The following is a 144,179-nucleotide window of genomic DNA, read 5'->3' on the forward strand; positions in this document are numbered from 1 at the left end:
CATATATGGCCAAGCCCCAATTCTATTTCCTGCCTTTGAGCTAGTCCTAATTTGTACAGTTTGAATTGCTTGCTGAAGCCCACTTTTTTCTGAATGAACCTTAACGCCAAACCTTATAGCATCCATATTTATAAAATTAAATATCACACTACAGAGTACATTTTTTACCACAGGGAAGCTGATACTCCAATGACATCTCCATCTCTTACTAACATGGATTTGGAGGTAATAACCAATACTTGGCACCACCTTTCCCAAAGGCTAAGCACATCCCAGGTCCACAAACCAAGGCATTAGAACCGTGAGGTCAAAGAGGAATTCAGTGCTCTGGTAGTGTGGCTTGGGTTTCCACCACTACCATCCTGAAACATGGGGAAAGATTGCTCAGGTTGAGAACAAATGGACTCCACTGGTCTCACTCTTCCTCCCCCTCCCAGCCTTATAGGCACAGCAATTATAATTGTTCAAAGTAGTACGTTAAATCACTTTTAAAGTGTGCTATTGTGTATTTTTACATGCCCCAAGACTACACCCTTCTCTTGTTTTTTCCTCTTTTAGATTTACGAACCCCAAACTAGATACTGTTAAGAGTTAGCAATATTTAGAAAAGGCCATTAATCCTCAGCAATGTTTGGTGCCTTGATGTCCAGTAGTTCAATGATGGCAAGAGGGAGTGCATCAACAGATACTAATATGGATATTTTCTAACCAGGATAATTACAGAGCTTGCCACCGAAGAAGATTGCTCTGATAGGATCCTGAGCGCAGCATTTCTGGCAATTAATGCACAGCCTCAGTACCTTTAAGGGCTTATCTAAATTCCATGTAAGTGGTATTATCTCTTCCTTTGCCTGCTCTGAACACTCCCTCATTAACCTGTTTTAGATTCTTCTGTAGTTTGCTTTGGTATTAATGGTTACATAAACCATGATTTGCTACAGTGTACATTAGAGTGGTCCTCTCATTTTCTTTAGTATCACTATATTTGCACTCATTTGGTGAACTAATCTTTGCCACATTATCTGCCTTTCTTGGAGCTTTCAGGCCCCCTTTGCCCTTGTACCCACCGCTTATGACTCCACTGCACCAGGAAGAATTTCAATCACCCATACAACAGATATAATTCCTCTTATCTGCTTGGAATTTGAAGGCCAAACTTTCCTGAACATTTAATTTCCGTTGGAATGAGGGAAGGAAGGGGAAGAGCCAGAAGTTTATTTACCATCTTCTTCTATAAAAGTGGGACATTCCTCCTACACCCAGTAACTGCAGAGTTCACTCCAATTGGATGGAAAACAAAAATAGAACTGCCAGAAATGCATTTCCCCTCGCAGTTAGTGGAAATAAACAGCAAAAAAGCAAGCAAACAAATGCACCGTGAAAACCTTACTAACAAAGTGAAATAAACTCTATTGGTATATGTACAGTGTATCAAGAAATAAATACAAAGAAACAGTCAATATTGCAAATTAATTCAAGTTTTGATGTACAGTTATTTCTGGCTGCACAACAACACTCTAAGGCATCTAATTATAACGCATCTGCAAGGTCAGATGTCCTTTGGAAGACAAGCTAAACAGCAGACCATATGAATAAACGTAGATTTAAATCCAGGAGTTAGCCGTGTTAGTCTGTAGTAGCAAAATCAAAAAGTCCAGTAGCACCTTTAAGACTAACCAATTTTATTGTAGCATAAGCTTTCGAGAATCACAGTTCTCTTTGTCAGATGCATGGAGGGCAAAAAGAAACTGGTCAGATATAGAAAAGGAGAGGGGAGGGCAGAGTAGATGCAAACAGCTCCTTCTGATATGGAGATACAAACAGCTCCTTCTGATATGGAGATCAGTTTGCTTCTGTTGAGGAAATCAGTTACCTCTCATTATCAGAGGTAACTGATTTCCTCAACAGAAGCAAACTGATCTCCATATCAGAAGGAGCTGTTTGCATCTACTCCGCCCTCCCCTCTCCTCCTCTGTATCTGACCAGTTTCTTTTTGCCCTCCATACATCTGACGAAGAGAACTGTGATTCTCGAAAGCTTATGCTACAATAAAATTGGTTAGTCTTAAAGGTGCTACTGGACTCTCGTAGATTTAAAGTGACCTATGCTTATAATGCTAAAGTGCTAGTGCCTTGAGTATATAAATTTATGTAAGACCAAAGTCTTAATGAGACAGAGTCCAAATCATTTCCAGGAGGAGATGTTCCAATGGTGGAGGTGTAGTAGAGGTGTAACTGCAACGGGGGTACCAGTATTTCCTACATAAATTTATATACTCAAGGCACTAGCACTTTAGCATTGTAAGCATAGGTCACTTTAAATCTACATTTATTCATACGGTCTGCTGTTTAGCTTGTCTTCCAAAGGACATGTGACCTTGCAGATGCATTACAATTAGATACCTTAGTGTTGTTGTGCAGCCAGAAATTACTGTACAGCAAAACTTGAATTTGCAGTATTGACTGTTTCTTTGTATTTATTTCTTGATACACTGTACATATACCAATAGAGTTTATTTCACTTTGTTAGTAAGGTTTTCACGGTGCATTTGTTTGCTTGCTTTTTTGCTGTTTATCTCCGTGATTCTCTCACGTGTGGATTAGTTAGTGGAAATAAAAGCAAATGTAATAATAAAAGTGAAGATTCTCTTTAAAATAAAGACTGGGGAAAATGCACATCGCTATGGATGGCAGCAAATGTTTGTATGCTGTCAGCTGCAACACATGTGGCTGTTCCACTGAATCCAAAGCAAAAAATAAACCTTGAATAGCCACACCTCTCACTATTGCTGCTTTCCCCGACTTTCCTTTCGCATTGGGGAAATCGCTTGTACTTAAAACACTCCCCAGATGATTATCTGGGTTAATGGGATGTGAAAGTATGTTTGAGGTTAATGGTCAACAGAAGTGAGTAAAAGAGAAAAGGGTTTTTACTCTCCACCAAAGGAACCTAAACTCCTAGTGCCTTCCAAAATTAAATGGCCCCATATATATTATATGCACATAGGGTTGGTTTGCAGTGAAAGCAGAGGGGAAAGTGGGGAAATTCAAGGCCAAAATTTTATGGATTCAATTTGCATTTAAACTTCTGAATAATGAACAATTCTCATATGATTCATAAAAGAGGCACTTTTTAGAAGCAATGACCCTGCTAGGTAAATTGGAGGTAAGCCCTGGCTGCTTGAGGGCCTGGTTGTAATGGCAAAAGTTCTGAAAATGTGGATGCTGCCAAATAACCCAAAACTTTCATTCGACTGGTCTTGAAAAGGCTCAAAGAGGGCTGTGTCGAATTACTGGATATGGGGGTGGTCCATCTTGCACTGAGGCTAACAGTAGTTTAAATTTCATCAGTACACTTATCACTGTACTGCACCCACTCCCTCCTTTTATAGACATAATGGATCATTGTGCAAGAGAAGAGAGCAGGCTAAAGTTACCAACTTCTTAAAATGGCCTGCTCCTGTGCTTTTTAAGGCGAAGCTTTCCCTGACAGTAGGAAAAAAGAACAGATGCTTCATTTGCTTAAGATTTGTACATGAGGCTATACAGCAAAGGCCAATAAAAAAATGTTGGCAAATCTAAGGGAGACAGCAATACCTTGCCTTGTTGCCTCAGCTTTTCAGGGGATCGGCCAATCTGTGCATTAAAAGTTCACAATCCTAGGAATAATTAAGGTAGGGTAAAGGTAGTCCCCTGTGCAAGCACTGAGTCATTACTGACCCATGGGGGAACATCGCATCACGTTTTCTTGGCAGACTTTTTGTTATGGGATGATTTGCCATTGCCTTCCCAAGTCATCCACACTTTAGCCCCAGGAAACTGGGTACTCATTTTACCAACCTCGGAAGGATGGAAGGCTGAGTCAAACTTGAGCCGGCTACTTGGACCCGGCTTCCACCAGGATCGAACTCAGGTCATCATGAGTAGAGCTTGGGCTGCAGTACTGCTGCTTACCACTTAAAATCTCCCTTGAAAAGCTCCCCCTTTGTAAGTCATACTAGGTGTTACCTATGCCATTGTCAGCCAAAAGCAACAATTTTATACACTTTGTGAGCCACGCTGAGCTCTACAAAATTGCTGATAAAACACTCAGAGTCAGGTTTTAACAAATTTGGATATTTTCTCCAAAGTAGCACTGACGGGAAGGAGCAAGAAAATGTATTTTGAAATAACTGATTTCTGCAGGTGCTAGTTATCAAAACCCGAGCTCCCCATCTCTGGAGACAACTCTGTTTAATGCCCAAGGCCACATCAGTAAGGTTACAGTAAAACAAAAAAAAGCTGGGAGTTTCTACATCACATACTTTATGACCCAGTGAGACCAAAGGTTAATATTGAGGTCTATTTTCAGTACCAGGGTTCACACCTAAATTATGTGAAGCCAGCTGGAGGAAGAGTTCTGAACCTGTGCAAGTAGTAAAATCAGCCAGCCTCCCACAAATACAGGATTTAAAAGATGATGTTCAAGGTAACAGAATGTAATTGCTGAACCCAAGTACTTTCATAGCAGCAGAGAAGAGCTCGACCCTCTAACTTACCATTCTTTTGGAGGAGGAGTAACTTAAGTTGTAGGAAGGCTCCTTGGAAGATAGTTGGATCCACTCCAGCTTGCCTGGCTCTTCCAACAGCTCCCTGTCAAGCAGATCACTTTTTGGAAGTCCACTTGCCCACCATGCTTGAGTCAAGTGGCTACTCACATGGCAGAGAAGTGTGTGTGCATTTACAGCTTATACAGTCACTGCTCCAGGAAGGATCCTGAACGGCCTGGGAAGGTTTGTGAGCAGTAGGGAAACATGATACACCTGCTGCTTCACAGGTGACATCCAGAAAACCCCCCCAGAAAGATGCCTTGTCCCATAGCTTCCCAGCCCTTTCTCCAAATCGCTACAGGTAAGCTACAAACCTAACTCAGGAAGCAGGAGATGATATAGAAACCTGCTCCCTATTTGAGTTTGGACAGTCTCTGGCCTCCTTCAAGTAGGAGACAAAACCAGCAAGGAAGAGATGTTTCCCAAGTATTGAGGGGCTATCCTCCAGGTAACAGATGATTTACAGACAGTACAGTTGATTACACAGGTGTTGGATACTTCAGTATACAGAGTTTACTCCATCTGCTTTTCAACATCCCATGCAATTTCCTGATCAAGCTGTCCTGAAGACAAAGACCATGATAATGCATTTAAACGTGCTTGCTTTTGCAAAACAAAACAAAGCTGAAGTTTCAGTGAAACCACAGTGCCCTCTTATGGACATGGGTAACATTTACATGGCACAGGATGAGCCGCATTCTATCAAGAATTTGGCTTGGTAAAGACTCGCACATACAAAGGACCAAGTATAGAGGGAATGCACATCCTTCAGTGTCATGCAGCTGCTTCCATTGAAATCATTTTCATCACTAAATGTTATAAACATCAAGCCATACACTTGCGCAAAAAAATTCTTCTTGCCGGCTGCTTGTGTGTCAGCTTTCTCAGTCCTGAGACTGTAACGGTCCTTCTCCACTTTAATTAAATACAGGATCTTTGAGTTTCTGCTTGGACTTTTAGTTTATTGGCATTGGCTTATGACAATTAAAGGAGCAAGTTTTCAAGATCCATGTTCTCTCAGTACACTGTCCCTTCCTCCTCCATCCCCACTACTCTATAGGAACTCAACTGTGGAGTATTTGAGCTGACATTGCCAGCTTTAATTTCTTTAGATCCAAAGTCTTGCATTCATACATGCTGCCACTATGAGTGTTTTTTGCAATGCTTCTAGCTATACTTCTTGCAAATCAAAGTAGCGAGGACTGTATCTAATAAATCCTACTCCCACTTTTGAGCGAAATTAATTCTGAGTAAGGGCCACACATCTCCATAATCTGTTCAAAAATTGCCATATGGGATCATTCATTCTCAGCTTGTCAGTCTTTGGTTTCAAGAAGTTGCATCTACAATTACATATTTTTGTAAAAGAAGCTTTAAGCTCAATAAACAGATTGCTCAAAGCTTTTCCAAATGAAAGGACAACACAGGATTCTCCATAGATTCAGGTAAAATCGGTCCATTGGAGTCATAATCAAAAATTGTGGTAACTGCACTAAAAGCATAGCCAAATTGTCAGAGACACTTAAGTGCAAACAAAAAATGCCAGTGACAGTGAAGTATGCTTTATGAGGTCTGATCACGAGAGTAGTCTTCAGGATCTTTCAAACAACTCTGCAAAAAGCAATACTGAATGAAATCAGACTTACCTATGAACATGCAAGTGTACTGAAAAACATACGGTGTTCTGTAATCAAACTCCTCCGTTGCAATGCAAACTAGTCACATCTTGCTTTCTGTAATGTGTCAGGGCGCAAACAAGAAATCCACCCAAACAAGTAAGAAATAGTTCTTTAATACAAATTATACATAAAATCTACAAATTTTTACATTCTAACATTTCTCAGAACATCTGATACTTTTATAAATCTTCAACTCCCTTACCATATTAAATACATTTTGTAACAAAGCCATGTTAAGCTGGGAAAAACTGCATATTGCACATTACAGTGAGAAATTAAGTATGGTTATACGGATTGGCAAGTTATCCAAGCAGTATTTTAGACTTGGCCGTAACACTAAATTTTTCAGAAGAACAAATTGGTCACTTTTCATGAAGTAGAATGACATTTTACATAACAGCACTGGTAAGCTTCCAATGTACTTTATAAGAGGGAGAGAAATTGGGAATCTCAGAAGTCTTGCAGTTTAAAATTAGATCAAATCTGGTCACTTCAGGACCCCTATTCATTAACACAGCTTTGGTGCTCTTTATGCTAAATACACAGATTTGAATGATTTTAGCTCATATTAGCACCCATATTCTCAGACATCAGCTTCCACAGAGACACATCTATCACCCTGGGTTAATCATTCCTACCAAATAGGAAATGGCTGTCTGAACAATATGAAGAAGACTGTGCTACTTCTAACAGAAGCATGCCTGTTCTAAGAGTGCCTTTTAGCCAGAATGTAGAATGCCAATAGTGTGACTAACAAAAGCTTTTTTGCTCCTTAGAAAAATCAGCATCTCAAATATATTACTTGGCAAAAAAAGTGCAAAACCACTATGTGGACACTCAGTATTTTAGTAGACACAATCTTTACTAAGTGGTGTAGCATGGCATGCAACCTAAATTAAAGAGTTTTTAACATTCAAACACAATGTGGATTTCCTGAAAACATTTCATGTCCAGTAGGATCCATTACCCAACTTAAGACAGCATGCATGGCTGACAACATGGATTGCAACAGTGGTAAGTTGAACTGTTTGCGTTTGTATCTTGTTTTTTCCCTTTGAGGGCTTGAAGCTTTTGGCCAAGATCCAAAGAACCACAAAACTAACTGCAAGCCCAAGGAAGTTGGAAATATGTTTCATCTTTCCACTCCATAGGCCAGTTTTTGAAACTGAGGATTTTAGAAAGTATTTAGCAATGTGACAGGTGGAGCAGCAACATACTAAGAATGTAAAACTTTTTGCATGATCCTAAACAGCTCACTGGATCCTGGCCTATGTTTTTTCAGTTCACACTGCCATGTGAGAAAACTCAAGCCATCATCTTGAAGTAGTCATCTCCTTTCCTTCACAATGTTCCTCCCCTCAAAGATAACACCTTTCCCAAAAAATTGTCGTCTTGTAAACATGCCTACCCTGAACTGCTTGTCAGCAGCCCATTCAGATCTATGACCTGTTTTCCCTTCACACTTTTGGGTCACAACATGCTGAAAGCTCTGTGTGGCAATTAAGTCTAGGGATAATTTTGGAGGATAACAAAAGCATGACCTCAGTTACAGAGGTATTATTTTTACAGGAATCCATACTTTTAAGGTATTCTGGTTTGCTAATCTTTCAAATTTCCCTTCAAAAAAACAGCAATGTTGTAAAATAAAAAATGAGAATTGAGTCGAACCAAAATATTCTATGCAAACAGAAGTGTACTTTAAGATCCCTGAGATTCACTTGTTTGTCATAGAGATTAAGCAAGTCCTAATGATTTTTGTGCTAAGCACTGTATGGTTTACCTGCAATGTAAGCAGTACATGTTCTATGAAGAAATGGGTAGATTATATAGTATAACTGATATTTACACACCGTAGTTTAGAATGTGATCTGTTTTATATTGTTTTCCTCAAACAGAAAAATATTTGTGCGTTTAAATCTGGATTTTTCTTTGATTAACGTACTAAAAACCATGGTGCAAATTTACTCAAAAGGTCTCTTGAAAAGAGTCTGATTCTTCAAAATTCTCAAGATACTCTTTGGATATACTTAAATTGTATTCTCTATCTTAGTGAAAGAAAGCAGTTACAACTTTCCATCATTCTAGCTATTGGGGGACATAGATATGGGAAGACAGGGGGCTTGACTTGGATTGTAACAAATAAGGCCACAATCTACAACCTTTCTGGTTTTCAGTTCAAGGTACTTCCAATGATGCCCCCAAAACATTCATCCTTTAGCAGATGACAGAACATTGTCTCAACATTTCAAAAGGAATCAAAGAACCAAAATATCTTTGAAGGTCAGCTCCTGTCCATCTGTTCTGCTACAACAATAGTTTTTACAGAGAAGGGCCAGCATTCACCAATAAATACTCAATTATAAGTGTAGAAGATAGTGAGTACAATCCTCAAATACTACTTGGGATTTTAAGTGTTGATATTATTCCAGCATAAATTACTCCAAACACAATTTCTTTTGGTATTTAAGAGCTAAACCCCTTCGCTTTCTTTTGAGTAACACATTAAGAAGGCACTAGCTCCAAAAGCTTGCATATTGCAACTACAAGGAATGTAAATCTCAAGATTATGCATTAGTTAAGGTAAATCTCCCAGAGAGGCACAAAGATGATGGTGAATATGAAAAAATTGCAAGATGGTAAAATGAGCAAGAGATTTGAGTGGCTTTGTGCATTTTCACCTACTAGAAGGCACCTTGTTTTTTATTACTGTTTCAGAAGTTAGTAAACTCTATACACCCCTGAACGTGCAATTCGTATTAAGAACACTGTTTTCAACATCAGCCTAGATGTTAGTCCTGAACATGGTGATGTAATACCTCTGTTGGTATTACTGCATTTCATTTCAATTATGCAATTATCAACAAGACATTCTGAGTAAACCAGAAACTATGAATATCCCTTCTACCTGAGCAATAATTTGCAGTTTATTGCTAAAGAAAATTATCTAATTAAGCTTAGTGAGATTGCACATTCCCTTATTTCCCCGCCCAATATATTTAAAATTTTAAGTTTTCTTCAAAAGTAACCAATCTAGAATACAAATTTTAAAAGGTGGTTGCAAGACAGCATTTCTGCCACAGCCCACCTGCTTTTTTCCCAAGCAATCTTTAAAGTAGTCTTCATCAACAACAAAAGAATTGAAGTGCCACGAGAACTTCATTTGTACATTCCATGGTTTGCTGTGCTGCAGTTAGGACAAATGTTTTCTGTAGCAGACATCTTTCCAACACAAACCTAAATCCTTCATTACGATGAATGACTACTTGAGCACCTCTGCCATTATGAGCTGCACAGCTCAAGAGGAACATCTGCTTCGGCTGCTGTCGTGATTTTTAGAATTAGTCCAAATGAAAAGTGTTCAGATCAAGCCCACCATCTGATCAATCTGTCTCATATAAATACTCTTTAATGGCAGCAGGTATCTCCTCTCATCTGGTACTCTGTTGCACTGTAAACAGAACGATTGTCAAAAAAAAAAACAAATTACTGCTTAGCTGCACTCAGGATTCCCATATTATCTGTAAAGACATGAATGCAGGATGACAAACACAAAATATACAAGAAAATAAGAGGACCTAGTCTCTGAAAGGAAGAACTCTGGTAATGCTGCTACGTGTGGGCAGATTGTCCTAGATATTTACAGTTAAAATGGAATGCATTTATCCTGAAGAATGGTTGTTACTCGAGCTTGCTCACATCTTGGGTGATCGGGTACTTGAATAAGAATTCACTCTTCACAGCAGATGGAGGACATCATGGACTGGGGCTGTTCCATCAAAAAGCCCCAGATATGGAAGCGTTCCCCTATTTTCAGGATGTGCACCAGTGTATTGAACCATTAAAAAAAATAAGACAAAGAAGAAAAACTGACAAGGCAATGAAAAGGAAAGCGGGCCTAAGAGGATCCGTCTTCCTATCTTGAGTTAAATTATCTCCAATCAGAAAATATGCACACTAAATTTACTATTCAACAAAAGCAACCCTAGAACAGCAGGATGTCCTAGATCCACTGAGAAGAACAAACACTGATGAGTAATAACATTCCTTTTTAGTGGAGAACATACTGGAGCAGCTTGTCTAAAAGCAGTGCTCCACATCCCAGATGGGAATCCACTGAACAAATTAATGGGGGAGGGAGGGCGACATTAACCAGCTTTCTGCAAGACTCTCCTCACAAAGTCTGCCTTAGCAGAGGAACACTTGCCTATCCTATGCATGCCTGCATGGACTTCCTCTCACAAATCTCCAATTCTGAGAACTCCAGCTCTAGAAATGACTGAGGTCATTACAGAAGCTCTCATTGTTTAAACAGAGGCTTCATATATCCTTCATTTTTCTTGTTCTCCATTTTGAATTCCTTCACCATTTTTGGGAAAAATTGTGCACGAATGTACAGCAGCTACCAGAGCATCCATTAATAGTGTTTTGGGGTGTGACCATGATACCTATTGGCAAGACTTCTTTTTTCGGCAAAAACTGGGGACTCTTGACAGCTGATGGGCCTTCCCTAGTTAAAAGCTATCAAAATATTCAAGGAAAGAGACATTACTACAGGATGAACTAGGGATACATACAATGAAAAATAACCCACATCTTTTGTCTGCATGATCTAAGTTAGAGCAATTTACATTTAATTAGAAAGCAATGTTCTCTGACACATCTTATTATGTATACACCATATTATATTGCTTATTTATACTTACATTAGAAATTGAGTTGTTTGATCTGAGTTCATTAGGCTTTATCTTTTCAGCTTTCTTCTCTTCTTCAGGGAAGGTATCTTGCCATAGTGAAACACGCAGACGTTTATCCAGTGACACAATGTGCCCCTCTGTTGTAAACATGAATCTATTTCCTGATTTGTGCATAGGATTTTCTTCATCAAACAACTAGCAGGAAAGATCATACATATCATTAACATAGCTTCAAGCTTGGAACAACGTATTTGACAGTAAGACTGCACTAACAGACTTTCCCAGCTATTACAGAGCAAGTGGTAGATTCCCTTACGGCACACACACAAAAACTACATACACACTTCTGAAATACAAAAACAAGTCGGCCAATAGGTTTGCCAGTACACCACAAACATTTCATACTCTTCCATCTACCAATATGATATACATACATATTAAAACAATAATAAAAACTACAGCTACGATCATTCTAGATAGGCCAGCCACCTGTTTTTCAGTTGTAGCAGGCAAGCCTGTTTAATACACAAGTATCCCAACTGACCATTGGGTAAAATATAAACATACCAAATACAAGTATTTACATGTCTCGCTAAGAAAAAAACTCTCCATCCGGTCTTCTTTGGACTTCTCTATGACATGATGCAGGGTAGCATAGCCACATCTGAAAGACAAATTAAATCACTGAGATCACTTGTTTAGCTTCAACCACCTCTACAGAAACCGCAAGGGCGTGATAAACTGGTATTTGTTTTGTGCAGTGTCCAAGTAGTGTCCACTACTACTACTACTAGGCTGCTACTACTACTAGGCTGAGATTTACAGTTGTCAGCCCTGTCTGAGTACACAATGTCAAGTAAGAGAACCAGAAGCAAATAACCTCGTCTAACACCTAAAGCATTAGGCATGGCAGTGATTTCCCCCCCCCACCACCATTCCAACTGCACCCCCTCTTCTCCTAGCCATGTAACAAAATCCCTGTGAAATTCTTTCATTTGAAGAGAGATGCAGGCAAATAAAAATTGCTCTTCTTTAAAATTTATTCAGAAGTAGGTATATTTGCTTAATGATTAATGTGACATGAGTCAAAGTAATAGAACTTATTTCACAAGTAACTGAAAATGTTTGCCATAAATTTAACATCCCTGCCTTCTCCAACAACATATATTACCAAAGTGAAAGGAAGAGCATGAAAACTAACTTTGCCTTTGTGTATTTCTCCAGGCTCTGAAGAATATCCATTCCTACATGAAGATAAAAAGGATTCTTTGTGGCCTGAATAAAGAAGGGAAAGAAGTTTGAAGGAAATGGGAAATAATGTATTTTTTTTTCAAAGGCCAAAAAGTGTTTTAGCAAACACTTCAAAAATCAACACAGCTTAAATATTTTCAATGATTTAATGTACACAGAACTAAAACTATTAAACAGTTTAGACCAAGGGATCTCTCAGCAACTACCTTTTTCTGTGTAAACCTACACAGACACTCTGATCACAGATCTTTCTACATGTAGCCCCCCGCTAACCATTCCAAGTCCGGTGGGTGGTAACGCAGTAAAGAGTCCTTTCCCCACTGCTGAAGATAGATTGGAATCAGACTAAACTGGCAATTTCCACCCATTCCCCTTTTCAATTGCAGATATTCCTCATTTCATTTCTTACGATCCCCTATCTCTCAAGAGCAGCATTTCGACAAGGACACCGGACTACAGTGGAAACAGAAAAGTTAGTCTGCATCTGTCTATGGAACACCTGACTAAATTTTTGTGTTTCTCAGGAAGTGCTGGAAGGCTGCTTAAACATAAAGAGGGTAACAGCTTAGTTCTTTGGATACCAGAGGAAGTTATTAAAAGAGAAAGCACTCTGAACGTAATTTCATCAATAGTTCCATTAAATATTGTTGATAACTGCACTTGTAAGTTTGAGGTTTTTTGGTGTAGATTAAAGAACACTGAACTTATGGGAAAGCAGCTGTCTGATTCACCACACCACTGGAATCAGACACAATTTTCTGCTACATTTTATCTATACGATGGTTGACATGGATTCAAAACGCTTACCACAGGCATAGTAAACTTTGCCCCAAAAGGACAGCATGAGCCAGCTCTAAGATACAAAATCATACTACCCAAAAGTTTACGGGCAAAGTTTCTGATTTCCTTCCTAGTCAGAGTTAGCCTGTTAATCAAGGAATCACTGGTATGAAAAACAGCTAGATCACATCCAGGATCCAATGAAATGTGGAACTGAAAATTTCTTAACTGAAAAAGTATTCTTAAAGAGTGTTTTAAGAGAAATTTTAAATACCTGATAAAGAAGGTAAGTAGATTCTACTAACTCTGGCCTTAGAGGATAAAAAAGGACATCTGGTGCTTGTAACTGCCAGTTGTACCTCTCTGGAAGAGCTCCATACCGTTTCCATATGGCATAATAAAATGCATGGAGGCAAATAGCATCTTCCACGTCACCTATTAAAACCTGAGGAGAAGCAACAACTATAAAACCATACACTTTACAGAATAGTTAAACAGAGATAAAGGGAACCAACTTTAAGGCTAGCGGTTTCTTTCCTCTACATCAGAGACTATAATAGCGACCATATTACCGTTAACAACCCTAAGGACAGCAGCTTTTCCTATGCAAGAAATGGTACTGCCTGGTGTACATATGAACACTAAATCCATTTTTGAAAAACATCACACTAAAAGCCCTCCCTCCAGGGTGGATAAAAATCAATGATTTTTTTAAAAAATCATTTTTTTTAATTTAAATTGATTTTTTTAATTTAAATCAGATTTTTTTGATTTAAATTGGATTTTTTAAATTTAAATCGGATTTTTTAAAATAAAATGCTTTTTGAGGAAAATATATTACCATCCAAAGGTTATTCCATCATGAAATAAAGATTAGTTTTTAATTATGTAGAATAAGGCTGTATATGTTTAATTTTTTTGGTAAATAAATTCCATTAATCCATTCACAATGTCATGCTCTTCCAGAGGTTTTTGTAAGATTATTGGGCAGTTTCTCTGCCTACAAGATATTATCACAGATGCTTGGTTTTGCAGTTCTCAAAACTGAATTTGTGTCAGCTCAGCAGAGATCACATGCCTCTTCTTCACAGCAAAAATGTTATAACATGAACAGAGTTGAGAAAAAGACCTTAATCCTATTGTTCTACAAACCTATGAAGACAGAATCAACCCTTTCAGTGCTAAGTTTCAAGAAGTTCAGTGAATAGAAACAATATTTTTCTGATTGTTTGGAGTGGAATAGATCTGCACAAGAAGAAACTAAGTGTGAGGAGGGAGGGGCAAGCAGTACAAAATGAAAGTGAAACTTTTTGAGCACAATACTGCACAAGTCTTTGGATCTTTTGTGTGTATGACCTGAGGTTTATCACATTCTTTCCTTGGAGGAAAAAACGTATAATGGCAGCAGGCCGTAAAAGAGACCCAGTTTGGGAATACTTTAATGAAGTTCCTTTACCTATCGGTAAGGCAGGCATGCGTGCAAAATGCAAACACTGCAACAAAGAAATGCAAGGTCTGGTGGCCCGAATGAGGCAACATCATGAGAAGTGCTGTGATGAAGATGACCAAAGAAACACATTTGAACAGGCAGGATCTTCAGGTTGGTAAACGTTTTTATTGAATCATATTTCTAAAGACTGCCTTGTTTCAGCAATGTTTGAGCAAAATTATATTTCTTATTATTACTGCATGTTACTGTCATTTGGTACAGTTATGAAGAAAAGCAAATATTCCTTTTGGGGCAGTGCTGTACAATAAGCAGAAATTGTATAAAAAATAAAATAACAGCATTGACTTTTTTGTTTAGGGGAATTCATCGTCAACATTAAGGATTCTGGAAACTATCCACCTTCAAGATCACCATCCTCCTGTTCTACAGTTTCAGAGTTATCCATCCCGGATAGTGCTTCATTTGCATCATCGTCAGACACCCACAGTATATCACCTAAAAGAAAGAAAAAACCGTTCCCTCCTGGAACCACCATAGATAAGTTTGTGATAAAAACTAGCAGATTAGAAAAAGAGTTAATTGATGAAAAAATTGCCCAGTTTGTTTATGCAACAAACTCTTCTTTCCGTCTGACTGAGAACCCACATTTCATTAATATGGTTCAGTCACTGAGACCAGGATACAGTCCACCCTGCAGAGCAGATATGGCAGGGAAACTGCTGGATAAAGTGTATGACAGAGAAATGGAGCAATGTGCAACAGCTCTGGAGGGTAGAATTGTTAACCTAAGTATTGATGGGTGGAGTAATGTCCACAATGATCCTGTTGTATGTGCTTGTATAACAACAGAAGAAGGGAAAGTCTTCCTTGCACAAACAATTGATATGTCAGGAAATGCACACACAGCAGAATACTTACAAGAAGTGGCAGTAAAAGCTATAATAACATGTGAACAAAAATTCAAATGTCTAGTACGCAGTTTGGTCACAGACAATGCTGCAAATGTATCCAAGATGAGAAGAAATTTAGAAGAGCAGGAAGGGAATACAAAGCTAATAACATATGGTTGCAGTGCTCATTTGCTGCACCTCTTAGCCAAATGTTCCAAAAATAAAGACTAATGTTGTTGAAATTGCTAAATACTTCCGTAACAATCATTTTGCTGCAGCAGCTCTGAAAAGGATGGGTGGAACCAAGCTAACGCTCCCACAAGATGTTAGATGGAACTCTGTGGTGGACTGTTTTGAGCAGTATATCAAGAACTGGCCTATTCTGATGACAGTTTGTGAACAAAATCGAGATAAAATAGATGGCACTGTCACGGCCAAAATCCTCAACATTGGGCTTAAGAGAAATGTTGAACATATGCTGAGCATCCTGAAACCCATCTCTGAAGCTTTAAACAAAATACAGAAAAATAGCTGTTTTATTGCTGATGCTGTTGAAATTTGGAAGGAACTGAGTGAACACTTAAAAACAGAACTACACATGGACAGAATTAAATTACAAGCATTAAAAAAAACAAATGGGACAAGCACTGTCTCCAGCTCATTTTTTGGCAAATATTGTCAATATCCAGTACCAGGGTCAAAATTTAAGTGCTGAGGAAGAGGAGTTAACTATGACATGGGTATCCAGCAATCATCCATCTGTAATGCCAACTATAATAAACTTCAGAGCTAAGGGGGAACCATTCAAGAAATATATGTTTGCTGAAGATATTTTAAAGGAAGTCACACCAGTGAACTGGTGGAAGTCACTTAAGCACTTGGATTTAGAGACTGTTCAAGTAATGATTTCACTTTTAACAGCAGTAGCTTCTTCTGCAGGTGTTGAGAGAATATTCTCTTCCTTTGGACTCATTCATTCTAAATTGAGAAATCGTTTGGGACCCGATAAAGCAGGAAAGCTTGTTTTTCTTTTCCAGATTATGAACAAAGAAGAAGATGAAGATGACGAGTGAGCTACAGAGGACAGTATTTAAGTTTTTCATGTGTAGGCTGGGCTGACAGTCTAAGTTTCTTAAAATATATATATTTTGTTTAGCCAAATTAGTTAACAAACATGGATGTTTGTTTAAGCAAGTAACGTATGCTGTAATGTTATTGTTTCAGCTGAATAAATAAAACTATTTAAATTGTTATTATTAAGGTAATGATTATTTTTCTCCTTCCAATAAAGTACAACAGAAAAGTTGTCCAAATATGAATGATTAACCTAAACTGGGGATAATTCATCTCACAATAAATTAACTATAATGTGTTTCTAATAGTATTAAAATCAATATTTTATACAACTGTAAAACTAATATGAAAAGTTGTTATTCTAAAAATCTTCATCTACTTGCATATTAAAGTTATACCAGCAAGAATTAGTCTTTATGTAGAAAACTATGATTTAAATCAAGCCTTACTGACTAGTGATTTAAATCGTGATTTAAATCGTGATTTAAATCAGTTTGATTTAAATCAAATCCACCCTGCCTCCCACAGAAAAAAGCGTTGCAGAAGAAACACTGTGCTCTGATATGAAACACACAGAAAAGCAAGCACCTTTCATCAGAGAGATTGTCCTCCTGCCACCCAACCATGTAACTCTCCTGCAATTTCAGGAGGAGCTGAGCAAGCTGCCTGGCAACTTAATATTCTGAGAATCAACAGTGACTTGCTTCAGTCCCCTCTCCCTCCACTAGAAGTGGAGATGAATCATACCACTGCAACAAGTAATTTAACTGGTTCTGTATTTACTTGTCTGGATCTTTAAAGTACAACCCAAGATTCAACACTGGGCTTTCAGGCCTCCTGACAGATACTTGTTTTGCAGTAAAGAAGTAGAATTTCTAAGAAAACACATAACATTTCAATGCTTTCTGCACTTTCTATCATACTGATGATACCTGAAGTCCAGGAAAAAATGCCTGAAGAGAATCAATCCAGGTGTTCATCAACTGTCCACTGAACATGTTTACATTAACATAGAGAGGGGGATCCCCTTCACCTTCATTACAGGCTTCTCTTCTAAAGAAAGAAGAATGTTATATTCATAATGTGGACTATGATGGGCAATTTAGACAGGGAAAAGATTACTCAGATCTCATGCAGCATCGGTGCAGATTTCCATCAAAGGAGGGCAACTTATTTGCCTCCCTGTTCCTGCTGCAGCCTAAAATATCTCCAGCTCCACACTGCAAAAATGTTTGTCTTAGGGGAACAGCTTTTTGAGGGAGTATTTTAGGCTAAGCAGGAGATGAAGTTGTGCTCTATTGGCAGAAATTCTTGCATCAGCAGAAATGCTCTATAAGAACCATGCCAAATCTGTACCCATGGAACTAAATGCTATTAAAAAATTGTTTGCTCTTATAAATAGTACCCATAACAAACTTAAAAACTACTTTTATTTTGAAAATATATTAAACACATTCAAAGTTTCAAGCCCCCAAACAAGCAGAGGTTTGGTAAAGGCATCAAAGCAATGCGGGAGCCCTCAACACAAAAATATAAGTGGATGCTAAGGTATTTTATCATCAATACTTATTCAGCTTCTAGAAGAAATGTCCACAACCAGATGCAGAGCAAGATGCAAATCCAGAAATATCCTAAGAGGAAATCTCAAAATCTATTCCACAGAGCTAGGCTTAAGTGTTCAATAACTACACACAAAAAGCTGCACGTACCCTCGCCTTAAGTAGTTCTGAATACTCCGATAAGCAGCATTAAACATCTCCAGATCTTCCTTTTCTCCAAAGAGAATGTAAGACTTTAAAAGATATTCATAGAAGGAGTCTAATCCTGCTCCCAAGCCACTCTGTTTACCAACCCAGTGGCCTGTTTGAATATTCACAACATTGCCTTTGAAGTAAACACAAATAGAGAACAATTTATTACTTTTTATTCAAAGCAAGAAACGTATTCCAAATGTGTCCACAGGCTCAAAAAGGTTAGGGACCCCTGAATTAAAACTGTATTTGTTGAAAGGTATTAAATATGGAAGTCATTTCACTTGCTTTTAGAGCAAAAGTTGTCAGAAACCCAATGGTTGTGATGTAATGTACCAGGGTAAATATATGGGATTTTTAGATTTGTAAAGTTGATGTCCTTGATGAATGAATTAGCTATAATGCAAGACCTCTGGAAACAATTTATGTACCTAACAATCCAGTGTCATTGCTCCTTAGGTTCCAGAGCGCTTTCACAGCTCGACGGGCTACCCATTCGAAAGTGGAATCTCCAAGAAGCCGACTAAGAATTCCAAATTCCACCAACAAAGAGCCAGCTCCCGCAGTGCAAGTCTCATTATTGCTGCCTGAAGGAACTCCTGTTCTTAAATTTACCTGGGAAAAGAACAGTTTTATATGCTTCTTTCTTAAGTTATACATACTGTTACATTCTTACCTTTTTAAATCACAATTCCACTCTCTTTACAATCATTGTATGCGATTATAAAAAGGTGACTAAAATGTTTCATTGCTCTATTTTGAAGTTGCATCATATTCCACAGGGAGAGAATCGTGTAAATATCCAGCTAGAGGGCCAGTCATGTTCACAGAACAGGCCTGTGAACACAGCAACACTGACCCAGTAACAGGTAACCCAGCACATCCAGTACTACAGAAGCCACTTTTCAAAAGTGATCCATATTAGCACAGTGGTATATTTTTTTCAGCTGCTATGGTTGTATGACCAAGAAGAAGTGCAGTACGTAACCAAGGATGTAGCAGGTCAGTATTTCATTAAATTGCTACACATGGAGGATATTCTAAGATAATCTCTCAAAAACAGATTTACATGCCTAAGTAATTTATATAACACACAAGTCCAAGTGAAATATGTAATGCTACAGAAAATGATCAGCATGAAAACACCTCACATGTAAGTTGGCCTTCCCAATACACCTACCCGAGGATAAGGAATTCCAGTTTTGGTGTTCTCAAAAGCAGGCAAAAGCCTTACTGCTAGGTCATGCGCCATATGTAACAGCTCATTATCATAGCCTTTTATAGTCATATCACCAAAAGGTTGTTTGGCATCCGTTATTATGATGTGAGCAGAAAGCAAACTTCCCAAAACCCTAGGAGAGAAGATTGAAAGAAACATAAAATCTGATGGTTTTGTCACAGGATGATGTGTTTTCATATTAGAAAAATAAATGTGTTAGCTGTTAACACATTATAAATTAGTGATGTGGGTTATCCAGAAAAATATTCAAAGTATTTTCCATTAAAATCCGCTTCTCTAAAAAAAGCACAATCTAACCTAGCATATTTATTTTGCCTAGTATTTAGTAAAGATGTTTTAAAAGTCAACTATATTGATTTCATGTCCTAATAGCAACTGTTGCTAGTTGATTTTATGTCATAGTAGCAATTAACATGTCAACTATTTCCAGAGAACTGAGCCCTCTTGCAAAGGTCATGAAGAAACCTCAGTTTCACTGTTATTCTTGGTACCATCACTTGTAGTACTTGTTAGTCCCGTACGAGACTTTTTCTTTAAGTATTTATACCCTGCCTTTCCTCATGGCTCAAGATTAATTACTATAATATCACTGCCACTATATAGGGGGATGGGAAACAATATATACAGTAAATAAAAGAGTTTTAGCTTTGGTTCTGAATTGATCTGCACAGTTAAGCAGGTGATCTCACACCTTGATTGTTTATTTTTTATATATAATCAATATAGCTAGTTCTCAATGTGGTCAATTATGCGAATACTTAAATCCAGATGCTGAAGCCATGAACTGGCATGATAGATCTTTCTACAAACTTGAGGACAGAGGTTTGCAGAAAAAAACTGAAATCTAAGGGGAAAACTACATGGGGGGATTAAAAAAACTTAAATTAACAAAAGCAGCACCCTTGGCTTTAAGAAATACATGCTCTCTGTAGTCAACCACAGCATTAACAGTTGAACCCTTGGTTTCTGTCAATAAATGGTACGGGAAGGGGGCAGGGCCCTTTCCAGGAGTCACTTGGATCAGGCTCAAAAGCAATCACTGGCCAACTTGATACCATGCAAGTTCCAGGCCCAGATGCGCATTACTGTTAAAAAAAACCTTGGCGGGCAACCACACCTTGGGTATATATAACAACTACAATACAGATAAATATTAATCGAGGTTTATATGTAATTCAAAAGTGCAGAGTGACTAGTTAAGTAATAAATATTCATAAACATTTAAAAGACATTACAAAAATCAGTCCACACCATTCTAGAAAGACAGTAAACACATTATCACAACGATGGTGACAGCCATATGCTAGAAAGATTCAGTTCAATCCTAATCTTGTACTAATGTTGTTTATATTCTTTTCTTCCAGGTAGCTATCCCACAGAAGGCAGCTCCAAAAGAAGACTAATTCAACAAGTGAGTAATCCACAAATATGTTGCTTCAAAAAGTTATCTGTTGTTCTTTTATATTGCAGGTGGAGCTGTGAAGGCGGGGGAGGGACCCGAAAGGTCCCCAGCCCAACAAGTGGACAGCTAAAAATGAACTTGTTTCATATATTACACTTCATCAGGGGCCAATAGGTCGGTCCACCGAACCAACAGGAATTCTACAAACAAAAAATATTTTTTAAAACAACATAGATGCATTTCTGAAAATGTTAAGAATGCAGAACACGAGATTCTACACTTACCACAATATAAAACAGACAAAACTCAAGTGTTTTGTCTGACAAAGTAGTTGGATGTGTTGTCCAGTATTTTAGTGTCCTGGAATAAGATACTGTGTCCTGTTTGAGTTAGGCTATGTTCAGCCATTGCTGATTTTTCAGGTTGGCCAAGTCTACAATGTCTTTCAAGAATAAAAGAACATGAAAGACAAGAATAAAAGAACACGAAAGACATTGCAGACTTGGCCAACCTGAAAAATCAGCAGTGGCTGAACATAGCCTAACTCAAACAGGACACAGTATCTTATTCCAGGACACTAAAATACTGGACAACACATCCAACTACTTTGTCAGATTGCACAGGGAAGCCATTGAAATTCATAAGCATAAGCACAATTTCAACAGGAAAGAAGAGAGTTTAAGAATGAATAGAGCATGGTTTCCAATCCTGAAAAACACCAGACTAACAAAAAACCCTACATCTTACAACAGCCCCACAGATAAGATTAGCACATCAAGCACCAATCCATATGCAAAAGAACCTCCTCAGGATACAGTGAAGTTTCCCCTCATTAGCATGCCACAACCTGGGAAACTCTTACAGGATGACTCAGCCCAAACCCTCCTTCCTGAGTAGATATAAATTACCTGCTAACATTTTCTCCACACATTGACACCGAGAGATTTCTGTCTTTCGGTGCTACACCTCTGAAGATGCCAGTCACACCTGCCAGTGAAACCTCAGGAACTACAATGCCAAGACCATGGCCATACAGCCCAGAAAATCTAGAACTAATGTTCTCTGGCTGTGAAAGCCTTCAACAATATATAAAACTCAAGTGCATTAATCTCGGGAAGTTTACTGGCTATACATCTTACAGAGCTTACATCCGAATGGTCTTAATAATGAACTCAATTTTACTTGCTTTCTGTAATAGTGTTGCATTGCTTTGTGGATGGCGACATAGATTTGGTTTCTGTATCTTTAATTTTTCATTGGCTGTTGCTGAGCATCATTTAAATTGTTTCCTGTGGGGGATAAGGTTTGCATACGACCAAATTTGCCGTGTGCCAAGATTAATGCACTTGAGTTTTGTCTGCTTTATATTGTGGCAAGTGTAGAATCTCGTGTTCTGAATTCTTAACATTTTAAGAAATGCACATACGTTGTTTTTAAAAATATTTTCTATTTGTAGAATTCCTGTTGGTTCAGTGGACCGACCTATTGGCCCCTGATGAAGTGTAATATATGAAAGAACTATTGGCCCCTGATGAAGCTCATTTTTAGCTGGCCATTTGTTGGGCTGGGAGATCTTTTCGGGTCCTTCCCCCATCTTCACGGCTCCACCTGCAATATAAAAGAACAACAGATTACTTTTTTGAAGCAACATACTTGTGGATTACTCACCTGTTGAACAAGAGTCTTCTTTTGGAGTAGCCTTCTGCAGGCCAGCTACCTGGAAGAATATAAACATTAGTACAAGATTAGGATTGGACTGAGTCTTTCTAGCATATACAGCCATCACCACAGTTGTGATATGTGTTTACTGTCTTTCTAGAATGGTGTGGACTGATTTTTGTAATGTCTTTTAAGTGTTTACAAATATCTATGAATATTTATTACTGCATTAGTCACTTTGCATTGTTGAATTACATATAAACCTCTATTAATATTTATCTGTATTGTAGTTGTTATATATACCCCAAGTGTGGTTGCCCACCAAGGCGTGGTTCTTACCAGGGATGCCTCTCTTGTTTGTGTCAATCATTACGGTTCAAAATTACCACGAAAGCAAGTGTGGTATACTAGTTAAGAGTTTCAGACTAGGATCTGGGATACCCGGGCTCAAATCCAGCCTCTGCCATGAAATCTGCCATGGTGGGTGACCTCAGGCATTAACGTACTCTCAGCCTAACTTTCTCACAGAGTTGTTGTAAAGCTAAAATGGACAAGAATTATGTAAACTGCTCTGGGTCCACATTGTGAAGAAAGGAGCATAAATATAACAAAAAATAGCAGGGAAAGGGAGGTTGATTAGGGAGGTGGGAAGGAGAGAAGGAAGCAGGGAAAGTTGAAGATATGAGGAAAAGGGAAAGGAGAATGGGGATACAGGGGAAAGTGAGGTGCCCCCCACAAGTCCTTGCAGGTTCTATGTAACTGGGCTCAGCATGGTCAGAACCACAAAACTGGGCCCAGACTAATTACTGTCTACTTAGACATAAGGTACCAGAAGGAGGGGACAAGATAAAGGTAGGTTTATTGGTGGGTGAGAAGGAAACAGGAAAAGGGGAGATGCTATGGAGGCTTTCACGGAAGGGAGAGGGAAAATGACATGTCACTGTGTGCATATGAGCAGTTTTATTCCAGCTCAATAAAATATACATGTACTCTCACATAATTCCTCAGGATAAAGCCTTTGAAAAACATTACATACAATTTCAAACTGCCAACCTTGCTTAATATTCTGTTAGTAATAGCAACCCCATTAAATGTTAATCTTATGAAAAGAACAATCATTAAAAGTGGAAAATTTTCAACAGAAAAATAAAGCACTAGAAAACTTTCCACTTTGAAAATGTTTTCTACCCTACATCTGAGTAAACATTGTCTGTGTGTTATGCACTGTCAAGTCAACAGAAAAGTATTTGTTAAAGAGAACCACAGCGAAGAAGGAACAGCAACTGGTGCAAGGAAAGAATTATTTAATGTTGGGTAACCAGTGCACAACAGTGCACACAGTGAATAGACAACTAAAAGAATTCTGAAGATCCCCCTGACGAAGCTGAGGCAAAACGCATAGGGGTTACTCAACATTAATTCTTTCTTTGCACCATTTGCTGTTCCTTCTTTGGTGCGGCCCCCTTCTGTTCCAAAGAGAACCACAGACAACACACTTCAGTAATCAACAAATGGAGCCTACCAATAAGTTATCACAACTCCAACTGTACAGCAGTTACCATGCCAGTTAGCCTTGAAAGTAGTAGAGATTACTCTGACGCATTCAATGACGCTTCAGTTTTCTCATGCTCTGTAATCGTATTTTCAGCTATGAACACATTTTCTATTCATACGTGCAAGCTACTAACACATTTTCTATCAGATTTCTGTGTCTGTATATATCACTTTTTTAAAAGTCTCTGTTGATGGAACTTTGAGCAGTAAAGTCAGTTAGTTTTACAGATTCTATTAAAGTCTATATGTTATAAAAGTTTATACTTGTACGTTCATCAATGAATATAATGATTTGTATAGCTCCATTTCTCTTCTGTAATTACTCATATTAAATCTTACTCTTGGCTATTTTAAGTACTTGCTTTTGGAATTCCATTCATTGTAAACCTACATGCTTTTGTCAGTAAGCCTCTTCTATTATACTACATCATTTCCTCCATCATGGTGAGATGACAGACACCTTGAAGCTTGTGTGTAAAAAAAGTAATGTCATGTTAAACTACAAACTGATGGAAAATGTACAGTATTGTGGTTCTCAAAGTTAGACTACAATGTGAAAGTAATTATGACCTTCAGTAAGTAGATGATAATGGAAGAACAAAAATATTTGGCGCTATATTCTAGAGTTAGCAGCCAGAAAAGCACAGACTAGCCTGAGCTCATCAGAGCTTGAAAGCTAAAAAGGTCTGGGCAAGGTCAGTAATCGATGGGAGATCACCAAGAAAGAACAGGGTTGCTATGCAGAGGAAAGCAATGGAAAACCATTTCTGCTCATATCTTGCCTTGAAAACCCCAAGAGGGGTTGCCATAATTCAGTTGTGACTTGTCAGCACTTATTTATTATTTATGTTCCAATTAATTATTTGTTCCAAGTTCATTTGCCAATCCAGAGTTCAACACACATATTTCTATTACTCACATACCCTTGATGGATCCTCTATTTTCATACACAAACCCTCTAATTTCTGAGATTTAGCTAGCCATCTGTGGGTCAGCACTGGCTCTCCATTAGGAAGCTTCAACTAGTACAGCAAGATTGAGGATTGGCATAAAATTAAAAGGAACATGCCTCATTAATTCTGAAAGAGCTATACTGGGTTCTTAATGGTTTCTGGGGACAATTTAGCACACTGTTCTGGCACCAGGGTACCTCCTTCACACAGTCATTCTAGTTTTAGGCACCAGTATACACCTCATTTGTGAAGGCTTTTTTGGTTGATATTTTCCCCCTCCACCCTTATTGCTTATTGGCCTGTTCCTCTGGGTTGGATTCAGCCAGCTTTCTCAATCAATCCTGCTCCATTCTCTCTTACCACAACCACCATTCTACATGACTTTTGTCAATGCAGGTCCCATGATCTCCAATATAGCATTTCTGAACGATGAAAAGGGGGCCCCCTCATTCCTTTCCTGGAAATCTGGCTGGATCCAACACTGTCTCCAGTCACTTTATAGAATCTTATAACGATAAAGAACTATAAACACAAAAAACTAAGCATGCATTTATGTGCTTTAACTTTAAATTGTGGAAGACACCTTAAGAAGCATGGCAAGAAGGTTTTGATATCAACTTTAAATATATATATGTAAATAGTAATGCCTTACTATTGTTTTGACTCAAAAATCTGTTTGGACTGTCATTTTCAAAACTCTGCTTTGAATACACTTCTGTAAATAACTGCTTACTAGTGGTTTGATAGTTTCAGAAACCTTCACATTAGTATTATTTCCATTATCTGAGACTTAACATAGATTCTGCCTCCTATACTCATCTTCCACATTGGAATCGGTGGAAGAAAACCCTAATTTTTGCTTAAAGCCTCTTAAAATTCCAGACGTTAGTCTACGAAGTTAAAACACAAGAATGTAAGATTACATCAACTTTTTCTCAATTTCTTTAAAATTACTAAAGAGAATTAAAAAATGTATAGAAAATGAAAAAACAAGTAGATTCCTGTAGCGGACTTTTCAACTAAAATGGGGTGAAGCAGTTACAAGTCAGGTGTTTTTAAACACTCCAAATTGTGACATTTGCTCCTTAAGTAAAACATTGGAACCTTTTCATTAACATAAATGGCACCCGGGAAAATTAATTAGTATTTCTCTTTATAGCACGAGAAAAAACACTAATATGAACCAGGTTAACCAAGTTAAATACTAACCATGCTTGTTTCCGTACATGCAAATATTCATTTCCCAAAGCAGCCCCACACACTGCATTACAGGTTACTTCAGATTTCCCCTCTCCCCATTTGAAAAATACGTTTTTAGGAAGAGAGTACAAAAGAGGCTGCTGGAAGAAAGGATGAACTGCTGTATGTTTCACTTAGACTAGAAATACATTTAGTAAGTTTCCACAGTGCATGCCCCAAAATCTGTGGAATTCCACCAGCACCCACCTCTCCTTTGGCTTCACAAAAAAGTAAAGATGTTTGGATTTACTATGCATTTGACATTGCAGGACTCAATTTGAAACTGTACTTTAATCTAGTGGTGTCCACTCGAAAAAGATTCGGGTTTCCTGCTTTGGGTAAACATAAATACCGAAGCAGCTTGCCGCTTCAGGATGCAGGTGTTTAAACCACTTCTATAAAGATTCGGGAATCTTTATGGAGCACACCGAAGCTCAAAGAACTTTTCTTGTAGTTTGCAAATGGCAAGAAAAGTATTGCTTTCAAACTTCCTGCCCCGCCACCCTCCCATCAGGTGAAAAAAGTGTCAGGGCAGGAAGCCAGTTGAAACCAACACTTTTCTTGCCGCTTGCAAGAAAAAAGCAGTGGAGTGGGAAGTTTGAAAGCAAGCAGCACTTCTTCTTGCAAACACCTGGAAAAGTGCTGCGGCTGCTGTCGCTTTGCCCAAAGCTTTCCGAAGAGATACGAATCGCTTCAGTCAGCTTTGCTTCAGTCAGCTCAGCAATGCTGGGGCCTATTCAGGAATCCCGAATCTTTCCAAATCAGGCTCAAATCGGAAACCTGAAGCGCATATCCCTATTTTAATCCCCTGCTTGTATAAATTCAAAATAAAATGAAGTTTATGCCCTGTCCACTGTATTTAATAGTCTCTTTTCAGCTTCTATATTTTACTGGTGAAATATGGAGGTTTACAGTTGTTTTATTACATCAATTCCCACAATGTTTAAATAAGTATTATTTTCCAGTTTCTTCAAAGCATGTAATAACTCAGTACTCTTGTTAGATTTTAGTAGAACCTACCTGATTGTTGCTTCAAAGACCTGCACAGTTGAATCTGTGTCAAATGAAACTGTTTCTATCACTAATTTCACAGCTTTTCGGAACTCTGAAGAATTTCCCATCACCTTTGAGATAGAAAATGGACATCAGATAAAAATTAAGGATTTAGACTACAAAATTTAGCTACCATATATTAATCATTACTGTAAGATATTTCTAAATAAATAAATTATTTCTATTTTTACACTTTCTAAAATCCCACCTCTAAAAAAACGACAAACTACTGGAGCAAAATGCATAAACTGGACTAGGACTGGAATTCAAGTGGAACAGTAGAATATTCTACATGAAATAAATAAGTATGCGTAATACATAAGCCTGTCAGGTATAAGATAACTGCCTCAATACACCATCTAAAAGAGATCTAACTCTCTGCTCACAATAGAAACACAGATTGAGATCACTATTACTACTGACACAAAAGGAAAATAGATGTTACAGAAATATACATGGAATGTCAATGAGGCATTTCACTAGAAACAGAATTATAAAGTCCACAGCTGTAAAAACTTCAGTACATCACACTGAACTGGCCTGCAATATCAAACAATTTCAAGCTGTACTCAAATTCTCTTACCAAACAATTTCACTTTTTTAAAAATCAAGCACCTTCCTTGACTAAGAAATTGCTTCAGTTCCATGATTTGCAAATAATATTAAATCTCGAACATCTCAACTGTGGCTCTATTCTACCCAGCTTATACCAATACCTAGGGCTCATTTTGAGGGGGAATGCGCAGGAACGCAGTTCCAGTAGTTCCCCAAAGAGGACACATGTCAGGTGGCCCTGCCCACCTGACTCTCGGCCATTTTGGGCTCTTTTCGTCCTGGATTAGGGCCCAGATGGCCCGGATCGGACCTCTGACGAGTGGTAGATCACTCTCTTGTTCAGCAGCGGCCCAATCCTAACCATTTTGGGTCCCTTTACGGCCATTTTCAGACCCTTTTTGCCATTTTGGGCCCAATTTCAGCCCTCAATGGCCAGGATTGGGTCCAAAGCAGCCAGGATAGATGTCAGGGTGTGTGTGGCATATGCAAATCAGTTATGCTAATGACACATTTCCGGTGATGGCAAGGGGCATGGCATATGCTAATGAGTTATGCTAATGAGTTCCTCCAGCTTTTTCTACGAAATGACCCCTGCCAACACCCCTCAACCTAACTGATACTACACATATCTAGTGATGCCACAAGCCCTGACACTTCCTTAAATCTCTCACTTCTTTCAAGTGTCTCCACATCCTAGCACTACCTCTCCCACCCCACTATCAGTCTTGAAGAAAGAGACCGTACTGAAAAGTCTCAAACAAACAGAGAACACGGGGAAGAGTTCCATACTCTGCCTGCTCCTGGACACCCAGATTACATAAAAGAATTAGATGTTTTTGGGATCGGCTGGTGACCAGCTTTAAGGATCCCAGACACAGAAGATATTTTACTTAACAAAGATGAATTGGGAAACAAGAATATTTAATTTCCTATAATACTTCTCTTCTTTCTTGAGTTTCTGGGTCTTTATCAAAGATACCTCATCATTTACAGTTCTCCTAAAAATTATAAATTCTGATAATATTTAATATTTGTGTTCTTTCTGCCAGTAATTTAAAAAACATTTTGAACTCACTGCTAGGGTATCCAATGCATCAATCAGAGTAAGCGAGTAGTTTCCAAGGACATCATTGATATTCAGATTTGAACTGAAATAAATTAGATGTTAGAACTATCAGATTTTCTGTTTGATTAATCCAAATACATACTCTGTAAATCATGTGGTCTGATCCTATGTCTATTTACCTGGAAATTAATCCCAATGATTGGGAATCTTGTTCTCAGCCAAGAGTGCATGAATGCAGCCTTAGGCACATAACTAACATTCAGTATTAACACAAAATAAAATCAGGCCACACTGTCTAGATGTACTCTCTGTTCAGTTACATGCAGCTGCTTTCATACCAGAGATCTTAAGCAGGCCTACTTAGGTATGGTCCACAGAAGTCACAAGAATGTTCAGAAACAGGATATAAGTGTCTTATGGCAGGGCCATGGATCTTGATTCTAGGAAAAAGACTGAATATCATCTGAAATTTTGCTTAGTCTAAATTCCTAGAAATTCCAATACAGTTGATGCCCTTGGGATGGGTGGGGTGGAGGAGTACTGAACTTTGAGCTGAGAGATTTTCTCATGAGCTGATTCGGAAATGTTCAACAGATAGCTTCATCCTACATATCCTACATGCATGTTCTTTTTCATGAGGCTGTTATGGAATGGCAGGGCAAAGCAATGGGGAACTATTTCCTACAATTACACACCTGCTTACACTTAAGGTCAATAAACAATTACTTATTTCTAATCACAGGCTACCTTCAGATATCACAACCAATGGAGACTGGGCACTAACACAGCTTGTCACACCTCCATCCTCCATTGCATGCACAAAGCTTGATTCAAAATGGCCTGGCTGGATGAAGCTCCAATACACTATGACACTGCAGATTAATAACAACAACAACAGTGTGCTTATATACCACCCTTCTGGACAGATTAGTGCTACACTCAGAGCCAGTGTTATTATTATCCCCGCAATGCAGCTGGGGAGCTGGGGCAGAGATGAGCGGCTTACCCAAGGCCACTTGCTGAGCTCATTGAAGTAGTGGGAGTTGAACCAGTGGAGTGCTGATTCACAGCTCAGATACTTAATCACTATGGCTGTTTACTTCCTGCAGGCCACAGTTCTAAATCTTGGTTTAAAATGTTGGTTTGCAGGGAGTAATTAACTCCAGTTTTCCATAATTGCCTACATGCAAGGCAAATTGAAACTTGATCAAATCAGGAAGCTCTGGCTCAATCTCCATACATAGAAGAAGGAGGAACAATAAGCACAGCAACAAGCTGTGTTCATCTGCAATCTCAGTTTGTTGTGCAGCATGAATACAGCTACTGCCTAGCCACCTTAACAAAAGGTTGTAAAAAGTAAGATTTCCTCATATTTTCCAAAAACATAGCATACACCCTTAAGATGGGATGCAGCCATAGATGTGTATAGCCAGAGCTTATATTTTCATTTTCACTGAAAAAAATTGTTACTGCTGCACAGAGAAGTCACTGTTCGGACTAAAAGATGCTTTTCTCCTTAGGAACAGGCTGTACTCCAACAAAAGGCAGTTCTTTCTGAATGTGGAGTTATTTGTTGCTGTTAATGCATATCCTATATTTTGATCCAGGATTCTGTTTCCTAGTACTCCTGTCACCTATGCCCTGTAGCACATGGGGAATCAGCTTGATTTTCAACAATGTAGTGGAAACATTCACATAATTGCTCAAGTTTGACATTTTCAAACAGGAAGGAGAGAAGGAAGGAAGTACTGGTTGCCCATTAAACCACAAAAGCATCAAATAGAGTTCAAAACAAAACTGGTGGGAAAAGAACACAGAGGTTGTCATGCAGGAAAAGGTTACCTAAAGCAAGAATAGCTGTGATCACATTACAGTCTAATATTCAAAACATGACAACAGCAGCAACTGTACATGTAACAGTTACTTCTGCTCGTCCTACAGCATGAAATTATTAAGAATATATTTTGAAGACGATGTATCTTTAAGACATTTTCTAATATAAACACAAGATTTAAACTTGCTTCCCTGTATCAAGAAGTAGAGTAAAGTCTCCAAAATAATCTTGAAATTACATCCTGGATTTACTCAAATAGTTTATAACTGATATTCTGTGCTTCAAGAAATTCTGAAGTTTGTAAGTAGGCTACTTAAGTGTGAGAAGAAATATTAACACAAGAGCATTTTTGAATGTACAAAATTCAAATTCCCTTGCTCAAACATCATTTCAGCAGCAGTATGGGCAATTTAAAAAATCTGAAGGGATGGGGTGAACAAAGGTATTTTCCACATGAACACACTTTCTGGGCATTTGATCCACAAGGATCAGATCCCCTTTGGGCCTCTGTAATTCCGCACTTGAAGGAATCGAACCAAAGTGGTGTCTGTTTATTTTTTCTGCACTAGAAAACTGCCCCATTTCTGCTATGGGCTGTTTCCTCAGTTGATGGCTAAGGACATGCCCATTTCCTCAATTGATGGGCTGAGGAAACTTGCAGGGATTTTTTCAAAATGCACCAACTTTTCAACACTTGTTAAAAAGAATAAAAAAGGGATTTACTTCTTACTGCTGAGGATTGTATGCACACGCAACACACTTTTCAGTGCATTGTTAACATTTTTCTTAGCCATATAGCAGCTAGATAGGCTTAGTAAACTTGCAAGTTTTTTTGCACAGGAAAACAAATTATTTTCCTGTGAAAATACATTTAAATAAATAATGTGTGCCTCTTATTTCACACACTACTATACTTAACAGGAACCAACGCTAGCATTCCAAATAATGTTCAGGCACAAACTTATAGTATTGAACTATTTGTCATCTACACAGTTCACTATCTTAGTCCTTTTTTTCTTTTAACATCCAAGAACAAGTAAATCAGAGTAAAATAGTTTCTCGAAACATTTTTATACGTATTAATTTGATTTCAAGGGTGATTTAATTCTATTGTTACCTTCCCCTCACACTGCAAAACATTCAATTTATTTCAAATGTTCAAAAAATAATCTTATAAACTACCAATAACTCATCCCATTGGCAACTTGAGGCCAAATCACACATGACAGTGGAAATCCATTACTGGCTTCCCAAACATGTAGTTTACTTCAAAAAGCAGACAGAGGGACTGTATATGGATTGGAGGCTTGATACAGAGGAAGGGAGGGGGAGATCTCTCTTTGCACCATTTCCTTCACTAGCAATGCATTCTCCCCTAGACTGGAAAAAGGAGAGAAAGATACCCATAGTCAGCCTGCCCTTTCTCCCCTCACAGGATGTAAAGCAGCGGTGATAATGAAGGATTTCCAAAAAGCACAAGGGCAATGGGTCACCTCTATCAGTACCCAATGTGGCTGCTTTTTGCTGAAAAGATGTGGCTCAAGATCCAAAATATCTTATGTGCTTTGGCTCTTAACCTTTATAAATTGGGGGGAAAGAGTTGAGCATATAAACCTATGTTATACTGGAAGGATCATATCAATCATTCATCTACTCCAATAATTCCAGTTCAAACAATCAGGGGTATGTCTCCAAGATCTTAGGCAGAGGACTTCCCAACTCTTTTACACATAATCCTTTCAACTGATGCCAGGGACTTAACCAAGCAGAGCAAAACATGAGCTCTACTACTACTACTGGGCCTTTCTTCCAACTACAATTTCTCGTATCTTAGGATATAAGTAGAGCCTGCTGGATCAGACCAGTGGTCTGTCTAGTCCAGCATATTGTTGTATACAGCGGCCAACCAACTGCCCTGGGTGGCAAAACAAGGCACAAAGGCAGAGGTGCTCACCTGCTGCTGTCTCCCCGCACTGGTATTCAGAGTTTTGCTGCCTCCGGATATGTAGGTTCCCCTCAGTTCTCATGGCTAGTAACCACTGATGGGTATCTCCTCCAACAATTTGTCAGTCCCTTTTAAAGCTTTGTATGCTTGCAGCCATCACTACCTCCATTGGCAAGGAATTCCAGTTTAAATGCTCATTGAATAAAGAACTACTTCCTTTTGTCTGTCTTGAATCTATTTGACAACAATTTCACTGGACGCCCCCAAGTTTCGGTATTATGGGAGAGGGAGAAAAAGCTCTATCCACTGTCTCTAACCCATGCATAATTTTATAAACCTTTACCATGTCTCCCCTTAGCTATCTTTTTTTAGACTGAAAACTCTCTCCAACTTGTCCGCATCAAAAAGTTGCTCCAATCCCCTCATCATCTTGGTTACCTTCTATTGTACTTTTCCCAGTTCTGCAACATCTATTTGGGGATACAGTGACCAGAATTGCAGACAGTACTCCAAATGAGGCCTCAATGTAACTTTATACAAGGACTTTACAATATTGGGAATTTTACTTTCGATCCCTCTCCTAACATGAAGTTTGTCTGCTCAGAGCTATTTTAGTTATTTGCACTGTGTTAAGTATGAATGGACTAGAAACTTTTTGCAATATTAATGCTCACCTCTAAAGCAGATGGCATGTGTCCAGTTTCTTGTTTAACAGTAACACTGTATGTGACATTATATCAAACTACATACACCCGCAGATGCACACGCATGTTTTAACCTAACACAGCAGAGGTAATATGTTATTAGCAGAAATATGGCAGAAGCATAGAGACAGAATCTATTAATTGTTTTCAAAGCAGCTGTCACAGCGTTTGCACTGAAAGGTAAACCCGAGGGATTAACCTACTGCAAGCCCCCTCCTGGGAAGAATGAAGCAACACTTACGCAATTTGCAAAATGTCTAAATATTTTTTAAGACTACAAAACAACACACAAAATGAAATTAGTACATACAACACAGTGGGATCAGACTCTTTGGGATGGTGCAATACAGAAGAGAAGAATGCAATACCAAACAGAAACCAAGGAAACAGGCTTCTGTGAGTCAATGTCTACCACATTCTAGATAGTTTGCACTTTGGAAAGACAAGTACACTTTGAGCACATGCAGGCACTACATAACTGTGGCACACCTCTGTGGTTATGCATGCTGACCCATTGTGTGGTAGTTATTCTGCCTCCTGCTGACACTTCTCCTTCACCTTTGGTCACAAGACTTTGATCAGCCTAAGATCACTACAACCCTTTGTTCCTGCTTCCCTTCCCACCACTGGCCCACATATCTCTTCTCATTTGCCTCTTCGTCCTGCAGTCCTCTGAGTCTTTCGTTTTTCCTCAGTTCCTCTCATGTCAGACCACTTCCACAAAGCCAGCACGGCAAGGATAAAGGTACTCCCAAACATAAAAGAAGCACATCCACAGAGCTGTGTGCGCAAGTAGTTGGCTAGTGAATCAAGTTAGGGCTATAATGGGCCAGATATTCTGAAGCGGGGTTGGGAGTATTATCTCAGCCATTCACTCAGAACTATCTGACGGAGTTATGATTAAATAACGATTAAATAGAAGATAATAACCCTGTTGCTGCGTTGCTCTTCCTACAGGAACAGTGGAACAAAAATGTTGGTAATCAATAAATGTACTATAAAATTGTGACAGACTACCACCACCTCGAAGAGGAGAGCTAGTATGGCACAGACGTTAGACTGCAGGGCTAGGAATCTCGCAGCACAATCGTAAACAGAGTTATTCCAGTCTAAACCCATTGAAATCAATGGGATGACCGTAGTCCAGTCACTCTCTCAGCCTAATGTTGTACTGAGGGTAAAATAGAAAAAGGGGAGAATGTTGCAAGTACTTCTTGGTCTCCAATGGGGGACATTAGGCAGGAAAGGGACGCACAGCCCCGGGTCTTCTCAGGCCCCACCCCAGGCCCACTCACGGGTCAGCGCGGTCCGGCCCCCGGCCACAGCACTCGATGGGGTTGAGCTCGTCCTGAGGGAAGGCGTGCGCCATGTAGTTGTCGTAGCCGAAGGCGAACATGTTCCTGGCAGCGTCGCGAAGCTGGGCGCGGAGCTGAAGAGGGAAGGAGCGACTGTAGCGCTGCTCGTATTCGTCGTCGTCGTCGTCGCCGCCGCTGCCGCCACTGCTGCCGGCGAGCCCTCCACCCCTGCCCGCCGAGGAGCCGCCGCTACCGCCACCCCCCCAGGCCCTGCCCAAGAACGAAGCCCAGTGCGGGGACACCAAACCGTCCGGGAAGCAGCGCTGGGTCGAGGCGGCGGCCTCCTGGGCGGCAGCGGCGGGGCTGCAAGCGAAGGCCCGCAGGCGCTGCTGGTAGAAGCCCACGCTGGGCCCGGCCAGCCAGAGGAGCGCGTGCCCGGCCAGCCGCAGCGCCAGCAGCGCCAGCACCAACGACCGCCATTGCATGGTCGGAGCGCCCGTCGACAGCTCCTCCGCGCGCCCCTTTCACGCGCATACTTCAAGCGGAAGCTTCGCTGGCGCGCAAGTCGGCGCGGGCGACGGCAGGAGGAGGGGCGGAGGCGAAAGCCTCGGCCTCGTCTTGGCGCGGTCTGCCCCCGCCCTCCGGCTCGGAGGACTCCTCCTCTGACTCGAAATCATGACGGGGCTTCTTTAAGCAGGGGGCAGGGCAAAGGCAATGTCTGTGACGCGTAACAGAAGAGGCTGCTTTGCATTGGCTTTCGCCGGCGACGTTCCCCATCGCTATAGGCCGCCGTGGAAGGCGTGACATGGAAGTGTCGAAGAACAATGACGCGAACTCTTTAAAACCCTTCTTTAGCTAGGCGGAACTTAGGGGTGAGCCGCGGTGGCGTGGCAAACTGAGATTTTTCCCTAGGGCAGCGCAGCCAATCAAAGGAGAGTATTTAGAAATAGTCCTCGATGTCAAATTTAGGCCGTTTCAACGGGAGGCAGAATTACGGTCGTTAGAGGGAGCACTTGTGACGTTTGAGCCACATAGCCTTAAGCGCTCCGTCCTAGGCAGGCGTGTGCAATGAGACTTACTCCCTGCGCATTTAGCATCACAGCCAAAAATGTACCCGGCAGTAGAAGCTAAATACAATCACATTTACAGTCCCTTTAAACTTCTTGGCCTTAGACGGCTCTGGGTCTTGTTAGGTGTGTTCTGCCTCAGAAAAACTGGCACCGACTTTCCTACAAAATTTCCAACCCTTTCCTACTGTTTGGGTTTTAATCCTCCAGGTCAGAATAAACCCATGGCACACAGTCATACGGATTCCTCACGGTGGCTTTGAGGACACCCTGAGCCCAAGCGGGCATGCGCAACCACAGCAACAGGCAGCTTATCCATCCAAGAAGTTCTAGAAAACAAAGCGCTTATGTGGCACAATTCCCACCCACCCCCCAACAAAGCTCAACAACATAACTGTGTAGCTATTTACATGACCAACTATCCACTACAACAGACTCTGCCTAACACAAGCTACAATATAACGTTTGTCTTTAATAGTGTCCCAAAGAAAAATGTCCTTACAGTAGTTACAAGCTGCCTCCACAATTTTTGTAAAGCAGCCTTCACAGCAACAACCCAAAGAACTGGATACAAACAGAGAGTGGATCTTTGGTCATTCATCCAAGTAACTACTTGGGGCAGCCCAAGGAATGTGTCAATGCACTGCCAATACTTGGCTCCCTCCTGCCATGGAAACTTGCACATACAGGAGTGTTGTGAGGATGAAATGGCTGCGAGGAAAATGATGCTTTGGGTTTCCATTAGAGAGAAAAGCAGGGTGTAAATGAAATAAATACATCAGCAGCTTTAGATACATGTTGATGCAACTGAGATCCAGCTGGCCATAGCAAGGACCCAGGATAAATTACTTGTTAGAAAATAAGTCTTGTAGTACTTGCCCTAAAGACTTACTGTGTATATTTCTGGGATCATTCTAACGGACATTTAATGATGACATAAAATGAAACGTTTTAATTAGACATCCTGTGAAGTACAGGATACTGTGCTCTGTTGTAGCTTTGAAAAAGGATATTTAAAAATAAATCATGTTGTTTTTAAAGGTTAACATCGCAGTGATGTTAGATTTCCTGTATCCACTTGACCTTGTCTTTAGGCCTCTAAATTTCTTGCATATATTGGAATTATTTTGTTCTATTTATTGTATATAAATTCCCTCCCTCCCTTTTTTCTATTGTAATGCTCATGGCAGGTTAAATACCAGATCCAGGCCTGCTTTGCATTAGCAAGCTGCCCTCACGTGCCTTCAACTATTCATTTGATACCCAGTACCACCTTTAAGTTTGTACACACAAATTCTAGCTTGAGTTAAGAATGGACAACTAACCTGTACTATGACAGCTAATTTATTCTATAGCTAAGCACAGGTCGAGACACTTTAACGCATTCAGGGATGTTTTAAAACCATCCTACTATATAAAAGGCAAAGCGTGTTCCAGACAACTCACTTCCTATCTGGTGTGCCACCAGAGGGTGCTGCCAGGCGAGGCAGCCAGACCTCCAGAGTGCGCCATGGCGGGAAGCCCCAGCTGGGATCAGACGCAAAGCAGGCAGAAATGCCTGCCCCCAGCCTTCACCCAACTGGGATCAGGAGCAGAGCAGGCGGCAATGCCCACCCCCTGCCTTCACCTAGCTGGGATCAGGAGCAGAGCAGGCGGCAATGCCCGCCCCCTCCTTCACCCAGCCAGGATCAGGAGCAGAACAGGTGGTTTAAACTCCTCTTCATCCTCTGAGAAGTTGTTTTTTCTCGTCTGACACTGTTGCATTTGTTTCTTAAAGTCTCTCCGTTTGCCTTAGCAGCCAAGAAAATTCAGACTAGAGCTGTTTCCAGAGGTAGCAATGGTTTTAACTGACTGGTATTTTCTGCCTAGATCATTTTAATCTTTTAATATCTGTACATATGTTTATATGTTAGAGAGTTTTATGTGTTCTACGTGTATGGATTGTAACGGCCTTTGGCTACAAACAATAAACCTACCGATTGACCTATTGAGATGGCAATGCTTGCCCCCTTCACCCTGGCCAGAATCAAGCATGGAGCAGGAGGCAATGCCTGTCCCCCCCTTCACCCAGATGGGATCAGGCACGAAGCAGGTGGAAGTACCCACCCACCTCTTCACCCTGGCCAGAATCAAGCATGGAGCAGGAGGCAATGCCTGTCCCCCACCTTCACTTGGCCAGGATCAGGCACAGAGCAGCCAGTAATGCCCACCACCTTCACCCAGCTGGGATCAGGCATGGAGCAGGTAGCAATGCCCACTCCCCCTTCAACCCGCTAGAATCAGGCACTAAGCAGGAAGCAATGCCGCTGCCCGCCCCCCCCTTCCCCCAGCCGGGTTCAGATATGGAGCAGGCAGCAATGCCTGCCCCTTTCACCCGGATGGAATCAAGTGTAGAGCAGGAGGCCATCCCTGCCCCACCCCCACTCATCCAGCCGGGATCACACATGGCGCAGGTGGCAATGCCCGCTCCCCACCTTCACCTGACTGGGATCAAGAGCAGAGCAGGTGGCAATGCCTCCCTCCACCTGCCTTCACCCAGCCTGGATCAGGCAGGGAGCATGAGGCAATGCCTGCCCTCCTTCACCCAGGCCAGGATCAGTCACGGAGGAGGAGGCAATGCCTGCTTGCCCATCCTCCCCTTTCTAGAGCCCTTGTATTTTTTCTCACAACGGGCTTTGTTACTATTCTTACATAAGCGCTTTCTATACAGGAAATTCTATAAATATCACCTACAGTTGAGTTTATTTATCCCTATCAACATGCCAACCATTCAACCACAACACTTCTGCTTTGACTGGAATTTGTTTCCATATACTGCAGTTCTCAGTTCAATAGTACATTGGTTTTCAAGTGAAAGAGGAACAATATGGCAGGTACTAGTGAAATCTACAATTCTAATGGCAGTACCTGTGAGGTCACTTCTGATTTAGTTTTCCCGAGTATTTATAGTACTGACCTATTCTGAGATGTTATACCATTGTATAGCTATGCTGAAAGTGAAATGGCCAGATTAACAATTTAGAAAAAAGAAAATTGAAGGCAAGGTTAAATTTCTGGGGCTCCAAGTCAGTCTTATCTCTTCCCATGTCTCTTCATGTCTGATCCCTTATATAATCCATTCAGCTTTTTCTTCCTTGTTAGCTTGGAACAGATATTCAGCAAAAGCTTTGCTACCCAGTCCTCCTGGGCAATGGGGGCTGCTGGTTAATCAAATGGGCCAGATACTTAAGATTATTGCTTTATCTTGCCTCCTTCCCAAAAGATTCCACAGCAACCCAACTTCATGACATTGGGAATGCCCATGGCAACTGCTCCCATACAGGGCAGGGCTCTTACCTATCCTCTCAGAACCAAGGGGCCATCCTACGTAGCAGGCAAATGAACCAGTTGCCCAGGATCCTTCTAGCAGCCCTAGCTTCTGACAGCTGAAGACAAGTCAATGATGACTTCAGCTGGCAGCACTGGCTGTCAGAAACCCAGCAAGAGTGGAAGGCATAAAGTTGGCCATCTGAAGAGGTGAAAGCACGGCATAAATGTAGCTAAAGATGCAAGGGTATGATAGCTGAGGGGGGAGATGCTTGCCCTCTAGGTGATGCTGGTCAATTGAGCATTTTATGTAATCAAGTACCAGATAACAAAGCTTTCACTGTATGGTGTTCTAGCAGAAAATGTTCAACTAAAAGCTTGTATTCCTCCAGCTACACATCATATACTAAATTATCGTCAGCCCAACTTTTTCCTCCAAGACTTTGTTTCCAAGACAGCACCCAAAGAATTCAACTTGTTTGATGTATAGCACTATTATCTAAATGTACTGATATTGCCACATGAACTTTATTTGTTGAATAGCTCCCTAGCAAAAGAAATCTTTCTTGGGCATGTCAACATCCTAATTCTGCAGTAATTTTAGTAAAACACTCATTCACCAAGCATAGTTTCTGACATAAGGAGCCCACATTTAGATAATTAAAGTAGTACCATGAGACCTGTGAGGGATTAATTCTATCAAGATTTTGACAAAGCTAATGAACAATAAAATCTCCCTTCGAAACACTGTGCTAATTCTTCAACCATTAAGGCTTAGCCGCACTAATACCTAGTGACGGAATTACAAAGCCTGAAGACCAATTTGGCCATTTTTTGGGTCCTAGTACCCTTATGGTAAGCAACAAGCATGTCCCATATAGGACCCTAAATAGATTAGCATGCTAAATACTGGTTCTTGTTCAAAATGTGGCATAATGACAGAATTTACCAGACTCAAGCCAACCATTTCCACTGACAGTCAAGCTTCCTCATCCTAGACTATTTCTCCAAGAACAAAATAGCTTGAAGATCTGTACCCAATTTCTATTGATTATAAAATGAGAAGCAACTACCTTCTTTCTAGCTCTTTTCTCTCAAGGAGTCTACAAAGTTAAGGTACATGAAAGGACAGAATCCAATATGATAAATCAACAAGAATTGCTTGTTCTGGCAAGTGTGATTATAGACTGTATCAACTTCACTTCTAAGAAGTTGCTATAGGATTTGTACTGCTGCATCTTACCTCCCCCACCCCCACCCCCACCCCCACCCCAAAGGAATGACCAACAAAGCTCCAATTACCTTATTTTCAAACAATTATAAAATATAGGAATGAGGTTGGACGCTTGCCCCACTCAGTGCAGAGAGTACAGCCTTGAGGGTTAGTCAGTATTCTAGCTACTATGTGCATTACTGAGATTTCATAAGGCAGTACTCAAAATCAAGTAGGCAGCTTGCACTCTTACTATATTACAAGCAGTCATACAACAGACCTTGTAGAGTCAAGTTACATGCATGTCAACATGACCCTGAAAATGTAAGTTTATTGGATAAAGCTGAAGAGCAATAAACCAACAAAATGCAATCCACCCAAATAAAAAATTCACATATTTACAGTTTGGTAAATGTGTAAGTTGTTCACATGCGGAGATTAATGCACAGGTTTAAAAGTAGATAGTAGTTTCTGAATGTCAAATGCTGAAAGCTGTGAAGTATACACTAACCACCACCACCCCACCCCAACACACATTGAGTTCAGCAATAGGCCAATTACGTAGACAATAATTTGATCCCCACAGGAAAGGCTGACACATTCTAATTCAACTTTCTTATCTTAGGCACAAGCAGAGATGCTCTAGCAAGTATAGAGGTCCACAGTGAACTGCTAAATACAGTAGCAAGTTATTAACCCTCTCTACAGCACCAATGGGATTACAGGATTTTTTGAAGCACACTGCAGTTACAAATGCAAGCTTTGTTCACAAATGGAGGTAGTACAATAATTGGAATGGGAACAGTAAGGCAATGGTAGCATAAATCAAATTGTATGTATTAGCTTAGCTCAATACTGAGGGCAAAGCTACTATAACTTGGTGCAAGAACGCACACACAACACCTGTAATGTTTGCTGCCACGTACTCAAGGACAGATTGGCAACTGCTGCATTATCCCAGCATCTTGCGAGAGTATGACAGCCTTGTACAGACATCCCGCACACTACTCTAATGTGGGATCTGATGGCTTCCAGCAGAAGGTTCTTAAGAGCAACACAGGGATGCTTGTACAAGGTCAGAGATATTTCGCAACAAATGAAGGGTCACATACGGCACATGGTAGTGCTTGAGCCAATATAAAATGCCTTCTGCTTCAAACTCACCCTCTGAACTCATCCGGCATATAGTGTGAACATACCTGTAAGTATGTCAAATATGTATTAAACAAGGATCTGAAAATGTAGAATACAAGTCACATACATACAAGTGTTGTCGAAAAAACAAACTCCACACAGTGAAGGGCAACACAAGCGGGTATCCCATATATTTATATGCACACAGTGGGGTACATTAACATTACTGTAAGAACAAAACCAGTCTTAACAAATGTCCCTTTAAATATTGACACTGCCAAGAAGGTAAAGCTACAAGAGAACTGTTACAGTTTGCAGTTCATACACCTCTGTACTGTAGAAGCTAACCAAGAAACAGATCAGATCATCCATTCTCTTGAGCTCCAAGACTCCATTTAACATTTCACAGGCTGTGGACTTCACACATGATTACACATCAAAAGAAAAGGCAGATCTAGGGCTGTCACAAATAGTCTAGGTGTTTCCTAGCACCAAGCACAACTGTGCACAGCTATTCCATGAACAGAAGAAATGACAAGCCAGACAGTGATACAGAATCTCTTGGGCTGGGAATCAGTGAGACACCTACTATCACCAGTTGTTCACGTGTCATGCAGCTGTAGAGTCTTTGCAAAACATTCCAAGAACAAAGTGGGATTGTTAATCTAGCCTGAAGTTCTTAAAATCTGTTTTACCTATTTCAATGTCCAACTTTTGAAAACCTTCATTTTAGGTACTCTATTCCATATTCCGCTTAATTTCAAGTGGGCTAAAAAATTTATTAGCAATGAACAACAGATACAAAATAACAGTATGACATTTCTAATTCATTGGGATGAGACAACTTCACAACTTGAAAAAAGCATAAGTTAATTAGTGATTTAATATCTAGAGCCTGGCACTCTCCATTGCAAACCATTTTACAATACATTTCACATGCATCTGAGAGACAAGTTAATATCCCATTTAAACAGTGTTTGAAAAGCTTAAAGCACAGAAAGTGGTGCTAGAACCCTCATGCTGCCCTTGGTCAGCAACTTCAATGAGCCACTAAATACAAGAATTAAATAAGTTTGCTGAAAATCAAATATAAAAAATCTAGCTCAGGACAACCAGAGCAGAAATACACTTTTAACGGTAGCTTTTTTTTCCTTTTTTAAAAAAGCACCCACTGCCACTTTTTAGATGAACTTAAAAACGTTTGCACAACTCATGACAACTCTAGGCAATTCTTTATGACAAGTAGGAATATAAGTCTTCAGCAGTGCACATGAGGCATGAACTGTGAAAAAAGGCAATTCCTTGGATACAGGAGGACTATCCTGGGTAACGTTTCATCATGAAGAGAGTAGACAATTGAGATTATGGCCAAGTGGGGAGTTATTGGCAAGATTTCAGCTTCTTCTAGACTTGGAGTGCTGAATAAGCCACTGAAGTGTGATATCTAGGAAAGAGAGCAACATTGGTCAGTTGGCTTACGATACTCTATTTCCACTAGCTGAAAATCCGTATTTTAGAAGAACCAGTTTGTGTGGTTTAAAAACCAGGACCAACACATCTACGGGAGTGTCCTCCTCCAGATTCCACCATGTCTCCAACATATTTCAGCTGCACACAGAACCTGCAGACTTGTGTTCCTCGTGGCTAATTCACCATGACAGAAATTCATTTCAAAGACTTCAAACCCCAAACATTATTACATAAAAGACTGTAATACCCTTCTACATATACACACATACTCTGCTGAAGAATCAGGACAGCAGGTTAATCTGGTATTAAAACATTCTAGCTTACGCACTCGGTATTTTGGGGCTCTTCTCTGAACTATTACTTTTAGCTTTATAAAGAAGTACGCTGAATAAAATTACAGGAGTGTTCTCAGTTAGGGAACAAGCGCTCTAGACAAATGTGGCAGACAGAACCAAGGACAGAGGAGGTACTGGCACCTTGAGCCTTAAAGGAGAGGCACAACACTTGCTTTGCACACAGAAAGCCCTAAATTTAATTGCTGGCACCTCCAGTGAAGTGTTAGGTGATCTGAGAGGCTTGAGACTTGGACTGCTGCTGCCACCAATTAGAGTAGACGATACTGAACTAAATGGGCCAGTGGCCTGAGTCAGTACAGGGCAAGCTTCATGGGTAATTCACTGAGTACCTTTCTGGACTGACCCTGCTTACAAGTAGTGTGTACTGATTTCAGTGGAACTTGTCTCCAAGTAGAATGAAGAGCCCAACCTCAGAAATTCTATGAACACAAAACATTCTCTTATCCCGTAGGAAATTTCATAGATTGATTCAACTGTTGTAGGCCAAAGGCAAAGTGACACTTGCTGCCCACCAACTAAGATACATTTGAAGAGAACTATGCTTCAGTATCAGGACATTAAAATACTGTGATCAGTATCTAGAGTAAATTCGGAAGCATTGTGAATGTCACTGCCTATTTCTCCTACATGATACAATGTCCTTTTCTACACAAGTAAATTACAAAGAACATACAGAGCAGAATGTGTATTAGCAAAAGTTTGCTAAATGCCTACATTCTTGTCAACAGTGACTTAGGTATCCAGTTTCTCTTCCAGTAGCCACTAGCATTTCAGGATATTAATTACCTATATTGTCCTTTTCTTTGCAAGAAATAGAGTAGCAGCAAATTTCTCTGTCTTGAATAGCTGCCAGGTTCCTGGAAGAAAGTAGCAGAGAAATAAGTTGACAATAGCCTTTCATGGAGCTTCAATCATTTGGTTAGCAATACTTCCAAAAAAATACCAATACATATTTAGGGAAGTCTACTACAACACTTTGTTACTTTTTCTAGGAGACACACATCAAACTAGTTTCTACCACTCAGAGGCTCAGAAGCCACATGTGGGTCTTCTGAGCACCATTGGCCAATGTGGCACCTGTTCCACATCCCAGAAAAGTGAACAATGCTATCACCCAGTAAGGCTTGTGGTTAGCAGGGGGTTCTCACCTTAAAAGCTGCAGCCATAGTAACTAAAGAATGAGTAAGATGAGACCCTCCCTGACCTGGGGGGTGCATGCTAGCGATGGAAGAAGAGTCCATCTCCAACATCCCCCTTCCCCACCCTACTCTGCAGCCTCATCTCAGCACCTTTGAGCACTTTAACAGTCTTGTTCTCTCTCCTGAGCTGCTGTGACTCATGCTGGAGACAGAGAGGGAAACCCTTCATCCTCATTTCAGATACACAAGGGCTGGTTAACATTGAAAAGCAGTTAAGGAGAGACATAACACAGAGGTACTGTATGTGCATGTTCAGTGGGGTGGCACATAGGGCATACAATAATCATATAGCTCTTTTGGTTGATGGTAAACCATGCAGTGAGTACCACTCTTCTACAGCATGTTTGTTACCTTATCAACTGTTGTGAGTGGATAGTAACAGTGTGGATGGATAGTAACAGTGTGGAGTTATCTTGAACAATGTTTGCTTAATGACTTACATTTTTTCAATAAGTTGCTTCTCATCCAAAGCACTAGGAAGGTCTCTCTTGTTTCCAAGCACTAGAACCTTAACAAGGAAAACATCCATTTAATTGCATCTCGCCTCTTCCTAGGATCAAAGCAGCTTATATTCTATTTAAAGAGGACAGTGATCAATTCCTTGCAACACACAGCAAACACAAGAAGGCCAGAGGAAGGAATTTCATTCAGTACTTCTCATATAAATATACTGCAGCAACCTATCTGGAAATTTTGCCAGAGACCATTTCAAGGAGGATAGTTGGACTTTAGAATATAGAATGTTCACATGCAAGTCCCCCTAATCTCCAACCCCCCCCCCCATTACTGCCCACGTGGTGCCTGGATGTGGTTCATTTAGCTACGGAGCAGGTCATTGGCTGCGCAGTGCAGCAGAAGCAGGCAGGATTACGAGCATGACTGTTCCACAACTAGCCCACACCATCATGCCTCAACACCCCATCTCACACAGTTCAACAGCTGAAGGAAAAGACATTAGGAGGTGAAGTATGAGCAAAGCAGGCCAGATGCAGGACCTGAGAGCCCACTCATTCCCATAGTGATTACTCAGTCAGACACTGTAATTCCAGGTTTTACCTGCCTCTTTTTTGATATTTATTCACCAATGGCAAAAACAAACCCTTCTGCTTCCCTCTGTAAAAGCACACTGCTCACTGTCTGCTTAAGAGCCAATTTATGTAACACATTGGAGTGTTTTTTAAAAAAACTGCGTCTCATTTTAGCAGCTTACACTTTAATGCTGAAAGGGGCATCTGTGCAACTAATGACTATGCAAAGCTACAGCTCTTTCAAAATATTGTACAAACTTTCTTTCACCTTGTTAGTAAGCCTTGTGTGTCATTTTCACATGGGATTTCAACTACTCACAGGAATTCCTTGTAGCTGTGGTTTGTCTAGTAAATTGTGCAGCTCATTTCTAGATGCTTCTATTTTTTCACGATCTGCAGCATCAACCATATACCTGTGAAAAGGTTTTAGTGTACAAATCAGTTACGCAATACAAAAATCTTGTCCAAGACTAGCCAGAGAGAAACATGACCCATACCCAACTACAAGGAAATGGCTAACCAAATGCAGTATGCTGTAACAGGCCTCAGCAACTTACAAGCCAACCACTGTCACCAGCAGTGACTAAGAGTGGGGAATAAGAACCTTGTCAAAATCCTGAAAGAGGCAGGCAAGGAATTTGGTGGCACAGCCGCAACTAGGCTACACTGCACCAAACCTAAAAGCTTGTTTCAATAGTAGGTAAGTCATCCATATCTCAAATAAACATTAAGGAATAATAGCTATGGGGAAGGAGAAGCTGCAGGGCAACACAGGCCTCCCAGTCCCCTTGATTTCTATGCCTTCACTAGATATTTATCTCTGAACTGCATTTTTAAGAACAGCCAACAGCTTTTATGGTTAATTTTCTTGAAGATCTTATCTGGGCTCGAATTTTTAAAATAAAAATACAAATTAAATTTCCACTGAAAGCTATGAGATCTAAGAGCTTTTTTTTCATTTTAACTAGCAGTTATTTTCAGGATATCAGATTCTTGGCTTATGCAGGAACATTGTCCACCAATGCAATAAACACAACCACGGTCATGGATCCAGAAGGGGTTTTCTTCAGTGGAAAGGCTCTCACTCATTCTTCATCCCATAACAGCATGAAATGTTGCTGTTGCGGGACAGTCCCTCTCTCCGCCCCCGCCCCCCCCCCCCCGCCCAGGACAGCAAGAGGGGGAAACTGGAGGTCTTCTACAGTGGTGGTAGGGGGGAGACAGAAAGGATTTTTAAAACCCTCCATTACTGGAAATCTACAGGTGGAGCCAAATACAGAAAAGTCTTGTGTCTTTTATATTGCTTTTAAACAGAAGGGTTTTTTCCCCAAGAAAGCAGAGATTGCTGAACAGTTTGATTTGGGCACAGACCTTGTTTTCAACGGTGGAAGTGTTTTTGCTCCAGTAATAATGGAGACATAATTTTCAGCAATTCAACTGTCCATTTCACCCCTACAGCTGTTCGAGGGTTCCGTTTCCTGGAAACAGCATTTCAGGGGATGCAGCAAGAAAGGGAAAGCTGGACAACCACATTTCCAACTGTTACATTGGATCCAAGCCATTATAACAACATTTACTAACTAGAGTTTTTTTTCCTCTAGAGACTAAAAATCAATGCAGCCGCTGAATTCTACAAAAGGAGACTTTTGTAAAGGAGACTAGTTCTGCACTGCTTGCGATAAAAGCTTATTCCTGACCAGTTAGAGGAAGACTAGAGCATAGCAACATATTAAATACTTGTGGAGCACTAAAAAACCCCAGGTGCTGTTCAACACCTCATAAAAAGAAGCCACATAAACGAAGAGTTATAAAATGCCTATACTTACACAATAGCATTAACTCCTCTGCAATAGCGCTCCCACATGCTTCGGAAACGTGGCTGTCCTCCTATATCCCAGATCTTTTAAAAGATTTGGAGGGGGGGGGGAGAGAAGGTACATTAAAATATTTAAAAGTCATAATAAAAGGAAGCCGTGTGGACTAGGGATTCTGAAAGTCATCTATTCCAAGAGCAACCATTACTGAGCATCGGATTAACCCTGCTTCTACTGCCCAAGAAGCAGGCCAAATTTACATCTAAATTTCTCAATGGCTTGGATCTCATAGATCATTTTCACCAAGAAATGATTCCCATCAGCAGAGCCTAATTTCCTTACTTCCCCTTTTCCTACTGCAGCCCAAAATGCCCTGACTTGCTGCTCCTCAGAGAACAGCAGCGTTTGAGGAGGTGGGGATGGAAATGCACTATGCTGACAACAAGTCCTTCTGTTTGCCAAAGCACTCCATGAGATCAAAGCCAGCAGACCCCTAAACTTAAATTTAGTTAGCAGGAGTACCTCTTCCTGAAGGTTATGACCTTGATTTAGTGTATGTTCCAAGGAAATATTGCTGTATCTACAATACAGCAATGGCGATGATAGTATCTTTGGACTCACAATTAGCTCCATTCCTGTCTCATGGCAAGTGATTGAGCAAACCTCTCTGTAACCAACTTTAGGAGCACAGAAAAGTTTCACCAGATGCTCTTTTTCTCTGCTGCCTCCCAGTAATGTATTTTGCCTTGACTCTTTTCCCATTAGTTAAGTACCCCTGTACTACCATTTCCTTCCCTCTGTTCTGTTCACTGGCATAGATCACCTTAAGGTTTCTTTTCAAGTTACTGCCTAATTTACACAGAATTTTAGAATGAATACAATCCTCCAATGATGATACTTTTCTATTAAACCAGCAATTGATAAATTGGAATCAACTTGGCAGTGCCCTACCATCTGCTTGTGGAAGAACACTGAGTTCTCCCGTGCTCCTTTCCTACAGCTCTTTTCTGGGATCATAGGATCTGTGCTGGGGAACAGCTGTAAGTAGTGGTGGGCTGCATCAAGGAGGAACAAAGGAATGGATGAAAGATATCCCTTTTCTAAGTGGAACAGCACTTGCAGAAGGGCAAGGAGAAGCAATTTCATCCTCATGTCCTCTTCTCTCCATGCTCTCTTCCCTCCCACCCACCCCACCCACCCACTTGTTTGTGTAGTCCCATGATCCTAGGAATGATCTTTCCAGGGGATGAAAGGGACTGTAAAACAGACAGGAACATGGGGAAACGAAGCGCTCTGTGAACTTATTATCCACTTTTTATTTAGTGCAGAATTAGCAGCATGGGGGGAGGGGGCTCAACAATTCTGCATTACAAAAGACTTGACCTTAAAGGAGCCTTTTTTAAAAAGATGCCAAGTGAACAGTTCATACTAAATACTATAGAACAGCTATACGAGTCTCAGCATACACACTTCAAGTCTTGATAGACCGTTATGTACTCTATCCTTTGTTGATTCAAGCCGTTTCAATTGTAGCAGGTAATAAAAATCATGAATGTGTGTGGACTGTGTCGCTGAATGAGCTGCTATGGATTGAAAGAGGTGGTTAAGAGGGAAGAATTTCTTTATTCCTTCTGACCTCAGCCTGCTCACATTTGCTAGGGCACTCACAGCAATGTCAACAACTTAACAAACCTGCCTTTGCACCAAGTCCTACCTACCTTTATTGTGACGTTACCCTTCGTAACCTTCCGCATGTTGAAGCCCACTGTAGGAATCATATCTTCACTGAACTGACCCGACTGAGAAGAAAACAGAAAATATGCTCATCAGCAGGGCAACAGGCACAGGATCTCTCAAGCAGCTTAGCTGGATTTTTTAAATAATCCGTGCCTACTGTTTTCTTTTTGATGGGTGCAATGCTATAGCACAGTTAATTTAAAATATGGAAGGGCTCACAAAGACTTGATGCTTGTTCTTACAACTGGATGAAATTTAAAGGAAGCAAACCAAGGAGCAAGCATCATGTGAGGAAATGAAAATCAAATCAACAGAATGAGAGGAGGAGTAATTGGCACACAACAAATCCCCTGCAGATTCCTACTGACTTTTAATTCAAGATGCAAGCACAGAAAGAGTTTAAGCTCTCCAGCACCACACTGCAAGTCAAGCATGCCCCTCCCAAAAAGTCATATGCCAACACTGTGTTAAGAAACTGCATTAGCCACCGGGGTTAGAAGAATGCCTCATCTTTTTGAAACTGGGTACCAACCCCAAAAGCAGTACTCCCAAATCCCTGAGGTAACAGGATAACAACTGGAAGAACCTGAAAAGCATAGCAATCTCATGGGAGCTATACTAGCATCACAAATTGCGTAATTTCCAGATACCCAGCTTGAAAGTCAGCTTCAAGATATGTCTAGACCTGATCAACTGGGAGAATATTTCTCAAGTTTTAAAATTGTAATATGTTCTATTACAGCATGAATATTTCAAGATTTTTTCCAGCAAGGACACAACACTATAGGCTACATATTCTGTTTTCCTGCCCCACATAGTTACTGCAGAGAATCTCTTACAGATTGGTGCTACTGAAGTGCAAGCTCAAACCCATTATTCTCCTGCAGTATAATATGACTATCCTATAAGCAAGACCACCACTTAGTTCTCCAATCAGGGGTCTGGCAAAGTTCAACAGAAAATTTTAATTCTGAGCTGAGCATCTCTCAGATGCAAACTAGATATTGCAGTTACCAGGATGTCATTTTGCATGCTCATGGTTGCTATATGTGCAATCACTTGCACACAGCTGGATGAGCTACACTAAGCTTAAGCTAAGCTTAAAAGGTTATAACACAGGGGTTTAAAAAAAATCTTCTGTGGTTCTGAGTAACTATATACTACCATAGACCTTGGTAGCTTTTCAAAGAAGTTACTGAAAGTATTCCAGTTTTTGCCATTACCAGCTATGCTACCACTACTGTCTCCTACATACTCATTCAGTAGGTTCCTCACTCTCAGTCTTGAGAGAATTTATTATCAGTTTATATCGAAATAGCATGAAGATAACTGTGGTTTTATTATGGCTACAACATACCCTTATATAAATCAGGGGGGGATAGACAAGAAGTTTAAAAAAACAGAACAGACACCAAAATCTAATGGCAAGGTACACTAGACTACAAGCCACCAACTCTCTGAAGTGCAAAGATGCCAGTGCTATTAAATTATGGAAAGTTGAACATGAAATGGAGGGTCTGGCATTTGCACCAGGAACTGCAAAACACGGGGCACTCAAAGCTTTATTCCACGTAAATGCTCAAAAAACCACAGGAGAATTTCACAGTGCAAAATGGGGCAGGTGGTTGGAAAGCAGAAGTTCCAACCGCTTTTAGTCTATTTACTCCTTCAGAGGAACAGGAGTCGCAAAATTTTAGATTGTTTCAATGTATAGACTGCATCAGTTTCCATTTCCCCTATTTCCCTTGATTTCTGTTTTCCATCCCTCACTCCACTCTACATTTACTTGCTTCTCTGAGCTCTTACTCAGTTTAACCACTGCTACAGAGACAGAACATATGCCAGCTAACTCAGAAGCACTATAGCTCAAGTCATTCTGACCACAACAATCTGCAGCTTTCATGCAACCATTCCCATCAGGAGGCAAGGCCAAGAAATCTGTACTAGCTGTCTATCAGCCCTCTTCAAAAAGCAGCTTCACGGCCATCACAGTAACTTGAGAAGTCAGTGGCAAGGCAAAAACCAGAGGAACCTCTAAGCTACATTCCTTGCTATTTAGGGAGATAAAACACCATCTTAGGCAAATTCTTATGTTTTCCCTGTTATCCTCCATAATTCAGACTTGTGGCTATCAATGTAAAATGCAAATTAAGTTATCCAGCGTAGACAGACAAACTTGATATTTAGTTTCCTGGCATTAGTGTCCCATGACATTCTTCTCCTTTCCTTCTATGTCTAGTTTCATTACTTCCTGTTCTTTATTGTGGAGTAGGTATCAACTGATAGTTACCAGTTCTCTTCATTTCGTTTAATTATAGCATTATACCACTATTACAGGATAAGTTCTTTGTGAACAAAAAATTAGGTTGTAAAACAAAGTGAACAAAAAGAAAGTTGCAGAAAAGCAAAAACTTTTCTGAAAAGGGCTTTATTTGCAATTTAAACTTAGAAAAGAATTTTGCCTATGAAGATGGGGTATTAGTGGAATCTTTTTTTGGAGAACACAGTGCTATATTATGTGCTGAGTGGAATATTTGCTTCCATTCTACTTTCAGCTGCCACCATCATATGAATGATCCCCATGGGTGCCACCAGACAAAGCAAAAACCTCAGTCAAGTTGTTGCAAGTTGTCTGGTTGATAGTTAAGAATTACTGTTACCTATTCTAGCACAAGACTCGAATTAGCAGAAATCGCTTATCCCGCATGAGATCACAGGAAGAAAACATCAGCAAAGAGTTACTGACCATTCTTATTTCCCACACTGATAGCACTACTCTGTGTTCTGGCAATGCAGCAGCTATTGCTCAACTCTCTATTTTGCAACAGCTATTTAAACTCTTGCAACAGATACTTATTCCAACACCCTCAGTGGTTCTGGCATTACATTTTGAAGTTTACCTAAACAGTGAAAAGGCACTGCCAAGTCCTCAAGAGGTGCCTAGGTATTTGTAACCAATAACCTTCACATCATCTCTGGAAAGGTGGCATATACAATTTCTAAATAATAATGATTTATATACCGCCCTTCAGGACAACTTGACACCCACTCAGAGTGGTTTACAAAGTATGTTATTATCCCCGCAACAAAACACCCTGTGAGGTAGGTGGGGCTGAGAGAGCTCCAGAGAACTGTGACTTGCCCAAGGTCACCCAGCTGGCTTCAAGTGGAGGAGTGGAGAATGAAACCCGGCTCTCCAAATTAGTGTCCTGCGATCTTAACCACTACAACCAACTGGCTTAAAATGTGACTCATTGTGTGAATAATAATAGTTTTAAGAGGCAGCTTGCTACATACCCTAAAATGACTGACATCATAGATCCCAGTTATAGAAGTTACAGAATTGAATCGTCCTTCAAGTCATTTGGGAGTTCATCAGCGTGCCCATGCCTTCTTAACTGAAAATTCTCAGGGTTTCTAGCTTAGAAGCATGGCTGCAGATCAACATCTGCTACTTAGAGTCACGGTGACACTGGCAAGTCACGCTTGCTGACTGACTGTGGCATAAACACACCAGTATTTGTTCTCAACAGTCATGAACAATATATCACAAACATCTTGCACTTAAGACCAGACATACATAAATCATGTTCTGAAGAGTTTCTGATTAGATGAAGTTTCCCTTCAACAAGCAGTGTGATTCCATAATAGTCCCAGGAAGAGGAGGCATTTTTTTTGCTTTTTAAAAAAGTTGCTGGTACTCATATATACAGTTGCACTGATTCCCACCATTTCCCCCCTCAGGACTTGGGAGATCCCACCACTACCAAAGATGCCCATACTCAGTAGCGATGTACGGACCAAAAAAACCCCCACGAACCAGCCCGGTTCCAGGTTCACGGAAGCTTGTTTCCACGAACTAGACTACTAGTTTGTTTGGTTTGTATTAAAGGTCCAGTTTAAATAGCCATTTGAACTTTTTCTGCCACTTGCAAGCAGCAGGTCCCTTTAAACTATCAGCTGGCAGGCAGCAGGGGGGGATCCTCCCCTCAGCGTCTGCCAGCTGATAGTTTAAAGGGACCTGTTGCTTGCAAGTGGCAGGGCCCTTTAAATAGCCCAACCCACAGACCCCACCCCACCCCCACCCCCACCCCCACCAGCGGCTGCCATTTGGCCACGGCTTCCATTTGAGGGGCGGAAAGGCTGTTTCCAGCCTCTTCCGCTGTCCTGCGCGCCCGCAGGGCAGCAGAGGAGGCCAAAAACAGCCTTTCCGCCCCTCAAATGGCAGCCGTGGCTTCCATTTGAGGGGGGGGGGGGCCTTTTTCCTCCTCCTCCACTGCCCTGCACAGGGCAACAGAGGAAGGCAAAATGCCCTTTCTGCCCCTCAAATGGCAGCTGTGGCTGCCATTTGAGGGGCGGAAAGGGCGTTTTTGGCCTTCTCCTCTGCCACACAGGCCTGCAGGGCAGCGAAGGAGGCCTCCACCACCCCAGCATCAGAGGGAAGGAAAGTGGGGGGCTGGTGCTGGGGCTTGGGCGGGGAGAGGCTGGGGCTGGGGGGTGGGGGCTCGGGTTTGGGCCATTTAAAGGGCCCTACCTTGCAAGCAGCAGGTCCCTTTAAACTATCAGCTGGCAGGCAGCAGGGGGGATTCCCCCACCTGCCAGCTGATAGTTTAAAGGGTCCTGCCCCTTGCAAGCAGCAGGAAAGGGCCCTTTCAATGATTAAATGCCCCTTTCCCTGCCGAAAAGGGGCATTTAAACCCCACGAACCACGAACTGGTTCGTAACTAGTTCGTGGAAACCCCATGAACCACGAACTCCATGGTTCGGTTTTCTTCTGGTTCATGCCCATGTCTAGTCTCAAGTCTTAAAAGCCTGAAGCTGAACACATCTCACGTTTTTTTCAACTTCTAACAGAAAGTCATTACATAGATAAAAGTAAGTTTGAGAGCTGAAAACTGAAGTTCAAAATTCTAAGACTGAGTCTACAACTTGGTGAGATCACAGGTGGTGATTATAAATGTTCAGGATCGCTGGAGGTGTTTGGCTTGTCAGGATATAGTACTAATTATATTCAGATATGCTGCATAGAGCTAATATTGTTGTCTCATGACAGAACAAGACTTGAGGATACATACCTCCCAATCATCTCAGATACAAGAATGAGCCAAAACATAGCATGAAAATCTTTGGCAAACTATGGCAGTTTCAGGAAATGCCACCATATTCAACAAAATTGTAACGTCTGTATAATGTTAGTTCTCATATTATCTTTCAAATCTTTTCCATTTCAATGGAATCCATTTAGTTGTACAACACATGTTTCCACATTATAAGATAACTAGGGTATACTATGGCCATTTCCACACACGTTGAATAATGCACTTTCAATGCACTTTCGCAATCCTTTTGAAGTGGATTTTTTGTTCCACACATGGACAATCAGTTTCAAATGTTCACTAAAGAGTATTGAAAGTGGATTATCCAACATGTGTGGAAGCAACCTAGATTAACTTTCAATGTAACGACTCAGAGATTACTTTGATACTCCTGTATTTGTTCACATAAATTTTATTGCTACTTACAAGAATCAATAAAAGGTGGCCAATACTTCTTAAAGCTCTGTCTTCTCTCTCCCTTAACTGTCCATCACCATAATTTTGTTATCTTAACAATATTCTAGATTTTACCTGACCAAGTATATGACATTCATCATGCTGAGACAACCAAGATTTTAACTACCATCAAGCCAGCAAATTGGATCTGAAGCTCCTCTAACAGAATCTGGGGACCCCAATAATATTCTTACAGGCTCTCATAGACAGTCTTCATCTCAACTGCATAGACTGCTTCCTCACTTCAATCACTATACCGTTCCAGGTGTATCTAATATACATAAAGAAAAGTAGCTTTTGGGTTAAATATTTAACTTTTTACCAATACTTATCCTGACCATTTTATAAGTGTGGTGATCCAGGGAGCCCACAACTGTGTGGTCCTCCCTGTCCACCTCCATGGTTCTAGACAGAACTCCAAGGTTGGCAAAGGCCTTGTTCCTCCACAACCCTCCCCAAGTCTTTCCTCTGCAGCCTGGAGAAGTCCCTCTTTCCCTGGCCTGCCACTTGGCCCTTTATATGGGCCACGTTCAATCATGCCCTGTGTTCAACTGACTTCCCACATCTGTTCCCTGTTTGCCTGGTAGCCTAGCCAGTCTGACTACCTGTAATTGCAGCTGGCAGCTCCTTAAAGGGAGTGTTCAGTGATGTATAGGAGCTATGCACTACCAGGCTCAACAATGCCAGTCTTCTTGGCGTGGCAGCCATAGGAGCAGTTGACAGCCCAAATGTCGGAGCCAGGGTCATGGCCACCTGCTCCAGCCCAGGTAAGTCCAGGAGAAGGTCTGGTCCTGGACAATAAGCTTTACTAATACTATACAGTGCACAATACCAGTTGTACCAGGAAGCCAGTCTGGTGTAGCAGTTAAGAGTGGCAGGACTTTAATCTGGAGAACCAGGTTTGATTCCTCATTCCTTCACTTCAAGCCAGCTGGGTAACCTTGGGTGAGTCACAACTTCTCAGAGCTCTCTTAGCTCCACCCACCTCACAGGGTTATCATGAGGATAACACCACACTTTGTAAACTGCTCTGAGTGGGCATTAAGTTGTCCTGAAGGGAGGTATATAAATTGAATGTTATTATTGTTGCTTGGAAATCATGATGTAAATAAGAATTCCAAAGATAGGTCTTAAGTTATATTACTTTTCCAAGTGCATCTTTACAGCCATGAGGGCTACAAAACCATATAAAGCTGGGTAGTAACCCAAGATCAGACAGAAGTGCTTCAAGAGCAGCTTGTCACCTATTCTCATTCTTCAGTGTAAAAGGTAATTTTATTAAATTGCATAAGAAGCAAAGAATTTAACAAACAGGTAGCATTACATCCCAAGTGCTCATGTTTTCAGCAAGTTTGAGAGTTATCCATTTCAACTAGACACAATCAGATCTGCACTTTAAAGAACAAGAGGTGCTGAAAAGTAAAATATTTAGCATGTGGTCAGGAACTGAGCATGCCTCTCTACAGTTCAAGAAGAGAAGGAAGCACCAGAGAAGAAAGAGAAAGAAGCAGAATGGGATCTGCTTGCAGCACCTAAATAAGACTTGGCTGTATTTGCTTCTCCTCTGCTCATAGGTTCTTAAGGCCTGGGAGTGTCCAGAGGCACAAGACCATGGGTACAAGCAAAAGGGCTCTTATCCTTCCGCTTTTAGCCTGATGCTTGGATCCTTGAACTGTGTGGAAAATCTGGGAGAGATAAAACCTGCTCTTCACTTAGAAGCTTTCTCCTCCTCTTGTTTTTGTTGTGTTTTTCTGTATTGTTAAGCTGCTCTGAATTTCCTACTGGGTTTTAGAGAAGTGAGGTGGTATAAGAAAAGGTATCAAATTTATTTTCACCTACACAACAGACAAGTAGAAGGGCAGAATATGGATGCTTTCCTTCCATGCTGGATATATAAGGTATTTCACAGACAGATTAACGAAGAACTTCCACCCATACTTCTTCCTATCTACCAGATGTAACTGTGGTTCCTAGCCAGAGGCTCAGTACCCAAGTTAATCTCAGTATCTGCAAGACTTCAGCAATTAGAAGTTTTAAAATTTCAGTACAACATACTGGGTGAAAAACCTGATATTTACCATATGTCCTCCCCTACATGCACATCCAAAGGATTTTAAAATGAAATTGAAGCACCTATATATTACCACTGATGACATCTGAAAAACCTTTAATACTGAACTCACAGGTGGCAAGGATCCAAAAGGGTTCACAGGACATACTCTATTGGTCGGCTATCTCTGTAGGAAAGAAACCGTCAGCTATTCTGACAAAAATCTTTAAAAACCTATCCCGGAACCTTAGCAGACCCTACTGCTGCTTTGCCACATGCTTCATTTGTGTCACACCCAAATGGGAAGAAGCAAGAACAATCTCACTTTCAAGTTCTGGTTGCAGTTACTGCTTCTGGCTTGACTGCGCTTTAACAATGCTTCATCAGAACCTGCTAAATGAACCAAGAGATTGCACTAAATGACTGGATAAAGAATTTAACCTTGGATAAAGGATTTAACCTAGGATCTTCAACTTTTTGCCCAGGAATGATTATGTCATGTGAATATAATTGCCTGTAATCACTTAAGGAAATATCTTCCTGGCACAGACAAGGCCTACTGAAAACAGGCTATTCAAGGACAACCTCTTCCTGGATATACAGATTTTACAGAAATAAGAGGCCCAAACTAGTAACAGCTTCTTAGATGAGTAACAGATATTGGCTCTTTCACAGTTAAACTTGTTTTTAAAAACCCAACCACTTGCCTGCTTTTGTATGCAGCAAGCCAGAAACTCCATCAGGTAATACCTCCTCCTCCTTTGAGGCTAAAGCACCTCAAAGTACTAGCATACATGCAGATAGATTTGTTTTTAGACTAACAGTATCAATGGGCTTATTTTTAAATCTGCAAAACTTAAATGTGTTTAGAGCTCAAATCTGCTACAGTAGGTATCACGTTTTGCCTCCACTTTGTATAAGAGAGGTGTAACTCTTACTAACCCTGCAAACATTATTTCTTTACATCCTTCACTGCTTCAGCATGAGCCTGCTAAAAAGTTTGCGCAGGGAACAATGGCTAAGAAATACTACACAAAAGATGCCTAATGTGTGCTAATGCAAGCAGATCACAGTTCTTATTGCCAATTCAGCATCTTTCAAGATCTCCAAATCTCAAAATTTCTTAAGCAGCTAAATATATGTGCATACGTATACACACAGTGGCCCCAAATGCCACAGAATTATTTCAGGGCTAATTTGGATTATTTGCGATTTTATCTTCCAGTTTCAGATCAACAAAATATACAATAAATATACAGTTCATAGAAAAAAGGCATTAGTTACAACTTTAAAACTGGCAAACTTCCCTAATATTGTAGTGGTAATACCACCCAGTCATTGTTAATTTTATACCACTAATACAAAGAGGCTCTTCCACGAAAACTATGACACCAAACAGTGGAACAAACCACAAGCAGAAGAGAAAAGGGTAAAGATGCTCAACAAACCCCAAAGTTTACAAAAATTCAAGATATTTAAATGGTTAAATAAACAAGAAGTTATACACAACATCACTGTAACATACAAAAATAGTCAAAGATACATTCACATGCAGGCAAGCCGCTCCATGTCCAATAGAAGTAATCTTCCACACTGTAGCAAAGATACGTAGTGACAGGTGAGTCCATGCAAATATAGTCAACAGCCTGTTTTCCTTCCAATAAGTGTATAGCAAAGGAAGAATCAAAGTGGAATCCGTACTCCCCCGCCCAACAACCTGGGGCCGACTGTTGCCAGTTGTTTCATGTGCAATACCTGTCACTACGTATCTTCGCTACAGCGTGGAAGATTACTTCTATTGGACATTGAGCGGCTTGCCTGCATGTGAATGTATCTTTGACTATTTTTGTATGTTACAGTGATGTTAACTGTGTGTAACTTCTTGTTTATTTAACCATTTAAATTTCTGACTTTTTGTAAACTTTGGAGTTTGCTGAGCATGTTTACCCCTTTCTCTTCCACTTGCGGTTTGTTCCACTGTTTGGCGTCATTGTTAACTTTATGACACAATGAATCTTTCAAAATAGAAAATTTCCAAAGGAAAAATACAGCACCAGAAAATTTCAAAATGTTCTGTTTCAGAAATTTTTCTACCCCACATCATCGGACATGGATGTATTTTTAGTTGTTTTTCGACAAACAGAACAGTAAAAAATTAGGAATCCTAAAGATATTCTCAGTTTGGAAAGGTGGGGTAGCATATTGCATCAGCATCCAGACTTCAACTTCATTATATCATCTTCAATGAATCATGCTGTTACATCTGTCAGAAAAAAACAAGTCATGTTCAAATTTGTCTAATGACTAGATAAGAGCTTACTCCATGCAATGATAAAGCTTTCCACTGTAATGAGACTTGTAGTCAAAGACTTGATAGCTTACTCAGAAGCAAGCCCTGAATTCAGTGATTCTTACTTTCCCCAAAATGTGGCTAGGATTGTAGCCATGGAACCTTAACTCACAAGCACATAACACCAACATTTTCCCTCCCCTTTAACAAGTACACTCCCACTGAAGAATTCTTGATAGATACAAAGAAGGAAGGTACTGTTCTCATGTAAAAATGATCCCAAGTTTCTTTAGCAGCACTAGAATTGTTTCTACCGGTGGAAGATGTAATCCGTATGTATGTATGTATGCATGCAATTTATAGTCCACCTTTCTCACTGACTCAAAGCAGATTAGGATTAAAGAACATAAACAGAGGCACTATCAGTAAGTTTGATAGCTCAAAGCCAATCAGTATTACCTACTTTTGTTACTCGCATGATACCACTGCACTTCTCTAGATGCTAGTTCCCAAATAAGGAAGTTCATCCCCCTTTAATCAACTGGGGAGAACTTTTAGGAACTCCTTTGCCAGCTGCATTAGGTCAGACTGAGCTACCATTTCCCCACTTATTTCAGTATTCATAGCCTGCAAGCAGCCAAAGAACCTATGGCCCTGAGTGAACAAGGGTGTCGTTTTTGAACTCTTAACTTTTCCAATTATTGTATTTTTACAATCTGCTCTGAGTTCCCACAATCCCACTAGGGAAAAAAACAAGGTGAAAATAACTTAGTTTTATTTATCAGGGTGAGAAAAATATCAAGCAATCATTTGGGTGCCTAAGTTTCTGATGCTGGATCCTAGGAGTTGGGGGGGGGCGTAAAATACATCATTCTGGTTGGCATCAGTTCAGTTTAGGTTAAATATGCCAACATTCCTTGCTGGTGAAAAGGATGCATGTTCTTCTAGTTAGCTGTGAATTTTACAGGCTATTCAACTTACAGAGTAATAAAAGTACAAAGTTCCCATCGCAATTACCTGAATATGAACTTCCATCAGGAAAAGTTCAGTTTAAAGATGCAGTATTATCTGGTGACAACATGTTTATTACATAAGATAAACTACATAATCTGATTATTAGTTCATTAAAAACCAGCACAGAGGTATACTCTGCAGTGAGAGAGCACACAGCATTTAAAAAATTTAAAATTCTGAAAACTTTGTCACCCTGACGATTTTGTGGATTTCATCTTTTTAAAAAAACAAGATTTATAAGTTGATCAGTCCTCTGTTATAGCTCTCAATCCATATGTGGCCCTTTAAAGCAAACAACCACCCCTAATAGGCCCCTCATGTACACCGTCATAAATCATCCTTGATTCTTTGAATGATGTGCTGTTTAACCAAGACCAGGGATGAGCCAACTTAAGTCTTGTATGGACTTTTTTCCAACTAAAAACTTCTTACAGTGTCATAATAGTAATAACATTTGATTTATATACCACCCTTCAGAACAACTTAACATCCACTCACAGCAGTCTACAAAGTATGTTATTATTATCCCCACAACAATCACCCTGTGAGGTGGGTGGGGCTGAGAGAGCTCTAGAGAAGCTGTGACTGACCCAAGGTCTCCCAGCTGGCTTGAAGTGAAGGAGTGGGGAATCAACCCGGTTCTCCAGACTAGAGTCCCACTACAATTAACTGCTACACCAAACTGGCTCTCTCTCTCATAGCCGTTAAGGCATAGATACAATCCAAAATATGCAAACTTAACTATGTATTCTTGTTTAAGAATGTTGGCCAGCCAAGTCCAGCATTCTCTGCACGAACCCCAGCAAGCAGCAGGCACAGCGTAACTGGCTATAAGTTCGCCTTTGGTCCACCAGTGCCCACCTATAAACAGCCTCAATACAGGGAGAGAGTCTTCACAGGCACACCCTACGCCCACAGACTCCATTCTCATGAGATCACACATGGGAGGGAGGAGGGGGCCAGTTTGCTTGAGTCCACTACACTTTTATGCATATAACATCACATGTAAAGGGCTTTTGTGCTCACAAACCAGCAATTATGCACAGGTATAGGTGGCGCCAGCATGCTTTCTCCCACCCTCAACATTCATCTCAATGTACATCGATGTACAGGACCAACACATGGCAGCTCATGCATCCCCAACTTAGAGAATCTCTGTCACAAAGCTATTTCACATCCACCCAATAGGTACTGCAATGCAAAGGATACTGCAATAGTTTTTGGATCACAACACAAGTGTCACAGTGAGGGAAGATGTAAAAAAAATTTAGAAGTCACTTCAAAAATTCCCAAATCACTTACGGAGCATAAAGTACAATCCAAAACAGGTCTACTTAATGGGCCTTACTCGTAGAAAAGTGTTATTAGGATTGCACTGGCCACCACCAAATTGTAAAATACGAATGGAGTTGATAAGCACAAGGTGAGTGCATTTGCAAATACTTCCTAGAAATGTGAATTATTTAAGTTGATCTTGTTGAGGGCCAGAATAAAAGTTACCACAATAAAAGATTCAACCATCAATATGCTGACAGACACACAATACTCACCAATGCCTCAAGAACTGCTTGTTCTGCAAACCAATTCTTGCTTATCCTTAATTTTGTGCCCCTGCTGGAGAGGCAACTAAACTCACTTTCACTCATAAGATTCCCTGTTTCCAGGTAAGATTTCACAAGAAAAACTGGAATAAAACTCACTATATGCAACTGGTTTAGCAAGCTGATACAGACCAGGAAGCATTTCCCCAAGCCTGCAAGGAAGCTGTACTGCAAGCCCATTACATGTATCTTAGTCATAGTAAAACAATAAATTATTTCAGTTAAAAGCTGCAGCACTGATGGCAACAGCTCACTGCAACAGTGAGCCTACCAAAGGCACTCAAAGATCTTCCTACTCATAGGCTCCGACTTTCAAAAGCTCATACCCTGAAAATTTTCTTGGTGCTGCTGGACTCTAATCCTGCTGTCCTACTTCAGATTAATACTGCTACCCACCTAAAAAGATCTTAAGCATACTAAACTAAGGATGCTGGTTTACTCAATACCTGAAAACCAATGCCAATCTTACAGTTTTAATCTAGTTGTCAGCGCTGTACTCCCATGAAGGGATAGAATAAAAACACTAGGGCAAGGAAAACATAGTATCATCCATTACAGAGCTCCAATGAACCATTTAGAAAGACACCAAGAAAGACTTTTACAAGCCAGCTTTAGGACGGATAAGTTAATGGTTAACCTGAAGCTGGGCTCACAATGGAAGCAATCCCATCACAAAAGGGGATTTTCATTATCTGGACACAACCCTTCTATTGTTGCTGCACTAAGCAAAAGGCTCTTCTGACCTACCAAGAAACCTGAGCCAAATAGAACCTGGTCTTTTTGATCAAGCCCTATTAATTCTTAACTATTTCAGAACAGCTCCCATTCCCAAAGTTCACTATCACTCTGTACAACTGGAACCACTACCATATACACAGATGTGTTTCAATGCACAAAGAGAAGGAGGAAATGCTAGCACTACCTCAAAAATGTTGCATCATGGGTACATTTTCCAGATTAACTTTAATATCCTATGTGAATTTACTTGGAAATAAATTCTATTGAACTCTAATAGTTGTTTCCAAGTAAACATACTCAGGAGGGGCTCATAAAACATCACTGCTCCCAAGGCCAACCTCCTACAGGATCCATTCCTCCACCCACATTAAAGCGGAGAGATTCTATCTTTTCTTAACATCACCCCTCATCTGGAAAAGGGAAACCAAAAAGATTTTAAACACAAAATCAACAGGCAGTTTAAAGAATAGCTTCACTACATTTCTACCTCACCCTACACAGGATTCCCAATCCTGCTTTAACTTCACATGAAGCACCTCAAGATCATGCTGGAATTGCATTATGTGGCACTAGTGACGTTGAGGTTGGGAAGGAGGAGCTGCCTCAGGCGGGGGGGGGGGGGGGCAAGCTAGGGCAGACCAGGTAAGCCCATAAGAGCATCACATCTTGGGGCTGCCACATTCACTAGGGTTCAGACACCAGGAACTAGGGTTACCAACTCTGAACTGGGAAATTCCTGGAGATGTTGGGGAGGGAGCCTGGGGAGGACAGGGATTAGGGAAGGGCAAAATGCCCTAGAACCCACCCTTCAAAACAGCCATTTTCTCCAGGGGATGTCTGGAGATCCGCTGTCAGTCCAGGAAATCGCCAGGCTTCACCTGGAGATTGGCAACGCCCCTGGGGACACACGGTTCCCTGGGGAAGGCCACGCCCACAGGGAGTCCGGTTCGCGAGCGCTGCTGACCTTGCCCATCCCAAGCACCGCTGGCTGCGCAACGAGCGTCAGGCTGGGCTGGGAAGCGGCCTCTCCTCCCTCTCCAAAGGCTCTCCACTCCGGCCTTGCGTAAAGTGGCTCAAGAGGCAAGCGCTCCGGACTCGGCCGCACCCCACCCGAGAGACACTCGACCGAGGCCTAGTTTATAGCTCCAAGTCAAAAACTCAAGGGGAAGAGCCTGTTCCCTGGATCGCGCTCCTTCAGGAGACGGAGACTGCGTGCCAGAACGCGCCACCACCGCAAAACAAGAGGGCGGAGGACACACGCGCACACACACAAATCAGAGCAAGCTTGGCTGGGAGAAGGGAGGCCAAACCTGCTTTTGTTACGGCCAAGGATTATTCCTCCTCCCCGGGTTCAGACACGCAACTTGCGGGTTCGAGGAAATCAGAATCACAGCAAAACTTCGTCCACTCGACTCTACTGCGCGCACTCAACGGAGCAAAGGCGGGGAGAGGGAGCAAGAACAGCTGCCAGCCTTGGGGGGGGGGGATGTAAAGAAAGGAGAGGGAAATAGAGAGCCCCCCGCCCCGGCCTCTCACCGCGATGACGTTGACGAAGGTGGTCTTGCCCGAGTACTGCAGCCCCACCAGCGTCAGCTCCATCTCCTCTTTCCAGAAGAGCGAGCGGAACCAGTCCAGCAGCCGGGACAGCAGCGCCAGCATGGTGGCGACGGGGGCAGCGCCGACAGCGGCCCAGGTGCGGAGTCACTCCCTCGCCCGCTTCTCGCGACCGCGCCTCGGGCCGGCTCCGGCTCTGGCTGCAGCGGCGGCGGCGGCTCTCTCTCGCTCCCCGTGCTGCGGTCATATGACGCCTCGCCGTGCGGGCAAGAGCGCCCCCGCCCCATCGGCCGCCGGGAGCCCGGCTGCTCAGCGGCCCCTGCTGGCGGAGGGGTGAACAGCATACGAGGAGGACCGGGAGGCGCTGGAGGAAGGGCGGACGCCGAGGGCTGAAGTTCTCTTACGGAGTCCTTAAAGCAGCTTTAGGAGCGGGAAGGGGTGGTCTGAGGGAAATACAGGGAATTTTCTTACAGAAGCAGAAGTGATGTGGTGCTTATTTATTACATGGATTTTTTGTTTGGGCAGAAGGGGAATGCTATGGACCAACTGGGCTGCTTACAGCGTCTAATACTACTACTAGTAGTATTGATAATTTTTTTTTTAATGACCTCGTTCTTGTCTCTATTCTTTGATCAGAGTGAAATTTAAATGTGGTCTATGCTCCAATTCGAGTAAAGGATAGAAGTTCATGTAAGACTTTCTTGTTTTACTCCCTTAACTACGTAAAATGCATCGTTTATAACTTGGGACATAAAATTGTATTATTTAGCATACATTTGAAATTTAAAACTATAAATGCTTCCGTTTTCTAAAAGCTGAAAGTGCAAATACACTTAAAAGAGGTAGCCTGCAACCTGCTGCACATCTTTCTGAGTGTCCTTGGAGGAAAAAAAATGGGTTTTTCTCCTCCAGATGTTTCAATTTTTTTCACCATGCCTCCACATCTCTAAATTTCGACCAATATAAATCTAAAATAATAACACAGCGTCTCACATCTACTGCAGCCAGACTCTCTTTAGGTAGCTGGCAAATTTACAGTTCTTTAATCTCAAAAGCATTTATTGCAGAATAACCTCTTACCCCTCTGCTATTGCCTCAGTACTCTTGCAAGTAAACTCTGATCATTGCAGCCTAGTTCCATGCAGTTAGTTACACATACAGTTGATGAATTTAGTGAGTTAAGTAGAAGGTGATCCGATTCCTCCTTCAAAGAATAAGAATTTTTTCTCCCAGTTTGCTGCAATGAGAAAAGTCATAGCTAGTGAAAATCTTCCTTGTGTGCAGTGTTTAAATATGAACACCCATTTTAAATGGTGTTCATGGGGGACTGGCAACCCTAGCCCCGCTACTAGTGTCCCTTATATTTCTTCTCTAAATGCCAGCATATTGGAGTGTATCTTACCAACATTCCCTTCAGCTAACAGAATAGGACTGTAGACATATTCTTCCTGGTTTGGAAGTGGTTGGCAACTTAACTAAGTGCTGTGTTAGAGTAATTTTACAGAAGAAGGTCAATTTAAATGTGTATTGAAGGTCTTTTAAATCGTTCTGCAAAGCACGGTTGACATGTATACAGAGGAGATATTTTAAAAACAAGTTCAAAAATTTCTTTGGTGGGTTTTCTTTTTTTGTTTTCATTTTTTTCTCTTTTTCCTTGGTATATTCTCCTCCCTTCCTTTTTTTTGTTCTTTTCTGTTTCTCAGTTGCTTAATTTCTTTGTGTCTTCTTGCTTGTTTCCAATTTTTATACCAAGTATTTCCACTGTTTAGGACTTCAAATTAAGAAAGTAGGTGTGCATTCACATGTACCAAAACTTGAAAATACACATTTTGCCATATTCACACAAAATACTGATAACACTGTGGGTAGCACAGCACACTCTCCTGGTACACATAGCAGGAATGCCAAAATAAGGACTGCGGATTTCCCCACTAGGCACCAGAAGGCAGTAAAATAAGTGGCTGTGTCCCAGTTGTGCAGTCTCAGTAGTGGTAGTGGGGGAAGTGTGTGCTATGATTGCCAACCTCCAGGAAGGGTCTGGAGTTCTCCCAGAATTACAACTGATCTCTAGACACAGATCATTTCCTGTGGAGAAAATGGCAGCTTTGGAGGGTAGAATGTATCCCTGCTGAGCTTCCTCCCCTGGCTCTGCCTCAAATCTCCAGGAATTTCCCAGCCCAGAATTGACAAGCCTGAGTATGTCCTCCCTAAAAGCATATCTGGGAGAAGAGCAGCATGCTGCACGGTTCTTACCACAGATGGCACTTAGAGGCCATTGTCTTGATGGCAATTAAAATTCCCACAGGAGGGGACATGATAGAATTACCCTCCTTCCCTTGCCTCTGTCAGTGCACATTCCTTTCAATTTTGATGTTCCAAAGCAGAGAGGGTTGTTGGGGAGCAGCATAGAAAAAGTGCTGTAGAGAGTTGTACTCACCAAAACAGAAGGTGTGAATACACAAATAATAAAATTCAGTTATTCAGAATAATCTAAATATTTTAGATATATATGATGAAACAAAAATACATACAGTTCAAACTATTAAAACACTGAGTGTAACCTTATTATTTACTCTATTTCTTTTCTCTCCAATGGGGCCCCAAGGCAGCTTACATCATTCTCCTGTCACTCATGTCCTCACAACAACCCTCAGAGGTAATTAGGCTGTGCGACTAGCCCAAGGTCACGCAACAGGTTTCCATGGCAGAGAGGGAAATTTGAACCTGGGACACCCAAATCCTAGTGCCAGTGCCGATGGAGTACAGAGTCACTTAGAGGCCATTGTCAACTTGTCCCTGAGCTCGAGTTTTCCCTGGGGCGCTAAAGGAAGCCGTGGTGAGGCCTCTCTTAAAGAAGCCATCTTTGGACCCCACCGACTTGGTTAGCTACCGCCCATTTTTGAACCTCCCATTCCTGGGTAAGGTGATAGAACAGGTGGTGGTGGAACAGCTGCAGCGGTTCCTGAATGAAATCTCAGCTCTAGATCCCTTCCAGTCCAGCTTCCGCCCAGGGCATGAGACGGAGACATTGCTGGTCGCCCTCATGAATGATCTCTGCAGACACCTGGATCGAGGTGGATTGGCGCTGCTGATACTGGATTTGTCAGCAGCGTTCAATACGGTTGATTTTGAACTTCTGACCCACCATCTTGCCGACGTAGGGATACGCGGGGTTGCCTTGCAGTGGTTGGTCTCCTTTCTCCATGGTCAAGGACAAAGGGTGGTGCTTGGGAAGAGACTGTCATCCTGCCAACCTATGGTGTGCGGTGTCCCACAAGGGGCAATACTCTCCCCATTGCTGTTCAATTTCTATATGGGCCTTCTTGCCCAGTTGGTGTGGAGCTTTGGACGGGTATTATCAATATGCAGATGACACCCAGTTATACCTGATGATGGAAGGCCAGCCTGGCTCAGTCCCAGATGTCCTGGAGTATGCCTTCGATGCTGTAACTGGTTGGTTGAAACAGAGTCAACTGAAATTAAATCCTATGAAGATGGAGGTCCTGTATTTGAGTCACAAGGGGTTAGGTGCCGGACTCCAACTCCCGACCCTCAACGGGCGCTGCTTATGCCAGTGTGGTTGGTTAGGAGTTTAGGGGTGATTCTGGATGCCTCTTTGAAAATGGAGGCTTAGGTCGAAGTGGTTAGTAGGCCCTCTTTTTTGATCTATGATGGACCAAGCAGCTTGTCCCATACCTCTCGGTCAGCGACTTAACTACAGTGATCCAGGCAACGGTCATCTCTAGGCTGGACTACTGTAACTCGTTCTACGTGGGGCTTCCCTTGAGCGTGACCCGGAAACTGCAGTTGGTTCAAAATGCAGCAGCGTGTGTTATTGTCGGAGCACTGACTGGAGCACATATAACACCTATATTGCACCAGCTGCATTGGCTTCCCGTGGATTACCAGATCAGGTTCAAGGTTTTGGTATTAACCTACAAAGCCCTATGCGGACTGGGACCAGTGTATCTGTGAGACTGCCTCTCCCCATACGTGCCCCAGAGGACACTCCGATCGGGAGAGAAACATCTATTGGTGGTCCCTGGTCCCAAGGAGGCCTGCCTGACCTCAACCAGAGCCAGGGCATTCTCGGTCCTGGCTCCAGCCTGGTGGAACTCTCTGTCCACTGAGACCAGGGCCTGGCAGGATGTGTTATCGTTTCTCTGGGCCTGTACAACAGAGATGTTCTGCCAGGCATATGGTTGAGGTTGGGCTTGGCCTCCACTGGCTGAAAAAATGGAGAAGAATAAAATCTGAATTCCTCCCTACTAGGGTTGTCCACCACCTTATCTTGTCGAGCTGTGTCTGCTGCTATTGATTGCCGCCATCTGAGTGTATATTTTTACGTGTGAATTTTTTAAAAAAAACTATTTATGGTTTTAATTGTATAAATTAGTTTTAATGTGTTTTTAAAATGTAATCCACCCTGAGCCCTTCGTAGGGAGGGCAGAATAGAATTCCAAAGGAAATAAATAAGTGTGTGTGTGTGTGTGTGTGTGTGTGCATGTGTGTGTTAATTAATTAATTAATTAATCTGGTATTCTAACTGTTACACCACACTGTAAAAAAAATAATTTTATTAAATTTTTTACGGTGTGGTATAATGGTTAGTTGTAGTTGTTGTAGTGGTTGTAAGTTCAAAAATGCGTTATAAAAAGACAATTCATTCCACATACAATGTTTTAAAATATAATTATGCCTATTGAGGGCCTTAAGGAATCTGCAATATGCCTTGGCTATTTTCACTTTACACAAATAAAGTAGATAATTTGAAATTATTCCACTTGAAATTATTAAATTCTGATACTACTAACTTGGAGTCCACATAGAATAATGGGAGGGGCAACAATTTAGAAATCCTCTCACCTTCAAAATTTCCTCTCCAGGATTCTGTAATCTCCCAAGATAATGAGCAATTTTTCTTCTCTGCCCACCAAACTTTCAACAATGCTTAATGTATCATCTTGTTAGTATTCTTTTTTCATCAGGCCTGGTCACTGTTTTGTTGTGGTTGCTGTTGTTTTGCTTGATTGGGGAAGGGCTATTTTATTTTGGCTAGTTTACAAAATCAGATTTTTCTACATACCTGGGAGTTCCCTGAGTGTGTAGAGTCCTTTGCCCTTGTCCGTGAGTAGCCTTGTTTTGCTGCTTTCAATCTCTGTACTATTATATGTAATGACATCTGTGATGCTCCATTTTTACCTTTGTCTTTTAAGAGTTGCTGCAGATAGGGCTGGATCACACTGTGATCCATTAGGATATGGTATTGACAGTCATGTAAGTTTCCCATGTTCTCCTTACCCAGCAGTCCTTTCTGATCCTAAGAAATTTTATTCCAAGGATCACATGATCCGTGTGGATTAACAGCAATACATGTTGAAAGGATGCAAAGGTATGAGTGAAGGGGATATAATTTCCCTTTTTGCTTCTTCTGTCAGCACAGCTCTCTGGTGATTTCGCCCTTCCCGACTGCATCCTCCTGACCCACATGGTCATGTGAGTTCCTTGGTTCAGGAATAAAATTTACTGGGGAGGAGGAGTTCTGGGAAGGATCCACAATCCTATCCTTGAGTTTATGTAATTCAACACAACGTGTGTTGAGACTAGAGATGGGCACAAACAGCAATACGAACTAAAAAAAGCCACGAACAGCCCAATCAGCTGTTCACAAACAAGCTGTTCCTGAGGCCCCATTCTAAATAAACAGGTGGTCATTGCAAGCCTGGTTTGTTGCTGTTCATCAAGCCAGACAATCTGGCACCAGCAATCAATTCGCTTGGCAAAAGGAGGCAAGGACTGCCTAACTCTGTCTGAACTCCTGCTGTTGCCCTGGAAACCCCAATCTAAGCCCAATTCAGCTTGATAGGCAGGTCTTCCTTTCAAGTGTGGAGCTCCAAATTTGTTACAAGGAAGTAAAGAGGGGAGGGGGGGCTCCCAGCTCTGATTTTGCAGACAGTGAGGGAGAGACCGTTGCTGTTGGCATTTTGAGAGAGAGACAGAGAGAGTATTGGAGCTTGAATTTTCTTTGTGTGTGGTGGGATAGGGATCTACCTCTTCAAGTTCCAGGGCTGCTGCCAGGCTCTGGGCCAAGCTATTTTTTATTACTGGTACCTTTCCTGCTGCATGCTCAGGTAAGGTTTCTGGGAGTGGTGCGGTAGGGATCTTGATGGCTAGAGGAGGGCCTGCTGGCCCCCACGAACAACAAACAATGAACATGTTCATGACAGGATCATGTTCGTCAGTGTTCGTTGTTCATTGTTCGTGGATGGCAATGAACAACGAACATCATGTTCATTTTTTTCCTATTTGTGCCCATGTCTAGTTGACACTAGCATTCCAATCCTAAGGGGGAGGTGTGGAAAGTGCACAGGGCAAGAACTAAGGCTTGTACAGGTGTAAATGGCTCTTATGTGGATGTAATCCTCTTTCTGCGCTCGGGCCACCACCAGCGGAAACATATGACGGCCAGGTGGAGACGTAAGTGAGGCACAAGTTCCCACACCGGTGCTGGAGGGGGTGGAGCAGGTGGCGGGCCACAAATTAGTTGGCTTCCTAAGCTGCTCCAGGCCTGGGAATGCCCCCTGCAGTGGCGGCAAGTTATGCCTCAAAAAAAGGAGGCCCATAAGCGGCCATTGAACAGGAAAACTTGAGCCCCTCTCCTTGTGCCCAGCCCCACCCCTGCGGCCCAAACAGGGCATAGGATGGCGACTACCATGGGTACCAATCCACGTGCCTTCCAGGGTAGATGATCCTCCCTCCCCGTGCCCAATCACCTGCCCATGCACCCTACAAAACCTCCATCTGCACCACTCATGAACTCAGGTAAGTGGGCAGCAGCCAGAGGCTCTGCCTGGCAGCCTCCTGTTGTGGGGACTTTGTGTACAAGGTGGGAGAGTGGGTACTCATGGTGGGCCTTGAGTGGACTCAGGGGAATTAGCAGAAAATTGGGAGCACTTTGCACTCACTCATGGTAAGAGTAGCAAAGTCCAGAATGTCTGACTAACTAACAATAGCCACCCTAGTCCCCTTGCAGGTTATCTGACTCTAGAGTCCCAGCTCGGGAAGGAGGGAGCACTGACATGTAAGGAGGAGCTGGGGCGGTAGCTAACCCAGCTCACTGATTTGTGCCAGCTGCCCCCTCACCTGAATTCTACTGACCACCAGCCTCTGCAGGTGAGGCTCGGCAGGCGAGGGGGCAGTGGCAGCAGCACCTGCCTGCCACAGAGGCATTTGCCCAGAAAACTGCTCTTGACACAACAATTGGGAGGGGGCGCGCACCGGCTACCCATTTGAGGGCTCTCTTCAGACTCCCTCAGCCAGGGCCCCTCCCGGCAAAGGAGGAAGTGCAGCTGTGGGTCGGGTTGACTGGGTGTTCGTAACTCCCTGTTGCTGGAGGGTGCTCAGCCCCTTGACTTTCTCCCTCACAGGAGAGAAAGGCACAGCATTTTCTTGCCAGAGGGTAATGCATCATCTGGTAGTGAGCTGCACCTGTGGGGCTGCTGCTGCTGTGCCCAACCATGGAAATCTTCCCAGACGTTAATAATATAATAATAATATTCGATTTATATACCATCCTTCAGGATGACTTAACACCCACTCAGAGCTGTTTCCAAAGTATGTTATTATTATCCCCACAACAAAACACCTGTGAGGTGGGTGGGGCTGAGAGAGCTAGAAGCTGTGACCTGACCCAAAGTCACCCAGCTGGCTTCAAGTGGAGGAGTGAGGTATCAAACCCGGTTCTCCAGATTAAAGTCCTGCGTTCTTAACCACTACACCAAACTGGCTCAGATTGGGCTGGGTCACTTGCAACACGTGTCTGTTTCCTTTGCAGGCAGGTCGCAACTCATCCAGAAGACCACAGAGCATGGCTGTTTCAGCCCCCAGTAATCCTCCACAAGTGCCATTCAGGTCCAGCACAGGGAGCAGTTTCCCAACGCAGCCCACACCTAAGCCTCGCTGCGCGAACTGCCTTTGCTCACTTTCCAGCCGTTGGACATTGGCAGGAAACACGTCCAGAGAACCTCTCCTCCTTTTCCAGTTTAATAAAAGATGTGTTGAAAAACAACAAACTGCTGTCTGTTTGTTTTCTTCCCTGACTTTGACAGTAGCCACCCCCCCACAACTCCCCATCGGGTTGTCTTCTCACACATCCCAGCAAATGTTTTCTGGCTCAGGGCTGGGATGGATGATGGGTTCTGCTGCCAGGAGGAGCAGGTGCCCCATGGTGCCCCATCCAGCTTCTCTGCCACCTTCCCCCCCCCAATGTAACTTCAGGCAGTGGAGTGGGAATTAAAGTGTGGCCCATGACTGTCTGGCAGGGCGGGGGGCTCCACTGAGGACTTTCATTCTCTGACAGACTGAGCTGCTGGCATCTGGTAAGCCAGGCAGATGATCGCTGCATGCAGGGGAAGGAGGAAGTTGTTGCCGGGAGGTGGGGGATATGGAGCGATATCTTGGGATTTCTGGGGCTCCTCCTCCAGGAGGATGGACCACCCTCCTTTTCACTGTTTGCAGAAGCAGGGATGGGCTTGGGAAATCTGGCATGGAGAGGGAGTGGATGGCGGTCCCCGGATTAGTTTTTCTGCTCCTGCGGGCTGTCATTCTACTCTGGGGGGCATCATTCCAGGACTGGGACATGGCTCTCGAGGTCCAATCCATGTTATTGCATCATTGTGATGCAATAATGTATTCAAATGGTGCCGCCGCAAGTCTGTGGATGCTTTTCACTCCCTTCTGGTCTCTCACAGGGTTTCCAGTGGGCATTCCTGTCACTCATTGAAGAACTTGTCGCCCCATCTGCCTCTCCGGAACCTGGGGACTGATCTCAAGTGCTGCAGGCTGTGCATGTGGCCCTCGCAGGGTCCTGCCACCTTTCTAGTCCCACTTTTCAGGGAGGGGGAACCTGTTTCTCACGGTGGCAGCAACGGTGAGGGGGGGGATTTGCAGGCACACTGAGCTGCAGCCACCAGTTTGGCCCTCATCGGAAATGGGGGCTGGACAGGCGAGAGGATGGGTGTCCAATCTGGACCTTCAGTGTTACTTTTGCTCCCCCTCCCCAGCAGGAATGCCTGCTCCCTGATGGGGGGGGTTGTTGGTGGTCAGCATGGATCGTGGCCTCCTCATTGGCTGTGCCACCCAATTGCTCCTTGCTTGCCTGTCAGGGGAGCAGTGCAGCCGTTGGCTAGTGTGGGCGGGGTTATCAGGAATGGCGAGCGAATGCTCTTGGTGGTGGCTGCGCCTCGCCTTGCCAAGCTCTCGTGCCGGCATGACTCTCCTGCAAAAGTCCATAGGGAGTGGCGGAGCAGCACCATATTTACGTTGATGCACAGGCGGAGGCGCTGACTCAGGGCTTAGGACTGAGCTGCCCAATTGCCAACTCTGGCTTGGAAAATTCCTGGAGATTTGGAAGTAATATCTGGAAAAGGTGGAGTTTGAGGAGGGGAGGGAGTTCAGTGTGGATGTCATACCGTACAGTCCATCTTCCAAAGCTGCCATTTCCTCCAGGTGAACTGATCTCCATAGTCTGGTCAGTTGTAATTCCCAGAGAACTCCAGGCCCCACTTCGAGGTTAGTTAGCCTAGCAGAGACTATTGGTTGCAATTTTTGATGTAAATGCATAATATATTTCAAATGTCTACTATTTATTGAAATATTTATACCCTGCCTTCCTTTTTAGCTCAAGGGTTATTTAGGGTTGCTTTCTTGTCCATGAGTGTATTCACATCTTAGGTTGGCTGTGGCTCTGTATGGTATTTTCTACTTCAGTATGGTTTGTTCCTCCCCCATTTTGATTTGTTTATTGGCTTGCAGTTGGAACTACATGTAGTATGCCCATTTATCTGTATTTTATTGTAAGTACATAAACATATAAACTAGAGTGCTAACCAAAAATTAAGGGAACGGTCCTAGAATATCTCTGAACAATCAAGGGTACTTCATCCACCAGAGATAGAGAGACCTTAATAAAATAGGGTAACCAGCAAAAAGTAGTAGTAGTGGTTGTAGTAGTATGATACTGAATCAGGCAAATTAATAAAATAATTCTGTTTGCTTTACTTTTCTCCACTACTTCCAGAATGCCCCCTGCTTCTCTTCTATCCTATAAAATGGCTCTGTTAAACCAGAAAGATACTTAGCATTTATTTAGCAATGGTCACATATTCAGAACACTGCATATAAGCTTGTATCATGACCTCTCTTTCCACTCAGACTAGTTACTTCGACTTTTGGAAAAATGGAGGGCAGTTTTTGGTCAATTCTGCCCTCATTGCAGTCTCCCACTTTGACCTGTCATGGAGTTCTTGGAGATCCACAAATCCACAGGAGCCACATGTTTAGAAGTCAGAGAAATGTGCAATGCATGACTGCACACAAAAAACTTGTAGTGCAACTCTGCCTGTGCTGCATAGGATCCAAGCACAGGATCTCAAAAATCCTTATAACAGCCAGTATTCATACCCAGATCACCCCAATAATACTTACATCTTTCCTTTCTATGGAGAATTTGACCTACTATAAAGACTACATCCAGTCTAAACAGAAGCTTGGATGCTTCACTTCTTCCTCACTATATAAAGAGAATATTCTTTTTTTTTTAATGGCCATTTTTGAAAAAGGAGAACTTTCCTTCATACTATGATTTTTTAATTGAAAAATTAAGAGCCATATTGTTAAGGAATTTCTGGGCACCCAGTTCTTTTTTTTTAATATCACCCACCTTTGTTCTGCTCTGGATTAACGAAAGTGTCTCAAATTAACGTACACTGTGTTTATCATTACATTATACTCGGTTCTTCCTGTGCTTGGTCAGTATAAGCTGAAGGCCGAGTTGAATAATTTAAATAAGGCAAGCATCACAAGCCATTTCTCCTTGAATAAAGATTCAGATGTTTCCTTTCCTGTCTCTCTCTTAGCCTTGGGTATATCCTTTCCCAGACATGTCTAGAGATTACCAGAGCCTTAATAGTTTGTTTATGGTATTTGACCCAAAGCAGGTATGAACTCAATCTGTCAATCCATCATTTTTGAACATCACGTAACTTTCACTTGACTATATATTCACTTGACTGTTTATATATTCATGTAATAATTTCTTGTTCAATAAACACAATTGCTTAACCCCTCCTTCTTAAAAGTATAAAAGTGGATGCTACCGAATGCACTATGCTGTCTTGTTACCAGAACTGCTCTATTTGAATGGGGAATTAGCTAGCAGTCTGGAACTAAATTTAGTGCGGGTCTTAACCAACTATACCAGGGTCCCTCCCCAGACACTCGTGGAATAAAGAGGCAGACTAAATAAAGATACGTGTTTTACTAAATAATGTGGCGTATGCCTGAACTAGCACATGCATACAAGGTTACACACAAGAGCTATGAAAACAGAGTAGGAAAATAAAGACGGTTGCATTAGCGGGACAGCCCACTTGAGAGCGATGAAGTTGGGTATACTCACAATCCTGAAGCGGACAGCAAGGAGTCAGGATAGGAATGGCACGCACACCATGTGGCCTGGGAGACCAGCTTAAATACCCCAAAACGTACCCTGGGGCCGGTGCAGTTTCTAGTGGTTCTCACGGGCGAAACAAAGGTTTTAATGGCTCTACAACTACCCTAGATGGGCCACTTTAGGAATCTGATTATATTAAAGTGACACGTTAGGAAGAGGGGACAAAGGAGGGAGGGGGAGATCCGGGTGTGTTGAATGGATGTTCCAGCGGACAGGGCTTGTCCCGACGTCATCAACTCTGGGATGCGGAGGCTGCTTTGAGATGCATTCTCTAAGTGCTTGGGATGGTCGGCACTTAGCTTCTTCTCCGGGGCGGCTATTAAGATATGCAAAGCAGGGTGAGGCTCGCCGCTGTGGACGTGGTCTGCTCGCTTCTCCAACACGGCTTCTCTCAGCAGGCTGCTTCTCTGGGTCTTCTGGCTGCCTGGGAACATGGCTGCCAGCTGGGCATGGCTGGGGCTTCCTAGCAGGCTGCCCGGTAGCGAGGGCAAGCTGGGTGACCAGCCCGCGGGAGTCTCCAGGCGGGAACTGGCCAGGGGGTGCCTGGTCAGGCTCGCTGGAGGTTTCCCTGGCTGGCACTTGGCTGCTAACAGCGCAGCTTGGGCCCGGGTGAGGCAGGCTTCCATGGAGGTAGGGAAACAGCATGTACAACACAGTCCATAGCAGAAATAGGGGACAGGCACAGTCCATGGTAGATAACAAGCAGGCAGGAAACTGACACGTGAAGCAGAGTCCAAACAGGCAGGAAATAGTCACGTGTGTTAGAGTGCACACATGCAAGGCAGTCTCTGGTGTAGCCATAAAACAGCAACGCAGGAAACTCAAACACAGTTCATGGCAGTCCTTAAAGCAGGAGAGGGGGGCTACTTGGCAACAGTCTGCTATGTGCATCAGGTTTATTGGAAAATACTTCTGAGATCATCAGTTTTGAAGTCTTGTTTAATTATTCAGACTAAGAAAGAGGGGAACCTCAAATTGCTACACTGAGAAATTTAACAATCCCACGAACTGGCTGCCACTATATCCCTGCCCGTTCCTGAATATGCTAGTCAGTATCGTAACTGCTAAACAGTGACACCAACATCCATAGCATAATAGCAATACAACCAGTAGTTACTATCCTATGGGCAGGCAATCAATTTAAACAGCGTTGATTGAAATGGTGCAGATTCAGCCACAGTTGTCATGGCTTCACAAACCATTCCCACAGCAACTGCCGAGGCAATGCACTGATTATAAGTTTATAACAGCATCATAAACAACATGCCATAAACCAGAGATGGGTCCATAAATGTCATGAGCAATGTTGCAGACATCACTGTCATGGCACAAAGGAAGCAGTGCCACAAGACTATCTCCTCCAGTGCAGTTGCCACTCTTACATCCAGGCCTTTAACAGCTGAACTACAAGTAAAACATTTGATAGAAAAACACCGGCCCACATCAATGCATCGTGTTGGGAAAATGGCACCTGCTGGATTTTTGGCCTCTTGGCCCAATTTGGCATAATAGTCAATGTGTGCACAGAGCAAGATTCTGGAACTGATTTTGAACCCCATGGTGCCTGTCACAGCCATTGGGATCATCCTGTCAGTCAAGAAGCAGTTTATAACCTCCTCAACCCAACTAGTCATTGCTCTTCAACTCAAGGTTGCACTCCAATAAGGATAAGGGTCAAACACAGACAAAGGACAAGCAAGGAGGTGATAGGCCAAGCCTCTCACAACCAGGGGCTGTAAAAACTGAAGCCAAATTGACCCTCCAGAACTCTGCTCTAACTAACCTCTAACTATTATATTCTGTCTAAATTAGAAAGGATACCATTTTAACTTCAAAGTTCTTGGTAAGCATTTCACAGCAGGCTGATGAAAGTTAATTGGACTTATCATAAGGATCTGTACCAAGCAATTTTTTTACCATGCAGTACAACACTACAGGCTGGTTCATTTTTCTTGAGGTCATTTTTCTTTACCACCATCACTGCTACAGTGTGAACTCTAAAATGAGCCCTACCTTTTGTTCAGTTGTAAGTAGTCGCAAGATTTCCTGGACCCTGTATGTCAGGGAGCTAACCCTGACGCCCTCAATAGAATTTCAGACCATTGAAGGCAGTGGAATGAAAGGTCTGTGCTGTGACTGGAGCTCTTGTCATCAGGAGAGGACATACAGGAGTGATTATGTCTACCACTCAAGTCACCTCCTTATTACTGAGACTGGACAGGGTTCTGAAAGAATTGCCACACACCATGCATAAATCCATTATGAACCATCAGAAAAACATATACAATCAACTTCTGACAGCAGACCAACCTTATGAAACTACCACCCTGCAGGCTCCTTTTCAAATATGACAAGAAGCACCAACCACCAAGGCAGAAGTCATTGTGCTTCAGCAATGTGGATTCCAAACAAGGGTCCTATTATCTTGATCTGTAGGAGAAGGTGGTAGAAATTTAAAATGCTGTCAGTTATGTACATCTGTATGCATCTTACATAGTGCAAGAAAGCATTGATGATACAAGGCTACTTCTCCTCATGGCCACTAGATGGTACAAGTATTCCAGGTTTGATAAAGGCTTCTTAACTGTCTTCCCAGAATTCTACAGCTCTAAGCTACAAGTGACGAATGACGCTTGAAAGGCAAGCGAACAGACTCACGTGTATTCCTCCCTGTTCACATGATCAAGTGGAGTGCAAGTGGAACACAAGAGAACAGGGAGGAATACACGTGAGTCTGTTTACTTCCCATTCAAGTGTCATTCGTCACTTGTAGCTTGGCCCTGAGATACTCTTCTTTTCCCTGAGTGCATCTATTTGTATTCTCTGAATGGTTAGGCATAAGTCTGACATTTGGTATTTGACTCAGGAGGTCCACAAGTTTAGTTGTTTATTTCTTTATTAGTAAGATGTAGATCTCACTGACCTACAGGTCTTTTGTAGCAGTTGACAATAATATTAGCTAAGTAAAACCAGGGCTTTTTTTCTGGCAGTATCTGCCAGTGCACAGTACCAACACTTCTTTAAACAGTACCAGCTCCTCTTTCTGCAGCACGAGCACCTCTTTTGGCTGATAGGCTTAATGCCCCAAGACAGCAAACACTGTGAGTACTAGCTAGGCACTAGAAAATAAATTGGGTTTTTTTTCAGATTTGGGTATTAGAAATCTGATAAATATTGGTATTCCTGATATTGGGTCCAAAAACACTAGCATAGAACTTGGATTTGGCTTTTTTCAGGAATCCAAATACATTCAACTCCATTATTCCCCATGGGGGAAACTTGGGGCGGGGGCTGAAGGGTCTAATTTTAATGCAAACTACACCCAAATCCCAGCACAGTAAGTGCTGCCTGTCCTTTAAACATTCCTCAAATTTCAAGTAAATCACATCAAGGGATCCAGTTCTACGGGCCCCTGAACAAGGTCCTCCCAGCCATTCTCCATTGCAATGGGTGGGGGACACACGCTTTCTCCTGGATAAAGAAGGCTTACCCAAATGCAGAATACCAACCACTGGCCCAAAGCCTCCTCCAAAGAACTAACAAAGCCCAGCAGAATGAAAGAAACCTTGCAGAACTCTTTGCCCTTAAAGAAAGGCTTGGGTTCCCCACTTTTTTCCTTTTCTTTGCTTTCCTGACCAAGGAGAGGGAAATGAGGGAGGGGGAGGGACATCTTGAGAAAATCATCATGGTTGGACAGACAGTGCAGCAATTCTCTTTAACATGCAATGCCATTTGTCTTTAAGAATCACCTCTCTCCCCTCCCCCTCCCTCCGCTGGTAAGGTATTTTTGGCAGTATATATTCGCACCAGAAAAAAACAGAGTCACACACACCTGGTACCAGCAACTCTTTTTTTAAAAAAAACACTGGGTAAAACTATATATATTCATATATTTTGTTCCACTGATGAGGCACCCACTGGTAATGCCTAGGAAATTTTCTTTCCCACCAGTTTTCCTGAATCCAGTCTATCTGGATCATCCCTGGATCCTAATTCTAAACAAAAGTATTACTCAATGTTTTTACGAATGTTTTGTTAATAGTGTTCACTAGTTTTTGCTAACGTATTCTCTTTTCAACTTTTTTTTAATGCAGTCTTTTTCATTTTTTGCAGTCCTGTGGGATCGCTTCCCCCACCCCCAAGGAGCGACTGATAACTAATAGGGTCATCATGCATACACTTGGCAATACACAAATTTGATTTATTATTTTTATAGCTACCCCACCACCACCACCACCAAAAGACAAGGCTCAAATTACAAGTAACAGTAATAAAACCATCTGTCAAATTCAGGCCTATGCCAATCATAAAGAGGTACATAGGAGCTTAATCTTGCTTATTCCTACCTCTTTGTTTCTCCTCTCTCAGCACTTTTCTCTAATTTGAGTTCATTTCCCCTCAGGACTTTCAAGAGCCGCTGTGGGTTCCTTGAAAAATCTTCCTTTTGCATCTCCTCACATTTAAAGAATGGAGAATGAGAGAGCACTCAGGGTGGAGGCTCTCTAACCCTTATTGGAACAAAATCTTTTCTGGGCATCATTCATTATACATGTTAACTGTTTAACTGGCAAATATGGCACTTGCTATGATTTTAAGTCAAAGAAAGGGTTAAAGTGAGCAGTTAGAAATTCCCCAAGAAGCTTCTAGTTGTTGCTGATGCCCTGAGATTCTTACAGACTTGTACTGACTGTAAGCATAAGAACAGAATGAAGCAGTTAGATTTCTTGGGGCCCCTGAGAGAACCTGAGCTAGGGAGACTCCCCCCCCCCTCACAGCTCTGCTTATTGGGGAGAGGGGAAGATTAGCTAAGGAGAAAGTAGCTGGGAAGAAGGAAAATGGAAAGAAGAGGCTTAGCTTCCTTCAACCAATAAGCTTCTTTTTGCATGAAGAACTGGCCTCCTCCCCACTTCGTACATGACTGGGCAAGCCTCAGATTCAAATAAATGGATCTACTGTTATCACATGTAGTTTAAGGCTTTGTGAGCATGAGAAGAGGTCACCCATTATGGGCTGTAAAAGTGGCCATGCTCTAAGCTCACAAGGAACATGGCATGGAGACAGCAGAGAACAATATATTAGGAAACAAATCATTAATGATAATAAAAAGGTAGTTAGCCAAAGTCTGAAAATAAAGACATACTGGAGGCAGGTGGAATAACATAGGACAAGGACATATACTATTATGTATTCCTTGGTGTTAATCAACAGTTATTCCTTTGGAGGTATCCAGACTTGTAAGAACCGTTGCCCAGATCTCCAACATCGCCTTGATCATGTTAATACTTAGCTGTAACAGAACTAAAGACAATGAACATTGCATTTTATCCCCAAGGATAAAGTAGTGGGGAGGAGATATTGGGGACTTTCAAGAGTTCAAAGTGCTTTTGAAATCCTTGAATAAACCTGTAAAGTAGGAGATGGTTATTATTTCTTGTTCTGTGACTGGGAAGGTGATCTAGGCGGATAGACTGTTTGAAAGGACAAGGTGATGTGATGTGAAAGACCTCTGAGACCCTGGAGACTCAGAATCAGAATAAACAGCACTGACCTTGATAGGCCAATGGTTTGATTCAAAATAAGGCAAACTTTGTGTGACTAGAGGGACAAAATTTGGAGGGCTCTGGGTTAGTTTGGGGGTCCCGTGGATCTGGGCAAGTCATGTGATTTGCTTTCATATGATGTTTGGCTTGGCTCTGGTAGTTGCAGAGGGGATGCTTCTCTAGTGGTCCAAGGTGGCCCCTGGCAGCCCTGATGAGAGAGAGAGAGTAGTCCAAGGCCTTGTCTGAGGCCTCAGCAAAGGTGAGATTCAAATCAGGAACTTTCTGATTTGAAGTGGATATAGGGAAAAGGTAGGGCTGACAATTCCTAATTCAGGGACAGGGTTTGCTGCTTAAATAACTTCAGGGTGATGTGAATGGCAGATAATTATGCAGGATTAGTGATATCTGCTGTAGAAGAGGTGAAAGAGTATAGTATGTCACAGCAAGTGGAAAGAAAAAACTGGAGTTTGGCAAAGATGCCCTACATCAACTTATTTGAGGAAATATTTGGCAACAGCTGTTAAGATTTAAAAACCAGATCTGCTTTCCCTGTAAAAATCTCCTTATGAAAGAGACAGACCCTAGTTAAAATATATGTTAATTTCATCAGAAATTTTAATTCTGCATATCAAAAGCATGTAATCAAATTGAAAGTTTTGTAAATACCATTGCCATTCTAATTAAGTGTTCAAAGGCATAGTATTTATGTGGAAAGAGTGTACAGTTACATATAACTTCTGCATAAATGAGTTTATACTGATTAAATAAATAAACAAAACCTACACGGGAGTGCCACACAATTAAAAAGTGTGGCTCTTTAAGTTTGTAAGGCTTCACATAATGTTTTAAATCTTTTTCATCTCATTACTTCCCATTTTAATTTGTTTTGTTTTACACTCAGAAAAACATATCCAACAGAGAGTTCAATGACAATTCAATGAGAGAAGCCTGCTATAAATACAGTTCATCTGGTTACATTCCCACTGTTACATTCTATAGGAACTTGCAGGTTCTTGCTCTTCACCCCCCCCCCCCCACCCTTCTCTCACACAGACAAGCAGACTCACATCCAGCAGAGGGGGCTATGCTCCTAGGAAAGTTTCCTATGCCCTCAAGAGTTTTATAAGCGAATCAGGCCCCCTCCGGCAGGAAACGTGGTTTCCTCGTGATCGGAGGCCTCTTGGGCTGCCTTCTGAGTGTGCTGCTGTTGCCTTGACACGCAGCCAGCATGTGCTTCAGCCATTCTTATCTCTCAACTCACATAATATATCCAAAGCCAGTGACTTGATTGTCAATAAGATGGTAACAGAAGATAAATAAAAAAGGGACATTTTTGTTGACATCTCAGCATTCCAACTTCCTTAGCCAGAATGCAGAGAAGTTAGCCGTGTTAGTCTGTGGTAGCAGAATCAAAAAGAGTCCAGTAGCACCTTTAAGACTAACCAATTTTATTTTAGCATAAGCTTTCAAGAATCAAGTTCTCTTCTTCAGATGCAGGCATCTGAAGAAGAGAACTTGATTCTCGAAAGCTTATGCTAAAATAAAATTGGTTAGTCTTAAAGGTGCTACTGGACTCTTTTTGATTTTTCTTAGCCAGAATGTGATTTTTAAGGAGGATGGCTATGCAAAAGAGAAGATTGTTCCATACAACAACAAAAAAATAGCCCCTTTCTCTCTTGAGCATTTTCAGAAGTGACACTGAAAATCAGGCCTTGTGCTTCTTGGGAGGCTACTGCAGAGAGTATTTTATCCATCTCCACTCCAGGAGTGGCTCTAATAGCCACTGCCACCACCAAAGGTTCTGAGAGTCAGGAGCTGCTGGTACCCTTTGCCTGGAAAGGCCTACAAGACTCAGGGAACAGTCCATTAAAGGAAGAAAGCAGAAGAGAAACTCTGCTAAGAAGGCAGCTTAGGTTGTGTTCATTGTTATTCAGATAAGGTCTTTGAGAACAAGTAATTAAATAAGAACAACCAACAACATTTTCCAGGATATAAGCTTTTGTGAATCAAAGCTTATCTGATCAAGGTGAATCATGGTATCTGGTGAAGAGAGCTTTGTCTCACGAATGCTTATTCCTTGGAAAATTTTGTTGGTCTTTAAAGTACAACTGGACCCGAAATTTTTCTACTACTATAGAATAACACAGCTATGCATCTGGAACAACATAAGACAATAAACTATTTTTTTAATCTGTCTCTCTCTCATGCTATTTGTACATATGCGTGAACAAAACATTGTAATATTACTGCATTCCTTATTGGAGTAAGATCATTGTAAATATTTATGTATTTGCATATTTTAAGTTTATAAAATAATTTCAAAAATAACTGTTATGCTTATTTGAATGTATAGTCTTCCAGCTTTATAAACTGATGGAGAGTCTTGCCCAGTGGTTTAGTTAACATTTGTATTTCAACTTTGATATATTTTCTTCTTCTCCTATGAACATAGTAGTAGTAGTAGTAGTAGTAGTAGTAGTAGTAGTAGTAGTAGTAGTAGTAGTAGTAGTAGTAGTATTCTGGCTTCAGGGGGATATGGTGACTGTGGGAGAAACCATGCTTGTGTTGAATCAGAGGTGATGATCATTAAAGTAATTTTCAAATCACTTTGGAAATTGCCCTCAGGAACAGTGCTTGTTCCAGGTTTTGAAGCGCCCTGGGTTAAAAGGCCTTCATGAATGCAATCTACGCTGCTATCCAAAGGGAGAGGGGGTGGGATCTGGTGGCAGCTGCTCCGTCTCCTTGCTATCTTCACAGGTCACTTTCTGTAAGAGGGAAGGCAAGCAGGCCACAAAAGCACAAAAGGAAATACAACACAGCCAAGGGGCTCCACGTGTTGTCACTGGATGTGGCCCTTAGCAGGTGCCCTATAATGCCTATCCATGACACTGCCTGTGCAAAGGAATTTCTTCTTCCACTCAGAAACAGTAAATTTTTATATATTACAATTTTATATATATTTTAGTGCATTGTAGAATTTTGTGTGAGTGTGAAAGAGAGAGTAGTGTTGACAAGTTGCAGACAGCTTACAGTGACCTCATAAGGTTTTCAAGGCAAGAGATGAACAGAGGTGGCTTTGGTTTGCCTTTGCCTGCCTCTAGGTAGCAACCTTAGATTTCCTTGGTGGCCTCCCATCCAAGTACTAACCAGGCAGGGCCACGGAGCTGGTGGCAGCAGCAGCGTGGGTGGCTGGGAGGCCGCCTGTGCCATTCGCCTGCCCCGCTGAGGGGGCTTGCCGTGCACCCCCTGCCCTCAGGGCAGGCGAATGGCATGGGCAGGCTCCCAGCCCTCTGCTCAGCCACCTGCGTGCTCCCAGCGGCTGGCAGCTGCACCTGGTGCTCCCTCTTTGACAGCGCCAGGGGCAGACTTCCCCCCTGCCCCCCCCCATTGATCCGGCCCTGTAACCAGGCTTTGCTTAAGTTTCCATGGTCTGATTAAAATGGGGCTAGTCTGGGCTATCCAGATCAGGGCCATACAAATCTAGCTTTCTGAAATTATAGTGTTCAGCATTTCAAAACAGCAGATGAGATTTACCAAGTCATAACTGAATTATGACTTAGTAACATACCTTAACATCTTCAGGAATGCCTAAGTTGTCAGATCTCATATACGGGCAAGATTTTCTACTGGCAATGACTTACAATTAGGGTAGTCATGTCCCTGTACCCTCCTGGGTACTCCCAGAGAGGTTTGCAACAACACTTTCAAAAGTGACATCATTTTGCTGGCAGTGGGAGTACTCCTGCGCTTCACACAGGGCAGATTGAGCCCATTTGGGGCCAAAATTGGCTCCACAAAGTGCAGGAGCACTCCCGCAGCCAGTACAATGACATCACTTCAGGAAGTGACATCAGCAGACCCTGCCAGGAGAACTCCTGCTGTGCGTTTGCCGGGGTTGCCTGCCAGTGGTGAGCAATCATGGGGCAGTTTGCCACCTCCTGCCAATCACCAGTGATCAGTGAGCAACAGGGCAGACTACCGGAAGTTTACCCATCACCAGCTGGCCACTGGGAACCTACCTGCAAAACATGCCCAGGGAGTTTCATAGTTTTGAAATGGTAATATTAAATTACAATGTTCCTCATAAATAAACATGTTTTAGTATGCAAGTATCCTGCATCTGTATATACTTTTTCCCTGCATCACAAAACCTCGCACATGTATCAGTATAGTGATAATTTCATAGTTCAATGCATGTCAACAATGCTGTCAGATCAAAAAGCAGAGAAGTAAGAGCCAGGATGTACAGTCCAGGCTGTAAACAACAACTCAGAAGAAATCTGCAGGTTCTTAAGCTGTTGCTTTAAAAGACATTGATGCACTTTGAAGCATATCAGAAGCAATGAGATTTGGATTCTCTCTATCAGGCCTCAGTAAAGTGAATGAAGATAGACTCCAGCCAGGCCTCAATGAAACAAAGATGAACTCCAGCCAAGAAACGTTCCTTAATAGTATTGTTTGTTTTGTCCTAAAATCAGTTTATGGAGAAGAGAATCTACCTCCACAGAGATAGGTATATAAGGAGCTGCATAATCCAGTTATTGAGTTGGATCAATGTTCCATGTAATCTAGGATTGCCAACCTCCAGGTGGGGCCTGAAGTCCTCCCAGAATTATAATTGAGTTCCCCTGGAGAAAATGGCCGCTTCAGAGGGTGGATTCTCTGGTATCACATCCCTGATGAGCTCCCTCTCCTTTCCAAGCCTTACCTTCATTGGGCTCTGGCCCCAAACCAGAGCTGGCAACCCTAATCCAAAGCATAGGCAAGCATCAGAGTTCAGCATGATCAGGAGCTTCTGGGTCCCCAGGGGCCTCCCAAGCAGTCTCCCATTACAGCTGGGAGGGATACTGAGTGTGTGCTCCCTTGTGCCACTGGTCTGAGCATAGTTGCCCATAGATCAAATGTTTATGCACAACAAGAGCCACTGGGGAGTTATTTTTGTCCATCACCCCCAAATGTGGAGCCAGCTTTCCCTGACCACTTATCAGCTATGATCGCTACTATCTGTAATCCCCAAACAAAAGCCATGTGATATCTTTTATTAGGGCTGACCAACATATCACAAAACTGTGCACAGGTTTTCCAGTTTTCCAGAATTTTTCATGATTAATACAAAACATATGTACAGATAGGAGAAGGAGGTTTTACCAGGCAGTCTCCCATTCCAACATTAACCAGATCCAGACAGTCTTATCGTCCATAAGGTTACTATATCATGTGCTTTTTGAACATACTCTGATTTCTATACTACACACCATCAGGCATGACAATGCAGCTTGCTAAGGCAGTCAGACGGAACTGATACCACTGTGTGTTTGTGTATGTGTACACGAGTGTGTTTATCCTGATTGCCAGAAGCAATGAGCAGTTTGGAACACCTGGCCAACTCCAGGGTCCTCCTAGGAAAGCAAGTTTGCGCATTCTCTTTGCGCAGCCTCACCCAGGATGGTCAATTTAAATTTGAATTGTTATCTGAAAAGAGGGCATGTACCTCCGGTGCATGATATCAGTAATGTGTCACCTGCCTTTAGTGGCCTGGGATACTAAGTCAGGCCTGAAGATCTGACCTGATTACCAAGGTAGGAGGTTTAAATATTAAAAAGAGGCAGGGATCCATTGTGAAAAGTTCTTTCTTTTTTGCATGGATTTTATCTGGTGCCTGTGTAAGACACACATGAGTTGTTCCAAGATATGAGTCAGAAACTATGCAATCAGTTCTGCTGAACCCTTTATGATACAAACAGAGGTCTCTTGGAATGTATAGGTTTTCTTATTTGCTAGTTTCTCCTAAACCAAGGAGTGAAGAATGAACTGGTTAAGTGATCCTTTGTTTTTATGCTATGACTTTCCTGCCTCCTACTCTATATGAAGCTATTTTGTGAAAACACAATTTTTCCATTGATATCAAGACTGCACTCCCATTTTATGAAAGACTCTACCTAGATTGCTAGTAAATGATGTCATACCTAGGTCAGTAAAAGGAGAAATCAGAATTTACTATTTCCCGCAAATCTCTGGTGACAGCAGTGATTAACACAGAGTTCTTGGCAGACCAAGACATCCAGTACTTAACACTGATGGGAGTGGCTTTCTGAAAGCTAAAATGGTCCCATTAACTAGATCAGTGTTTCTTGACCCTTTTTCCATGGAGGAACCCCAAAATTAATTTTTCAAACCCCAAGGGACCCCTACTTAGGAAGCGTTCGCAGAAAAGGTTGAAGGTGGGGAGCACAATTTTTACTGCTAAATAATTGTCATTTTGTATTGTCAGTGCTCTGTAAAACTACAAAATGAACACAGACTCAATACAACTAGGAATAACCTTAACAACCACAATATGTTAAGGAATATTTGGCACTTTTTTATTTACTCCACGGTTTCTTGCTGAACCCCTGATGATGTCCTGTCGAACTCTGGCTGGGAAACACTGCATTAACCAGATGTTGGGGACTGAAAACATTGCACACACTGAACTCTACCACTGAGCTCAAGATCCTCCCTAAGGTCACTCCATTACCAAACTCCGTCTTGTATGATGCAAGAAAGACAAAGGGGGAAGAGCCTTGCAAAAGCATACATTCTGGGGCTTCCTCCCCCTTTCCAGATAACTCACTGTTCTCATGAAACTACTTCCTCTGTGGCTCATGGTCAAGCAACTGGCTTTCAGTAGCTAATTTGGATGTTGTAGAGTGTGCAGGTTTCTTTGCAAGAATGAGAAATGTGCTAAAAATTTTAGTTTCTACATTTGTTCAACAGAACTTTTTTCCCCCTTTGGGTAGGTCACTTAGAAGTGAGTTTATTCTAAGCTCAGGACAAGCATTTTTCCCCAGAACAGTTTGGTTAGGGATCTTGGCGATGTTTTGCCATCTTCTGGGCATGGAGCAGGGGGCCACTGGGGGTGTGGGGGGAGATAATAGTGAATTTCCTGTATTGTGCAGGGGGTTGGACTAGATGACCCTGAAGATCCCTTCCAACTCTGTGGTTCTATGATTCTGTGATTCTAACAGATGGGGCCCTAGAGGATAGCGTGGAGGTTTGTGATGCAGCAACCTTGCTGCATCTGGATTTAGTGAGGGCTTAGATGCAGAGCACCTTGGAATCCTATTGGGAAGGAGCTGTACCTCTGTGGCACAGTGTATCAATGTGTAGAGCTGCTAAATCCTTCCCTCCACCCACCCACCCAGATCCATTTTCTCCCAGCAGAGATTTCTTCCAGTAACAGCAAAATAGCCTGGGGTGAGCTGTTTTGTGGAGGAAAGTGTGGCCAGGGAAAGAGTACAGCCTTCTATGTTGTTTTTTTGTATTGCTTTATGGAAAGTTGCATGTGCAAAAATGTATTCATTGGTGTAGCAATCTCTTTCTAAATGTATTTGTTTTTTCTGTGTTTATCATTATATGTGGTGAGTTTGGTCATTGTTATTTCCATGGGTTTCAATATAAAACTTATTTCTGACTGTAACACTTTTTCTATTTTCTTCCTAATATGGACAAACAGGGCTTTTTTTCTGGGAAAAGAGGTGGTGGAACTCAGTGGGTTGCCCTTGGAGAAAATGGTCACATGGCTGGTGGCCCCTCCCCCTGATCTCTAGACAGAGGGGAGTTTAGATTGCCCTCCGTGCTGCTGAGTGGTGCGGAGGGCAATCTAAACTCCCCTCTGTCTGGAGATCAGGGGGTGGGGCCACCAGCCATGTGACCATTTTCAAGAGGTTCCGGAACTCCATTCCGCCGCGTTCCTGCTGAAAAAAAGCCCTGCGGACAACACTGTCAGGTATTGCAGCAAAATTCAAGTCCAGTGACACCTTAAAGACCAACAAGATTTTCAAGTAGAGTAGCCAGTCCCCCACTGGGGGCGGCGGATCTCCTGCTCCCACCCTCTACTCCCCACCCTCGCTAACCTGGCCAGTGGGGGAATATTCCTCCCAGGGGGCACTCCTGTGCAGTGAGCATCCGCGTTCCACAGTGAGATGATTTGGGCCTCAAACAGGCTGAATTGGGCCCTTTTGGGGTCAAAATTGGCCAGCTGCAAAGTTCAGGAGTACTGCAGGACTCTCATGCTCTGCAGTGGGCTGATTTCGGCCCCAAATGGGCCCAATTCGGCCTGCTGAAGAGTGCAGGAACACTGCCTCAAAGGCCCTGGAGAGCTCTTGCACTTCACAGCAGGCCAATTTAGGCCCCAAACAGGCCCAATTCAGCCCCAAATAGGGCCAAAATAGGTCTGCTGCGGAGCATGGGAGCGATCCCAGGGGCGGCACAAGGCCCTGTGCAATGACATCATTTCCTGGAAATGACGTCATCACACAGCCTGGGAGCACGTGCACACTATGCATGTGTGCGAAGCCATCTAAAAAGGTGAATGCCAGGCTTCCCGCCCTGCGGGTGAGGGTACCTTGCAACCCTATTTTCAAGGTATAAACTTACAAGAGTCAAAACTCCCTTCTATAGACACAAGTAGGAATACACCTACCCACCTGAAATTTTCAGGTATTGTACATTTTTTCCATGAGATTCTGCCTGCCTGCCTGCCACTGGGGAAAAGTTCTCATTTCACAAGCAATTGCTGCACACAGATATATATGCAAGTCCAGAAGTTATGCTGAAGGGCAGAGCCAGCACACAGAAATGTTTGGGACTCTAAGAAAGGCAGGCAGCATGGAAAAGCAGCACAGGGTAAACATGAGGACTTGCTAGAAAACAGGTGTGGAATTATGTTGGAATAAAGGTGGCTATGCATTTGAAGGCTTACATGGTCTGGGACCAAGGTATTTGAAGGACTGCCTACTCCCATATGCACCTGCCTGATTGTTGCAATCATCATCTGAATCCACACTTCATGTGCCAGCACTATCGGAAACGAGGGGGCCGCATGAGACTGGGCCTTTTCTGTGGTAGTTCCTCAAGTATGGAATGCTCTGCTCATAAATGTTCAGCTGGTGGCAAAAGTGCTTTGTTTCTGCTACCACTTGTTTCTCCAGGCTTTCTGGGGAATCCCAACTCTGCCATCAAAACTTGCTGGGTGACCCTGGGCAAATCTAGGGTTCAATGTGCCCCCCACACCACCACTCACCTGGCCAGGGGGGGATGTATGAGTAACAGCTGACTGTGTGCACTCTACCCAGGAGGCATGCAGCCAAAATGGGCATGCACATGCTACTGCATTGTCAGAAAATGACATTATTTCTGGTACAACACAGAAGCAACGGGCCCCATCACATCTCAGAAGTGAAGGGGGCTCTCATGAGCTGTGCAGGCAGGCTGGGTCTAGCCTAGTCTTAAAAATACAGCCTGGAGCCCGGGGCTTGCACCTAGGTGACCTAGTGGATCTAGCAAGGCAGCCGTCTTAAGATTCAGCCTAAATAGGCTGGGTGTTGATTAGGTTCATCTCAGCTGCACTTGCTAGTGTAACTCCCATGAGCTAATTGGTTTAGCCCAGTAAGGTGGAGTTAGTATCTGGAGCCAGGTAGGTGAGGAAGAGGCTGGCTGCTGTGAGCTTGATAGCACTTTACATGCTCTTATCACCTTGAATAAGGTAATCAGAAACATCTTATATCTGAACAATAGTAATTAAAAGTGGTGTGTGTGTTTTGTGTTTGGTTGGTGTTATTACTGGGATTGTATTGTTCTTGTAGTGTTGTAGTTCTCCAAGAAGAGGACAGAAGCCTGTGTTCCAGTTGTTTCATAATTGGAAGGATTTGGCAAAGGACTCTATCATTTGGTGGGATCCGACAAGTTGAACTTGCTTACCTTGAGTGGTTTTCAAAGACATTGTTGGCTGTAAGTTTCTGTTTTTGTGCACTTATAAGTTTGGTTAAAGTTAGTTGCAGGGCTTTTTTTCTGGGAAAAGAGGTGGTGGGACTCACTGGTACCAGATGCGTAGGTGCTCCCAGGACCATGCGATGACATCACTTCTGGAAAGTGACATCGCTTCCCAGAACTGGCGTTGCTTCTGGGAAGTGACATCATTGCACGGTCCCAGGAGTCTCTAAAGACTCTAGAACATTTAATACAAAGGCAAAAAGGGAAGCGGGGTAGCAGGTGGCGTCAACAGGGTATAATGTCATAGAGTCCACCCTACAGGCAGCCATTTTCTCTGGGGGAGAACTGATTTATGATGCCTGGAGATCAGTTGTCATTCTGGGACATCTGCAGGCCCTACCTGGAGGTTAGCAGCCCTGCTTAACAATGGGCATACTTTAATTGGGCTTGGATCTGGGAAATGCAGGTTTGAATCCCCACTCTGCCATGGAAGCTTCCTCAGGCCAGTCCTCTCTCTCTCTCTCTCTCTCTCTCTCACTCTTCCTTCCTCTCTCACTCTCTCTTTTCTTTCTCTCACTCTTTTTTCTCTCTTTCTCTCTCTCATTCTCTTTCTCTCTCTCACTCTCTCTCTCTCTTACACACAGGGTTGTGGGGCCCAAGAACATCATGAGAGAATATGAGACCCTTCTCTCTCTTCTCAGCATACCATGAGGCTGCTGTGTGTGCCTCTTTTAAAGCAAGTGTAAGGATTCTAGTCTCTATGGTAGCTTTACCATAGAGACTAGGAGGGAGACTCCTAGAGCGTCCCCACCATTTTTGAAAATTCAATCAGCCAGCAGGAGGGACTTTCCCTGGGAGATTGCCTGGCACCTGGGAATCCTAGCTGCCTGACCTGCTCTCCCAGGGAGGCTCCCTTGTGCCTCTGGCAAGGGAAATCAAGGAGGATCAGGGGAAATCAAGGAGGGGAAATCAAGAAGAATCAGGGGGGTGGGGGCCACCAGTCATGTGCTGATTTTGAAGAGGTGCCGGAACAGTGTTCCTGGGTGTTCTGGCTGAAAATAAGCCCTGGTTAGTTGTATTGGTCTAATTGTTAAAAGTTTTGGTGAAAAAAAATTCTTAACTTACATTTGTTTGAAAGTTTGCTTCCTAAATTAACCCCATAGAACCCATACAAAAGAGGTTACACTGGCAGATGCTGAGGCTCCTGAAACTGGGCTTTGTTCTGGTCAGGATCTTGCAAGGAAGTACCAGTCACAGCACTCTGCTCTGGATCTACAGGAAGGTTGCAACCAGTCTGGCATTTTGCCACCTTTGTGCCACCTTAGCCTGGGCCTTCCACTGCAACCATTCCTGTGAAGTGGGAGAAAGTCCTGGAGAGATATGTGCTAGGGCTGCCGTTCCCCTTCCTGGGGCAGGGGATCCCCTGCTCCCACCCTTCCCTCCCCCATGCCCACTTACTTGGCTGGTGGGGGAGCGTGCTCCCCAGGGCGCCCCCTGGCAGCGCAATGCACACGTGGGCAGCACAGCACACTCCTGCGGGCACAGTGGCCTAAATTGCATCCCACAGCGCCACACAATGGGCCCATTTCAGGCCAAATTGTGCTGCTCGGGGAGCACAGGGGAGCACCCTTTGCCCCGCACGGCCACCTTTGACACACGTGATGATGTCACTTCATGGAAGTGATGTCATCACGCAAGCCGGGAGTGCACATGCACTGCACGTGCAAAGAAAAAGACACAGGACAAGGCAGGGTAAGTGCCAGGCTCCCAATCTTCCACCAGGGGAATCAAGGGACTTGGCAACCCTAATATGGGCCCAGGTTTATTTATGTCATTTATGGTCTGCGTTTCTCACTGAGACTCAAGGTAGATTACACAGTGTGAGATTAGTACAGTTGGTGTCCTGCCTGGGGACCTAGAAGTTAACTCATGGGCTGGTGGCATGGTTTCTTTTGCAGGCTCTGGCATGGTAGCCTCTAGTGCTGCTGGTTCATCCTCAACAGGCACCTGTACAATGCTGGGCCCTCCCTAGTCTTGCTGATCCTCCTCAGCAACTGTCCTGGGCTCCTCCCCTGTGGACTCTGACTCAGAGTCACTGAAATGGTTGGCAGGACTGTAATCTGGAGAACTGGGTTTGATTCCCCACTTCTCCACTTGAAGCCAGCTGGGTGACCTTGGGTCAGTCACAGCTAGACATGGGCACGAACAGCATTACGAACGGAAAAAGCCCACGAACAGGCCATTTGTCTGTTCGCGAACGGGCCGTTTGTGAGGCACCATTCCAAATGAACAGGTGGTCATTGCAAGCCTCGTTCGTTGCGTTCGGCCGCTGTTCGGGAAGCCAGACACTCAGGCACCTTCAATCAATTGCCTCGGCAATGGAGGGAGGGACTGCCTGAACTCTGTCTGCACTCCCTCTGTCGCCCCGGACACCCCAATCAAAGCCCAACTTAGCTTGATGGGCAGGTCTTCCTTCCAAGTGTGGAGCTGCAAATTGGTAACAATTGGTAACATGGGAGTAGACTCCAGGGGGGAGGGAGGGAGGAGGGGGGTGTTCTGTGGCTATGGGAACTCCAATCTCATCCCTGAAACCCTGTTAGGCAGTTCTGACTGCCAACCACAGACCTCCTGCGTTTCACAATCAGACCTCTGCATATAAAAGGGCACTGCACTCCCAGTTCTGGCTTTCACTTTCAGCAAGCAGTGGAGTAGGAGAGAGCTGTTGATAGCCTTTTGGGAGAGAGAGAGGGAGAGTGCATTGGAGCTGGGATTTTTTCTGTGTGTGGTGGGTGGGATAGGGATCTATCCCCTCTGGTTCCAGGGTTGCTGTCAGGCCCTGGGGCCAAGCTCATTGGGCACCTCGGCTGAGGGCTCACATTATCATCATCATCATCAGTGCCTGATCTGGTGGTCAGATCTGGAGAGGGTGGGTGGCTCCATTTGTATTGAATGGGAGTTTCCTGGGGGCATCGGATTTTGGAATGCATAACTCCGAGTTCCATACTGCAATCTTGACCAAACTTGGGTGATGGCTGGAGGAGAGCCTACTGCACAATCCTTGTGAATATGGACTCTCTAAGTGCTAAGGGGGGCGCTCTGGTGTTGACGAACAATGAACACTGAACATGTTCGTTAATGGGACATGTTCGTTTCCGTTCGGCTGTTCATGTTCGTTGTTGGCAACAAACAATAAACAGCCTGTTCGGTTTTTTTCCCCTGTTCGTGCCCATGTCTAGTCACAGCTTTTCCAATGCTCTCTCTGCTCCACCCACCTCACAGGGTGATTGTTGTTGTGGGGATAATAATTACATACTTTGTAAACCACTCTGAATGATGGTTGAGTTATCCTGAAGGACGGTAATTAGGGGTGTGCAATTCGGGTTTCTGAAACCCGAAAGAAACAAAATAACCCGAAACGTTTCGGGTTGTTTCGTGTTGTTTCGGGGTTTTCAATGGGAAAATGCCTCCGTCTTCCCGGACGCCTGGGGGAGGCATTTTCCCACCGAATCAAGCCAAAATTGGTGGGGACCTTCCTCTAACTCCTCTCTAACAACCCCCCAAGTTTCAGACCGATCGGACTTTGGGGGGCCATGTTATGGCCCCCCAAACCAGATCCCCCTATCCTCGCATAAGAAAGGGAAGGGTGAGCATATTGTTAGCTTGCTGCTGCTCATCTTCTTCTTCATTATTTCCTATGGGGAAAAAATGAAGAGGCAGGCTTCCTTTGCCAGGGGTGGCATTTTGCATGCAAAATGCCCCCCAACCCTCTGGGGCCCTTCTCCCACCCTTCCTCCCACCCCCCACCAAGGCACAGCCTGCTCCCACTTGGGGGGCATTTCATGGCCTCCCCAAGTAGGTGCTCTTTTCTCTACTACTTACAGCTGGGGGAGGCTTGTCTTGCCAGGGGTGGCATTTTGCATGCAAAATGCCCCCCAGCCCTCAGGGGCCCTTCTCCCACCTTCCCTCTCACCCCCCACCAAGGCACAGTCTGCTCCCACTTGGGGGGGCATTTCATGGCCTCCCCAAGTAGGTGCTCTTTTCTCTACTACTTACAGCTGGGGGAGGCTTGTCTTGCCTGGGGTGGCATTTTGCATGCAAAATGCCCCCCAACCCTCAGGGGCCCTTCTCCCACCTCCACCCACCACCCACCAAGACTCAGCCTGCTCCCACTTGCTCTCAGCCCCCAAAGTCCACCCCCTACAGCCCCACACAAACCCAATTCCCCCCCAGCTGCCACACACAGACCCAAATCCCCACATTAGCCCCTCACTTTGGGGGCTGAGAGCACCTACTTGGGGAGGCCATGAAATGCCCCCCCAAGTGGGAGCAGGCTGAGCCTTGGTGGGGGGTGGGAGGAAGGGTGGGAGAAGGGCCCCAGAGGGTTGGGGGGCATTTTGCATGCAAAATGCCACCCCTGGCAAAGGAAGCCTGCCTCTTCATTTTTCCCCATAGGAAATAATGAAGAAGAAGATGAGCAGCAGCAAGCTAACAATATGCTCACCCTTCCCTTTCTTATGCGAGGATAGGGGGACCTGGTTTGGGGGGCCATAACATGGCCCCCCAAAGTCCAATCGGTCTGAAACTTGGGGGGTTGTTAGAGAGGAGTTAGAGGAAGGTTAGAGGAAGGTCCCCACCAATTTTGGCTTGATTCGGTGGGAAAATGCCTCCCCCAGGCGTCCGGGAAGACGGAGGCATTTTCCCATTGAAAAAACCCTTAAGAAACCCGAAACAACCCGAAACAAATCTGAAACGCTAAACCCGAAATGGCTAGCCGAAACAGATTCTGTTTCCGAAACAGATTCTCGTTTCGGGTAAACCCGAAACAAGAAACACGAAACAGAGTGCCTTTGCACACCCCTAGACGGTATATAAATTGAATGTGGTAATGGTGATGATAATGATGATGATGGTGATGATGATGATGACAACAAGGGCTGACTCTTTAAAAATTGGCCCAACACTTAGTGGGGGCCAATTTTTAGAAAATCGGCCTCCAGAGTGACCCATTACTTGTGCATTGTGCCAGAAATGACATGATTTTATGGTGATGTGAGAGCATGTGGCAGCATACACATGGAGTAGGTAAATGCTGCCCCCGACCCCCTGGGACCATTGTGTGCAACTCTCAGCCTAACCTACTTCTAAAGGTTGTTGTGGAGATGAAATGGAGGAGAGGAGAATGACATGAATCACTTTGGGTCCCCTGTGGAGAGCAAATCAGGGTATAAATGAAGTAAATAAATGCAATGACTATTTTAAAATAAGATTCAAAATGTGATGATTGTTTATATTGTTTTCTTAATTGTATGTAAGCCCGCTTGAGTTCCTCTGGCAAAAAAGAGTGAAATAGAAATGCCATGGATGCAACCTGACACTTGCAACTCCTTGTGCCCATTGAAGTCAGCAAAGCATTCCACAGAAGATGCTGATAAAGACACCTCTGGCCTAAAAAGATTCCACCCTCCTTTTTAACATCCAGTCTGTTAAAGTGTTCCAGAGTACTTGAAAGCTTGCACACAATGTTGTTTAATTTTGGTTAGCCTTAATAAAAGGCACTGTAAAGCTTTGCCATGGGCCAACACATTCATCTAGGACTTTTTCCACATAGGTCCAAGGTTCAATGGTGTGGGGAAGCAGTTGTAGCTGGCAGGGTAAGTTGCTGCCTGGAGTAGGTTCAAATCCAACCTGCCACCATTTTATGGCAGACCCTGCTTTTCACACACCCTGCCACCATCCTTAAACCTCCCTTCATAAGTTTTGGGCTTCCCAGGCAGGTAAGGGCTGGTCACCACATACCACCTGTGTAGCCTCCAATTTAGCAGGCAGAGAGCTCTGACCCAAATCCTTATCTTATCGGGATATAGGAAATAGAATGCCAAAAAAGACTCTAACTAGCCAGAGAAACCTCAGATTTCAACTAGAATCCTTAGAGAAACAGAATACACAAATTGATGAAGAGAATTTAGAACTCAGAACAGTTGAATCTTTGAAGAGTATGAACCTCAAGATGGCTCAGTTACAATTAGAAAACAAAGAACTGGAAAGTGAGAAACAACAGCTTCAGAAAAGTCTAGAGCTTATGAAAACCTCTTTTAAGAAGGCTAAACGTTTAGAAGTCAGTTACCAAGGTTTGGATATAGAAAACCAAAGGCTGCAGAAAGCCCTAGAAAACAGCAACAAAAAAATGCAGCATTTAGAAATGGTGATTTATTTTGCCGTTGTTGCCTTTTTAATTGTCTTTCTACTAATGTACAGAAGCTATCAGTCAATTAGAAACAGACTTTATGTTGGAGGACAGAAACAACTTGATCGTAAAGTTGCTGAACTGATTGAAGACAAATGGAAAGTACTAGAAAAGCTCAGCATGTGCAAAAAACAGTATAAAGAGTTAGGAAACTTCTTGAAGGATGCTAGCCTTTTAAATGAGTCACCCAGTGCATCAAACATGAAGAGAGCATGTAAAGAACTGAGCTCAAACCCTGTTCGCAAGAAAGAAATAGACTGTTTAGGAAAGAACAGAATATTGGTAGAGAAACAACCAGAAGAAGCAAACAACGACCTAGCAGAGAAGGCCAAAGCTGAGATGACCTCAGCCCAGCAGTGGAACATCCCAGAGAGCGAGATGACCTCAGCCCAGCAGTGGAGCATCCCAGAGAGCAAGATGACCTCAGCCCAGCAGTGGAGCATCCCAGAGAGGAAGATGACACCCCAGCAGAGGAGGAACGCAAGTTAAAGAAACCCAAGACTTTAAACCAAAAACCACAGAAGAGTGAGAAGTGGACTTAACTGGAACTACAGAGACAATAAAACATTCCCCAAGCCGGAGAAAGCTGCACACAACTCTTCTGGAAAAGAGATGTGTTCCGCTTAAGGAGAAGGGGGGCGGATTTGTAATGATTTCAAGAAATGGGTGCATGTGTCTTTAAATGTTTGGTGAGATAGGTGAAGAGTGGGGGTGAAAGAGAGAGATGAGTGAGTGATATGATTGGTTGATGACAGAGAGTGGGCGGAGTGAAGGCAGTTTACAGTTACTGAGGGAGAGAAAAAGATTCAGTTAGGGCAAGAGAGGCGAGCTGTGTGCAGCCTGAGTGTGTTCATGTATTTGTGAGGGAAAGGCAACCTGAGTGGAAGCCTGAACTGAGAGCGGGACCACAAGTGACGCCTGACACAGGTTGGACACTTGCCAGCTTCCCTCAAGTTTTGATGGGAAATGTAGGCAGCTTGGCGGAATGTTGGACAAGTGACAGTTGAAAAGTCCATTGGACAGCAGTCAGAGAGTCAAGCTGCAAGACCAGGATGCCTACATTTCCCATCAAAACTTGACGGAAGCTGACTAGTGTCCAACCTGTGTCAGGCGTCGCTTGTGGTCCCGCTCTCAGTGTGTCTGTGAGACTATATATTCATTCTATTTGAAGCAGGCAAACTGTGTGCGCGCCTGAGAGAGAAAGGATTGAGAGTGAAAAGAAAACAGGCTAGCTGTGTGCTGTCTGAGGAGTTCTCTGTGAGAGAAATATAGAGCCTAGAGAAAGAGGCTAACTGTGTGTGAAGCCTTACAAGAGATCTGTGTGAATGAGTTTGGATGAAGCAACTAGAAGAACTAAGAACTACTTTTATGAAACCAATACGCTTCTTGAAAAATAAACATTTATTTTGTTTTGTTATATCCCAGTGTAGCTGTCATTGCTATATCCCATTCATATCCTCAGGGCCACATAGAACCACAAAGGAGCCTGACGCTTAAACCCGTTACCAAAGGGGAAATTTGAAGAAAATATTTTGGAATAATATATTCCTGGTGGCAGCAAACTACCCAGAGGGTGCAAGGGAAAGATTAAAGCAAAATCCACCCTAAAGAAAGTGAAGATCATAACAGTCCCCTTTCTCTTCTTCCAGAGGCTCTTCCAGACAGACAGCTCGTTCCCTGTATTTACCTCCCCTCACTAAGCTATTCCCCAGGACTATTAGGGAAGGGGAATTTGGAGGTTATTTTCCCTGTATACACTGTCACCATTTACTCCACTAGGCCCTTTTAGCATGACCAGAGCATTTGAGGTCTGTTTGTGCAATATTTTACCTCACCTGATGACTTCAAACTCAAAAAACATACTGGAGTTAAACAGGGAATGTTTTAATGTAAACAGAACAGTTTTACCTGCCAGCTGTCTCTCTGCTGCCTTTTCTCATCAGCTCCAAAAGCCTTATTCCCACCTCTCACTCTCTCCAATGGACTCCAGCTGTCATTGGTGCAGCATTCCACCCCCTCTCATTGGTTGGGTTCTCAGGAAAAGTGGAACTGGAGCTAGTCCTGTCCATCCCCCCTGCTTTCCTAAAGCATCTTGGTGCTTCTATGCACCTCCTGAGTTTTCTCCAGCTTTTCTCAATCTGCTTTTCTGCAATAGTTCAGGAAAGACTGTTGCAAAGCCTGAATGGCTACCATGTGGGTGGGAAAGTTCCTGCTCCTGCCCTCCCCCCCCCACCACACACACCAGATAACTTTTTTGCTCTTTAAACAGCAGTAGAATCTTGTGTAACATAATAACAACAACAACAACATTCAATTTATATACCGCCCTTCAGGATGACTTAACACCCACTCAGAGCGGTTTACAAAGTATGTTATCATTATCCCTACAACAAAACACCCTGTGAGGTGGGTGGGGCTGAGAGAGCTAAGAGCTGTGACTTACCCAAGGTCACCCAGCTGGCTTCAAGTGGAGGAGTGAGGAATCAAACCTGGTTCTCCGGATTAGAGTCCTGTGCTCTTAACCACTACACCAAGCTGGCTAATGTGTATCAAGTTCCGAAATTCCCAGCTGCCTTTTTTTGAAAATGTTTCTAGCCCCTGTTGTTGTGGAGATATAAGGGAAAAGGCATATATCTGCAAGGAAAGACAGTAGAGCAGGGGTCCATGATTGTGATAACTGTTATGTGTTTTTACAAAGTGGATGAGGCTGGTGAGGCTTTGCTTCTAGTTGATCATTGGAGATCTGATTGGCTGTGCAATTTTTTTTTGGAAAAAAACCCTGCTTCCTCAGCTGCCACCACAGCACAAGAATCTATACTGTATGACTAAAGATAGAGATCCATTTACCTGCTGGTAGAGGAAGTTGTCCCATCCCTTTGCCTGCTGTCACTCAGCTTGGCAGCAGGAGTAAAATGGAGGATGAAATTGGGAGACACGACCAGCATCCACAATGAGATGGTTCCCTTTCCAGTGTGATACAGAAATGACATCATCAGATCAGGGGATGCTCTAGCATTTGTTCAAAACTATGGTTTAGCTATAGAACTTTAACTATAGTTCTGCCAGAGGTAGTGTCATTACATTGGGCGCCTTATTGTGGGGTCCCCCCCTAAGTCCCTGCCTCCCCCATCTTCCACTGGTTACCAGGCCAAAAGCTCTTCTGACCTTTAGAACTCTTTGGGCTTTTAAGAAATCCTGAAAGATATTTTTTAAATTGGCTTTGAGATGGTTTTAAAATGGTGAGTGGGGGTATGTCTGTGATGCCATGTTTGAGTTACTGATTGAGAGAGTTTTACCTTACAGAAGAGTTTTTAATCAGTCATTTGTGAGCTGCTCTGAGCATTTGAAGAGTGGGACAGAGATATTTTAAAATAAAAAAAAATAGGAAGTATTTGGCATGAGCCTCTGCTTATATGGAATCCAGGGGTGTAACCCCCCCCCCTCCCCAGATGGTGCAGTGATTGATGGAAACACTGTGCACTGAAACTTATCAATGCAATCCTCTTCAGTGGCATGATCTATTACTCTGCCGGTTGGAAAAATCCTGGTTACTTATATTATCTACATACTTATTCTCTCCCTTTTGTAGTCACTGCTCTTGATGACCTATGAAGGAGCAAGATGACAGCAGCACTCACTGAATTTTTCAGAATATTATTATCATGTTTTGGAATGCATTTGCATTAGTTATGACAACTATATTAAAGAGCAGGGCATTTGGGGTTCAGTTTTTTATTAACATCCAGATGCACACCCCTAGAAATTAGCAGTGACTTAATTCTGACACATGAAACTCTGGCCATCATGTTTAGATTGCCTGTAAGAATGCCTCTCTTTCTGGAATGCGTCACTTCTCAATACTGCAAACATGATACAGGAAGTGGAAAGGGGCCAGTCTTAAAATAAATGCCCATCCTCATCAGCATAGATTTCAAAATTTGGCTTAAAGGTGAACAGGTTGGGTTTTCATACTGCTTTTGAAAGGAGTCATATTCTCCTAGTGACAGAGTAAAGTAATAGTAGGGGAATGTCCTGCTGTCTGCAAAGCTATTCTCTTTCAGAGCAATACTAAGCAGCTCTACTCAGAAGTAAAGACCATTTTATTCAAAGGAGCTTGTTCCCAAGAAAGTGTTCTTACAACTGCTTAATCCTTTTCATGAGCGAATATGCTCCTGGTTATGGCCAGCCCAGGAATGAGGTACATCCTCCTGAATAAACTTTTCAGGAATATTTCAATAGATCTGCCTTTTAACAATCGTTATCTGCCCTGAATCTGCCCAAGATAGTAAGCTGGGGGAGTGGTCCACTCTATGTGACTCTAGGCTTCTAAACCCTCTGCAAACCAATAATGTGAATCCAATTAGCTTGTTAGAAGAAATATGTCTTTTCAAGAGTCAATGAATACTACCTGGAGTTTTTCCTAGGTAGAGAAATTATTTCTCAAGGTAGGTTTGCTTAAGGGTCAGAAAATATCTTTAGAAATGGCACAACAGAGTGTCAGGTGCCTTGTCTATCTATGTACCTTTCCAATACCAAAGGTGAAATATCTTCTGCTTATCACTGCTATTGTTCCATTGACTGATGACAGATCTTTATTCTGCACACATCAAACAATCTCCTTCATCAGATATTTTATATTCTTATGATGAAAGCTAGTGATTCGCACTGAGAGGAATGCCCACACCTTGCTGAGAATCGCTCTGCTTCTTGTATTGCACCAGCCAGTGGCCTCAGACAATAAACTTCTGTTTAGGACAATTTAGGTGTCCCATAACAAAATCACACCCCTATACAATCTGCATTGTTAATCTGCAGTAGCTCTCCTCCCTTTCTTACTCATCATCTATCTATTAGACAGGCATGCCCCTGGATAATTGCAAAAAAAAATCCACAAGAGGGTAAACACAAGGTTAAGATATATGTTTCTGTAAACCTGAGGGAAACCCAAGTTTGCAAACAACATATGAAAAGTTTAAAGCAGTGGGAGGATAAAATCTAACTCTAAAAATAAGAACAATAATAATGATGTCTCTGTGTCTGCATAGACATTAGGCTCGCCAGGTGCCCACTTATGGTGGGATATCCCAGCAATCTGTGTCTTTACCTGCTGATCACCATCTGATTGGCAGGAGGAGGTATGCCGGTGAAATGGGGGAAGGGGGCCCATCATCCCTAGCTGATGACATCACTTCCAGTGTGACCCAGAAGTGACAGTGTTGCACTGGTCTGATTCTTTAACAATAGGCGAGAAACATAAAAAGTTTTAGCCAAAAATGCTATGTTTTTTGCCAATTGTTAAAGAATCAGACACAGCATGACTCGGTTGCTTCCATTGCTTCACAATGGAAGTGACATCATCAACCAAGGACTATGGGGGCACATGTGTGACTCAGTAAATTCCTCCCACTTCCCTACCCCCTACCTACTGCAGATTGCCGGGGTGGGGGGACTGGCGACCCTAGTAGACATCACAGAGCAGGGGAAGAACATCAAGTTACATGATACATATAATGGACAGTGTTTCACAATGTCTCTGGAAACCTATCAAATATACACAGGCCTATGAGTACTCTTATCATTTCTTCCACACCAATGCAGTGTTAGCAAGTATGGCTTAGTCATGTTGGGCCCGGATCTTGGAGACTAAAGTTCAAATCCCCATTTTGCCATGGAGCACTCTCTGGCTGTTTTCACACATCTTGACATAGCACAAAACTCATGGAACAAGGGCGTCTTCATGGCACGGTTTCTGACATTATTGTGTCATGATTCTAGAATTGTGGTGCGATGATGTCAGAAATTGCCCATGAAGACTTCCGGCTTGGGATCCATGAAGGTCTAACGCAGTTCAGGGAGCTGAGCTGTCCGTGCCACTGTTTGTAGGGGCTGGAGGGGTGCAAATTGCCAATAGCCCCCTGTTCTCAGGCAGAGAACAAGCAAGTATGCTCAAGACCTTGAGAGTGCGTTGATCTCAGGTGTGAGGGGGGGTCTACGCAATGATCCCCCACCCACCCTTGAGGTCCCACTCAAAGACAGGCAGCCAAGATCTCTGCAGCGGCTCTGGAGTCATTTTCTGACATAAGACCCTTATGCCCAAGCTTCAGAAACACAAAGAAGTACTTTGAATCGATTGGATAATTGAAGCAGTGATTACAACCCAAGAGAAACGTCTAAGAAGGTAAAGATTGCTATCTCTCAGTACGGGACAGATTACAATAAGAAATAAAGTGATAAAGAGAATTAGAAAGCTGCGAGAGACTTAATAAATAATTGAGAAAGTTCCGGCAAATAAATTGCTAAGAAGTGACTTTTTAAAGAGAAGTTAGAGCGGAAAAACGAATATTGTTTACATACTTGTGGCTTGGAGGAGATAGTGGACTGTGAGAAAGTTTCAGTATCGCGAGAGCTGCTGTGCAACGGAGAGGAACAGGAAGTGCGTCACAACCATAAAGAGATGGGCGAGAAGCGGTTTGTAACCAACGGAAGTGGAATATCGCCATTTTGAAGAAGGGCAGAGTTTTGACTTCAAGGAAAAAGGAAGTAGGACATCTTGGACAAGGGTAAGGGCGGCTGCCTCAAATAAGATCATAGAGAAAAGACGCCCGGCATTTTGGATTTAGTAAACACTAACTTTTGGAAAAACAATTTAAATTCGGACTTTTAAAAATAAAAGAAAAGAACAAATTTGCGCCACGGAGTTAAGGAAAAGAGTGGACTCGTGGGAGCGAAGTAAAGCTAGCCCCACGATGTCAAAAAAGGACTGGCAGACGGCGCTGGAAAATTTAGATAGAAAAGTTACAGAGGGAAATAAAGAGATGGAGAAAAAAGTCATGGAAGGAAATAAAGAGCTTAAAGATATGATGCAAGAGATGGCAAAAAATTTGAAGGACTTTAAAGAGGCATTTAAATCGGAGATGGCAGAGCTATCTAAAAATATGGACCAAGTCCAAAAAGACCTACAAGTCACACAGCAGAGAGTTAATGCAGTAGAGAACACGGCTGATACTTTGGCGGATGTGCACAGAACGGAGATGAGAGGAGTGAAGGGAAGAATGGCTGTAGCTGAATGTAAACAAATGGAAAAACAACTCAGATTTCGTGGAATCCCGGAAGTTTTGGAAAAATCAACCCAGGAGCATATTACAGAAATTTTGGCAGGTTACCTGAACAAAGAGGAAGTGGAAATAGCAGCTCTTCTGGATGTGGCATACAGGATTATTTCAAAATTTGCGGCTCAAAAGAACCTACCAAGAGATGTGATTGTGCAATTTACAACTAGAAGCATCAGAGAGTCAATCGTGAGTAAACAATTTCAAGATCCATTAGAAGTCGATGGGAAAGCAGTGAGAATTATGGAAGAGCTGCCCAGATTGGTGTTGCTGGAGAGGAAAAAGTACAGAGAGTTGGTCCAGATGTTAAAAGACTTGAAAATTAGATATAGATGGGAAATACCTGAAGGGCTGGCTTTCGAATTTGGTGGAACTAGGAGGAATATCAGATCTGGTCAGGAGATGGAAACATTTATTAAAGACAATGAAAAAGACTTACCAAAGAGTGCTAAAATTTGATCATGGAGTGTAAAATTATATCTTGGAATGTAAATGGACTAAATTCACCTTCTAAACGCAAGATAATATTCTACTGGCTTTTAAAACAAAAATGTAATATAGTGTGTTTGCAAGAGACACATATTAAAAAGCAGGATGTAAAATATTTAAAACTTGCAAAACTTGGAAACGAATTTGCAGCGGCTTCCAAAAAGAAGAAGAGGGGAGTTGTATTGTATATAAAGGAAGAGCTGCAGCCTAAATTAGTTTTATGTGATACAGAAGCCAAGGTTATAGCAGTGGAAATAATTTGGAATTCAAAGAAGACCTTGGTGATTGGAATTTATGCGCCTAACGGTGCAAAAGAAAATTTTTTCAAGGATTTACAGAAACAGTTAGACGAACTGACCTATGATCAAATAATTCTGGCAGGTGACTTCAATGGAGTTACAAACTTGGAAGAAGACAAGAAATCTAAAAGTGCACATAAAAAAAGAGGACTTTTGCCAAAATCTTTTTTTGCAATTAAAGAACAAGAAAGTCTGGAGGATGTATGGAGGAGACAAAACCCCAAAAATAGACAATATACATTTTATTCAGTAAGACACTTTACATTATCAAGAATTGACATGATCTGGGCCTCCAAGGAACTGGCGTTATGGACTAAGGATGTGGAGATAATGCCCAAGGTAGGCTCAGATCACAATCCAGTTATGTGGAAATTTGGGAAAAATACTAAAAGAAGAGGATGGAGGATAAATGAGGATTTGCTGCAGATAGAAGATAATATGGCGTTGCTACGAAGAGAGACCAAGTTCTTTATACAATATAACATGAATAAGGACGTGCCAACTCACAAGGTATGGAACACATACAAAGCTGTGACAAGAGGAATATTAATGGACTTAAATGCAAGAGACAGAAGGAGAAAGGAAGAAAAGAGACATGAAATTATGGAAAAAATTAAAGCCAAAGAGATACAACTTAAGAAAAGACCAGGGAAGAAGAAAATATACCAGGACATAAAAATTCTGCAAGAACAACTGACAGCAATGAATAATAAAGAATTGGAGTGGAATTTGAAAAAAATGAATCAAAAACTATTTGAGGGTGCAAACAAACCTGGGAAATATCTAGCTTGGCAATTAAAAAAGAAAAAAGAGAAGAAAACTATAATTAAAATCCGAGAAGAGGATAAAATACTGTTGGATCAACCAGATATTAGTAAAGCTTTTTTAAAATTCTATGCAAAATTGTACCAAAAAAAGGAGGTGAACAGAGATTCAATAGCGGAATATTTGGAGAAAATGAAGCTTCCAATGATGTCAGAGGAATGGAAAGAAAAGTTAAACAGAGTGACAGAGGAAGAGAGACAAAGTGACAGAGGAAGAAATAAAAGAAGCTATACAATCAACTAAATTAGGGAAAGCACCAGGTCCGGCTGGAATAACGGCAAAGTTCTATAAAATGATGGCTAATGAATTGGCACCTTTTTTAAGAGAGGTAATGAATGAAATCTTGCAAGGCCAAAGGATTCCTGACTCATGGAACGAAGCCAACATATCGTAGATTCCGAAAGACGGACAAGATCTGAATAATGTTAAAAATTATCGGCCAATTTCGTTGTTGAATAATGATTACAAGATATTTGCAAAAATTTTGGCAGAGAGGTTAAAGGGATGGCTGTTGGAATTTATTGCAGAAGAACAGGCTGGATTTTTACTTAATAGACAAATTAAGGATAACCTAAGGACAGTAATAAACGCTATTGAATATTATGACAAGCATTGTGATAGGAAAGTTGGTTTCTTCTTCGTGGACACGGAAAAAGCATTTGACAATCTCAATTGGGACTTTATGTTTGCCACTATGGAAAAGCTGCAAATGGGAGAAAAGTTCATACAAGCAGTGAAAGAAATTTATAAAGACCAATGTGCAGCGATTGTAGTGAATGATGATTTGACCAAAAAACTGAAAATAAGCAAAGGTACAAGATAGGGCTGCCCTTTGTCTCCATTGTTGCTTATTCTGATTTTGGAAATATTGTTGATTCAAATACGAGAGGACGATACAATTCGAGGCATAAAAATAAAGGAATTTTCCTACAAAGTCAGAGCATTTGCAGATGATGTAATGGTAATAGTAGAAGATCCAATAGACAACATGCCGAAAATAATAGATAAAATAAAGGAATTTGGAGACTTGGCTGGATTTTATGTGAATAAAAAGAAGTCGAAGATATTGTGTAAGAATATGACAAAGCAAAAACAGCAAGAACTAATGAAGATAACGGATTGTGAGGTAACCAATAAAGTGAAGTATCTAGGTATTGAGCTGACTGCGAAAAATATAGACTTATTTAAAAATAATTATGAGAAACTGTGGCTACAAATAGAGATTTGATAAAATGGAATAAATTAAACTTGTCATGGTTGGGAAGAATAGCAGCAATCAAGATGAATGTGTTACCACGTGTGATGTTTTTGTTCCAAACAATCCCAATTATCCAAGACTTCAAACAATTTAATAAATGGCAAAGGAAAATCTCAGGCTTTGTGTGGGCAGGCAAGAAACCCCGTGTGAAAATGAAAGTATTACAAGATTCGAAAGAAAGAGGTGGACTGCAACTGCCAAATGTAAGATTATACTACGAAGCAATATGTTTGGTATGGTTAAAAGATTGGATAATGCTAAAAGATCGTAAATTGCTGGCTTTGGAGGGACATAAAAAACTGTTTGGATGGCATGCATATCTGTGGTATGACAAAGTAAAAGCGAACTCTGTGTTTTTGCATCATTATATTAGAAGAAGCCTTTTCACAATCTGGAAGAAATACAAGGACTATATGGAAGATGGTATCCCCTCATGGGTGGTACCATACGAAGTAATAGATACGAGAGCTGTTTATAATGAACAACGTTTAACCTATAAAGAGATAACAATAATGGAACATAAAAGGTTAAAAATAAAAATGCAAGAAGAGTTATCTCCTCATTATGGATGGTTTCAATATAGGCAAATCAGAGATCTTTACAACTTGGACTGTTCAAAAGGAGGAATAAGATTGGAAAAGTTGGAATTAGAAGAAGTGATTTTACAAGAAGGTAAAAAAGAAATCTCGAAAATTTATAAAATACTTCTAAAATGGCACACGGAAGACGAAACAGTTAAAGTCCAGATGGTGAAATGGGCAATAAATTTTCATAAAGAAATAACAATGGAAGCTTGGGAGCATTTGTGGAAAAATACACTGAAGATTTCAACTTGTACAAATATTAAAGAGAATGTATATAAAATGATGTACAGGTGGTATCTAACAGCAAAGAAAATTGCGCGAGGAAATACTAATATGTCAGACTGATGCTGGAAATGTAAAAAGCATGAAGGATCATTATACCATATGTGGTGGACTTGTGAGGTAGCTAAGCAATACTGGGGAGATATAATTGAAGTAATTAATGAGGTTTTGCAAACCCAAATAAATAAGAACCCAGAATTACTGCTACTGAACTTGGGAATGGAAGATGTTCCAATGCAGTACAGAACATTGTTATTTTACATGACTACAGCAGCAAGACTTTTATATGCGCAGAAATGGAAAGTACAAGAAATACCAACTACAGAAGATTGGATTTACAAATTGCTGTGCATGGCTGAGATGGATAAAATGACAAGAAAACTCAAAGACCTTGATCCAGGAGAATATATTGCAGATTGGGGGAAATTGTAACAATATCTAGAAAAAAAATGGGATGTGAAAGGAGGACTGTGGCAGTTTGAGAACTATTAATTTGTGATTTCTTAAATAGAAGAGAGAAGTAACTTTACCATTAATGGGAAAATTTAATTTTAATTAACCTAAGCTAGTATTACTATTAAGAGACTTTATCAAAATATACAGTTTAAACAGTGATGTAGAGAATGGATATATTAGTGGATTTGATAGAGTATATATAAGAGAATTTGAATATGTTTAGAGTAAGAGATATAATACATATATGATTTAGAAGAATTTAATGGAAAATAAGTTAAGTAATAAGATAGGTTAAGGGTTGGAAAGCTGTTGGAAGTCTATAAGGAGGGGGGAGGGAAAGGGTGGGGGTTGAAATAAATTAGGTATGATGGGGAGTGTATGTAATAACTATGTACTCACCAATAAAAAAAAAATTTTAAAAAAAGAAATTGCCCATGAAGATGCCCTCATTCTGTGAATTTTCCGCTATGTAAAGACATGTGAAAATGGCCTCTCTCTCTTATCTACTTCTACGTATGATTGCCAACAGGCTTGGAGAAGATGATAATAGAGACTTAATGTGTGGAAATGGGTAGCTTTACTTTACTTTACTGATGCGTACTTTCCCCAAATACCCCCCAAAGAAATCTCCCAATTCTCTTTTTTCATCAGTTGTCCCACAAAACCCAGCCAGAAAGAAATGACTCTATTCTCACAGGCCATCCTTCACCTTAAAGAGGTAGGAGAATGGGGCACTGATTATTTTAAAAGATGGACAGGGAGCAAAACTGGGTGGCAATGCCTTGAAGAGTGAACATCTCTCCTTCAGCTCCTCACCCTTCCACCAGGATGGCGCAGTTATAAAGCTTTTTATATATCTCTCAGCCATCTTCCGCAGGCTCTGGCAGTAAAGTCCGTAAACCAATTTTTGTTACCTGCCTATGATTGACTCAACTTGGTGCTTGAAAAAAATGTTAAACATCAGTAGGTATTATCTGTACTCACTTTAAAAGCAGAGCAAAATTAGTTCGCATGTACTGTTATTAAAAGTTATTCAAAACACAAGACAAAGATTTACCTTAAAAAACCCCCAATAAATCATAAATTTTTTTGACCCATAATTTACCAAAAATGAATTCAGTAAGAACAGGGCTTTTTGTCTGGGAAAAGAAGTGGTGGAACTCAGTGCGTTGCCCTCGGAGAAAATGGTCACATGGCTGGTGGCCCCGCCCCCTGATCTCCAGACAGAGGGGAGTTTAGATTGCCCTCTGCCGCACCAAACAGCACAGAGGGCAATCTAAACTCCCCTCTGTCTGGAAATCAGGGGGCGGGGCCACCAGCCATGTGACCATTTTCAAAAGGTTCTAGAACTCCGTTTCACCGCATTCCAGCTGAAAAAAAGCCCTGAGTAAGAATCATAGAAGTGTTTATCCAAAAAAAAATGGAAAGAAATGTGATAAACATAATTGTAAAATCATCTTAGAATTATCACTAATCAAAAACATAAACCAAATGATGAGATGTGTTTTACATGTGGATCTGGTTTATATAATCAACAAACCAGAACCAAATTCCCATAAATGTATCTGGCTTTCAGTTACCTAAGTGCTTTGCTCTTTGATGGGCCAGGATTTTTCTTCCTTTTTTTGTGTGTGTTTATACATAGAAAATGAATTATTTCTGTGCCTTTTTTTCAAAAAGGTAGACTGCACAAACAATGAGCACGATGTAAGAAGATGTCTGTGATTCCATTTAACCCACAAATACAAACACGTCATTTTCCCCATCAGCAAGAGAGAGCTACTTTCTCGACCCCATAACTACTTCTTCATAAGGCATTCTCAGTTCCTAATTTCACTCAAAATTACCCTCCCACAGATGTGTGAAGAGTGATGAATTCCTGTAAAGCAGGGGCCAGTCAAACTGCAGGATGGGACGGAAATGCTTAATTTTTCCTCTGCCCCTCCTCCACAAGCCACTTCTTCCCCAGCCATTTTTCTCCCAGTGAGGGTTGCTTGAGGTTGTAGAATCCCCTTCTGAAGAAAAACAGCCAGGAAGATAGTTTGGGTGGGAAAGCATTGGTGATGTCACTCTTATTTTTGTATGCTGCTTTGTGTATTTTCTTATGGCAAAGTGAGACACAAATGCCATAAATATCTTTAAAATAAACCAAAGTAATGAGTAAAGTGTTCAGATTCCCTCTCAGCTATCCATGCTGTACTTTAATTCCAGCCACAGCTGCTTTATATGGATTTGCCATCAACCTGATTCTATCACACAGGTCTGCCACCGAAGTCTAGTCAGGCCCTTAAACAGAATTAACCATCATAACTCTAGTTGCCTAAAGTGAAATGACCTGAAAGGAGGAAAGACCTCTAGTGCTGGAATCCTGAAGTCATTGAATTTAATAACAGGCTAATTAATACTTCTTGTCACTGAATGGTAGGCTTCGTTGGGTTGACTTGGCTGATCAAATACCACAGATCTGCTCAACCTATACTGGAGCTGCTGTGCTTAATTAGTTACAACATGGGGATTAGGAGGATCTAAAACAGAGCCATTCCTGCCGGTTCTTCAACACTGAATAGAGTCCTCCACTTGACCTGCTCTTCACCCCTGACTAGTAGGGGCTGGGCAGCCCAGCAGCCTCATGAAAGGGAAAGGAAACCAGACTTGCTGCTAAGGCAGGGTTTAATTTGCATGACAGAAGTGCCTTCATTTCAGAGCATGTACTAACTCGAACTAAAAACTAATTGGCAGGCATATTTTTAAAAGTCTGATGTCTTCAGTTGCTTGGTGTTTGATGGTAGAAAAACAGGGCAAGTTTCACTTGCTGTCAAGGACTTACAGAACATTAGTAACTAACTGTTTCTTTCTTCTTTTAAAAAGGGGGTTTAGTGATATTTTCTTTTATCACAGAAGCAACCTGGGCTAGTTAAAGCTCTTACTATTCCTATCACTTTTCTTTGTTAAATAAACTGCAGAAGTTTTTATAGTCTTCATCATACTCCACACTCTTCACAATCCTGCCAGTTGCTATTATTCACATTTAATGTGGTATAATGGTTGAAGTGCTGAAGTAGGATCTGGGAGATCCATGTCAGAATCCCCATTCTGCCCTGGAAGTTTGCTGGTTGACTTTGTGAGTCTAGCCTACCTCACAGGGTTGTTGTTGTTGTTGTTGTTGTTGTTGTTGTTGTTGTTGTTGTTGTTGTTGTGAGGATAAATGGAGGAGAATGGTATTGTAAGCCACTTTGGGTTTCCATTTGGGAGAACAAATCACAGATGAGGCTCTGAAGAATTGTTACTTATCCAAAGCAACACAATGTATATATGGCCAACATGGGTCTAATTTTCTGATTTTTAGAACTCTGAAGCCAGGTTGCTATAGTGGTTATATTGCTGGTGTAGGACTTGGAAGTCCTGAGTTCAGATTTCCCTTCAGCCTTGAATCTCACTGGACAGCATTGGACTACTCACAATCTTTCAGACTCTGGGCCATTACATTACAAAGTCCATGTGTTTCCCAAATGTGCTTTCAGCAGATATGTTTTGAGACAGCACATGGGCCCAGTTGAAATCAGGACCACAGCATATAAAGAAATCTGTTTAAGTCTCTCCTCCCTGCGCCATTTTTCTAATCTGAAATAGCCCTAGGAAGCCACTATTTGCCTATTGGAGATGATTACTTGTAGTAATGGATACATGCAAGTTTACATAGCAGGGCAAATTGTAACTCAGTGGGGCTATTTTTGTCAGGAAAACAGTGCAGGGAGAAGGTTTAAACCCCTTATGCTCACACATCCATTCCAAACTGGAGCTGTGCATGGCTAGGAATTAAGTTCCCAGCGATGAATTCCAAGCGTATGTCTGATCCAAAGACCTTGTGATGGCCACATGTCTTCCACATGGACTTTGTAATGTGTGAATTGGCCCTTAGCCCAGCATACCTCGCAGGGATGTTGTGAGCATCATAGAAGCTGTCTTAAATTTCTTGGGGAAGGGTGAGGTAAAAATGTGATAGATCATTTCCTTGAGCTGGCTGAGTTTGTACCAAATCAACTTCTCTTATTAAACAGGCTGTTTTACATTGCTGTACTCTGTGCATTTAATCATAAATAAGATCCGCGGGTGACCATGAGATTTACATAAGATGGCAGCATGCAGTCTGATTCAATGGAATTTCCTCTCCAGAAGGAATTCTTGTCAGTGAAGGGGGCAGATGAGCAAAGTAAGTATGTGGATCATGGATAGAGTCATGTGTAGAAAGCAAGAAGTAAAAACTAGTAGAATAAATCTACAGGGCTAAAATAATGCAAGTCAAGATCCCTGTCAATATGTGCACCTGTAGACAAAGAAGGCATTCAGATTTCAAAAACAGGTGTCAGCTAAGACACTGCAATATGAACACGGACCTCCATTTAAATTCTATGACAATTAAAGAAGCAGAGAATCAGATATAAATGCACCTCAGAATCGGTGAACCAACTGTATGAACTACAAGAAGTTAAACTGCAGACAAGCCAATAAAGATTAAAATGCATCCAAACAGAGGAGCAAATATGCTAGCATTGAAAGAATATTTACCCCAGTTTCTGCCCAGTTTGGACCCAAACAGCTTACAACATTATTTTCTCTACCTCAGTTTTATCAACAACGACCCAGTAAGGTAGGTTAGGCTGAAAAAGAGTGATTGGCCCTAGGTCTCCAAGTGAGGTTTGAGGCTTGCCATTCGCCCACCCCAAACATGTACACCTCCACCTCCACCCATGAAAAATTAAGGAGGAGAAAAAGTGGCTGAAAATGGCCTCCATAATGATACCCTTGGAATTTTCCCATTGCTGTATGGTCTTTACCATAGAGACAGGGAAATTCCTAGAGTGTCATCCAAAAGTGACATCATGTCCTCCTCAAACATTAACCTCAAAGTCTCCTGGTATTGGCTGAGGCAGTACTGGCAACCCTAGCAAACATGACAGAGTCAATCAATCAATTTTAGTATATGTGCTGCCGAGTAGAAATTCAAGCCTGGGTCTCCCAGATTCTCATTTGACACAAATCATGTTGGCTGCTAATTTATTCAGGTAACTTTGGTGGGGGCTTCTTGTGTCATCATATCCATGGCCATTTTCACACACACACACATACGATCACGCGAAACTCACAGAACGAAGTGTCTTCTAGCGCAATTTCCCGGCATGATCCCCTTTAATGGCGTGATGACATCAGAAATCATGCTATTAAACGGGATCATGCTGGGAAATTGTGCTGGGAAGACGCTTCATTCCATGAATTTCGTGCAATCTTCTGGAGGCTTTGGCTGTGAGGAAATGGCCCATATGCTTGTCAACACATTCAAAGAATGCAGAAGGTTGGTAAGACAAGACTTCCCTGTGGAGAAGCCATGTTGGTTCTTTCTCAGTTAGTTATGCCAGAAGTGCTAGTTGCATCCATACTAAGCCCCATATACTAGACTTGGGAGAATAAGAAATAGCTTACTTTGGGGCATTTATTTTGCTGCCCATGTTAATAAGGAATTCCTAGTGAGGTATAGGTATGTAGGCTGTTTTCTGTATTTATTTATTTAACTTCATTTTACCCTGCCTTCCCCCAACGGGGACCCAAAGTGGCTTGCATCGTTCCCCTCTCTTTCATTTTATCCTCACAACAACCTTGTCTGTACCAAGTTAGTATAAAAGAAGCATAACAGAAAAGGACACCACTCAGCAATACCTATATTTACTTATCGTTCTGTTATCACTAGAACTGGACGTCCCAAGGATTTGAAATAGAACCTGCTGAATCTTTCACCTCCAGGTCACCAGTTCAAACATATTCAAGGCCTGTCTTGATTGACAGGTTTGCCTCTCCTGTCGCCTGTATATCCTAAACCAAACTTCACAGCTGAAAACTGATTTCTTTCCACTGGCCTCTTAAAAACTACCAGTTGTTAGACAGTGACTACAATGGGGACTAGGCAAAGTAATCCCCCTCTACATTTATAAAGCTAATGAATCCTGCCTTCCTAGATAAAAATAATTCATTCCATCAGCATTGGCTAACTCATGCTGCTGCTACTGGATACTTTTTTACTCTAACAGGATACGTGACATTGAATAAAAGTGTGGCTTTTAACTTTCTGTCTCTCTGAATCAGCTTTGCTATTGAGAAACCACCTCGTGTTTGTAGTGGAACTCTCTGGCACTGAAGTGGATTCTGGGGACTGGGTTGAACATTCACAGGAGCCCAGCCCCATTGGGCCTTGAAGTCACTCTCAGTGAATGTAGAGTACACCAAGACCATCCCCCAGCTTTCCCCTGAGGCTGTGACAGGGCCTCACATACCGCCATGGCCACCATTCCTGCTTTTCTGCCCCGTTCTGCTATTAGCATTTTAAAGGAGAAAATATGTTTTAAATTTTGAAGGTCACGTGTTTTGTGCTTTAAAGTGCTCTTAGAGTGGAGAAGCCAATTTCAAATAGCCAAAACCAAGTAGCAGTTGAAGGAATAAACCTCTCCATATGGCTTCAAGGCAAGATGAAGGTGCTGCAGGCATGATTTTTGTCTGGCCCATTTGAGTCTTCATTGAGGAATTCCCTGAGAAGTGTCTCCAGAGTTTCTTGGAATGCTGAAAATAACTGGAATAGAATTATCAGCTTGGAAGGTAGCGAGGGAGGGGGAAAGGTCAGAGAGTGAATATAAGCTACAGAAATGTGTGGATGGGAGAGCTGTGCAATGAGTCAGCAGAAAGATAAGCTGGGCTCAGAATGAGACATGAGGGTTCAGTCTTTACTTTCTTTATTCTATTATTTATTTATGCATCTTTTCCCTCCATGATCAGGGACCAAAGCAGTTTACAAAATTGTTCTCTCTTCCTCTACTTCATTCTCACAGCAGTCCTGTGACCTAGGTTAGACTGGCAGTGTGACTGGCCCAAAGTCACCCAGCAAGCTTCTATGGCAGAGAGGGAATTCCAACTCAATTTTCTCAGATCCTGTCCCAACACTAGTGCACCACCATGACTGTCACAAATATTATTTCTTGAAAGATTAACAATTTTAGATCCTCTTTTCACAAAGTCCCCGTTTATCCAAACATGAGATGAGCTCCCTTTATTTTTTTCTTTTCTTTTTCCATACTAAGCAATAAGGTCCCACTGAATAGCAAAAGACTGAAAATGACACTGCGACATCATAACTTAGAGCCCAGAAGTCAACTTACAGTGCCATCCTAAACAGATTTACACCCTTCTGCGCCCAGTGACCTCAATGAACTTAGAAGGGTGTAACTCTGATTAGGACTGCACTGATCATGACCAAATCTCAATACAACAATTCAAATTAATGTGAAGCCAATGAGGGGGCTGGTCCCTCTGAAACTTGAATGTGTTTTGGTTCTATGCAGAGGTTGGAGTGCCAGGTCTGTGTCATTTGAATAAGCATCACATCTGCCATTCCTGGCAGCTGGCCTATCAGATAGGACAGTGATTCAGCCAGCAGAGGGACTTAAACAACTCCTTGTCACCTCATCTTTGAGGTATGTTGCTAAGGGCCAGCATTGTGAAGTATGCATTGCCACTCCTGTGGCCGTGTTCTCTGTAGGGGAAGGGAGGGGACAGCTGCCTCAGAACTGTCAATTGAGCATTTTCCCAGGCAGAAGAATTCGGACGCAAAACAACTGATAAGAACAAGGAGTATAGCAATACATTCGCCGGTGATAAGAACAGACTTACCTGTTTTCAGCCAAGATCTTTTCACCTGGGACTCTTTCCTCCACACATACACTTTACTTTTCAAGTTGTAATGGTGCTAGCCTTAACCCAGTGCTAGTGGCATGATAAAGCTATTGTAGTGTAGTGGTTAGAGTGCCTGACTGGGATCTGAGAGACCAAGGTTCAAATCCCCACTCTGCCATGGAAGTTTGTTGGGTGACCTTGGCCCAGTCACTATCCTTAGTTAAAAGGATAAAATGGAGAAGGAGAGAATGAGGTTGTAAGCCTCTTTGGTTCCTACTGGGAAGAAAAGCAGAGAAAATTTAAATAAATTAACAATATATCCACTCTTCATGTTATGCATGAAGGTAGCCTTTTCTGCCATTTATGGAAAGGGGAAAATACGTGCTTCTGATGTCAAGGAGACTTTCCCAAGGCCACCCAGTGAGGCTATTACAGAAGACAGATTAAGCCTAAATTCATCTCACTGCACTACAATGATTCAGTTTTTTGTGAAATAACCTTATCTCGTAGGTGGCAAGATACTCATCCTGGCAGAAGTGGGCAGTAGATTGTGGGCTTGGCCATCACCACTGTGGGGGCAAGGCTGGAAGAGGAGGCCCTGCTGCTACCAGGGACATCATGTGGTGGTGGAAGAGAAGTGGGAGGGGGAGAGACCTGGGCCACCTTGCCCAAGCAGAGGGCAGTATTTTATTTATTTTTATTTTATTTACTTCATTTATACCTTGCCTTTCTCCTAACTGGGGACCCAAAGCAGCTTATATTATCCTCCTTTCCTACATTTTATTCTCACAACACCCCCATGATGTAGGTTAGGGTGAGAGAGTGCCACTTGCCCTAAGATCACCTAGCAAGCTTCCATATCAGAGTGGGTATTCAGACCTTTATGTCCCAGATCCTAGTCTTACACTGTAACCACTACCCCACACAGGCTGTCAGTCTCAACCATGCTACTCTTCATTAAGACATGTGGATACTGCAAAAATATGATATCCCTACAACTAATATTCTGTCACATACTGCTAGAGGTAAGGAGCCTACCACTGAGAATGCTATACCCCTTTGTTATGCATACAGAACTGGCCACTTTTGAAGTTCAGTTGGGGTGCTATTAAGCATGAAACAGCAAGAGAGAAAAACAGCTTGCAGAGGACTTGAAATTGAGGTAGTCCACCACTATCCTTTCAGGGCAGAAGCTTTGCCAGACCTGTGTCCTAAATGCTGCCATAACCATTTGCTTGATATTCTGCCTAGAGCACCTCCCTTTGACTGCCAACCTTTTTCTCACGCGCTGGGTGTAGCTGCCAAGCATTCTGTCCCATGTACCTCACCTTCGGCGTGATTTGAACAACCATTGCAGCTGCAGTATATTGGGAGTGGTTTCCAAGAATTCTGCTCACCCATCTGTTATCCACACCGGCTCCCTTTGTGAAGTACCGCCCCATGCAGATCTCTGGAACACAGCTTGGAGATGAGGCTTGTGGCCTTTCAGCATTCCCACCAAAGCGTGTCTGGACTGGGAGTGTAGGCTGAATCAGGAAAGTGCTATAAAGAAAAGTGAAATGGATCCGCCCTAGGTATAAGATAGGATCAGGGTGAGATTAGCAGGCTGGGAGCTCATTCAAGGGTCACAATAAATCTTTAATCTTTGCAAAGTCCCCAAAGCCTTTCTTCCCTTCCCCCCTCTCTTCCAACCCTGGTCACGTGCACGCACACATACTCTTGCAGCATGCTCACAGACACGGATGACTAAACTCTCTGTGGGGATGGCAGACACTACAGAAACTCCCTGCTTTCTTTTTCCTGTCTGTAAATCATCACACAATAGACTGCTGTCCTTTCTCTGATCTGGGCTTTTCAGCTACGATGAGCAGCCTTAGGTACTTTCAATAGCTGGGGACTATTTTCTAACATTCCTGGTTTTCAAATCACATGATGGAAGATATTAAGCACTCTGTGGTGGGAATAATGGGAGTAGCTGGCCACAGTATCTCAGATTTTTTGTCTTGAGATGGGTCATATACATGCTGATTGTCCCTGAAGTTGGCTTCTAGCAGTAATAATCATTATAATCACTATAATATGTCCCCGGGATAGGGTGACATTGTGACGTCAAGGCAGCCACAACACTAAAGGAATTCCCCCAATCCTGACAGGACAGAGGTTCCCTGGGTTAGTAGGCAGAGCAGGAACTTCAGATCTCTCCTGTCTTGGACAGGATTATACTTCCCTTGAAAAGCCAGATTTGCAGTTTGGGAGTGCTATTTAACACAGCAGTCAACTTAGAAAACCAGGCAGCTGCAGTGGTTTGTTGTTGTTTTTTGAAAGTTTTTTTTATTTTTCAATATACAAAACTACAATAACAATAACTACAAGAGACTACAATAACACAGGGGAAGGGAAAGAAGGGAGAAGAAAGAGAAGGGGAAGGGAGGGTGGAAAAAAAGGGAAGGTAACCTACAAACACTAAACACTACACTTCAATGCTTTCCCTTCATACTGCCATAATAAAGAAATAGCTTAATAAAGTAATGATGGAGTGGTTGATCATACAGAATGCAAATTACAATCGAATTCAAATTAAATTTTCCTCCCTCTTCTGGGTCCCGGACGCAGTTCTCTCTGAGCAACTGCAGCCGCAGTGCTCGTTTCCTCCCCCCCCTCCTCAGACTTCTCCCTTTCTTCTTGCTTGGTGCACTGAAATTCCGGATTTTTATCCTCAAAATCCCTTAGTTGATCTTCTGATAATATCTTATAGGCTTGATCTTTGTAACTGAACCAGATTCCTTCCGGAAATAACCATTTGTACTTTATTCCACGTTCCCTCAGAAGAGCTGTGAGCTTTTTATACTTAAAACGTCTTTTCCGAACTAAAAATGGGACGTCCTTCAGTATCTTGACTTTGTTACCCAAAAAGTCCAAATCCGCATTGTATGAATTGTATAGGATAGTGTCTCGGATCCTTTTAGATGAAAAATCGATGGTGATCTCGCGAGGCAGCTGACGCTTCATTGCATATTTTGAAGAAGCCCGGCGGACTTCCAAAATGGCGCTTTTAACCTCTTCTTTAGTTGTCCTCGCGGGTGTCGCCAGTAGTTCCGAGACCAGACCCCATAAATCCTCATTTTCCTCCTCTTTCACGTTCTGGAGGCGCAAAATTGTCTGCGTTCGTTCCACTTGTAGCCCGATCAGCTGGTTCTCCACCAGCTTTAACTCTTTTTTCGTAGCCTTCACGAGTGACGCACTTTCCCGGGCAGCCTTCTCTGCCCCCCCCCTGCTGCTTCCTTAATGGTTTTCACTTCGCTTTCAATTAAGCCCACCCTTTGATCTGTTTCGTTCAGCTTGTCAACAAAGGGTTTTATGGCTTCAACAACCGCCCTGCGCACCAGTTCCTCAAGCGACTCTCCCTTCTGCAGGGTAGCCGAGATTGACTTACCCAGAGCGGGACTTTGTTTTTTCACTGCCGTTTTAGGGGGGGGGGACCGCCAGCCAAATTCTGAAACTCAGCAAAGGGGAAGAACGAGCCTTCTTAGCTTCAGATCCCACCACTCCTTCGCGTACGCTTGTAATAACAGAAGGGATTCGCTTACTTGCAGGCTTCCGCCTAATTCTGTTCTTTGCCGTTTTCCATAGCCCGGCAGCACTCGAGGCGCCGCACACGTCTGCCGGCCTCCATAGGGACAAACGGGCAATTTACCCCCCGCATTGATTTTCAGGGGGTTCTTCCCGCAGCTTCCCGGACCCTGCCTCCCTCACTGGGAGTCTTGGGGGCTAATCTTCGCAGATCAGCCGCCTGGTCAGGGTGCTCGGGCGCTTCCTCCCTGACCTGCAGAGAGGAGCGTCCAACATGGCTGAGAAAACGAAACCGAATCGCGGCTGCAGTGGTTTGGAGTGCATTTGTCCAGCTTTAGTTGGTGTGTCAGCTGCACCCTGTTTCTGGCTCAACCAGATCTAGTCGCAGTGATTCATGCTTTAATATGTCTAGACTAGATTATTGCAATGTGCTCTACTTGGGGCTACCCTTGGAAGCGGCCTCTAGACTGCTGGTTGGGGCCAGCAATTGGGAGCTGTATCAATATTACAGCAATTACACTGGCAACCAATCCACTCCCAAGCACAATTTAAGGTGTTGGTTTTGACCTTTAAAGCCCTACATGGCTTGGGAGTCGGGTATCTGAAGGACCAACACGTAAGTTCACAGGGAGAGGCCATCTTGAATATCAGCTAAAGAAGCTCATCTGGTAGGTACACAAGAGGGGGCCTTTTCACTGGCAGTCCCACCAGTATGAAACAGCATCCCCACAGATGCCTGGCCTCCTAGCTGCACATCTTCAAGAGGCATTGAAGACACTTTTATTAAGCATTTTTTTAAATTTTGGTTCTATGTTTTGTTGGCAATCCTAAACTGTATTTTTCAACTGTGTTTTTAATCATTTTATGATTATTTTATTTATACTGTAAGCCACCTGCAAGGTAGAAAAATGGCTAATAAATGTTTTAAATAAATTAAATAATGTTCAAATAAATGTGGGGAGAAGGAGCTTAAGCCTCCCGCTGGTGCCATTTTTCTGATCTGAAACAGCCCTGGGAAGCTACTGTTTGCCTTGTTGAGGAAACTTGCATGTACTGATGGCGTGCAAATTGAGTTTCCTCCAATGGGACATATAGCAGCTCCCTTGAGCCATATCTGGTCAGGAAAATAGCATGGAAGATGAAGGCTGGAGCCTCCTATCCCTGCCCACAGCAGTCCTGTCCAGACTGGGCTCATCTGTGACTGGGAAGCACAGAACTCCTAGAACACATCTGTTTACCAAACTTGGGGAGGTACCACAGACAAGTATAATGTGTAGTTAGGCCTGTACACAGCAGATTACTTTGTACACAAAGATAGTTATTGTTGGCAACTTTGATAAACAGTTGAGGAAGAAAGTGGGGACTTCGGTAGTGACTCCTACATGAAAAGGTGATTTGCCCTGTCAAAGCTAATTGTGCTGATCACTTCTGGAAGGTAACAATATGGACCCCTTGCACTCAGATTGGCATGCATAGTACTCAAGAATGATACTTGGCACGGGACACCTTTTAAATTGGGGGCTCTGTTCTATACATTGCACTGAGTATACAATCTGCTTCCATGTTGCATCATTGCTGGAGCTGAGCACAAGTATTTATCAAGGGAAGAAATCGTTATAATACCATACCAGATACCAGCATAGCTTTAGCTCATGAAAACAAGTCCAAAAACAAAGTCCCACAAGTGTTTTGAAATTTGCTACCTCAAGAATCTCAGCATTTATTTAAATGCAATGTGTTCCTATCCAAGACATCTGCTCTTATAATTGCACACCCATTTTATGAAATATCTTCACAGTATGAGGATATGCTCTACATAGTAAAGAACTCAGAGATTACCTGGTTCAGGTCCATTCAAGAGATTGCACACAAGTTTAAATCATCACAGCTAATGAATACAGCCTCCTCATCAGGACCTCCCATGAAGCATATTCCATAGCTTTCAGGGAAATTGGTATTTCCCAAATAGATTAGGCATCCAAGTAAGTATGATTATGATCATAACCTTACAGAGATTTTTTTTAAAATCCAGCCTAAGGTCTTGTACAAGCCGTTCACATTTGCTACCTTTTGGTTGCTGGGAATACAGGTGTTGCATTTCCATTCTTGGAATGTTACTTCCCCGCGCACCATCCCAGTATTCAAAAGCTTGTGGTTCCTGTGAAAACAAATTTTTCTCACAAACCAGTGCAAAAAAAAAAAATTAACAGAGGAGGGCACCTTGTGGGACTGCTGTAGGTACCTACTGGTTAGTACAATATATATAACCTAAACAGTTTGGCATTAACAGTGTTGGTTTTATTGACCTGTGAATTTTGATCACTGTAGCTGTATGGAAAAATATGACCGCTATCCCCATGATAAGAGTGCCTTGTTCATTTTGTAAATCATTTCTCTTATTGCCTTTGTCTTACACCGGGGTGGGGTGGGGGCTCAATGCGTAAAGGAGCTGATATTCCTGAAGGATTTAAGGGCCAGCTGACCTCTCCAGTTACCGTGCCTTTCCTGGTCTACCAATGCCCTGCCATCTGGCCTCAGAATTATGGAAGGGGAGAAATGTTAAAGCTACACTTTCCCACTATCCCAGGGGCAAGTTCACTCCCCACAGCTGCTCCTCCCTACCTGTTGAGAGATGGGGCTTTAAATACCTCCCCAAACTCCAACATTTCCTGAGAAACTCTTGTGAGACATTTGGGTCCCCTGGCTCATGGTGTAATGTTGCCATTCTCAAGATGAAGTACAACTGCCACCTGAGCCCTGCTGTGGTTACCATCTGCAATGACCATGTGACCACTTTGAAGCTGACAGGGGCTTCTCCAACTTCAAAGGCATGAGTTCAGATCATTCTATGGCTGACTGACACGTCCTCTTCCCTACCCCCTTTAACTTTCTGTCAGATTTATTTCTGAAGCAAAGTTCTCTGACATTTTACCTTTGAATATTTAGCATGCTACTACTTTAACTTCCCCCTCAGCACTATGCTTACAGCATGAATATGTTTACTACACATTCTCTCCATCATCCCTTCATAGGACCACTAGCTAACTGGATCTTTAGGTAAATGCTTTTCTGAGCCCATCTGTGGTGATCAAATTCAAACAAGACCCATCTACTCAGGGTCAAACCCAATGAGACGTTGGAAGATCCACGAATGGATCACCAGTATGTTTTTTTAAAACTGCTGAATAGCAGTCATGGGAGTTCCCAGTTCTCCTCAGAGATGTGGTATTGGCTGTGGCTCAGTGGAAGAGCCACTTCTTTGCACACAGTTTCAATCCCTGACCTCTCCAGTTAAAAAGGACCAGGCAGTAGTTGATGTGATGTCACCTGTACTTGGAGAGCTGTTGCAAGTTTGACTAGGCAGTACCAAACTGGAAGTATCAATGGCTGAATTTAGTATAATGCAGCTTTATGTGAGTGTGAGGGGAAGAAGCTTGTCTTAATTCTTTCCCTCACATTGTTTTCTCATCCTAAAATTTCTATACCTTCTTTGTTTCTCCCAGTAAGGAAAACAGGAGCTTCGAGGGCCTATTTGAGGTTGAGTAAATGATATGGGTGTGGGATTCCAATCCAAATTACTCCCTTTCCCCTGTCCAGCAATTAAAAATGCACCGGAGACACAGTTCTTCCAGCATCTTGTCTGGTTTGACCCTGAGTCATTCTAAAGGTCACAACTGGTCACATTTCCAAGCCATTGCTCCTCATCTGATAGTCAATACAAACTCATGCATGTACTGTATATATACCAAAATCAATGCATTTGCTTAGTCACTTACAGCTGATCTTACTTTCATGCTGAGCCATGGGGAGGATGGTCTGTAATCTAGAAAGAGCGTTACTTGAAACATCAAGGGAACTTAGTACTTACAAAGTGACACAATCGGTGTATGGATTTCTGAGGCAGAACAAGGGGGTTGGGAATAGAAGGCCTGACCTACTTTTGATTTCACTGTTCTGATCCTTGACTCTTGGCCGGGAAGGATGTGGTTTAACAGTGAATGAGTTTTTTAAAAAAAGAACAAGAAAATCATGAGATCGAACCTGCACTGTTTCTGCAGCTGTGGGCAAAATCATGCCCTGTCTTGTTTAGTCTTCAGGAAAGGAAGGGAAGAGGGCCCAGGAGCTCTTGTTCTTTGTTCTGAGCTGTCTGCATAGTTGATAATTCCTTATTGGAGTCTTCCAAAGGCTCAGGCAATGTATACTGAAGGCCATGCAATCTGTATGAATCTGGGGTATCCATGTTTTGTGACCTTCTTGAGTCCCCTCACTCAGAATATGCCATTAGTCTCTCTGTGGGCTTGTCCCTACCCTCATATCAAACTGTTCCTCCCACTAGCTAGAACTGAGCAAGGATACTGTTTCCTCTGGGATATAGGCCCCCTTTCCATTTCTCCCTAGTTCTCTTGCTTCTTAGCACTGGCTGCTGTTCTCCCATTTCCTCTGCTGACTGATCCGTGTGGTGGTAACCTACTGATCTCCTTCATTTTCTTGCCTTCATTTTCATCAGTCTTCATGTGAAGGGGCGAAGCTAGCCTAGAAGCCTTTACCAGCTCTGGCTCTGCTGCACTTGGCAGTCCATTCTCTCTGCCCATTGCCAGTGCAGGTGCCACAACATTCATTCAAAACTCAAAGTATAGTGAGCTGTAATTTCTCTACAAGGTACACTTAAACTGTAACAAACACATGCAGTTTAGCCACACCTGCTATATGACAGTTCATGGTCATTTCCACACGACCTTAATGGGATGGCCTGCTAACAGCACTTTGGCAGGTCATTTCACTTATTACATATGTCATCATTTCCCATGCACAAGAAGGTCATGACGATCCCGGTTTTTAAGCATTTTTTGTGAAACTTGTTCCATTTTCATTTTTGATGCCGCTTTTTTCACACAATTATCTACCGTATCAATGCACCTGGAGGCTTTTTTTCACTTCAGAAGAGCCATCCCACAAATCTCCAACCTCTCATCTTGCCATTACCTCTCCTACCTCCAGACACATGCGAGCGTCTGGCTCACATGTGCAATCGTATAACCCCCTCCCCCTTTTTAAAACAGTCCTTGTGCTATTGTGATAAAGGGAATCATACTGCAGTGCTTGCTACACTGGATCACTTAACAATTGGACTGTCAGTTACAATGGGCCCTAGCAGCACTTCCCCCACCACCACCTGTGCCTCACCCGGCAGCATCAGTCGAAGGAGGGATCGGGGAAGAGATCAGGGGCTCCTCTTCCTCTGGCCCCTTGGCCGCCGCTTGGCTTGTGTATGGCCCTCCCAAGGCCCTGCGGAGGCAGCAGGGAGCCCCGCCCCTGGCTGCTGCAGGAACTTGGGAGGGCCTTGCCGCCTCTCTGAGCCTTTCTGTGTCTCTGGAAGCCCAAGGAGGCAGCAGAGAGGCAAACCGTTTTGCCCCTTACTTGCTTCTTATCCCTGTGCACTATGCCTGCATGGGGATAAGGAGTGAGTGGTCAGTTTGCCTTTTATATAGTAGGATATGGAATCGTGCGATTGTGCTACTCTACTGTTCACATATTTATGAAACTCTTTTGCATTTAAAACTCTGAGTGGGAAATCAACGGTAGAGAATGCTGTACTATGCATGCCCAGTTTCTACAGGAGCTGAAAGATGGGACAATGGTATAGCGCAATCCTGCATGTGCTCAAGAAAAAAAGGAAAGTTGGGCGGGAATGCGACAATGTCATTTGTAACGAGGAGCAGATAAAGAACGCATTTTCTGTTTTGGGACCTTTCTTTTCGCAACAAACCCACAAAACACGCATGAGGACGATGCATATGAAAAGTGAGTTCTCAAAATGGATTGGGAAGATGCAGCTTTGGGACAGGGAAAACCCGAAAAAAATGGAGCAGGTGGAAACAACCCGTATATGATATCTTTTGTGGCTATTGAGTGCCTGATTTTTATTAAGATCTCTGCTTAGGAAAGGAATGAAAGAAGCCCATCAAATGAATGTGATCCAAAATCATATCCATAGGTACCGAAAGAGTTACGGTCATAGAGTCTGGGCATCCCAGACTTTCATCACAGCTAAATTCTTCAAAAACTTGAAAATTTTAAAAATGTTAGCCCATTGTCTAATCATCAAACACTATTTTGTGATTCTGCGATTGTCCAACTGAAAACGAACTACATTTAACATGCACAATACCGAAAACAGCAGTAACAGCTACACATTATTGTACTTCATAAATCATAAAAAACTGTAAACTTTTTCATACTTCCATCTCAACCAATTGAATTTAATAACGTACCTCTTCTTTCTACATCTTTATGTTTCTGTAACGCAGTGAGTTTGATTATGGTATATACCTTCTTTATTTTGTTAAACCAATCTAGTTTTTTTGGAAGAGTATCTTGTTTCCATAGTTTGGCAAAAACAGGCTATCCATGGTTAGTAATTTTAAAGTAATAATCTGCAGGGGTTTACCTTTTCAGTGTGGTAGATTCAGCTCTTCTGAGATACAATTCATTTATACAAAGGCTGGACAAGAATGAAAGCTAAAATAACATCTTTATAGGACAGGGATTCTTCCAATGTATGCAATGCAATTTGATTTCCTAGTTTATCTATTTATTTATTGAATTTATACTCAATTTTGAACAAGGCTACTTCTCCAGACAGCCTACAATTAAAATCACAATTTTAAATAAAGCCTGCTGAACAGAATTTGTGTGTGTGTGTGTGTGTGTGTGCGCGCCGCAAAAGAGAGAGAGAGAGAGAGAGAGAGAGAGAGAGAGATTTGTATATACTTTAAAAAGCTTCACCAAAATTTTGTATATACATTAAAAAGCTTCACCAAAAATTGCAGCATCCTGTTGGAACCTGGCAGGACTCTTACAACCTAGCCAAACGACACTTTCCACATGTACACTGGATAACATAAGCCTTGTTGACATTATAATGAACACTTATACATCTTGCATGTATGTGTGCACATCTGTAAGAAAGAGCCAATGTTTGTTCACTTTACAAATGAAACCAAGAACCAGTAGCTGGATAAATGTGAAGTTTAAAATCATATGCATAGGTTAGGCTTCCTAGGCTTCCCAGTTGCCCTCTGGTGATATGCAATCTCCTGGCGGTTTGCCCCGTTGCCTGATGTCATCACACCAACCACACCTGTAGCCAGCATGATGATGTCACTTCCTGGAAGTGAAATCATCCTGCAAATGCTGAAAACACACATTTGCTTTGTGCACATGAGAACACCAATGTGCAAGACACAAGGTAAGTGCCAGCCCGCCTCCCCCCCCACACACACACACCGCTTCCTGCCAGGAGGGTATAGGGACCTGGCAACCCTACCATAGGTACAAAACGTGTTACAAAATTATAGGCACCAATAGAGTTACAAAATCATATCCATAGGTACCAAAAGAGTTACAGTCATAGTCTGGGCTTCCCTAGACATGTTCAGTTGTACAGACGATGAATGTAACATGAGAATTACTCAATGCATGTATAAAAAAAATCAAGTGTACACTATACATGGATTGTATGTGTGTTCACTGTAACTTGTGAACACTAAAATGAAAGGGGAAATATGCACTGCTTTGTTGACCAGGAATGATAGAAAGCTAAACTCCTAGTTATTTAGAGCAGGCCTGTCGAAACCAGAGCTTCTGTGCTACCTGTCAATTGCAGGGACTGCTGTGGCCCATCCCCTGCTCCCTGTTTTGCACCCGCTTTGCCCCTGAAGAGGGTTCTAATGCCTGGCTTGGCCCAGTCCCCAGTCCCAGTGATCTCTCCACAGCCAGGTGTTATGATGAGACTCAGCCAGGGTTGCTTATAGGCCTGGAGAAAATAGTTCTGCCCCTTTAATATGGGTGGAAATGGGCAGCTGAAGCTTTTCAGAGCATGGAAGTAAATAATATCACCTGACAAATAACATCCCATTAAGCCTCTATTAAAGGGACAGGATATTTTTTCTCTCTCCAGGCAGTTGGCAACCCTATGCATTTCCTAGGAGTCTCGTGCTAATCGGGCTATGAAGGAAACAATCCTCTGTGCAAAGCCTTAGGACATCGATCTCATTCTTATTTACTTGACAGTAAATCTCGTTGGGACAAATTAATTGTCTATGAGACAAATTAACTGTGGTTAGTCTTGGGATGTGTTGAACGAAGGAAGGAAAGAAGGAAGACCCCACCCACAAACAATACCCTGCAAAGCTCACTCTTATGTCTTCAAAAAAAGAGTTTGACTGAAGTGACCTAAGCTCAGTTCCCTCACAACTGGCATGTTATTGTTTCACAAGGTTTTCTCATTTTGGAGCCTTATCACTCTGACTGGAAACTATCCTCCCCTCCCCTTAGTGGGAAACACCTCAGTAGTCTTGGCTTGTATTTGTCACATGCAAAGCAGTTGCTGGCACTCATGCTGAGCACATGTGCATTGCTCTTGGGCAGTGAAAGACCTTTCGCAAGTGTCTGCCAAAGATTTTCCACCCCAAGGCAGCCAAGCTTTTCACCTCCCTGTGATTAATTCTGCCCACTTGTACAGGCATTATCCTCCTAAGCAAGGAGGAATGGGTGAGTCCTCTTTCCTAGCCTCCCTATTGAGTAAGGCTAGGGCACTCCCTTGCTCCCTGGCAGGGTTTGTGCGCACTGTCTTGACACCAAGCTTTAGCTGCTAAGGCCGCCTATGAACAGCCTTTTTGAGAAACACATTTTAAGTTAGTGATGTCCTTATTGGTAAGCCTTGCTTTATAAAAAAAAGCAAGCCACAGCAATCAGTCCCATTGAGTTCAACAGGATTTACTATTAAGGAAGTACACGTTTAAGATTGCTGCCTGAAACTCCTGCAGGGAATGCTTATGGGAATTATTTGCATGAGTAAAATTTGCATTGGAGCACACAAGAGCATTTAAATTAGGAGACCAAAGGGACTCAAAGAGGAGAAGCAGCAGTGAGAAAATGGCATGATTGGCATCAAAGAAGTCAGGGCTAATATAATGTAGCACTAAGGCTACAGACACCCTAAGGAACACGTCTCTTAGAACTCAGTGGGACTTATTTCTGCAAAGAAAAGAGGTTTAAAAATAATCAAATCCCTGGAAAGGTCATCTGAAAAGGCCTTTCTCTGCTAACAGCAAAGTACTTTCTAAGAGATCATTATATTGCTGTACTTTTATTTTAAGCACCTTAAGCTTGTTTATTGTTTTAATGTTGTTATGATTGAATTGTGTCATTTTAATCTACTTGGCCTTCAGATTATGGCCTGAAAACTTCTCCCTTCCTCTCTCTCTCTTTTTAACACCCACCCTGACAAAGAGTACTGGAGAGCTCAAAGCTTGCTGGTTTTGTATTATTTTTGGTTGGTTCTAATATAAGGTTGTTGGCTTTTGGTTTGGTGTTTTTATTTTTTGTTGCTTTTGGTGCACCTGTTTCACTATCTAATCTGATGAAGTCTGCAACACATTCTTGAAAACTCAGCTAATTACTGATTAGGAGATTATTTGTGAAATGTTCTGTGAGCATTTTTGCAGTGGGATGTGGTGACATCAACACCTTAATGCAGAAGGGCACACATTAACGGTCCCCAAATAAACATACATAAGGTTAGGCTGCACACCTCATTTTATAGTGCTACAGAAATCACTCATTTTGTTTAAAGCCCTCCAAAAGTCCTCTGATGGCACAGTGGGGAAAATGGCTACCATGGACAGCTGAGAGAAGGAAAATAGCGCCAATGTGGGTGGAACCTTCCTAACTATGCACCTTCCCGTACACAAGATGTGTAAATGACTTGGACTGTGGTTTTTCCAAAATATCATCTCAAACCAGGTTTGGGAAAGATTAGAGCTCAGTTAGGGAAAACCCCAAAAGAGAATAATTAGGGGAAGATACCATGTTTTGTAATAACCTGCAGTTTGGATGCCAAACCAAAACTGAACTTCCATGTGGAAACAACCTTAGTCTGAAATTCAGTAGAAGCGATCCTGGCAGAAATATTAACTCCTATTCCCTCCTCAACAGACCATTCTGTACCATCCATGCTTGGTGTGCTTGGTGCAGGGAATATTCTGAAGAATTAGCTGGTGTAAATTGACCTGCCTCTTTTTACTACCCTGTGCCTCTTACGTTACAACAGAAGGATTTGCCTCTAGGATCCAGCCTCTGGCCTCACGTGCAGGAGGGCAGGGCAACCAATGTTCCAGGAGGGCTCCACTCTGCGCTCTCTCGTCACAGCTGCTGTCTGTCCCAGCAACACCTGTAGTAAAACTATGGCATTGTGAGGAGAAGGCAAAGCAAACAGGGCAGTGTAAGGGTGTGGTTAGTCACTACAGCAGCCACAGCCATAATAGCCTAGAGGCAAATTCTGTTTAGATTAACTTGGCTCTGCTGCCACATTGAAGTCCCCCACCCACCACACTCTTTCTTTGTGCCTGCCCAGTGCTAAAAAGTGTTTGGGGGCATATGTATTTATACTCTGCTTTTCTTCTCAATGGAACCCAAATCAACTTCCAGTGTTCTCCCTTTCTCTACCTTACCTTCAAAATGACACATTATTGAGTACACAGGTTTAGTTCGGGGGTCCTCCATGCCCTGGTCAAACAGTCACTTATGACTTGTAGGTTCCTCTCAGTTCCCATTACAATGGGGCCTGATTTGGAGTATGCCTGTGTTGCACATGGAGAAGGGGGTCCAGCCCCCTCCCACCCTGTGTTTTCATGACCTTCTGTGGTCCCAAGATGTGCTGTTTGTTGAATCGGGGAAAACCATGTGTACACTTGTGAGTTCCCCAAAGAGGTAGAATTGTGCTCCCCAGGATCATTTCAGGTCAGGGGAGAAGGATGAAGCCCCTTCTCTGTGTTCCTCACTGCTACAATCCAAATAAGGCTGCCAGTGGAGGATCCTCTGCCCCTGGCTCTTCTTTCCTGCCACCTCTCCTTGCTTATAAATATGGAGACCCAAAGCAGCTTACATCATTCTCCACTCCTCCGTTTATCCTTACACTAATCCTCTGAGGTAGATTAGCCTGAGAGATTGTGACGGGCTCAATGTCACTCAGTGAGCTTCCATGGCAGAGCAGGAAGTTGAACATGGGTTGCTCAGATCTCTGTCCAACATGCTAACAACTGCACCACACTGGCTCCCAAAATAATCTTAAATAATTTTAAACAATAACCATCAGATGACAGCATTATGTCATTTTTTTAGAGAAACCCAGAAGAGACATCAGTCCACTTTAGAAATTGCCAGAAGTTCTATGGTTTGCCAAGAGTCTCTGTTAATGCTGGCAACTGTATTGTTTTGCCATAGAGTTTCTGGCAATTCCTAGAAAGGCATGATGTCACTTTTGGGGTTTTTCCCAGAAACAATGTGACACCAACACCCAATGGTATCCCCCATATTCCCACCCTCTAAGCTCCTGCCAGTTGCTGTACCTGGCAACTCTAAATCCAAATCAGGGATCACCAAAGCAAAAACTAAAAAGAAATTGCATACCACATGTGACTATTACACGGACATAGGCTGGGGACCTTTGTTCTCTGTGATGTATGAAGAGTTACCTGCCCAAGGTTACTCAGTGAGTAGAGCAGGGATTCAAATCCAGATCTCCTAGATCTTACTCCAACTCCTAAGATCATGTTTTTACACCATCACTAGGGAAAAATCAATAGCACATTCCATCTTCTTCCAGGACAAGAACTCCCACTATATCTTTGGCTCTTCTTTTTTTAATCCTTGTCTGACTCTGCTTTACCTCCTCACTGTTATACTATAAAGTGTGCTACCATGGGTAGTTAATGGCTGGATGTTCTCAATAAGACCAGCACTCAGAGAACAACTGGTGGTCTGCTTTTGCAGGAGGAGAGCAGAGACCTTGACAGGGCAAGAGGAATTCCAGGACAGCATGCTTGCTTGAAGTTCTCCTTGTATTTCTTCCTTTGCTAACCATTACAGCACTGAAGGGAGGGGAATGAAGTGGGCTGTTTCTTCCAGACCCCCTCAAATCCCTTTCCAAAGCAGAAGCGAAGGTATGAGGGAAAGAATTTACTTGTCAAATCAGTGTGTTTTGTACTTCTTCCCACCACACTCACTGCTGTGAATTTTTTTCCTCTTCAGAATGTAACCCAGTTTCCCCTTATGTAACTTGCAGAGAATATTCACAGACTTCTGTAAAGGCATAATTACTTTTAGGTGTGCCTTTCAACAAGCAGGCAGTGCATTTAAAGTGGGCATTACCGTAACTCCTCCAAGGACATAGAGATCTAGGCTACTGAAGGTGTGCACACAGCCATGCTTGGAAGCTGTTACATCAGCAATAGTGAGGATCTGGGGTTACATAACTGGTTTTGTTTTCTCTTGTCCATATTCAGGTTCTGTGACCTTTCCCCTGACTGGGTTTACTGGAGAAGGGCACTGTCAGGGCAATCCTAAACAGAGTTACACCTTATGAAATTAGAAGTGTGTAAATCTGTTTAGGATTGCACTATAAATACTGTATGCTGAGATTTGATCTCATGGTACATTACACTGGGGTGTTGTGAAAAATATTTGGAGCACTGGAGATGAGACAGTCCCTGTCACCTCATCTCGCTGTGCTTGGAGGTGCCTCGGATACTTTCTTGATGAGCATTTTACCAGTCCCAGTATAAGCAGCAGCAGCAGCAGCACCAACACTAGGAGTTCTATGGGCCAAATGGCATGCCAGTGTGATGTAGTTGTTAAGACTGTCAGAGTACAATGTGGGAGACCCAGGTTTAAATCTCTGCTCTGCCATGAAGTTCCCCAGGTGACCTTGGGCCACTTTCTCTCTCAGCCTAACCTACCGCACAGGGTGGCTGCTGTTATAATAGGCAACACAGCATGCCTGGACATTGAGGAGGGACGCTGCATGTCTCCCTGTTTGTGTCATTTTCCTGATTAGCAAGATACGTCTTGCCTCCCTGATTTCCTCTTCTCTTACTGTGTCCATTGTGAGAGTTTCTCTCTCTTGCCCCATAGATTTCCAAGGAGGAGGACACATCTTTCCAGAGCTCCTACCATGGAGGCCTAATCCACAGACCTATGTGCAAACATGGGGCCAGATTAGCTGGCCATTCCCAAGAGGGAAAGTTCACTTTTAGACTAGGATTCGTTCTCCTTCTTTCTTCAAGAAAATGCTGTGATTGGAATCTACCTCAATAAAATATAACCTCTATCTTTTCTACAATATCTACCTGACAGCCTAATTATTGCACATTGGGAAAATGCTTCTGACCGGGTAGCTCTGCTATCAAACAAAATATAACTGTATCCAGTAGTTGAGAACATCCTGGTCCAGGCTATGTCCAGAAACCCCTGCCCCACTGCTATTTGCAATGAAGTTAAGCTTGACCGTTTGTAGCAGGCATAATTCATCAGAAAAGACAGCTAGGCATTTGAAAATGGGCTGTCAGCTTCCGGATGATCATGGGAGATGCAGTGCCCAAAATGAAGGGAATTGGAACATTCTGGCCAGGATTAGCTTTAGAACATCCCCATGCTATTTGCAATGGAAGCAAAGAAGCCAGCGAGGTGGAGGCAGCACAGGCAGGGATGGTGGAAAAATATCTTCTTCATTACAAAACAAAGGGTATTAAGAACTTTCCTGAGCTATCAGGGCCATTTTCACACAGCCTTAGCGTAGCGCAAAACTTGTTTTTCTTCCACTAAACCCTGTGCATACCTGTATAATCCCGCAATTGTGGAGCTCCATTTATTCCACTTAATGACGCTTTTCAAGCGTCATTTCAGATATAATTTACTTTCCTATTTCCCAAATACTACTTTAGGAAATAAAACCTAGTGCATGTTCCAATTCCCTTCATCTTTGGCACTGCAACTCAAAGGATCCTCCTGAATCTGGTGGCCAATGCTGAGACCCCAGCTTTATTTTCTGAGGAGTTATGTCAGCCCCAGATGGACAGACAGATGGACAGACAAGCATCCTTTTGTTGTTAAAGATTCTTTTCAGCGGCATCCTAAGCAGAGTCTACTCAGAATTTTACTTAGATCTGTTCATTGGGGCCTACTGTTACCAGAACTGCTCTTTTAAATGGGGAAATTAGCTCAGCAGTCTGGAACTAAAATTAGCGCGGATCTAACCAATGTTTACAGAGGTCCCGATTCCAGACACTCTAGTGATAAAGAGGCAGACTACAAATAGATTCAATAAACACGTGTATTTACTAATAATGTGGCGTAAGCCTGAACTTGCACATACATACAAGAAAACATACAAGAACTAGGAAATGCAGAGTAAGAAATACAGAGACGGTCGCATGAGCAGGTACCCACGATTATAAGGGCGATACTCACAATCCTGAAGCGGAGCAAAGACACATCAGCGAGGGGGTCCAATGCCAGCACTGGATACACAGACAGCAAGGGGGGTCTGGATAGGAATGGCATACGCGCCTGGCTGGGAACAGGATAGGAATGGCGCGAGCACCATGCGGTCTGAGGGACCAGCTTAAATACCTCAAAACGTACCCTGGGGCTGGTGCTGTACCTGGTGGTTCTCACGGATTAAAACAAAGGCTTTAATGGGTTACTGAATGGCTTGGATGGGCCACTTTAGTAATCTGATTGTGTTATAGTGACACCTCAGGAAGAGGGGACAAAGAAGGGAGGGGGAGATCCGGGTGTGTTGAATGGATGTTCCAGTGGACAGGGCTTGTCCTGATGTCATCAGCTCTGGAATGCGGAGGTTTCTTTGAGATGCATTCTTTAAGTGCTTGGGATGGTCGGCACTTAGCTTCTTCTCCGGGGCGGCTCCTAAGATATGCAGAGCGGGGCGAGGTTCTCTCGCTGCGGACGTGGTGTGTCCGCTTCTCCGAAATGGCTTCCGAAAGCCGGCTTCTTCTCTGAGTCTTCTGGCTGTCCAAGAACATGGTCGCCGGCTGGGCATGGCGAGGGCTGGTTAGCAGGCTGCCTGGTAGCGAGGGCAAGCTCAGGGACCAGCCCGCGGGAGGCTCCAGGCGGGAACTGACCAGGGAGCGCCTGGCCAGGCTCACTGGAGGTTTCCCCGGCAGGCGCCCAGCTGCTAACAGCAGCTTGAGCCCAGACGAGGTAGGCTTCCATGGAGGCAGGGGAAACAGCACGTAAAACACAGTCCACAGCAGGGAACAGGCGCGGTCCGTGGCGGATGGCAAGGCAGGCACGGGGTGCACTCGTAATAAAGTCCAAACACACACACTGGGAAGTCCGGATATAGGTCTAGGCAGGGCTGCCCAGGAAGAAAGTCCTTTGTGGAGTCATCCAGACATGGAGTCAGGAAACTAACACAGTCTATTGTAGCAGCAAGGTAATTAACAAGCAGGTAGGAAACTGACACGTGTATCAGAGTACACACGTGCAGGGCAATCTTGATGTAGCAGTGAAACAGCAATGCAGGAAACTTTGACACAGTCCATGGCAGGCCTTAAAGCAGGAGAGGGGCAACACTACTCCCATGAAAGTGTCCTTAGGATCATCACCCTGTTAGATTCTTATCAGGACTACCCTCAAAGGTAGTGCAAAAATGTTTGCTCTATGCAAACTAAAACAGGCCCACTGTTTTAAAGATCAGGATTCTTCTTTATGCCTCTGCTTCTCCCAATGTGCTAAAATTAAATCAGTATCTCAGAGATTCTCTTTGTTTTAGAGCACATTAGGTGAACCAGCTGCTAAACCTAGACAAGAAAGAACACTTTCTGTTTTAATTGTTTAAAATTGTTTTTGTTTTCCTTTTCAGAACAACCGTGACTTTCATAACTTGTGTTTGGTAAGTTTCAGAATCTTGCAGCACACTTTTAACATCTGGTTGATCCAATTTTTATTTTTAATGTTAGAAACATTTTCTATTGTTACAGTTCTAAAACTGAATAAAAATATTTTTTTAAAAAAGAAAAGAAACATTTTCTAAGTCTTGTTATTCCTTAATAAGCTGTAAGAGGACTTTGCTAGGGAATTTTTTTGCTCATCTCAGCAGAGTGAGGAAACTGCAGACATGTACTCTGTCAAGGATATATTTGAAGAGTGCTCAAAGTCCCTTCAGGAACAAGAATAGTGTGGTAGTACATACTGCATTTGACTGGGATGTTACAGAGGTCCTTTCAGGTTTCACTGCTCAAATTACTACAGTTAAATGTCCCAGGATACAGTTAAGCTATCTGAGGTGTTGTGCCAGTAAAATCAATAGCCATGTCTTCTTTACTTTTTTATCTTCGCCTCAGTCACACACATCCATTTGCTACCCTTGAAGATAAAGGCATTTTATATATAAAGGCATGCATGATGCAGTGATTATTTGGGAAGCCCTTACCAATTAAATCATGACTGAATTTACTAGCAGAGACTAGTATAAGACTTCCATAGGAAATTGAAAGTTTTCTCAAAATGGTAATAGCAATTCTTTTGGGGCCTACAGTAGTTTGACAGGTACTTTCACATGTTTTATATTAGGGTAGCCAACTGACCAGAAAAAAAACACCTTTAACAGCCACTTGATGAGCAGCCATTAGCAGGCAAAACTTTTCACAACATGAAAATAAGTACTCTCACTGACAAATCGCTAAACATTGTGTTGCTGTTAAAGTTACAGCGATGATGGTCACTTTAAAAACTGACCTTTTTAACATGTTGAACAGATATAAATGATCATTGTCATCTTTACAGCTTTCAAAATCTGTACTTTCCAACTAAGTCAACTGGATTGCATATATGTACTAGAGTTGCCAGTCCCCCAGCAGGGATGGGAGTTGTGTTTCCTGCTGCCACTCAGAATGGTGGCAAGATGGTGGGGGAGCCATCAGGCCGAAGGCATCACATCACTTCTGGGGAAAACCTAGAAAAGACACCACACTTCTCTTGATTTTACCATAGAGTTTCCAGTGATTTCTAGACACGTGTGACATCACTTTCAGATTTTCCGGGTTTTCCATTGCTGATGCCACTCCCCCCATGTATCTGCCCCACCAAATCTCATGCTGATTGCCAGGCTGGGCCTAGCAACTCTAATATGTATTCGTTTGAATAATCATTTACATGAATGCAAAGTGTGCATACCACAACTGTCATGCTTATTTTTTATTGTTATTACCATAAAGGCTATCAGTGCCATGATGATTAAGCAGGCAATAATTATGTAATATATAGCACAATGGAGAAGAAGGCATGCTATTGCAGTGATAGGTTTGCTTTATTTTTTTTCCTGGCAGGGATTTCGTAGTAGCTGCATGACAGGTCAGGCCTTTCCTGATACAGATACAGCAATGGAAGGAAAGCTTCATCTGGTGAATGTCTACATGTCATACAGCTGTTAGGAGTAGAGATGGGCACGAACTGGAAAAAAACAAACAATGCAGTTTGTGGTTCGTCGCATTTCATGAACCATGAACTTTCACAAACCTGCCCTGGTTCACGAACTGGTTCATTTGGTTCATCAAAACAACACATCCGGATCAGCAAATCATCACTTCTGGGCCAGCAGAAGGCCACTTCCGGGTCAGTAGAAGGTCTGCAGAAAGTCCATCCCCTGTTGCCTAGGAAACTGATTGATTGGTGCCAGGCTGTCTGCAGTGACGAACCAAAAAATGAACCAAACGAACCAGCCTAAAGTTCGTGGTGGTTCGTCAGAAATGGGTTCTGACGAACCGCTGGTTCGCAAACCACGAACCAGCCTGGTTCGTGCCGAATTTTGGTTCGTATTTCAGTTCATGCCCATCTCTAGTTAGGAGTACTGGATTCTTCGCAGAAAAGATGATAGAGTAAACCCCATGAGCTAATTGGTTTAGCCCAGTAGGGCAGTATCTGGAGCCAGATAGTTGAGGAAGAGGTTGGCTGCTGGGAGCTTGATAACATTTTATATGTCCTTATCATCTTGAATGAGGTAATCAGAAACACGTTATATGTGAACAATAGTAACTAAAGTGGTGTGTGTTATCATTCGTTGGTATTATTATTGGTATTATTCTTGCAGGGCTGTAATTCTTCAAGAAGAGGAAAGAAGCCTGGGTTCCAGTTGCTTCATAATTGAAAAGATTGTGGCAAAGGACTCTATCACTTGATGGGATCTGACAAGTTGTACTTGCTTACCTTGAGTGCTTTTCAAAGACATTTGTTGGCTGAAAGTTTCTGTTTTTGTTGCACTTATGAGTTTGGTTAAAGAGAAGATAAAAATAGTTGTATTGTTCTAATTGTTAAAAGGTTGATGAAACAGAAAAAAATTCTTCTTACAATTGTGTGAAAGTTTGCTTCCTAAATTAGCCCCATAGAACCCATACAATAGAGGTTACAGTAGCTCAAGCTATGTGAACCAATTTCCCTCCCAACCAGCATCAACATGAAGTGATTTTACATGTGTGTGGAGAACAGTGAGAAAGGACAAACTAAGAATTTAGTCAGAGTATTCTCTCTGATTAGTTCTAATCAGGATACCTTGATTTTCACCCTCTCTCCAAGAATGTCTTGACTTCTGTGTTCTTTGGCCATATTGCCATAGTACTTTGTGAGGTCGTTCCCTTCAACTCCTCCCCTGTCCCAGAACCTGTGGCCCCTTTAGCCATGGTGGCTCTACAACAACCAGGCTGAGGAAACAAAAGCACTGCCAGAATCATTATTAAGGGCAGGGCTCATTTTGAGGGGGAATGTGCAGGAACGCAGTTCCAGTAGTTCTCCAAAAAGGTCACGTCAGGTGGCCCTGCCCACCTGATTTTTGGCCATTTGGGGCCTGTTTCAGCCTGGATCGGGGACAAAACAGCCCAATTCGGGCCCAAAATGGCCAGGATCAGGCCCAAAACAGCCAGGATTGGTCCTGAAACAGCCAGTATTGGGCCTCTGATGGGTGGTGGATCACTCTCCTGCTCAGCAGCGGCCCATTCCTGACCATTTTGGGCCCCTTTTCGGCCATTTTCAGCCCCTTTTTGCCATTTTGGGCCCAATTTCGGCCCTGAATGGCCAGGACTGGGTCCAAAACAGCCAGGATAAGTGAAGTTAGGGGGTGGGGCATATGCAAATCAGTTATGCTAATGACACACTTCCAGTGATTGTCAAGGGCCATGGCATATGCAAATGAATTGTGCTAATGAGTTATGCTAATGTGTTCCTGCAGCTCTTTTTCTACTAAATGACCCCTGATTAAGGGAGTCTCTGATTCTGACAGTTCTGCTTTTAATTCTTCTACAACATTATCTTCTTTATCATTACTCACAATACACACTCAGAAGCAAATCTAGAATAGCCCTCTTCTATTGATTTGTCCAAAATGCCCTGCTGCCATAAAGCAGAGGACAAGTCTCTTTAAATTTTGCAGGCATTTTCAGTGCAAGCCTATGCAATCTTATTAGTTAGTGGGGCTCACTCCCTGACAAATGTTCTCAGGATTCCAGCCTTTGTTTCCTGAAAAGATCTGAAATTGGCTTTGACCATTTGTTTGACACATTAAATATCTATATATTTAATTTACTAACAGGACGGGCATAGCAACTATAAAGAACTCTGATTTGGATCAGGGTTGCAATTTATATATTTGCTATATTTATATCCTGTCTTTCTGCCCCATCAGGGTCACCAAGGCGGCAATGTAGGATTGAGAGTGGAAATCCTTTCCACGTGGAGTTGCAATGAATGGCACCTCTCCCTCCCCTGCTACTATTAGACCAAGGAGGAGAAAGAAAGCAAAGATGGCATGCAGATATTCCAGGGCTAGTTACAGCCCATGGGAGTTCATTTTGACTGGCAAAAAGTTATGAGGAGAGGGTTAAATCACTTCTCCTCCATTTCACAGTTGCCTCAGTCCAAATCATTGTCTTTCCCATCAGTTGTTTCCATACTGGCATAGGGAAAGTGTTGGGCATCAGCAAGTGTTTATATTCAGCCACGAAAGAGTTAAACTGTTGTGTGTGTTACTTAGTTAGTAAACTTATTTGCATGTAACCACTTAGCTGTCAAGTGAGGTTTCCCCTCCATAGGAATGGGAGTCTTTATGCTTAATGAAGTAGGATTAGGATTCTCTATGGGGCAACCAGTTTATTGGGGGCGCAATTAACTGGAAAGATATACTGAAGTTATATTGTTCTTTGTCTAGTTCAAGAAAGTCTCTGTTTAGTTCACAAGCTAGCCACAATATAGCCAGTTAGCCATGTAACCTTTTATCCTCTAATGTAGTATTTTATAGCACTCAACACTGGGAGTGTGTTCTCATTATGTCCGATGTGCAATTCTGCTACTCTGGTACAAATTTAATATATCTTAACAAAAAGCAATCTAGACAGCCAAAGCAGCAGCAAGATGGTGGAGGGGGTTGGGGTCCAACATCACTCATGGTGCTCCCACTCCTCCATCATTTCAGTCCTTCTGTACCTGTGCAACAAAAATCTTGTAGCATTGCCAACAACCTGGAGAAAAAAATGCTCTTCCCCATTAATAAAGGCTAATGTGTGGAAATGGACAGGTGGAACTTTTTGTGCCATGGAAGTAAACATCATATTGTAAGTAACATGTCATCAAGCCTTCATTAAGCGGGGATAGAGCATTTTTCTCCAGGTTGTCGGAAACCCAAGATTCATGCCAGGCCTCCATATTCCAGTAACTCCTCTTCCCCTTTCCAGCCAGTTTTTATAAAGTTAAAAGGCTGGAGGGGGGGGAACCTTCTGCTGACCCAGAAGTGATGATTTGCTGATCCAGATGTGATGTTTTGATGAACCAAACAAACCGGATCACGAACCAGGGCAAGTTTGTAAAAGTTCGTGAAATGCGATGAACTACAAACCGCATGGGGTTTTTTTTTCCGGTTCATGCCCATCTCTACTCCTAACAGCTGTATGACATGTAGATATTCAACAGATGAAGGTTTCCTTCCTTTGCTGTATCTGTATCAGGAAAAGCCTAACCATTTTGAAGGGGGAGCTTAGCTCCACCTCCCTGTCTAGATTGGCTGCAGGCAGAAGTCCTGTTCATAAGCTACAATGAACACATGTACAGTCTATGTACAGTGTACACTTGATTTTTGCTTATATGTGTGTTGAGTGATTCTCATGTTACATTCGACATATGTATAGCTGAATGTGTGATTCAAATCACACATTTAGCCAATACTAGTCCCCAGTTTCATTTGTAAAGTGAACACGTTTTGATTCTTACAAACAGATGTATGCATGTACATGCAGGATGTACATGCATTCACTGTAACTTGAGAACAGGGCTAGAGCTTCCCCACAGATGCTTTGCTGCAGCAGCCCCCCCCCGCCCCACCGTTTCCCCTTTAAGTCTATGCAAAGAAGCATTTTTTTTCTTTTGCTCCAGCTGAAAGGGAAAAGCCCTGGGAACTCTATGAGCTGTGCTTGGAAACTCCTCCCAAAATGAGTGTGTGCATGCCATACTTTGTTCCTTAGAGGAAAATCCCCATGTGGAAGCAGCCATCGTTTAATCTATTTTCACTCTCTATTATCCCAACCCCCCGTTTTGGACTCCCATCCCTGTGTTTCCTGCCACCTTACACACACTCACATATGTGCACAATTAACACTACAAGCCTTTGGTGAAACTTGGGTCTGTCTCATGTTCCATCTTTATTTTACAGTGCATTCCTACTCCTCCTTAGTGAATGTATTAATTAATTAGTGTATATATTAATTAATAAAAAGATATTTATATACCGCTTTTTCCCTTGCTCAAAATGAAAATAAAACAAACATATTAAACATGTTCCTTTTTGAAGTATGATGCAATTGCTTTATAGTCTGGTCATTCCCATTTAGCACAGATTATGAAACCACGTTCTCTCTGGATGATTGGCTAGAGCTTTGGTACAGTCATTTCAAGATCTGACCTGCACATGCTGATAGATTTAGGCTGCAAACCTAGGATTAAACCCCATTGAATAATATGGGTCATTTCTAAGTAAACCTCCTCCCTTCAAGTCCTTTTTATGCTCTTTGTCTGAACTTGATGGATGCAGTTCTTGATTTGGGTGCTTCCACACAAGCAGCAATTCCCCATTTTGCTCTTATTGCGGCTGCAAATGCAAATGCATTTGTAGCTGCAATGACTCATAGAATCATAGGGTTGGAAAGAACTTCCAAGGTCATGTAGTCCAACCCCTTGTACAATGCAGGAAATTCACAACTATCTCCCTGTCACACCCCAGTGACCCCTGCTCCATGCCCAGATGGAGCCTCTACATGTAGATTTCTCTATTCTTTCCCTTCCTGACCATAATCTCCCCTCTTGCTTCCAGTGGGATTTTGGCAGTTCTTTTTTAATTGGTAGTAGATACATCACTATTGTGTTCATTGGTGATGGGGAATAGCAGCTGCAAGGGGAAATGGGCGGGAAACAGTACCAGATCTGAGTTGGGAGATACAGAGATCTGCACGATCCAGTCTACACTTTCCCCACACCCTCCTCAAGTAAGATCTTTAAGAAAAGTAGGTTTTGGAAGATACAGAGGAGAGCCAGGAATAACATGAAAGATGGACAGCAGCAGGAAGATGTCATGTGGAAACCTCCCCTTCCCCCCACCCCTGTAAAAATGCACTAGAGTTAGAGAGAACAAGAGTGGAACAAGAATTCTATGGGGAAGCAAGCATTATGTTGCTATAAGATTTGAAAGAGGAATGTGTTTTTTTAAGGGAAGTGACATTGTTAAGTTAATATAGCAAAATTCGAGTCCAGAGGCATCTTGAAGACCAACAAGATTTTGAAGGTATACGCTGTTGCTCTTGAAAGCTTATACTCTGGAAATTTTATTGGTCTTCAAGGTGCTACTGGAGTCAAATGTTGCTGTTCTACTGCAGGCCAACATGGCTACTCCTTTGAAACTCCTTTGAAACCATGTTAAGTTAGTGTGAGTTTGTATATTCTACCCAGGAACAATGCAGGGGAGTGGCTGGGGCTCAGCAGTAAAACATGTGCTTGCTATGCAGAAGGTCACAGGTTCAATCCCTCATATAGCCATTTAAAAGAACCAGGTAGGAGGTGATGTGAAAGACCTCTGCCCATGACCCTGGAAAGTCACTAGCACTTTGAGTAGACAATACTGAACTTTATGGACTAAGGGTCTGATTCAGTATGAGGCAGCTTCGTGTGTTCACACCTTGTAAAATTAGGAGCCCTCAACATATCCTGCCAAAGTAAATTATTCTGGCATATAGGACAGCACTGAAATAAATGGCACAAGGTAAGCCTAGGTTAGCACAGAAGAAAATGTGGACCTATCTCCAACAAGCAATCATAGCCTGATCCCTGCACCCAACAGAGGGGATAAAAGCTACCTCTCAAATGCAATGACTTAAAAGCTGTTTTTCAAAGTTCCAGAAATTCAGGGGGAAATCTCTGAAACAGTCATTCTGGTAAGTTTCCATTTGAACAACCACAAAGAGCTGTTTTTCCATGATAAAGTAGATTGCTTCTGTTTCCAAGTAAACCCCAGAGGGGTCACCGCCTTCTCTCTTCTCTGCACTTGCTGCGAGAAGTTCCTGAGTCATCCCAGCTCCAGCCAGATGCAGCGTTAAAGAAGCCCTGCAGGCAAACAGTGCAAGTGGGCATGTTGATGTGTACGGCGTGCAAGTCCTGCTTCAGCAAGCCCTTCTGTTAAGAGAAAGAAGAATCCTACCAGGTCAAGAGTTGGTTCTTCCAGCTAACTCTTGTGCAACAAAAAACACCTCATACCAAGGGTGCCAAAAGGATATTCTCTCATGCTCTGAGGTTAGAATCCCCTCCTTCTGGTTCATTGTGGGACTTTCACCACTTCCTCATTGTCCCTCTCTTCCCAAAAGCCGTGCTGCCTCTCCACCACTCCCTGCTCCTATTCATTCTCCAAGAACTGCATCAGCAACCTCCACTCCCTTCTTTCCAGCAGTTTTCAGACAGTGTCTCAGAATGCAGACATCTGAGGCAAATGTTCCTTCAAGCCAGTAGGTAGTCTGACCTTGGCTACATTTATTTATTTAATGTTCTAAAAAGGCTTAATTTTACAGCCATGTAGTAAATCACATGACCAATTAACGTCATTCATGTATTTTTGGTTTATAAAATTAGATTCTAATGGTGTGAAATCTTATCTGGATATGGAGAACCAGATATAACTCCAGAGGGGTAGCCATGGCCATTTCCACACACGTTGAATAATGCACTTTCAATGCACTTTAGCAATCCTTTGGAAGTGGATTTTTTGTTCCACACATGGAAAAGCAGTTCCAAATGTTAACTAAAGAGTATTGAAAGTGGATTATCCAATGTGTGTAGGAGGCAGCCCATGTCAGCCTACTGCAGCAAAATAAAACATAACTCCTGTGGCATATTAAAGACTAACACTTATCCCATTCATGCTGGAATATATGTTGTTAGTTATTGCACTCTTTCTTTGTAGTTGTTTAATGGAGGGCATGCACAGAGTTAAAATTCCAAAAGGGGATGCAGTTGTAATAATACCAACAATGCTGTCAATGTAACTGTGAAGGTGAGTTTCCCATATTAGCTATGATCTATGTAACCCATGTGAACATATTGCTAGGCAGAACATTCTTCAATCATGCAGCATTAAATAAGATAATCATCACTAGGACACCAATGTCCACTTCTTAGGAAAGAAAGGTACAAGGAAGCCTTTGATTCACAGACCTCACTCCTCTGAGCATATCACTGATTTTGCCCGAATAATTTGTTAGGGTAGTCATCTGTGTCCCTGATCAGTAATGATCAGTGCATGCATCCCTAGAAATTGTATATCATAAATTACGTTTTTGCATGGAGTGTATCCAGCGGGGCGACTAATGATTTCTGGGTGAAAGCA

The 144,179-nt window shown here is 42.5% G+C and overlaps 2 protein-coding genes across 3 annotated transcripts; both read right to left on the reverse strand.

The window, feature by feature from the left end:
• Nucleotides 1–6,364: 6,364 nt before the first annotated feature.
• On the reverse strand, nucleotides 6,365–35,305 carry EDEM1 (ER degradation enhancing alpha-mannosidase like protein 1). Of its 2 annotated transcripts, XM_054976229.1 has the most exons (13): nucleotides 35,193–35,305; nucleotides 34,657–34,790; nucleotides 28,888–28,960; nucleotides 27,225–27,328; nucleotides 19,338–19,509; nucleotides 18,589–18,772; nucleotides 18,116–18,290; nucleotides 17,339–17,459; nucleotides 13,267–13,437; nucleotides 12,163–12,236; nucleotides 11,529–11,625; nucleotides 10,971–11,156; nucleotides 6,365–9,715 (listed from the first exon to the last, which is right to left on the reverse strand). In XM_054976229.1, the coding sequence occupies exons 2-13, from the start codon at nucleotides 34,755–34,757 to the stop codon at nucleotides 9,626–9,628; spliced, it is 1,548 nt and encodes a 515-aa protein (XP_054832204.1). In that variant the 5' UTR covers nucleotides 34,758–34,790; nucleotides 35,193–35,305; the 3' UTR covers nucleotides 6,365–9,625. The 2 variants fall into 2 exon arrangements, with proteins under 2 accessions (XP_054832204.1, XP_054832203.1); XM_054976228.1 differs by having other exon boundaries at nucleotides 34,657–35,305.
• Nucleotides 35,306–40,553: 5,248 nt separating this feature from the next.
• Nucleotides 40,554–64,071, reverse strand: ARL8B (ADP ribosylation factor like GTPase 8B). The gene is made up of 7 exons (XM_054978200.1): nucleotides 63,762–64,071; nucleotides 48,962–49,042; nucleotides 47,256–47,329; nucleotides 45,749–45,842; nucleotides 44,842–44,909; nucleotides 43,989–44,059; nucleotides 40,554–42,820 (listed from the first exon to the last, which is right to left on the reverse strand). Exons 1-7 carry the CDS (start codon nucleotides 63,882–63,884, stop codon nucleotides 42,771–42,773), a joined length of 561 nt encoding a protein of 186 aa, XP_054834175.1. The 5' UTR covers nucleotides 63,885–64,071; the 3' UTR covers nucleotides 40,554–42,770.
• Between the last annotated feature and the right edge of the window lie 80,108 nt (nucleotides 64,072–144,179).

Source organism: Eublepharis macularius, chromosome 4 (genome assembly GCF_028583425.1).
Source record: "Eublepharis macularius isolate TG4126 chromosome 4, MPM_Emac_v1.0, whole genome shotgun sequence".
Classification (NCBI taxonomy): domain Eukaryota; kingdom Metazoa; phylum Chordata; class Lepidosauria; order Squamata; family Eublepharidae; genus Eublepharis; species Eublepharis macularius.

Bases quoted from the DNA above. Each gene is read 5' to 3' on its own strand.
- EDEM1 (XM_054976228.1), bottom strand. From the start codon at position 35,141: ATGCAATGGCGGTCGTTGGTGCTGGCGCTGCTGGCGCTGCGGCTGGCC. The intron at 28,961-34,656 runs GTGAGTGGGCCT...AATTTATTTCAG, and splicing joins GGGCCGGACCGCGCTGACCC to TTCAAATCTGAATATCAATG. The intron at 18,773-19,337 runs GTAGGTGTATTG...TTCTTTTCCCAG, and splicing joins CTGGAATTCCTTATCCTCGG to GTAAATTTAAGAACAGGAGT.
- ARL8B (XM_054978200.1), bottom strand. From the start codon at position 63,884: ATGCTGGCGCTGCTGTCCCGGCTGCTGGACTGGTTCCGCTCGCTCTTC. The intron at 47,330-48,961 runs GTAGGTAGGACT...ATCTTTTAAAAG, and splicing joins AGGGTAACGTCACAATAAAG to ATCTGGGATATAGGAGGACA. The intron at 44,060-44,841 runs GTAAGTCATTAA...ACTTTCTTCCAG, and splicing joins AAGCAACTTATTGAAAAAAT to GAACCTGGCAGCTATTCAAG.